We start from the raw sequence: 143,708 nt of genomic DNA on the forward strand, positions 1-143,708 counted from the left end.
GCACACTGCTGCCTGGGATGATTCCCGACACCCCGAATGAACCTCCAAACCTCAGTCTTGAGTGCAGGAGTAAGGGTGCCACCCCCTCCCCCCCCAAAAAAAAATCATTCTGTCATCGAAAACAAAAGACAGCATGCAAGGTTTGCTGACAGTTCCGGCTGAGGGATCCTGACAGGATTGTCTGGCCCCTCCCAGCCAGATATAGGGTAAGAATTCAGTGAAAGATCAATCCTGGGTCTCCCATCCCCCGAGTTCTTTCGTAAACCAATGATTACTCTGCCCTGAAGCAAGTGTCCTGATCCCATCTGTCCTGCTCACACACTAATGAAGGATGCCATAATTGATCTTGGGGCGTGGAAGGGACCAGGATCAATCAAGTCACCCCCTCCCCCACACACACAGCCAGTGCCCACCCAAGAAGACAGACCCATGGCCCAGGAGTCCAGCCACTCCCCAGGGTGCCTAGGGCTGAAGCTGGGAGAGGCTGAGGGAGCTCCACTTCACTTCCAGGACAGGAAGAGCATCTCCTCTCCTGGGTCCCAGTCAGAAGGAGAAACTAGAGAAAACAGGTGGATGCTCGATGCAAGAATTTCCTTGCTGTAAAGCATTTGAGGAAGGGTGGAGCCCGTCCTGCTGAGAGCATTTCAATGAATCCTCACCCTGAAGAGACCAGAGAGTTAGGGTCCCACTGCGCTGCTGACTCACTTTATCTTGCAGTGAAACAGGAACTGAGCAGAGCTATCTCCTCAAATAGGGAACATTTTGTTCCTCTTGTAATCTCTGGGACATACTTACACATCATCGGTTGAAATTTGAAATTTGACCACCTTGGGGGTGACACCTGGCAATGCTCAGGGCTTCCTCCTGGCTCTGTGTTCAGGGGTCACTCACAGCAGTGCTCAGGGAACTACATAATGTTCCAGGGATCAAACTGCAGCCAGTGCATGCAAAACAAGTCCTTAAGCCCTGGACCATCTCTCCAACCACAAGAATCCGAAATTCTGCTAGAACAAGGCATCTTGCCCTTTTGATGGTGCCCTTGCTTTTTTCAACTGAGTGTCACTGTTGGGATCGGGAGTTCCCTAGCCCTGGGAGGCGCGGAGAGACCAGATAGACACAATTCCTGCAGGAGTAAAAACGGGGTTTATTTAGACCAGCATGCTGGGGCTCCGCAGCATACCCCAAAAACGGGCAGTGGCTGAGAGCCCCGAACTTCTTCAAAGGGGATCTTATATAGGCCTTCACTGGCCGTTACAGCAAAGCCCGCGCATTTCATAGCCAATAGATTTGTAACAACATATACTTTCTTAACCAATCCATTTAAAAGTACCTCACTCCTTAGCCTATAGATTCAAAGATCAGCATTTACGTACATCGATTGTCAGCACAAGCAAGGTTATAGCCGGAATCATTAAGCCTTAGGTAATCTCCCTTGACCATCCTCGTTTTGAGTTACCCAAGTCTGCAGGGTGCTTTAGTGAGACAATACATTCCAGGAAAGGGCAATTTCCCCCAACCACCCGCATCCTGAGTTATCCTTTACCCAAATCTGCAGGGTACTTTACTGAGACAATACATTTCAGGGACAGTAAATCACTCTCCAAGTCCCCTCTCCCCCAGGTGCAAAGCAGCCAAGCAGTTTTACAGAAAGCAATGTTGCAAGTTAGCTAAAGTACACAAAAATTTGATGCCCTAATATGGATTCTTTCATCACAACCCCATATGTGTCATGAAACTTTCAAAAGCTGTATTTCATTATGACTGTAAATGTTTGGTTTCTATTTTTATACCAAATTTTAGATTCCTATTTTATATGCATGTAGGTACTGCTGGGGGTGTTCCCCTCCCCAAAATTTTTTTTTTAATTTTGACAAATGATGTGTAAGTGAGGGGAAACAGCACTTACTTACACTGTGCTGTTTCCCCTCATAGTCGTCAGTAGGATAACCATGTGTTTCTTCGTGAAATGGATTCATCTACTTTGACTCAAGTTTGCTAAGATCTTGATTAAGCACACAAGTGGCCAGACAGTAAAAAATGACTGATAGTACCACGGAGGGTGCTGATCTCCACCCGGCCAGCTGGGCTCACTGCACCTGGGTTCAGTCCTCAGCATCTGATATATGCTCCTTGATAACTCCTGAAGTCTCCAGCCTTTATTTTTATTTATATTTTAATAGATTATGTAAGGCTGAAATTTGATGTTTAGATGATAATCCACGGCAGAGTCTGGCAAACTCCCTGTGGCATACCCAATATGCCAAATACCAGTAACAATGATGGGTCTCATTCTCCTAACCCTGAAAGAGCCTTGAATATGGCACTTTTTAAAAATTCTCAGGGCTAGGATGAAGGAGACGTTACTGGGGCCTGCTCGAGGCAATCGACAAACAACAGGATGGTCATGATCGTAATCATCGTGATGTGTAAGTATGTCCCAGAGACTGTAAATGTAACTTTATAGTTATATATTTTATCACATATCTTTATAAAGTGGGGATCACATCAATGTTTTTCTGGGTCTAAAGGGGTCCCCGGGGGAAAAATAAAAGCGCTATTACAGGTCAGGCTCTGTGGAGGTGAAAGGTCATTTCCAAACAACCAGGAGGAGCTGGGGAAAGATTTGGAAGCCTCATAGATAGCCTTTCCTGTGCAGGACAGGACAATTGCAGAAGCGCTCATTTCCATCCTTAAACAGATTCACTGAGATATAATTCACTTTTCAAATAACTGGCCCTTTCTTCACTGGGGGTTTGAAGTATAGGATAACATTGGTATAACCCTTGCCACAGGGAGCTTAGGTTTATTGGGTTACACCCATCACAGTGCTCCCGAGGCACCCCCATTCCTCTGTGTTGATCTGTAACCTCGTCTCTGTGCTGTTTCCCCAACCAGTCAGTCACCTTTATCCCCAAATCAGACTCTGTTGATTTGTATTTGTAAGTGAAATACTGCTTTTCACCTTCCCTTATGTCCTTTTGCATAGTTTACTTCAGGGCATCCCTCTGGGAGAGCCTTGCAAGCTACTGAGAGTAACCCACCCCCACAGCAGAGCCAGGCAAACTACCGCAGAGTATTCAATTGCCAAAAACAGTAACAAGTCTCACAATGGAGATGTTACTGGTGCCTGCTTGAGCAAATCGATGAACAAGGGGAGGACAGTGCTACGGTGCTACTTCAGAGCAGTGTCCTTTTTGTTATATACACACGAAGACAGTTAATGCTATGCTTTAGTAAGTTGGGAGTTGATTGACTCCGAAAAATATTCACTCCTGGGCATCTGTTTTCTCCACTTAAGCCTCAGGTGCCCTTAGTTCCTAGCACCCCAAAAGCAGGGTGCCAATGAGGGACTGGATGGACCCAGGACAAGCTATGTCCATCAAAACAATCCAGGTCAAGCACCATAATACTTAACTATAAGTTAAAAGCACAGTCAGGGACAAATTGTCATGATCCAAAGAGTAACAACTAGATTAGCACCCTCCTAGGGTTAGGAAAGACTAATCCGGCCTGAGCCCTATAGAGAGATATCCCCAGGAGAACCACCCTACAGGCTCAATGTATCTCTTACTGTGTCCATACAACATGACTAGAAAGATTATTTCACTTGTATCACTTGTTGTTCCGGTGTTCATTGATTTGCTCGAGCGGGCACCAGTAATGTCTCCTTTCATCCCTGTCGCATGATAGTGCAGCTCAATGGCATATTGGGGGTTCTTTCAGGATCGGGGAATGAGACCCAATATTGTTACTGTCTTTGGCATATCGAATACATCACAGGTAGTTTGCCAGGTTCTGCCGTGCAAGCGGGATACTCTCGGTAGTTTGCCGGGCTCTCTGAGAGAAACGGAGGCTTTTGTTGTTTTATAGTCTTGGCGCCGGGGATAGTTTGTGGGTGTAACTGCCAAGCTACTGGAAAACGGGGGGTCTGGGTGGAGGAGGCCCAGTCCAGATCCAAGCAGGCTTGGAGATCTCAGCCACGGGTCCTGAATATCTGGGTTCCTCCGCCGGTTCCTTTATACGTGCGGTTCGTCCTAGGGTGTGGAGAGTGGCCTTGAGCACAGCTGTGGCTGGGTTCTGGAGGTTTTCAGCTGCCAGGCTTCTGCTTGGGTCGGAGAGGGAGACTCAACCCGCTCCCCTCCGAGGGGCCCTGGTGAAGACAGCCTGGTGCGGGGCAGGAGAAAGATTATTTAGAAGTAAGTAAATCTAAAATGGTTGTGGGACTAAGGAAAGGAGAAACACACCCCTAGGTGGTATTTTGCCCTCGAGCAGATCTCTAGCTGCAGATCTTTGTCTTAGAAGAGCTTCCCTTGGAAGGAAGGGCTTGCATATGTTGATTGTGCTACCTGACCTAGGTGTAGTGGGGCTTCTACCTAGGCAAAAGTTCATTGCTAGGGAGGTTATCAAGGGGGTTGGGAGTGGTGATGGTCTTCTTTAAAATTCCTTTCCTGGCTTTTGTTTCTGCAGGAGCTTCTGTTGGAGGGGGCTGGTCAAATGTCAAAGGAACAGCTTTGGAGTTTCTGGTTAATCTTCTCTGGTCCTTAATTGTTCTCTATTTCTTCTGCTGTCATCCCTGTAGATGTCCAGCCTCTGCAGGGTCTGTCAGAGACTGGTGGGCTGGTGCCAGTTAGTTCTCCATGAGGCCAGAGCTATTCCTTCCCAGGAGATTTATTGCCATTGCCTTGGGAAGGGGCCTACCCTATCTGCCTGCCTACATCAATTCCTGGCTCTGTGCTCAGGGATCACTCCTGGCTTTGAGCTCAGAGGTCACTACTCCTGGGGAGGCTCAGGGGGCTTCGGCTAGCCATGATCAGAGCAAGTGCCGTAATCTCTGTCCTATCTCCTAAAATTGACCCTTTGAAGTCTAAAATCAAGTCATTTGGGATGCATTTGGAATTGTTTGGCCTCACTCATTTTCTGATTCCAGAACATTCTCATCATCACAGAAAGGAGTATATCCACAATGGCTGCTCTCGGTACCGCCTCTCAAAGCTGCAGAGGAGAGCGGCTTGGTGGGGAGTAGGAACCCCACTAATCGACCCTTTGTCTTGTGATTTCTCTTGCATGGGCACTCGCCCTAAACAGAATATCCAGTGCACATTTTCGGCTTACTTTTGTGTACCCAGCCCTTGTTTCCTGTTGATGGAGGCCTCATATTCTACTGTAGGGACATGAAACATTTCACTTTTTCTATCATTTGGCAGGTGTCTGGTTGTTCCCACTGTTTGACCTTTAGGAATAAAGCTGCCCTGAATATTTGTAGGCAAGCTTTCCTGTAAAGAAATGCATGCAAATCTCCTATCTGAGGGCCCAGAAGTCAAAGCAACGGGTTCTGTGGTAATTGTGTGTTTATCTGTTTTTGAGAAACTGCCTCACTGTTTGTTAAAGCAGCTTAATGTTCCCTCCAGCAACGCATGAGAGTTCTCATTCCTCCTGAATGTTGACAGAAAAAATGTTTTGCAACATGTTGGCTGCACCATAGCTAGCAAAGCCAGACAAACTGGAAACAGAATAAATGGATCCCAAATCATAATTAAAAGAGAGCAAGGAAGAATCTAGCAATTCATAGATGACTAAATTGATGGAGAATCAGTTCAACATTTCTCTAAATGTTTGCCCACAGAACTCAAATGGCTGAGCTTATGTTTGTTTTGGTGTGGTTTTGATTGATTTCTGGGTCACACCCAGACATGCTCAGGGTTTACTTCTGGCTCTGCGCTCAGGGATCACTCCTGGTGGGCTTGGAAAACCCTGTGGGATGCTGGGGAATTAAACCTAGGTAGGCCCCTTGCAAGGCAAGTGCCCTCCTTGCTGTCCTGTCCCTCCAGTCGTTGGTTCTGCAGCTGTCTAGGAGTGGAGGTCAGTGGCTTGTTTTGTCACTGCATCATCTCCCAGTCAACCTGGATGAGAGTGAGCATGTGGAGTGGAGACTATCACACTGTCTCTGTTCCTGTGGGTCTTTCTTCTTTAAACTCAGGGGAGGAGGGTTGGAAATGTGGGCCTGGAGAGATAGTGAAGCCCAGAAGGTGCAAAAGCCTAACATGCATTTGGCCACGGCTGATTCCTGGCACCTCACGGTCCCTAGAGCATCACCAGGCATGGCCCTGAAGCCCCCCACCCCCACCCCCCACGCACTGCCAGGGAGATCTGCAAATCCCAGCACCACATTCCTGGGTCTTGACTACAAACAACCAGCCCAGTTGGCTGAAAATCACCAAGGCGGGGGGGGGGGGGGGGGGGGGGGCTCTAGAACATCCCTAGCACTGCCTGGGAGCCCTGTGTAAGAAAAAAGCAAAGAAAAACATGGGCCTGGGTTGACACCCGAGGTTCTACTTTTTCAGGGCTCCCAAGTCATGGCTAATGATGATGTTCCAGATTCACATGCTATGCAGAGACTGCGCACAAAGGACAAAACATAAGAGACAGGAAGAGGTGTGCCCTGATGAGGAATGGAGTCCATGTCTTGGCATTGTATTTATTTGAGGTTCTGATCTAGCTCCCCTGTGCTTTCGGTGGAAACCCAGGCTCCAGTCTATACTGGAAAACAATGCCAGAGGAGCAGCGGCCCCTGGCAGCAAAAAACGAAACCAAACCTCTGCCCAGGCCTGGAATTATAGGGGCTTCAGGCCCCGCTGACACTCGTCACAGCCTCAGCTCCAGCTGCACTGTTAATAGAATGATCCCAGTCATCCCTCACAAGTTGGTCCTCCACCACAGGACCAGGTGGCGAGAGAGGAGCTCAGAGCTAGAGTGTGCAACTGCCCCATACCTAAACCCTCTGCCACATCTTCTCTGATGAGCTGCTGAGACCTTATAAGACTTCCCAACCCCCCACCATCCCCAGCTGCAGCGTCAGGGTCTGGGGGACAGCAGGAGGAGAGTTCTTCATCCCTGGCGTCCATCCAGAAGACAGACAGTCAGAATGTCCGAGTGGGAGCTTGATTGCTTTCTGGTCTTCTTGTTTTGTTTTGGAGTTAGGGGCCACACTGGCGGTTTGAGAAACACGAAGAAATGATACAGCAGCTAGGGTGCCTACCTGGCATGCGGCGGACCCTGGTTAGATCCTCTGCACCCCCATATGATCCCTGAAGCTCCACTAGGAGTGACCTGTGAGTGCAGTGCCAGAAGTAAGCCGTGAGCACGGCCAGGTGGATTCCGAGATCTGTTCAACAGAGTGATCACGGTTTTCACCTGACCTTTTCCTCCTCAGCCTGCATGGAACACTGCCTTTCCTTAGAGGACGTCAAACTCTATTTTCAGCGATTTTGTTTGTTTTGGAGTCACTTCTACTGGAGCTTGAGGAAATCTTGCCATGCCAGCCTTGATCCCAGGGCCACCTGTGTATAAAACCTGGGCTCCAGTCCATGAGCCAGTTCTTCATCCCAAATCCACGAGTCCTGGTTCTCAGAGAAGCAGAATCTTGGCTGGTAGGAGTGAAACACAGAAACACCTGACCAAAGTTGTTAGTCATGGCTCAGGCAGCAGATGAGACGTCACTTTCCTGCAGGAGTCAAGCAAGGGGGGGGGGGGGGCAGGCGGCAGGCAGTCCACTCCTGAGCACCCATACTCAACTGTGATGCTGCTCTCAGAGCAGTCAGGGCTGGGAGACAGTTCAGAGGGCGCTGTGCTTACACATGGCCCCACACACTCCACCAGGCATGATCCCTTAGCACAGAGCCAGAAGTAAGTCTCCAGCACCAATAGGAGTGATCTCTGAGCACAGTGCCAGGAGTAAGTCCTGAGAACCAGCAGGAGCGATCTCTGAGCACAGACCAAGGAGTGTCCTGAGCACCACCAATTGTGGCCCGAACGATTCCCCTCTGTTGCATATTAACTCTAAGTGTTTTAGGCTTCACCAGTGAATTGCCCCCTTTCCCAGAGAAGCTTACTGTGCTCTGCTGGCATCCCTAATTTAAAGTTTATCTTTAACCCTTCCTTTGTATCTTACCTCTCAGTGTCACTGTTCTCCAAGTCACTCTTGATTACTTTGTAAGTCAAAACTTTCTGATAATCCTGAACTGTGTAGTGCTTTGTATTTGAAGTGCTGTATATTTGTGCCTGCTTTTCTATTTCCCCTATAACCTTTTTATATTTTACTATAGAACAATGTTCTTTGGTAAAACAAAGAAAGACCACTAATGCTATACTCCTAATATTTGGGAGTTGCTTGACTCTAAAATATACCTACTCCTGGGCATTGGTCATAATTACTTGGCTCAGGCTTCAGTTGTAGTTTCTAACACCCTAAAAGGGAGGTCCTTCCTGGGACTGGGATGGACATGGGGCAAGTGGCAAAGCTACCCGGCATTGAGATGGGACAGTCTAAGGAAGTATAAATGCATGGTCTTGATGTAAGCTGTATGACTTAAGAGACAGGACCCCCATGGAGAAGGACAAGCTGAACTGGCCTGAGGAGATTTCGTCTCAGATTTACAGTAAAGACCTTGCTTGCTCTCAGAGCCCAGAGAACTAAGTGTTGGGATCTTTGTCTCTTACTGCGTTTATCCAAATAACCACAAATATTGATAACATATACAATTAGAGGGAAAGATAAAGCAATGTGGATGTCCCTAGGAGTCAGAGTGTCTCCTTGCATTAATCTCCCCAAGAGAGTTTTCTATGTTTATCTATGTAAATAATCTATGTAAATTTCCAGATGTTTTACCTATGTATATGATCAATCACACCTATGTCCTTACCCCAACCTCCCTGAGAGGTGCTACAAGTATATGCTAGCAGCTCTGCATTAAATGGGCCATTTTCACCATCAGGCTGTGTTCCCCCATCTCCCTGTCTCTTTGTCCTTTGTTGGGGAGGACTGGGGAGGTGGCTCTGGGCCACTGAATGCACATGCGGGTCCAACACACACACTTATTTTGTGAACTCACACCCACCCATCCTGCAGAGACTCCCCTCACCCACCACCCTGTAGATGTGCCCTGTGGCATGAGCCAGTCTCCACGTCTCATGAACACGCTCCTGGTGAACTCAGGGCCTCCAATCACAGCTCACAACCTTTGGGTGCCATTGGCTCCAGAATTCCAGAGATGGGGACAGTCCAGGCTTTGTTCTTTGTGACGTGACTGCCAGGACCTTCTTCTCTCAGCTCACTGAGTCCTCACTGGACTTTGTGGGCTGTCCTCCTCAGCCCTCTCCTCCTGCTTCCCTGCCCACAGTGACCCTAAATTCTCAAAAGTTTCTGTTTCTGGCCAGGGCCTCTGCCATGCATATTAGGGTCACACTCAGAGCTTGTGTTTGCTTAGATCTACTTTCTATCAAAAACCATTCGGGAGCCAGCTGGAGTGATAGGACAGTGGGAGGGTGCTGGCCTTGCACACACTGGCCCGGGTTCGATTCCTAGCGCCCCATAGGGTCCCCTGAACCTGCCTGGAGCGATTCCTGAGCACAGAACTGGGAGGAAGCCCTGAGCACTTAGGGATGTGGCCCAAAACTGACCAAAACAAAACCAAGTTGGGGGAAGGAGTGAGAATGTGGCGGGCAGTGGGGCACCTGCCTTGCCTATGAGAGGCCTCCCAAGAAGGCCCCTGGTACCTCGTCCCCAGCTTCCCCCTGAGCCCTGCCATTGGAGGGGTGGGTTGGGAGGGGACTTTTGTTTTAGAGACTCTAAATCAGGAAGTATATGAATGACACTTGAAGGAGATAAAGGCCCCTCGTTGTTCATCGACTTGCTCGAGTGGGCCCAGTAACATCTCCATTGGAGATTTTGTTGTCACTGTGTCTGGCATCTCCAATACGTCACGGGGAGCTTGCCAGGCTCTGCCCTGCGGGCGAGATATTCTTGGTAGCTTGCCGGGCTCTCCGAGAGGGGCGGAGGAATCGAACTCGGGTCGGCCCTGTGGGCTGCGTGCAAGGCAAAACATCCATAATCCAGAGCTCGGCATCTGATTCGTCTTCATGGAGACCTGGGGAGAAGAAGCCAAATGAAAAAGCAAAGTGGTGTTGGGGGAGCGGTGGGGGTGTCCAGCCAATTGTTATGGAGTGGAGTCGGGCCTTGATGGAGCCGGGCTGTTTCTTCCGCAAATCTGGGGCGCTGCAGGCTGCGCATTCACCACTAGATGGCACTGTCGCCCGCGGCTCACCCCACCCCTGCACCTTCCTCCTTCCCGGGCATCAGCCCTGGGGGTGGACAAGCAAAGGTCCCAGCTCACTCTCTGACCCTGAACTTACAGAACAGAGATCCCTTTGCCTCTGGTTCCTGTAGGGGCCATGACATGAGCTCACGACCCTCTGCAGCACAGGGTGAGCTGAAGCTTCAGTTTCCAAGGCAATTTCCAGCTCAGAGGAGGCAGCTAGAAGTCTCACAGGAAGGGATGGTCACCACTCTGAGGAGAGCTGGGCAAGGGGAGGGAAGAAGGCGTTAGCGAAGAAGGCATTAGCCCTGGGAAAAGGCCAGGCAGACGGCTGGGACATGGGCCTGTTTACTGTGTATATATATGTTTACCGTGTTTCCAGCTCATCAGGCCTCTGGGGATCTCTGTCCTAGGGTCCAGAGGCTGGTGGGCAGGAGGGAAGAAAAGAAGGAAGACTTTGGAATCCACCCATGCCCCCAGCACTTTCTGGGACCAGTACACTGCTGAAGCACAATCACATCTGAGACAAATGTTAGCATCAGTAGATTGGTTGGGTGGGGGTGGGGGATGTGGACCCCCAGTGGTGTGGACAAACCCTTTATGAGTACCCCCTTTCCCAGCACCAGTGGCTCCGACATTGAGTGGGGCCTCCTCCTGTCCTGAGGGCACCAAGCAGTAAGTGGGGACTGAGTGGGAACAGTGCAGGCCCCTCACGGCCGCACCCCTGCTTGCATGCTCACCAATCCCTCACCAACCCCAGCTGTGCCAGGGGGCTTTAAGGGGGCACTGGCCTGTGCCACCCTGATTTTCCCTCAGTTGAGGGAACAGGTCCACTGGGCCTCCCTCCCACACACCAGGGAGATTCCAGCCTGGGGATTAAGACAGCAGAGCTAAAGGCCTTTTCCTGGAGACGGAGCAACACGCCTGCAAATTTGGGCCGCAGCTTCTGTCCTTGGGGAGATTTGCAGCCTCCCTCCCTGCAAGCAGGCGCTTCTAAGACCAGTGGGGCAACCGCAGTGTTATTTAAAGAACTAAAATCTTCCCCAGGCCTTGGGGAACTTTCAAAGAAAGCTCTTTTTGTCCGAATGATCCAATTTCCTGCATTCATTCCCAGGTTCCCGAGAGAAAGGTCTCTTTATGCCCCAAACTGGGGAATTTGTGGAAACTGGAAGATCAGGCTGGAGGCACGTGGACTTGGGGTGGGATGACCGAGGACCACTGAAGGTTTAGTGGGGGACAAATCCAGGCTGCTCCCCCTTTGGGGATTCCAAGCCTACTAAGAAAAAGCTCCCGATGGGCAGAAATTGCACATCCAAACCTCAGACAGCTGAATACCTGGGAAAGTCAGGGCTGCTTGAATCAAACCAGCTTTTGTCTTGCACACTTCTTTCATGAGTGTGCTCACTCACTGAACTCGGCGGGTTTTGTTTTAATTTGGGAACTTCGTCATAAATACCCCCAGCTGCCTCTTTTCTGCCTGCATAGACCGAGACTCGTGGACTGGCCATGTCTGCCTCCTTCCCCATCCAATGACCGAGTGTCCTTCTCCAGCCCTGTGCTCCCCGCCCCGTGGCTGCCGGACACTGAGAAGAGCAGGATATCCGGTCCCTGGTTTGTGCCTCTGTAAAACTCTCACTCATATGGTTAGGAGCCATTTTGTCCCCTTAGCAATGAGCAATGCACTGCTCTTCCCCGTGGTGTGTGAAAAGCCCTTTCTTCCTTAGAAAATGCTTTTCCTTTCTGTATCCTGTTCAGTCTCCACTCAGCGATGTTAAGATTTGATGTAGGTAGGTAGGGAAGGACCCATAGCAATGGAATTCCTAGGAAGTAATAAAACCAATCGCCCAAGGGGACAAAGAGCCCACCTTGTGAGCAAGCACCAAGGCCTGGTAAGATCTTCATTGGTGCCCACGGGCCCAGAGAAGGCTGGGCCCACTCCTCCTCCCAGAGAAACTCCAGTAGGAGCTAAGGCCAGGAAAGGAATTTTAAAGAGAACCATGACCACTCCCAACTCTACCCCCTTAGCAACCTCCCTAGCAACAATCTCTTCCCTAGCTTGAAGCCCCACCTAGGGCTGCTTGGAGAAACCCTGTAATAGCCACTCTGAACAAAAGAAAATTGTGCTCATGCTGCCTGCGCCCAGGTGCTGCTTGTGCCCATGTGGCCAAGCACATGTGTTGCTCACCTCGCCCCTCTTGTGATGTATACTGGGGTTCTCTCTGCCTAAGGAAAATCTCATGTTCTCTCTTAAAAAAAAAAATTATGTATTGTTCTTTGAGGGCCACACCCAGTGATGTTCAAGTGTTATTCCTGGGTCTACACTCAAGAATTACTCCTGTTGGGGGTTGGGGGGCGTGAGGGATACTGGGATCCGTGGTGGTGGGAAATGGGCACTGGTGGAGGGATGGGTATTTGATCATTGTATAATCGAAACCCAAGCACAAAAGTTTGTAAGTCTACAACTGTACCTCATGGTGTCTCACTAATAAAAATTTAAAAAAAAAAAAAGAATTACTCCTGGCAGTGCTTGGGGGACCATATAGGATGTCAGGGATTGAACCTGGGTTGAACGCGTGCAAGGAAAACACTCTCCAGACTGTACTATCGTTCCACTCACATTGCATTCTCTCCCTCTCTCCCCCCGCCTCTTTCTCTCTCTCTCTCCATCTATCTCTCTCTCCCTCCCTCCCTCCACCCTCTCTCTCCTCATCCCCCTTCCTTACCCTCTTTCCCTCTCCCGTCTTCCTCTCTCCTTCTCTCCCTCCTTCCCTTCCTCACAAACCTCCAAATCAAAGTATTTTTACTTCACTGCTCATCTGCCCCTGAAATTCTTTTCTGCGAGGAGCACAAAGACCTGGAAGGCCTGGTGAGGCTAGGACTGGCTTTCCTTTCCTGCCAAGAGCCTTCCCAGACAATCCCAGGGTGGCAGAGGCGAATCCAGAGAAAGTGGCATCTCTCCTCCTGGCCGCCTGTGAGGTCCACCGATTTCATATTTAGCATTGTCCTTGGCCTTTGCAGGGATAGATCCCTGCCCCTCTCCCCGCACAGTCTGTACTGACTGAGAAATCTGCCCACAGTCAGAAAAGATCCGCTTGCCTGTGCTGCTGGATTCCCTATGCCTGGGCTGCATCCTGAGAACGTGCCTTTCCCAGGGAGCAACAGCCACCTGGCCCAAAGCACCTACCCAGCCTGTATTCACTGCTGGCTCTTATGTGGCCTCCAGGTGAATGGCAGGTGTAGGCAAGGCCTCTCTGGGGTCCAGACAGGAGTCCCCTGCTGCAAAGTCACTTTTCTGCACTTTTTTTTTTTCAGGTCTCTGTGGCTGAGTCTCTGAACTAGCTCCTTCCAGAATGCCTTGCCTATACCTCACTCATCTTGAAATAAAATGTGTAGAAGACTCCAGAACCTCAAGGCACTTCTAGGTCTTATTCTGCGGTGGCCCCAGGGCTGGTCTCAGGTTGGACAGTAAGCAGCAACAGGATGTGGGGCCCTGGGGAGGAAGAGCACTAGGACCCAGCTGGGGAGATGACTCAAAAGGCTGCATCCTTGCTTTGCACGCCAGAGGATAGGGTTCAATCCCTGGCACTTCATGGCCTCCCAAGCACCACCAGGCATCTCTGAGATCAAGAGAAAGTGTCTTCCTCCCAACCTCAGCCCCTAGCACCACATGCACCTCTGAAAACAAAGCAGGAATAACTGCCACGAACTCCCCCCACCCTGCCCCAAATACCAACAGGCATGAGGCCCCCTGCCAAAAAAAAAGAGAACCTGAGTAACTTTCTGCTTAGCACAGACATCTCCCACCTGTCTTGCCAAGGCCACCGTCTGGTTTCACCAACATCTGCTGGCTCTGAGCGGCCTGGGAGCTGGTCCCTGCAGCTGTGGGGCCTGGAGTCAGGGGAGCTGCAAAGCCAGGCTGAGGTTTGAGCCTTCCAGAATGAAGCGCAGAGAAACAGCAGCTGGTTGTGGTTTTGAAACACCTGCCCGACCCGCAGTAGCTATTGGCTCCCCGTTCTCAGAAGATCTCTAAGCAGAAACCGGCTATGGGGTTGACCAAGTGGCTCAGAATGCCGGAGCTCGTGAGTGTCTGAGCACTGACAGGCATGGTCCCCAAATCATGGTGCCAAAAAAGACTCCCAGCACTGCCAGGTGTGACCCCCTCACCCCACCCCAAGACCAAAGAAAAGAAAAGAAAATGAACACAAACATGGCAGGTGGACTAGTCAGTTGGTGAAATGTCAGTTGGTTTCCAGAGAAAATGACCTAAATTTGGAGCGTCAACATTTTCACAGACAATATATAAAGTATGTGATGAAAATATGTCCTCAAACAATGTCGTTGCAAAAAGATGTTCTTGAAATGAATGTTTTCATTCCCCCCAACTTTTCCCAAAGCCTTGAAATGAGGCAGGATGGGCCCTTCAGGAGGAAACGACTGCCCGGAGCAGACTGTCAATTAAGAGACAGCCGTTCCACATCCAGAAACTTGGACCCTCTGATCCCAACGCCAGATGCTTCCCACCTGTGGAGACCAGTGACTCTTTCCTCCCTGCCTGGAAGAGGCCACTTAAATTCCGGTTCCAAATTCCTGCCCATCTATCACAATGTCTAATTCTCCTTTTAATTTGGGAAAAGGTTCCCTAGCTATAATGAGCTAGATCAAATCTTTGATGTGTATTCATTCTATAAATATGCTTAGATGGCGATCATGATTTATTCTGCCTTGGGGGAAAATTGTGAAAAAAGTGAAATCTTCATTGCTCCTTAAAAAGGCTTTTTCTTGTATATCTCCTAGATATTGAGAAGGTAAATGACTTTACTGGTAACAAAGTCCAACTAGAGAGTTTGGAATTTTTTTTCTTTCTAACAAAAGTGAATGTTAAAAGTCATTTGTACAAAAAACAAAAAGGCCCTCCCGTTGATCGTCAATTTGCTCGAGCGGGCCCAGTAACGTCTCCATTGGAGACTTTGTTGTTACTGTGTCTGGCATATCGAATACTCTCGGTAGCTTGCCAGGCTCTCCGAGAGGGGCGGAGGAATTGAACTCAGGTCGGCCATGTTGGCCGCTTGTAAGGCGAACGCCCTACCGCTGTGCTATCGCTCCAGTCATTTGTAATGATGGATTATTCTGAGGTTTGGATCACATAATCCCAAAAACATCCAAAGCATCACTGCTATAATTAAAATGGGTCCATTTATATTCAGACTTTCAGTGCAAAAGCTATAAGAAGTTGAAATTGAAAAACAATCCAATGTCTAACACTATGTTCTAGAGTTAAAACATATTTGCTCGTTGGTGCGTGGACTAATTGGAAACAAATTCTCATCCATTTCAGTAAATGAAGCCATTCCAGTACAACTTTCTTCATTATTTAATAAACATTTAATATGCATTTATTGTTTTGATCAATTTATATACATGTTTTATGGCAGAGACAAGACAAGTCAGATAACAAAGTCAATACAAAACATTCAAGGAGGAAATACATTTTGTTCAGATTAAATTATATATGGAAGAGAAAAAGAAATAAAGAAGAGAATTTTTAAACTTACAAGTTTTGGCAGTCAACAGTTTTGCACAGACGGTTTTTGGTTGTATTTTTGTTTGTTTATTTTGGGGCCACGCCCAGCAGTGCTCAGTTTTTACTGCTGGCTCTGTACTCAGGGACAACTCCTGACAGGGCTCGGGGGCCATGTGTGATGCTGGGGGTGAACCCCTGGCGGGTCCATCCTCCTCAGCATGCTATTTCTCCAGACCACCACCATGGAGTTTTTTCTCTACAGCCCCCCATTCTCTGTTTGCCTTTTAGGTGATGCTTGGGGGATCAGTGGTTTCAGGAAGCTAAACCAGTTTCCTACATGCAAAGATGTGCTCTAGCCAACTGAAATATCTCTCTGCTCCCACCACCCATTTTTAAAATGTAAATATGTTCTTCTTTTACCTACTCCTTCAACATGTTTTCATTTCCCTTCTCCTGAAGGATTTGACTATAACAACTTTTAAGCTCTGTCAGTCATGATACCAGGTAGATCATGATACCAGATCTTCTGCCACACACAAAAAAAAGGGTATGAAAATGTAAAATTCTAATTTTCTAAAGCATAAGTCTATAAAGGATTTTTTTTTCCAGTTTGAGGCATCATTTTAATTGCCGTTAACAATCAGTGTATGCAAGCAAAAGACTATGGCCTCTGGATAAATAACTAGTAATAGTTGCAGGGAGCAGATATTTATAGAACCAGCTTTAAAGGAACTAAGCAGTGAGAAGTCTCATTTTAAAGTGTCCCCTGTGTCTAGGCCATCCCACCCTAAATGCACAATTCTCCACAATTTTTTCACCTCCCTATGGTGGAAATAACTCCCTGGGGGTCTCAGATCGAAGTAGGTAGGTAGGTAGGTAGCTGTTGTATTACTGCTGCTCCTTATATACAAGTACTGAAACACTCTTCACATGAGTCAGTTCCCTGCCACTCAACAACAGACCCATTGACAGGTGGAGAAAGAATTTATGGCAACAGGCTGGCAGGTGGGACCACGGGTGGGGGGACTTGTGTCCTTGTCTTTATGGTCCAGGAAAGGGGAAGAACAGGCGTGCGGGTTTGTTAGAAAGGGTAAGTGGTGGTTCCAATAGGCACCAAATAATAAATTCACTCCTGGGCTGGTCCTCAGAGGCACATTAGTCTGGTGGACAAACGTGATCAGAGGTTTCCAGGAAGGGGTTGGCATTGGTGGAGAACGACAACACGGAAAGACCTTCCCCAGCACACAAGAACTTGCCTTCAAAAATGTTGGATTCAAGTTTCCAAATCCAAATGAATGAGAGCAATTGTGCTATAAAGATTCACGTTAGGGGGCTGGAGAGATAACAAAGCATGGAGGGCACTTGCCTTCATGCGGCCAACCTGCATTTGATCCCATAAGGTCCTCCGAATACTGCCTTTAGTACTTCCTAAATATAGAGTGTTTAATCTCCCAGGGCAGCTGGGGGGACCCCTCGGCTCTCCCCCTTGCCGCCCGGGTTCAGGTGGGGTTTTGGGTCCACTCCTCCATCCAGGGCAGCCCAAGCCATGGGGCAGACAGAGGAGGAAACTAGGGTCAATCCGATTGGTTGATAAGTTGCTATTTATTCCATTTCCCTCCTGTTCCAGTTTCTCTGAGCCCCCCATTCTAGTCTCACACTGTCCCTCATTCCCGTCTTCTTCTCTCTCCCACTCATCTCTCCATGCTCCATCTCACAGCCTGGGCTCTCTCTCTCCACGTGCCTGCTCCTGTATTCTTCTATGTTCTTCTCCCTCTGTACCCCTTGCTAGTCTCTCCACGCTCCATCTCGCTGCCCTGCTCTCTCTCATCTCTCCAACTCCCCAGCACTGTGGGTAGATGCTATACCCAGTCAGGTAGCAAAATCAACATAAGAAAGCCCTTCCTTTGCTCATGGGAAGCTACCTCTTAAGAGCCTAAGGTGTTTTTCTCCTTTTCTCAGTCCAATAACTTAATTAACATCTTAATTCTACTTCTTAATATTAGTTATTTATGTATGGACACAGTAAGAGGTACATTGAGGCTTGTAGGGTGGCTCTCCTGAGAACATCTTGCCACAGACTCAGAATACAGTGCTCAGGCCAGATTAATCTTTCCTAACCCTAGCAGGGTCTGAATCTAGTTCTTACTTTTTAGATCATGACAGAATTTGTCCATGACCATAGACTTAACTTAGAGTTAAGCATTAGGCACTTTGAATCAGGCCCATTTCGATGCCAGGGTAGCACATAGCTCACCGCTTGCCCTGGGTCCATCCACTCCCTTGTCGGGACCCTGCTTTTGGGGTGCTAGGAAGTAAGAGTAACTGAGGCTTAAGTTGAGAAAACAGATGCCCAGGAGGTAAATATCATTGAGAGTCAATTAACTCCCATGTTACAAAAGCATAGCATTTGCTGTCTTCTTGTGCCCCATACAAAAAGGACATTGCTCTGAATTAACTATGCAAATGACTTAAGGAGAAGAGAAAAACAATATTTACAAGTCAACAGAGCACAAAGAAAGAAGTTACAAATAAACACAGAGGAATGGGAGCACTGTGATGGGATTAATCCAATAAACCTTGCTGCAAGGCAGAAAGGACAAACCAATGTTATCCTACAACAGAGGCTGGAGTAAGGCTGGACAACACCCTCCCCCCCCAAAAAAAACTGGGGCAAAGAGAATTCAACAGACAGGGCGCTTGTCTTGCATGTGGCTGACCTGGATTTGATCTCCGGAACCCCTGAGAACAGAGTCAGGAGTAAGCCCTAAACACCACCTGGTGTAGTTCAAAAACCAAAAATAGAAGGAAAAAAAAAGATTCACAATAGGTGCTCCCACTTCCAGACTGGTTGACGGCGAATCCTTGCTTGAGCTCTGAGTTCAGACTTGAGCTCTGAGTTCAGATGTGGAAGACACCCTTCTCCAGTTCATGGAAAGCAAAGAACTAGCAGCGCCTGGACTAAAGGGGGTATGTTGTATGTCACTCCCAACCCCAACATTCTCAGCAGCAGCTGTCTGCTACCCTCCCCACCCCCCCACACACACAACACACCCAGTTCAGGCACTGCCCCAGCACATGGGAGGAAGGGAGAGGAAGCCCCCTTCCCCGGACCTGAGTTCCAGAAGCTCAGGTCAGAGCACCTTCGACCAAAAACTACTTGTACCCTCACGAGACTGTCACGCTGGAGTTGAGAGATCTCAGATTGTCACTGGCTGCAGCAGGCAAAGACAAATGAATATTGCCCAATCTCTCTCTTCTTGCCTTCCTCTTTTCTTTTTTGAGTGTATATCAGAGGTGGTGGACGGGGGGGTGAAGGAAAAGGGGATGCCTTTAGACAGCTAGCTCCTGGCTGGGTTGTGTTTGGGGATCCATGCAGTACCAGGGATTGAACCCAGGTATCCAGCATAAGGTCCTTCAAGTACTGCCTTTAGTAATTTCTGAATACAGAGGCAGGAATAATCCTCCAGGGGCTGTGCCCTATAACCTCTGAAATCTCCATGACTGGCCTTAGAGTCAAAGGCAGGCCTGGGGTGCATTATCAGAGATATTCTGAACTAGGTTGGAGCTTAGAATTTCTGGAGGGGGTCACTCTTTGGTACATGAGAATCCTCCTGGATTAATGCCTAGGAGACCACACCATGCTCTTTTGGGTCCTGAACCCCGGGCGGTTTAAAGCATACACACCAGCCCTTGAATGGGTGATAAATCAGTTCGTTAAGAAGGAATGTTGGACATTTCCTTTTGATCTACCATGAGCATCCGTGGCTGATTGGGAATATCAGAGCCTTGGAGGGTCAGAGATCATCTTGATTAGTTTCAAAGGGAAGGAATGACCTTCAAATATTCAAACAGAGGGGGGTGGGTGATTCCCTTTGCTCTCAACCCACTTGTCATTGAAAGATGAAGATGGATGTCAGCTTCAACCCTGTCCTCTCCAGAAAAAAAAAATCTTATCAGAGAAAGAGGCCAAGAAGGGAGGGAAGAAGGGAAATGAAGTTCCCTTTATCCAGTGAGTCTTGAATCAAAAGGCTTCTTGCCTTCTGCCATGAAAGTGACAGTTGAAGCTCCCTGAGAAATTCTAAATAAGATAGAGGGGTTTATTTCCAGGGTTCACTTTCTGATAGCACATTCTGTATTTTTGGGGAAACGGAGTCTCTCCTTTCTTGTATTTGCATCGTAGGTTTCACCCCCATCCTGTGCATGAAGATCCTTGAGCATCTAAGACGTGTTTATGGTGATCCCCAGAGCCCCCATAGCGGAGGCTGCCAACCCAGCTCAGCTGAAACTTGGGGAGGAGGGTGGTACCAGCATTTGGGCTCCAAGACACCTGGACCAACCTCTCTCTCCACCAGCCCTGAGGTCAATGATGAACTCACCAACATTCTCCATCTTGGATGACTGTATTCTGAACATTGCCAGCTTCTCCGAGCTGCCTTTTCAGCATTTCTGCCATTCTTATTCCTTCACACTCTGCCTGCTACCCACCACGCATGAGAAGTTCTGGCTTTTCCGCCTTAACCCTAAATTATCTCTCCAAGCCGTGTTTGATGGCTTTGACCTAAACTCCTACTGCATAAATTAAAATGCAATTTTCAGGGCCGGGGGACAGTATAGCTGTTAAGGCAATTTGATTTCTGGCTCTGTCTCGTCTCCAAGTACCATCAGGTATGGCCCTGGAGGCACCCAATACTGCTAGGGATGGCCTGGAGTCCCCAGTACTGTGAGACTCAAGTGCCCTGCATTGAACCACCAGCATGGTTGGCTGAGAATCGTTGGTGGGGTCCCCAAGCCCTCCTAAACACCATATGGGAGACCAAATAAAATAGAACAAAACAAAACAAAATAGACCAAGACATAGCTGTCCTTCTTTTTCCAATTGTGAAGTTTTATGTTTCTGTTTTCTTTAGCAGTTTCCTAGTCTGCCCTATCAGCCGATTTACACTCAGGGACCTGGGGGTACAGCAAAAAGGGGGTCACCCCTTCCATCCTCCTGCAGCCCAGGACTTGCATCGATCCAGAGTTGGCCCATTGCAGTTATTCTGAGGAAAGCTCCCCAAGGGGCAATGCTTCCATTCCAGCCTTTAATAAAACGCATGCTTTTGGGATCAAACGTGTAAAGTGAAAGGTGAGATGAAATAAATATTGTTTGTTCCTAGACAAGCACAAGATTAAGGAAGTTTTCTCTCTAACTCTTTAGAAGTAAACAGACTCCCTTGGGCCGGGGGTGAGGGTGCAGGGAGAACTTGGGATTCTGAAAGTAAGACAGACAAAAGAATGCCAACTTTTGAAGGGGCTGCAGGGAAGACTTATGCACACAGGCAGTTTTCAGGGGTCACTCCTGGCAGGGCTCAAAGGACTTTATGGGGTTCTGGGAATCAATCCTGGAAAATATCCCACCTTTCCTGTACTAAACCAGTGAAGTAAATTAGTAAATAACTATATTGGAAGCCAATAAACCAGAATGCAAAGTTTTGAAATAGAACCAAGGAACCAAATGGAGAGTGGCACTCTCTCTACTACTAAATAAATATTATTATATGCAATTGAATCAAAAAGGTAAAAGGTAAAGGCCCTCCCGTTGTTTGTCGATTTGCTCGAGAGGGCCCAGTAACGTCTCCATTGGAGACTTTGTTGTTACTGTGTCTGGCATATCGAATACGTCACGGGGAGCTTGCCAGCCTCTGCCGTGCAGGCGAGATACTCTCGGTAGCTTGCCGGGCTCTCCGAGAGGGGCGGAGGAATCGAACTCAGGTCGGCCATGTTGGGTGCATGCAAGGCAAACGCCCTACCGCTGTGCTAATAAATTATATTATATATTAACTAAATAAACTATAACTACATTAATAAAACCACATAAATTAATAGCACTGTAGCACTGTTGTCCCATTGTTCATCTATTTGCTCAAGTGGGCACCAGCAACATTTCCATTCATTCCTGTCGCCTGCTAGTGTAGCCCAATGGCATCTGCTCGCTCCAGGAACACAAATGAGACTTGTTGTTACTGTTTTTAGCATATCAAATATGCCATGGGGAGCTTGCCAGGCTCTGCTGTGTGGACCGGATACTCTTGGTCGCTTGCCAGGCTCTCAAAGAGGGACGGAGGAATCGAACCCGGGTCGGCCATGTACAAGGCAAATGCCCCACCCATTGTGCTATCACTTCAGCCCAAACAAATTAATAACAAATAAAATTTATCTATAATAAATTTGAAATTATTGGGGTCCTCCATGGTCATTTTGCTTGCTTTGTTTGCTTTTGAGCCTTAAATCCATCCTGAAATAAGTATTGCTGGGATAATTGGAAAGTTATTTCGGGAGAATGCAGCTGGATCTACACATCATTCTAGAGAAGAGCATATTATAGAGAGGCCAAATTCAAATGCAGACTTTTGAATCGAAGTCTGGATGAAAATAAGAATAATCTTCTTGAAACCTGAATGCCCAAGAACAGATGATTGGTTAAAGAAACTTTGGTACATCTACACAATGGAGTACTATGTAGTTGTTAGAAAAGATGAAGTCATGAAATTTATGTACAAGTGGTACAACATGGAAAGTATCATGCTAAGCGAAATGAGTCAGAAAGAGAGGGATAGACATAGAAAAATTGCATTCATCTGGGGAAGTAACAAAATATGAGATTAATACCCAAGAATAGCTGAGATCAGCACCAGGAGGATTACTCCATAGCTTAGAGGCCAGCCAGGCATTCTAGGGGAAAGGGCAGCTCAGATAAAGAAGGGAGCACCAAATAAAGGATGTTTAAAGGATCCTCCCAGGAGGGAAGATGCATGTTGAAAGTAGACTATGGACTGAACATGTTTGCCACTCAAAGCCTCTTTTGCAGACCACAACACCCAAAAGGAGAGAGAGAACACAAGGGATCGCCCTGCCACAGAGGCAGGGTGGGATGGGAGGGATGGGGGTGGGAGGGATATTATCCATGGTGGTGGAAAATGGGCACTGGTGGAGGGATAGGTATTTGATCATTGTATAATCTAAACCCAAGCACAAAAAATTGTAAATCTACAACTGTACCTCATGGTGTTTAAAAAAAAAAATTTGGAATTTCAAAATCACGTGGCCCTACTGCAGCCATGTGACATCATGTTATTCATAACCAGAAATAGAACACAAATTGTCTACTGTTTCCTTTTCAGCAGATCTGAGTGTTGGGGTAAAATCTCAAATAATAATAGTGGGTTTGGTGTCAAAATATTGAATGTGATAAAAGTAGAGAGAGAGTAATATGGAAATCATCTGCCCCACAGGTAGGGGGAGGGTGTGGGATGGGGGTATACTGGGGTTTTTGGTAGTGGAGAATGGGCACTGGTGAAGGTATGGGTGTTTCATTGTATGACCGAGACTTAGACCCGAAAGCTTTGTAACTGCTCTCATGGTGATTCAATAAATAAAATTATAAAAAAAAAAAGAATACTCTTCTTCTTTATAACCTAGAGCTAGAGAACCTCCTGAGTCAGGATTCAAAACTCAAACTTTAGGGGCAAGGGAAGGCCCGACCACCATGTAGAAAAACAGACAGGGTGAGTTTATGCCAGTCAGAGGGGTCAATTATGATCAGCACCATGCAACATGGAAACAGCCAACTCAAAAATAAACGTGAGGCATCACATCTCTCCTCCTAAGTACAAACTTGGGTCCAGACCAAAAGATTTCAACAACCTGCTCTTGCGAGGGCAGGAGGAGTAGGAGGAAGCCGCACTCTCAGGCGCATGGCACTGCCATGGGGGGAATTTGGCAATATGGAGCAAAACCACAGAGTCATTTCCTCTCAGACGCTGCCGTCACCCTTCCAGGAATCCCATGCCAGGCGCTGCTGTGTGATGTAGGCTAAGGGCCATCAGGGCACTAGAACACGGGGATGGAGTGGACGGACAATGTGGACCATGGAATAGGAGCAGGATGGAGAAGAAAGCAGAGAGAGGGGCCTGCCCTGACACGTGGCTGACTTGGGTTCAATTTCCTGCACCCTGTATGGTTCTCTGAGCCCCACCAGGAGGGAGTACTGCCAGATGTGACCCCCCAAACCTAATAATGATAATAAAATAATAATAATAATAATATCTCCTTGAATCAGTTATCAATTTCTAGAAAGCAAATGACCCCCAAGCGTAAAACCATAGAAATGATGGATTCCCCTTCTCCTCTGGTGGGACAGGAACTCAGGAGTTGCCAATGTTCTGTGACTGTTTTGTTTGATTGCACCAAGGTGTTGGGCATGACCAGGGTTGGTGGCTCAGTGGGAAAGCGCTGGCCTAATGTGTGTGAGGCAGGGTTCAATTCCCAGCGCAGGAAAATGATGCTGGCAAGCTATTGTCCTTGAAATCAGTGTTCCCCAAATGATCTCTGGGGATGGGGGCGCTCTGGAAGGGTGTGGGGGCAGAGTTATTCTGAGCTACAATTGGCACAACTTTCTATGATTTCCATGGAGGTGAGCACTGGCTGATTATTTTGTTTGTTTGTTTTGTTTGGGTTTGAATAGGGGGTCAATAAGTTTGGGAACCCCTGATCTAAATGCTTCTGTGGTTAATCCCCAGCACGGAGCACTACCAGGAGCAGAGTGATCCTGGAGCACCACCAGGTGTGGCCCCCAAACAAGAAACCACCAGAAACACTTCTGTGAGGTCAGTGGGGCTTAGCACCTCACCCCGGAGGAAGCCATAGGCCGCTGGCTTCTTCAGAGATCTCAGAAGAAGGGAAGCAGAAACCGCAGTGTGTTGCCTATGAGGACTGAAGGTCACGTCATTCCCCAAGGTCTCCTCACTTACTTCCATCTGTACAGCAAGAGGTGGGACTTAGGAGAGTGGGACGACCAGGAACTGAGGCTCGCTGGGGACCCCTGAACCCACCAGCCAACAAGATACAGCTGCATCTACCTTCTCTCCACCCACCTCTGCCTACCACCCTTTCACTGTTTCTTACTCTACCTCATTTTATTATTGTGTGTTTTGTTTGGGGATCAAACCCAGTCATGTTACTCCCAGCTCAGTGCTCAGAGGTCACTCCCAGGGGTGCTCTGGGGCTGTGTGGTGCCAGGGATGGAACCTGAGGCTCCCACATGCATGTTCTCAGCCCTTTGAATTCTCTTCCTAAGGTCTTGTTATTTTATTGAAAATGCAAACTCTACAGTATGCGTGGGTCTTTATCATTTTTATCTTCTTTTTTTTCTTTTTTTTGGTTCTCAGCTGTCTTTTTCCACCACTGTAACCAAACCCTGGTTTACAAAGTTGTTCATGATGATTTGTTACAGGTATTCAATATTCCAAAGCCAATCCCACCGCCACTGTCACCTGCCCTCCACCACTCTCTATTTACCAGTCACCCCTCAAGCCTCTCCCCAGATCAACAAAAGTTTATTTTATCTTGTGTGTTAACATTAAATGGGGAATGGAATAATAAAAAAAATATTTCCATAGAAAATATTTGTGAAAATTGTTGTCTCACCATGGGGACATTCAGTCCTTTGTGTAAGCATTTACTAAGCTGCTGTTGCAACATCCTAGTGGGAGCAGAGCAGATTGGATGGGACATAATGCAGAAGCCAACCAGCATCACAACGCAAACATTAACACAGAGGGCTTAACTTGCAACAACAGTTTAGTAAAACTTGAGCTCCCTTCCTGACCCAAACTTTTCATTTTGAGATGTTTGTAGATTCCAGTGCCTTTAGAAGAAATAACATAGGGTTTGTCAGTATGCCTTCCCTGCATTTTCTTCCATGTTAGTATCTTGTTGATTATATAATAAACACTACAACCGGTAACTCACATGAATGCGATTTATCCCCTTTCTTTATTCAAGCCACACCATTCACTTCTGTGTGGGTTTATGTGTATTCTCTCTCTATATTTTTTAATTTATTTCTCTTCATTCTTTTGTGGCATGTACTTATTTCTATACAATTTAGTTGCACCTGTAGATTCATGGGTTTCCCATCATCAAAAGTCAGAACATTTTGGTTTATCTTTTGTACCATATACAACAGTGGTCTGGGGTCACTCATGACAGTGTGTGTATGGCCATGTGGAGAGGAAAGCAAAGAAGCAAAGTCCACTAGCCTAGGAGCCCTCACCCCACCATCTCCTACCAGCTCCTGCTAGAGTGGGTCTCGACCCACCTTTGCTACTTTGCTGTTTTAAGAACCTAAGGGAATCAAATCATCCGTAACCGTCAGACACTGGATGTTTTTTGCGCTCGGTCAGATTCTCTGCACACCTGATTCTCCAGTTGTGTGTACCAAGGACTTTGTGTCTCTTGGGGGGACACTTGTTTCCTGGTTAAGGTGGGGCAGTGTTCCTGCTCCCACCGTTGGAGGCATTTGTTTTGTTTCTAGTTGCTAGCTCACCATTCATCTGCTAGGAATGTACACTTACACATTTTCTCATGCATAACTCCCAGGCACACAGAGCATTGCAGTCCAGGGGTGTGATAATCCCATGTTCGGTTTGGCAAGTAACTGATCTGTGACCTCTCAAGCCTAGCATGTTCTAGATTCAGTCTTCCATGACAAACCCATTCAGTCAAAACCCCAGATTTCTCTGCATGGCTGCGTGAGACTGGAAGTCATTCGTGTCCAGTGTGGTCAAACAAGTCATTCATGTCCAGCGTAGTCAAACACTCACTGGAGGCCAGCTGCCTTTCCACTGTCAGTGCTGGGATAAGTTGCTTTGTTGTGCGTATAAGGAGTGTAAACATACTCCTATGTGAACCTATTTATGGATGACATTTTCATCTTCTTCTTTGCTTTCGGGAAAGGCCTGTCTGGCAGTGCCAGGAGCAACCACCAGTTCAGTTGCTCCGGGTGGACCCAGGCCTCGTGCACGGGCAAGTGCTCCAGCTCTTTGAACCATCTTCCCAGTCCCTGTGGTCGCTCTTTCCTGGAGTGTCTCATTCGAGCCATACCCAGCAGTGATCAGGGTGCTGGGCCCTGAACCCAGGCATCCTGCAGGCACAGATGATGCCCAGTCTTCCAGACATCTCTCTCCAGCCCCCATTTGCATCTTTTAAACGGGGGGGGGGGATGACCTTGTTGGTCTCATGTCTAGGCACAGGGCTGCTGTTCTTTCCTGCGGCACTGGGAACCAATCCTAAGCCTGCCCCTTCCAAAGGTTGCTGATCCCCATCTGGTGCCTTCTGACCCCCCTCCCACTCCTGGCTGTGGCCTCCTAAAACCCAAGTCTTCTCTGACTCCAGGCTGGCAGTCCAGAGAGGCTCCTGCCAGCCTGGCTGTGTCCCGAGGCTCAGATGCCACCCACAGGCCTTCTTGCCTCAGCTGTCCATGTTCTGTGGCTTGGGAGCCACATCCAGTAGTGCTCAGTGCTCCCCTTCCAGCTTAGTGCGTGGGGTCCCATGTGGGGCCTGGCTTGGGATGTGTGGCCTCCTGCACCATCTCTGATGGTCAGAAGCTCATCTCTGAGCTGCTGAGGCCGTTCTGGACTGTCCTTCCTCCCCTGTCCCCTTAGCACTACAGCAGTTCCCTGATACGCTCCAATGCCAGGCCGACCCTCTGCTCTGCCTCCTGGCCCTGAATAGCATGTTGTCCTCTCTCCCCCTGACTGACCTGGACCCTTTGCCTCCTCTTCTTTCTGTCTTGTTTTTTTGGGCCACATCTGGCAGAACTAGGGGGAGGAGGCTACTCCCCACTCAGTTCTGAGGGTCCTAGGGGGATGTGGCAGTGCCAGGGGCTTGACCCAGGGCTCCTGCATGCAAAGCCTGTGTTCAAGTTTTGTGGCCTGTGTTGGAGTTCCGTGGCCTGTGTTTGAGTGTCATGACCTGTGTTCACATTTCTTGACCTTGTCCCTTTGCAGATTGTTTATGCTGCAGTAAAGCAGAGGTGATGGTCGGGGGTGGGAGGCAGGGGCAATCTCTGACTCAAGTCATGTGACTCCTCACCAGAAAGTTCCAAGGTTTCTCTTAGAAAAAATTCTGGTAAGGCATGTGCCTGGCATCTGGAACCCAGGTTTGATCCCCGAAACCCCATATAGTTTCCGGAGCATAACCAAGAATAACCCTGAGCACCCAAAATCCAAGCAGTCCTCCAGACCAAGTTGGACCATCTCCGGGCCCTGCTCATGGCTGCCTAGTGAGCCCAGCTCCAGCCCCTGTCCTTACGGGGACTGGGGAAGACCCTCCCTGTCCCCAACCTCCCCTCTTCTTTCGCCCCCCACAGGAAGCATCCAGGGTCCCTGAGGGGAAGCACTTGGCCTGTTCCCTGATGCTCAGTCACCTCCATCTGTCTGGGGGCAAGGATGACTCAGTGGGGCTTTTCCCCTGGCATTCCTCAGTCCCAGAAGAACCTCTCAGAATTCAACACACTCTGACCACTGCCTGCGGAAAGAGGGTTGGAGACCACAAGTTTGGTCTCCAGCATTCAGGTACTGGGGATAGAACCCAGGGCCTCACACACCTTGAAGACAGGGCTGGGCCTCATCTCCACCCCGGTGCTCCAGCACCCCTCATGCCAGCTGCCCCTCAGCACTCACTGTGCACTCCACAGTGTGCCGCCTTCTGAGGAAACGGTTTGTAGGAAAGTCAGAAACGGCCAAATGGGAAAGAGGCAGCAAGGAGGCTGTGGGGAGAAGCAAAGAGAACTCCTGCCCATTTTTGGGGCTCTTGGGAGCACCCGCTTCTGGTGCCTAGAGGCTCACTAAACCCCATCTTCAGGGTGTTTCTGTTTGTTTGGGGTCTCCCGACCAGCAGAGGGGGCACACAACATGCAGCCATGCCCCAGAGCCCACCTTCTGGACTTCCAAGGGGCTTCACTACACAGCCATGGTTTCTTTACTTTGCTTTTGCTTTGGGGGCCATAGTAGCCATGCTCAAGGCTGGCCCCCAGCTCAGGACCTGGGTGACCACGTCTGGAGGCATTCGTGGGACCATGTGGTAGTGGTGATCCACCTCATGCACCAAAGCCTGTGTTTGCAGTTTTCTGAGTATGCCTCAGCCTGAAGAATTCATCTTTGTTTTGTTCTTTCAGTTCTGGGTCACTTTGGTGATGCTCAGGGGTTACTCCTGGCTCTGCACTCAGGAATCACTCCTGGCAGAACTCTATGGGATGCAGAGAATCATCCGGCATCACTCAGGGGACCCTATGGGATGCCAGGAATCAACCGGCATCACTCAGGCTGGCTGTGTGCAAGGCAAGTGTTCTCCCTGCTGTCCTATTGCTCCAGCTACAGAAGAAGTCAGTTTAAAAAATGCTGACAGTGGTGCTGGGGCTGGAGCCCAGGTCCTCCCTATGCAAGGGACACTCCAGGACCACTTCACGAATCACCCACCACTGTAGCAGCTGACTCATCCCTCCTTGGTGGGTCCTCCTTTTATATGCAGAGCGGGCTTCCTGAAATTGCATCCACCCAATGAGCTTCAGGAAGTGACCTCCTGAAACCCCCGGCAAGGCAGGGGGGGATGTCTCTTCCAGACAGGAGGTTTGATCTACTGCCACTGGTGCCCAAAGCCCAGAACCATGCTGGCCCCACCTAGAATGCAGTGCAGTGACCCAAGCAGAGCTCTGGGCCTGGGGGAGCCTGCCCAGAGCTCAGCCAACCTGGCCACCCCACGAGTCCTCCGAAACCTGATTCACAGTTCAGAGTCTCCGAGCTGATGTGGCTAAAGTGAGGGATGCCAAATTCCTGCGAAGGTCTCTGGGGCTGACCCAGTGTCCAGCAGAAGCAGAGTCCCCGGAGTAGTGGCCGGCACTGGGGGCGCTCCGGAGAGACAGGCTGAGCAGGAAGTGGGGGGTCAGCTGGGGGGAACATTCCAGACTGCAGGAGCTGTGTGACTCTCGGATCTTGGAACCCGGGTGTGGAATGTGCAGGGGAATGAGCCAGGCGTGTTCTGGGAAGGGGGAGGGGAGCATTGAAGCAGCTCGCGCAGCGCAATCCTTCCCGGAAGGAGTCGGCCTTTGACCGGGGACCCCCATCAGCTCCAGGGTAAGAGCAGAGAGGGGAAGACAACCTCCAAGGCCCCCTCAGGGAGCCTGGGGACCACGACAGCAACACTTCACTCCAGGGAGGAACTGAAGAGAGTGGGGGTCTACTTGGATATGAGGGAACAGCATGGTGGGGCTGTGGCCGGGCATCTGGGCTCGAGAAAGTGGGAGGACAGAATGGAGGCCATGCTCCTCTGGGACACGGGTTTGTCCCCCTGAAAATGCAGCGCTGACCCCCAACCTTGTCCTGGTCGGGGTCGCTTGGCCTCAGCGGGGGTCCTCTCGGAATAGCTGAAGGTTCTAGGGTCACTGATGAGGGTGTTTTCTTACACCTCTTGGGCCCCCTACGCCCTCAGGATGCCGGGGTAGTAAGCATTTGGGGCACCTTGTGGAAAGTGGGTGTGGGGCATGCTGGGATACAGGAGGGAGAGGCAGGCCAATAGAGAGGGTGGGGAGGGTCAGTGCTTTGAACCTAGTGAAGGCAGAGGCTTGTTTGTGGGGTTCAGCATTCAGGAGCCCCCAAAGAGGGAAGAGGGAAGGGTTGAGAAGGAGATGGCCAAGAGGCTCCCCGGGTCCAGACATGTTGGTCTTGGTGTGTTTGGTTTGGGGACCCACCCAGCAGTGCTCAGGGCACACTCCTGTCTCTGTGCATCCCTCTTGGCATGCTGGGTCAGCTGCGAGCAAGGCCAGCACCCTCAGCCCTGTCTCATCTCTCGAGCCTTCTCTAGCTATGTTTCTCTGGGTGGTACAGGGCTGGCACCCAGAGCCTTGCTCGGGTAGTGCAATGCCTCTCAGCTCCGAGGCCCAGACAAAGACCCAGTCCAAACCCGAGCAATCATCCATGGTCTCCCTGGCCAGAAGGTCCTGATCCTCTGTGCTATGTGTCTGCACCTGGGCCCCTGGCAGGTCATTGCTTAGATCCAGGGGCCAGGAGTAACCCAGAGTGCTCAGGGATTATTCTCAGCACAGTGCTCGGGATGCTTTGGGCCATCTGCATGGAGGCACAGTGCTCCCGTCCTTTGAGCCACTCCAGCCAGGATGACTTCATTTTTGTTTGGGGGGGCAGAGTGCTCTTGGGGATCGAATCTGGGGCTTCACACAAGTGAGGCTAGGAAGTAAGTGGCCTTCCAGGAGCCACGGCCTGTTCGGGGAGGGGGAATGTCTTCCTGGGGACAGGGACCTCCTCCTCCCACCACCTGCCACGTCGTCTCCCATATGTCCCCCATTTTTTTTTGCCTTTTGGGTCACACCCGGCGATGCTCAGGGGTTACAGCTGGCTCTGCATTCAGGAATTAATCCTGGCGTTGCTTGGGGGACCATATGGGATGCTGGGAATCTAACCCTGGGCAGCCACTTGCAAGGCAAATGCCCTACGCTGTGCTATCGCTCCAGCATATGACCCCCATTTTGTTTAGTTTTTAGACCATATTGGGGGAGCATAGCGGGAGAAAACTGGTTTCTCAGCCCTTGGGCTGCCCCCTGTCCCTCCTCTCTCGGGTTCCACATATAGGAGGGTCCTGGCGCGCCCCCACTTCTGGGACAACCTCCTGGAGCTTCGCTCCTCCTCGACAACGTTTCTCAAACTCTCTGTCTGGACCTTCCAACACGAAAGTTTGGAGGTGCTGGCCGAGCATCCGAACCGAACTGACAGCAAGAAACAGCTGTCCGGGAAAGCACTCCCTCAGCCGGGAAGAACCAGACGTGAGCACGAAAGGCGCGCCAAGGTCTGATGCACACGTTTTGGTTGTGGGCCACCCGGAGCACTGTGCCTGGAGCAGCATCCCCAACCACCCCCGACAAGGCGCTGCGTGGGGCCCTCTAAAAACCGACACACCAAAAGCAATGAGATCGTCCCTGGGGAGCGAGCAGAAGCAGCCGCGAACCGGCGGAGGAGAAAGTCCCGCTCGCTCCCCACAACAACAGAAGTGGGAAGGAGGCGGGGCGGGGTCTAGGGATCGCCCCCGTTCGAATCTCCGGGTGGGGGCTCCCCTGAATCTCGGGGCGTGTGTCGGGGGCGCTGGGGGAGTCGCTCGGCTCCCGTGGCCCTTGGTTTGGGCTCCTTCCCGAGAGGGGCGCGGCCGGGAACTGGGCGCGCGGGCCGGGCCGGGCCGGGCCGGGGCGGGGCGCGCGGGCCGGGCCCGCCCGGCGCTGACCGCCGTGTCCGTGCGTCCTGCAGGCGGGGAACCAGCGCGATGATCACCTAGGCAGGAGGCTGGCGCGGCGGAGCAGCCCGGCGCGGCCCCCCGAGGCCATGCAGCGGCGGCGCCCGGGCCGGACGCGCACCGTGCGCTCTAACCTGCAGCCGCCGGGCCCGGAGCCCGCGCTGGGCGCACGGCCGCCGTGGTGGCGCGGGACCAGCGCGCACCTGGCCGACAACCGGCTCAAGACCACCAAGTACACGGCGCTGTCTTTCCTGCCCAAGAACCTGTTCGAACAGTTCCACCGCCTGGCCAACGTCTACTTCGTCTTCATCGCGCTGCTCAACTTCGTGCCCGCGGTGAACGCCTTCCAGCCGGGTCTGGCGCTGGCGCCAGTACTCTTCATCCTGGCGGCCACGGCCTTCAAGGACCTATGGGAGGACTACAGCCGCCACCGCTCCGACCAGGACATCAACCACCTGGGCTGCCTGGTCTTCAGCAGGTGCGGAGCGCGCGCGGGCCAAGGGCACCGTGGCACGGTGGTGCGGCTGCACCCTGGACGGGGCCCCGGGGGCGCAGGGGCGGGAGGGGTCCTGGACCCGCCCGAGCGCACACGTGGCTTCTCCAGGCTCCTGATCCTTAGGCAGAGTGACTTCTAGGTTGGAATCTAGTGGCCGCTGCGCCCCATCCCAATGTGCTTGTGACCCCCGGTACTCCCTGTAAAGGAAAGCGCGCGCGCTTGTGTGTGTGTGTGTGTGTGTGTGTGTGTGTGTGTGTGTGTGTGTGTGTACGTGGCGCACGCACTCTAACCAGCCACACCGGCTTGTACAAAAAACGACCTGAGGAAGGCGCTTGGCAGAAAGAAACCCAGTGCCTGCCCCAAAGCTTGGGAACCCACTGACCACTCGTCTTCTTCAAGTTGTCCCAAGGGACACTTTCAGTTTACAAGGCCAGGCCCCTAGGCTGCCATGCCCATGCCCTCTCCGTCTCTCCACCTCTCTCTCCCCCTCTCTCCCTCTCCCTCTCTCTTCCTCTCCATCTCCCTCTCTCTCTCCTCTTTTTTCTCTCCCTCTCCTCTCTCTCTCTCTCTCTCTCTCTCTCTCTCTCTCTCTCTCTCTCTCTCTCTCTCTCTCTCCCCCCTCTCCCCCCACCCTTGCACCTCCCCAGGGATTCTTGGAGCTCAGGCTGGGCGGGTTCAGGATGTGTGCTGACTCAACCACGTTTTTCTCCTGCCTTCCCACCCACTGTGCTGAGGCTGGTCTGCTAGAAGATTCTCCTGGAGCTGACAGATTCCCCAATCCACCCCCAAAGCCCAGCTTGGCACTGACTCCTTCTGCCTTGCTAGAGTCTTTCGGGAGCTCCAGTCCAGGCGCGGTAGCCTTGCCCAGGCTTCAGCAAGTGATGGGCATCTCGAAAGTTGCTTGTGCCCCTTGGGGTCTTTCATGCTGCTGTTTCTTAGCAAAGCTTAGATGGAGCTGGAGACTGTGAGCATCACCCACTCTTCCCACCTTTCACTGTCCCTGTCTCAGCCTGCCTGCCAGTGCTTCGTGCTAATGATACAGCATGGTGTTCAGAGGGGTCAAGGAACTTGGCCCAAACCACACAGCAGCCGTGGGTGAGGAACCTAGAGTCTCACCCAGGTCTTCCCGACACCACACATTTCCCAGGGTTCCTGTGCTTGTAGTTCTTAGCGTTATTTAAGCCTCACTTAAGGAGTTGAGAGAGAGAGAGAGCATGTGTTGTGTGTGCATGCATGTATGTGTGTGTGTTTGCGAATGTGTGTATGTGTGTTTTGTGTGTCCGCAAGTGTGTATGTGTGTTTTGTGTGTGTGCATTAGTGTGTATCTATGTGCATGAGTGTATATGTGAATGTAACTGTGTGTATGTGCATGTGTGTGCATGTGTGAGTGTGTGTTTTATGTGTGTATGTGTGAGTGTGTGTTCATGTGTGTATGTGCATGTGTGTGTGTGTGTGTGTGTGTGTGTGTGTGTGTGTGTGGTGGGTAGACCAGAGGCATTGCTCAAAGGGCTGTAGCACATGCGCTATGTATGGTAGCTGATTCCCAGCACCACATTGGTGCCTGGGGGTGCCCTGTCCCCCATGAAAAAGACCACTGGTCAGGGAGATGAGTCCAAAGCTGGGCACAGCCTTAGCATGTGGGGTCCCTGGGCTCAATCCCTGACACCCCTGAAGGATAATCAGTGCCAGGTTTCACCCTCACTGCTTCTGGGCCAGCGCCTGTGGCAACAGACGTAGGAGTCTCATGGGTGGACCCCACTTTATTTTTTTAAAAAATGTAAGAATACTTCTATTTATTCAGCCACTGATTAAGCTGATTGAATTGGGCATGAATCCACATTACTTTTTAAATTTTTTTAAAATTGGATATCCGTGAGATAGACCACTACAAAGCTATTCATAATTGTGTTTCAGTCATACAATGATCCAGCACCCCTCCCTCCACCAGTGTACATTTCCCACCACCAATGTCCCCCATTTCCACACCACTATTCCCCCAATAACCAACCCCCTACCCCAAGCCCCCCTCTATGGGAGGCACTTTCCTTCTTGATCTGTCTCTCCTTTTCCTTTTATGCATTATGTTTTGCAATACAGGTGCTAAGAGGTCGTGGTGTTTGCTCAGGGCATTCAGTATTTTTATTAGGATGGTAAGGCTGGAGTAGCTTTTCAATTGGGTGGCAGCTTTGGGGTATGGATGTGACTACCAAGGCTCCCGGAAGTACAGGGAGGTGGGGGGAGACAGCCCATCCCGACCCTGAGGAAGCCTGGAGATTTCAGTCACAAAACCCGCATACCAAAATTTTCAGCAGATTTTATCTTGGTAAGGTCCATCCCGAGACAGTGGAATCAGGCCAGGGGTATGGTGGCAATTTTGGATTGTGGAAGCATGCGATTGCTGGGAGCTCTGCTTGGGCAGGCACAGGCCAGCCCGCCCCCCCCCCCCCCACTTTAATGAATGCCCTCTGGCTTGCTGTCATCTGTATGCACATCTGCCCACTAGTTCCTGGCCCCAGGTAGTCACCCCTGACCTCCCTCCCTGAGTCCTCCAGACTCTGAGAGCAGAACTGACATGAGGTGGACAAGATGCTTCCATCTTGCAGTGTCTGGGAACTGACAGCGCCTTCTCCCTGCAAGCCGGGAAGCCTGTGCGGGGACCACAGGAGCTGTGCCCAACCCAGGCTAACTTCCTCTTCCCCCCTCCATCCCCAAACCTCACTGTGTCTCGGGCTCCCCCAGGATTCCTAACATCAGCGCTAAGGTTCAGCCTGTGTCTGCATTTAGAACCTCCCCCTCCCTGGGGGTTACCAGTCCCCCACACTTCCCAGCTCCAGTCGCTCAAATGCTCAATGGAGGAGGAAAAGGCCAGGGATCCGGCCTTTTTTGGGGATGGGGGACCCTTCCCAGCCAGCCTGCATCCTGGTCTGTTCAGAGAGTTTGAGGATAGAGTTTAAAGGATGGCACTGGAAGGGGGTGCAGAGCCACACTCTGGCCTTGGAGCATCTTCACAGCCTTCTGGACTGGTATGTGGCCACCTGGAGCTTACCATTCATCCATCCATCCAAATAGCACCATGATCCATTCCCCAAAGCAGCCCAAGGCAGAAGGAAACTGACCTCAGCCTGTTTCTCCCCTGGGAAGGATGCAGAGAGGGCGGCGGGGTGGCTGCCCTCGGAGCTCCTCTGGGATGGTATCATCGGCGTAGGGATGCAGAAAACAGACAGGATGGGACAGGTGCTGTGAGCCAGACACCACTGGGTCAGCGATGAGGTCCAGCCTGTGTCCACGTGAGGGGTCCTGCCGGGAGCAGTTGGCAGGGATTTGTGTGTGTCCCATGCGGGTTTGCACAGAGGAATGTTCTGACAAGGCATGCCCCAGCCCTCATGAAGGCTGTCCAGTGACCAGCTGCTCGGCCATGTCCCTCTCCTGTAGCCCGTCCGGCTGCACACGTGCTGCCCCGTTCCTGCTGGTGTTTTGGAACTTCTTCTCTGCAGCCCTGTGCGCCCAGAGTCCCCGGCCAGGACTCAGCCAGAAAGGCACCTAGTGCACCTCTCATGTGGGAGTCCCAGGGTCATTCCTAGAACTGCATGGTCCCCAGAGCACGGCGGAACGTGGGAGGGACCCCTGAACATTAAAGCATCAAGCTCTCCCCTTCAAAAGAACACCCCAAATCTTGAAACCTTTCCCCGCCCCCTCCTGCCCCCAGTGGCCACCCACCTCCAGGGCTGGAGAAACTGCAAGCACCTCCCAATACTTGAGTGGAAGGGTTGCCGGGCTGTGGCAGGCTCACGAGTCTCGGGCAGCAGCAAGGAACATGCCCGGAGCCCAGCCCAGGGCTAGCTGAGGGCCAGGAGGACCTGGACTCAGCCCTAGCCAGTGACCCCAGCAGGGAGGGTGTCCCTCAGTGACTCAGGCCTCCAGAGGAGCTATTTCTGGGCTGAGGCCAGCCCCAGTAGGGGTATGAGGAGGGAGAGACCCCCCCCCGCCGTGTGAGCCCCTCCATTGTGTTGGGGAATTTGGGCTGTTGGGGGGTGGGAGGGGTGCTGGGACTCATGTAGCTGAAAGGCATCTGAGGGGACAAGGCCCAGGTCCCCAGGGTTGTGTGAGGGTTGGAAGAGGGAGGAAGGGGAAGAGGAGGAGCACAGGGAGGAGGGGAGGAGGGGGAGGAGCACAAAGAGGGGGAGGGGAGGAGGAGCACAGGCAGGGGGTGGGAGGGGAAGAGGAGAAGCACAGGGAGGAGTTTGTGGCTCAGGGAAAACGCAGGGACGAGCTCTCAGAGGGGGGCTAGAAGGAGAAGCTTTGAGGGGAGGCTACCTGGGAACCAGAGACCCCCTCATGATGGACAGCACCCACTTCTTTGGTGGGGGTGCGTGGTGAGGCCGCCCTTTCCAGCCAGCACCCCAAGCCTCTGCTCCCTGAATTTAAAAAGATGCCTGGGCGGGGTGAGGGTGCACCTCTCCTTCCTCACCTAAGCTGCCTCATTTTCTGACTTGCTTTTATTTCTATTACATGTTTGGGGGTCAAACCCTGAATTGTTTAGTGGTGGGATGCCACTGGCCCCAGGGCTCAGATGTTACTCCCTATCCAGTGCTCAGCAGCTACTCCTGATTCAGTGCTCAGGCGCTTCTCCCAGCTCAGTTCTCTGGGACCTGGAGGTACTGGGAATCAAACCCAGGCAAAGCATGTGCTGCAACCGTTGAGATATCTCTTTGCACCCTCCATCATGTTCTAGCTTAATTTATTTTGGGGGCTGGGGGCCATACCCAGCGGTTGTCAGGCATACTCCTAGCTCTGTGCTCAGGGATCACTGCTGGCAGGTTGTGGGGGACTCTACAGTGCCAGGGATCAAACCAGAGTTGGCTGCTTATAAGACCAGTGTCCCGCCCACTGTGCTCTCTCTTTGGCCCTTCACTTTCCAACCTTAAGTGGGCTGCGGGCCCCAGATGCACAGTAGCAGGAGGCGCCCGCATGCCTGCCATCTTGTCTCAGTCCCAGCCCTGCCCGAGTCACCAGGCCCGGGGGCTCCTTTCACAGGCTTATGGGAGTCCCTCTCTGCTCTTGGCGAATGCAGCTGTGTACTTGCTCAGAGCATGGAGTTCTCTGTCCTCCCGGCCCTCTGCCCCCTTCCCTCCATTCTCACTCCCTTTCCCGCAGCTTCAGGGGGTTATCTCAGCCACCTGCCTGCCCTTGGCCTCCAGGCTTTGTTTTTTCAGGAGCATCAGCTGGGAGGAGACCAAGTTCTCCTTTTGTTTTCAGGGTGTGGATCTGGCCTCTCTCCTGCCTGCCTTTCCTCGCAGGCAGCAGCACAGACAGCATCTGTTTCTGTAGCCGATGGGTGGGGAGGTGCGTCTTCAATGTGCTGAGTGTTTGTCTTATGTGTTGGGGTCCCCAGCACTATACAGCTTGGAGCCACCCTCAGACCCCAAACACTAACCCAGCACCCCAACACTAACCCTTTCCCCAACAACAACAACCTCTCAAGATTTGCAGCAGCAGGAGCAGCTGGATCAGCATCAGGGTCACACGAAGCCTTGGGGTGCTCAGCTCCTCTTTGCATTTTTTCTTGGTCCAGGGGCCACACCCAGCGGTTCTTGGGGTCTTGTCCCAGCTGCCTGCAGTGCTTGGGGACCAGGTAGTGCCGGGAACTGAACCCGGGATTCTGTCCGGCATGCCAGGGCTGCATCCTTGGAAGCCCACCTACCCGGTTCCAGATCTTTCAACCCAATGAGTTTATTTTATTTATTAATTTTTATTAAAAACACTGTGATTTACAAAGCTGTTCATTAAAAAGTTGTTTCAAGCTTTTAGTGTCTCAACACCACCAGTGTGACCTTCCAATGTCCCTAGTTTCTCTCCTGACCCCACCCTGACCCCATTCAACCCAATGATTTGACCAAGTGTTGGTTCTGCTCTCTGCCTCATCCTCCGAACAAGCCTTCTGCTCACCACAGCCCTATTTCTGGGTGGGGAAGTGAGACTCAGGCCCCCCAGTGAGTCTCTATTCCTCTCCACGTGTTCCTCAGCTTCCCTTGATTGCTTGTGGTTCTTTGGGAATGCCTTGGGAAGATTTTTTAGAATTCTGTGGCCCAATGTGTGTTCTGTGTGCATTTTTAGAAACTGATTTCTAATTTTATTCTCTTCACATCTGAAGAATCTCTGCCCCCAGAACCTCTGCGTCCTGGAGGGCGGCTGCTGGGAGTGCCCAGCCTTGGAGGAGCCCCTCCTCACCCTCCACTCCCTCTTCCCCTTTCGTTAGGAGACAGATCCCAGGCTGCGCGCAATATTCCTCCTATAACTGTGTCAGTGTTTAGCTTTACAAACGTAATTACTGCTTGAGATTAAATATGCTGCTGCACTTAAATAGGAATATAATTCCATAATAATATTAAAACTGTCTATTGGAATTTCCATTTGTCTCCTAGAGGCCATTTCTGTATTTTTTCTTTTCTTTCTCTCTTCCTTTCTTTCTTTCACTCTTTCTTTGCTTTTCTTTCCCCTTTGATTTTTCACTCCTGACTCTGTGCTCGGGGATCACTCCTGGCAGACTTGGGAACCATGTGGGGTAGCGGGGATTGAACCCTGGCCTCCTGAATGCAAAACGTGTGATTTGCTTTAAGGTCTCTCTGGCACCTTTCGGTGTGTTCAAATCTCAAGTGTGTGTCTTGTACGGAGCATATAGGCAGATCGTGTATTTTTAAAAAAGTGTTCTGCTAATGTGTAACTTTTAATTATAGTATTTATTTCATTAACATTTAATGTAATAACAGAGAAGCCAGCATTTATGTCTGCCTCTTTGCTATTTGTTTTCTACTTGTTTTATGAGTTTCAGTTCCCATATTCTTCTATTATTGCCTCCTTTAAATAAACATATCCTAATGTACAATTTTAATTCCTGATTGTTTATTTTCATTATTTATTTTGTAGGGTTTTTTCTCCTCTAGTGTTGTTCTGGGAATTTCAGATAGCATCCTAATTGAAAATAATATTGTTCAATGCCTAAGAGTTAGCTCCACGTGCTGAGTGCATGTTTTGCATGGAGGAGCCCGAGTTTTCTCCTCTCAGCATCTCGTGATTCCCTGGGCACCCCTGGAAGAAGCTCCCAAGCATTGTGTGTTTAACTTCAACCTCCTCACCACACATACACACACACACACTCTCACACACATATACACCCTGTGTCACTTTAATACTGACTTATCCCACAGGCCATTATCCCTTTGTGCCATTCAAATTCCTTCCTCCTCCTCCCTAAAGCTCTCATTCTCTTACTCCTGTGGAGTTTTTTTTTCCTGCCTTTCAAGTTCATCTGAGTCAATTTCTCTTTACTGCTCTATGTCTTCAAATTTAAGTGGGACAAGAGGACAGTTCAAATACACTGGTCTTCTCTTGATTTTGTTTTGGGGGCCTTACTCCTGATGGGGGTTGGAGGACCACTTTGGAGTGCTGGGGAGTAAACCTGTATGGACTCACTGCCAGGCAGTTCCCGACCATTGTCCCATTGTTCTGTCTCTCCAGTTGCAATGAGAGTGTCAGGCAGCTCTGGGCTGGTGGGGCCATTAGGCTTTCCCCAGAGGCATGGCTATATCACATCTCGAGAAAACCTTAAGGTCCTGCCAGCTGCCCTGAGCCCTATGTGACCTCCACAGAGTTCCTGCTGGCCCATGATATCCAGACTTGGGGGGAGCCACGGTTCTAAGGCCAAGGTGAATTTCTCTTATCCATAGGGAAAGGGGAAATCAGTTCTGACCTCTACACCGATGCCAGGTTGCTAATTATTTTGCACAGAAGAGAAATTGAAGGAGATGACAAAAAGGGAGGCAGCATAGTTTCATGAAGGACACAGGATGGCAGGACCCAGCTCCCCTGGAGTAAATGGTGACGGAGAGGCACCACAGAGGGGAAATTCCACTCCTAGCTTTGGGTGAGTGTAGACAGTGGCAAGCTGGAGAGAATGACATTTTCCAAACTTTAGGCCTTGTCTGCATTTCAGAGTCCCTCCGGGCTATGTCCAGGAAGAGGGTTCTGAAAATGCTGCCCCCCCACGCCCCTGTGGGCTTCTAGCCTGTGGGTTTGAGGTGGGCCTCTGGGGGGTCATGTCTGGCTAACTCCCAAACATTTCTTGCTTTTATAGCTTGGTGGGATTCATTGCCAAGGGGCTTCCTTCCAGGCTGGTACATCTTGGTCCCTCAATCCGGTTTTTCCCTTCTGTTAACCACAAATCCAATTTGTCTTTTTTTTTTTTAATTTTGAATTTTTATTGTCACACCATGATTTACCAAGTTGTTCATGATACAGTTGTTTCAGGCATTCAATGTTCCAACCTAATCCCACCAGCAGTGTGACCCTCCCTCCATCCAAGGTCCAGTCACAGTTTCTCACACCCATTCCAAGTCTTAACAGGCACAGAATAATTGAATGTATAATGCTTGTTACAACATAAAAACAAATGGACTTATCAAAACTTAGATCAACAAAACTCACTTTGGGATTGTTGTTATATCTCACAGGGCATCCCTGAAGTCCTTGTCTGAGGTTTGCTGGGCTGGTTGGTGCTAGCTGAATCTTGTGTCTTTGCTCACTGGGCTTGGTGCACTTCTGGGCAACTTTCCTATCAGATTTGGTGTGGTCTCGCTGGACTGACAGTACCAGGATTTCTGAAGGTGTCCTGTGGCCACAGATGCAGCCGTGTGCTACAGGGACTGTGGAGCCGGAACGATTTGGTGTTCTCGTGATGTGATGAGGTTCAGCTGTGGAGTTGCTGTTTCTAAGTCAAGGGGTGTTGGGTGTGGCTGGGACTCACATGGGGGGCGTCGCCTCAACCCTGGTGAAAGCCCCAGAGTTCTCACCCTGGACCATCTGCCTAGGGAGATTCACGGCATCCTGTTCTTTGCGAGATCAGATGTGAAGTTGGGCTGTTTTTCTGCCAGAAGTTCCTGCTCTGTCTTTTTCAGAGTAATATCTGCTGTGAGTTTAGGAGAGGGGTATGGGGACACACTTGGTGATGCTCAGGGCGTACTCCTGAATCTGTGCTCAGGGATCACTCCTGGAAGATGCAGTGCCAGTGATCAAACCGCTGCTGACTCTGTGCAAGGCAAGTGCCCTACCCACTGAACTCTCTCTCCAGTGCCCCCAGGAATACTTGGAGGTGATTTTTACCCATAAGCAAGGCCATGCTGGCTTGTTCACTGCCCTCCGACTTCTTTTCCTTAGCATTGACCAGAAGGATGTTCTTCCCTGGGGGTGTGAACACTGGTCCCTGTGGATTTGTTGGTCTCAGTTGCTGTGTACATTTCTCTGTCTGTGAATGCTCCACACTCCCGTGGTTGAACAACTGTGAATGAGGCTGTTTGCCCTCGTGGGTAAAATTCTCTGACATGGTACGTTCATTTCCCTTGGAAAGATTCCCAGAAGTAGAATTGCTGAATCATATGGCAGTTCTATTTTTAAAATTTTCAGGATTGTTTTCCTGGGTAGCTGCCCTGATTTATAATCCAACCAGCAGTGCCTGAGAAACTCTTGTCTCTAGACCCTTACCAGCATTGATCTCCTTCTTGTATTTTTTATTTTGGGGAGGTGAGATGTTGAGGGAATGCTGTAGGGAGGCCACATCTGATGGTGCCCCATTTTGCTTAGCTGCCTGGGGTTGAACCCAGAGCCTCACACTTGAGAAGCCTAAGCCACATTACCAGCCTCTTTTGGGAAGCTGGGACAAGGGGATTCAGGGCTAGATTCCATCACAGAACCCTGTGTACTTAGGGAGAGTCGACAGTGTTGAGATTGTCCCCCTCAGCCTGTCCTTCTAGGGCAAGATGATGGAGTCCTTCACGAGAAAACTTCAATTACAGGTGCTGGAGACAGGGAAGGTGATTGATTTGCACACTCTGACCAGGGTTCAATACTCAGCACCACATAGGATCCCCCAATCCCCGCCAGGATACCTGAGTGCAGAGCCAGGAATAAGCCCTGAGCATTGCTGGGGTACCCAAAAATAGGAGGGAAGGTAGAAATGGAGGGATGAACGGAGGAAAGAGGGAGGGACGGAGAAAGAGAGGGAAGGAAGGATGGAAGAATGGAAGGAGGAAGGGAAGGAGGGATAGAGGAGGGAAGGAAAGAAGGAAGGAGGAAGGGAGGAATGAGGGAAGGAAGGAAAAGAGGGAGGGAGGAATGAGGAAAGGAAGGAAAAGAGGGAGGGAGGAAAGGAGGGAGGAACAGACGGACAGACCGATAGATGGACAGAGGAATCACCTGTCCTGCAATGGCTGTGGGGACATGAGTCTGTGGCTTGTCACTGGCTTTCTCCTTAAACCCTGCCCTGACAGTGGTACAGAAGCTTTTGTCATTTCAGGAGGTGTGAGGGGAATTTGTTTATGGTTTGGATTTGCATTTTGCTGTTGATAAGGGATTTTTGAGGATCTTTCCCAGCACCTGTAATGCAATACAAATTGTGGACAAGGATCTATCGATGTCCTTTCCCCATCAAAACCAATTCTCCTGTTATTTACTTTTGAGATATCCTGATATCTGGGGCCTCCTCCACGCAGAGTTTATTCTCTTCCTTCTGCTGGCCCATGTTATCCTGTTTTTGACTTGGATGAAAAGGTTTCCATTTGGCTTCATTCCATGGTTTGGGGGCCTCATCTCGCAGTGCTTTGGGGTTACTCCTGGCTCTGTACTCAGGAAACCGTGTGGTCTTGGGAATCAAACCTGAACCTTCTATGCAACACATGAGCTCAGCTGTGAAACTAAGGGCCCTTCCTTTATTTGGATGGAGGTGGGCAGCAGCTCCTTTCGCTTGGTGCTTGGTGTTCCTCCCAGCCCTGCCCAGGGCCTTGGAGTGTCTGGGACCATCTACCAGGCCCAGGTGATCACAAAGCCCAGGGTGCTAGATCCTCTCCTCAGGCTGTGCTTGGACCAGGCCCTCATCTGCAGGCTGTCCACTGGGATCATTCTCATCCATTATGCCCAGCCCTTCTGTAAGTGGACAGGCGCCCCTAAGGGATGGTGCTGATCCTGTGAGCTTGCAGTAGTCACTTCTGAGGGCTTCTGAGGGCTATCTCTGCCTGGCTGTGGACATTCCCTCTCCCCAAAACCCTGCCCCACTCATACTCGGCCAGGTGCCACTTGGGCAAGACTTCTTTCTTTGAATGACTGATTTGGGAATTGGGTGCCACCTCCAGTGGCCTGGTGCCTGGGATCAAACCAGGGCCGACCACAAGCAAGCCATGCGCCGTCTCCCCACCCTGCAAAATCGTTGTAAGGATAAAGCTGTTCCTGTTCCTGGTGTTTGGAAGACTGAGGTGGGTTTGTGTGAGTGTTGGGGTCCTGCCCTGGGTAACAGGGCACTCCTGAAAGTGGGAGCCCTTTGTCGACTGCCCTGGCTGTCTGGAGCGCATGGAGGGACTGAGAGAGAAGAAAGCAGCTGTTTTTAGAAGCCTTCTCTTCCCTCCCTTTCCTATTCCTCTCCTTTCCTCCCCTCCCGTTCCCTCCCCTCCTCTCCTCTCTCCTCCTCTTTGCCCAATGTAGCCCCCAAACAAAACCAAACAAAACACAGAGAGTGACTCCAGGAGTTGGATCTCTGGTGTACCTTGCAGGAGACCCTGGTTACATCTTCCAAACTGCGTGGTTCCCAAGCATACCCTGGGCACTGCTGGGCGTGGGACAAAAGCTAGACAATAATAATAATGGCTCAGGAGTTAATAATAAGTGCTCGGGGCCCTGTGAGACGCAGAGGATGGCCCCTGCCTGCTGCACCATCTCTCTGGCCCCAGCATCGATTCCTTTCCCAGTAGAGCACCTTGAGTCCTGCTGTTCTCATCCCACTGGTCCCACCAGGCTTGCCTCTCCTGTAACTCAGGCACACACGGGCGCTTCCCTGGCACCAGGACTTGTGCTGTCATAGTTTCCACTTTGCATTCTTCTATCCAGCTGGAAAGGAAAGCGGTGTGTCTCGGGGGGTGGAAAGTGTGATGCAATCCTGGGAAATCTGCTGGCTGCCAGACTGCCTCAGTCCATCCTGTGGTCCTGAGCACTGTCTTCTGGAGTTGAGCATGAGCTGAGTGGTGACTGTGGGCAGACGGGGCAGTGTCAGTTTGGTGCTCTGCGACTTCTGTTTTCTTTCTTCTCTCACTCTGGACCCAGTGATAAGCTTGCTGCCCCATTTGTCTCCTGAACAGTGGAGGGAGCCAGGTTTCTGTCCTGCCCAGCCCATTCCACCCAGCGCTTGGCTGACATCTCCACTCTGCGCTGCTACCGCCTTGCTTTTTCCTGGTGTCTGTGGTCCAGCGTGGACATCTGGAGCTCCGTCCTGTCCTCCTCTCTGGCCCAACCTGGACACGCTGGCCTTGCAAGTGCCACTTTCATGTGTGGGCCCGCTCTTCCCAGCCCTGACACCTGGATTGTGATGCTGTGCCCAGCAATGTCATGCCACGGCTGTGGATGGCATCAGCGACCAGACACACATCAGGTTCTTGGATGCCCCCACTGGTGTGTCCTGAATGCCTCTTGGAGTGTTGGGTTGCAAACACCTGCACCGCTCGAATGAGTGGAGAATCTGAGGAAGCACTGTGTGGAGTTTGAAGACTGGCCCTGGGTGGGTGAGGGGAGCTGGTTTTGCAGTGGACACATCGTGTGTTGTGTTATGACGTCATGCGTTACTCCAGTGTTTCAGAACTTGTGTTGTCTATGTATTTGGGGGCCACACCAATGGTCCTCAGGGTTCCCAGCAGTGCTTGGGGGCACCTACAGAGTCAGACACTGGATCTGGACTCCCGTGTGAACTTGGATGGCTGGATTTGTCTGTCGGGTCTACTTGAAAGTGTTCCATGCATCTCTGGGACATGATGACCTAGAGACAGGAAAGGTTGTTGCTCAGATGGAGCTGAGCTGGGAGCTCTGGGCTGTGGGGTTCAGGAATCCTTACCCCGGCGATACTGAAAATACTGCACATCACTCCTCGGCCTTCAGACATTGTCATTGGTGATCTACGTGGGAGACTACGCTCTGATGAAAGCCCTTGAGCCATCTTGTTCCCCTGAACTAGAAAACGCCACCATGCTCTACGTACACAGCACCAACGACAGAGGTGGCAACATGCTCTTCTGAACACTTTCTGCCTTGGTTTTAACATTCTTCTCAGAGGCCTCACATCCCTGTCAGCAATAGTGTATATATTTTTCTGGATACCAATCACAGGCCTGCAATTGGGGGACGGACAGAGGAATACAGGTGAAATGGCAGATACCCATCAGAGCTGTACTTCTCTGTTCCCCAGGAGGAGGGAGCAGAAGTTTGCTTCTTTAATGAAGGAGCCCTATGGGATGCTTTGTTCCCTAGACCTTCTCCTGGGGATCTAGTGCTGAGGGCCACTGGTGTTCAGGCCCGCTCTAGTGACTCATATCCCCTCCATCCCCGAACACTCATGTAGGAACGGTTAGATTTGTGGTGATTTGGACAAACACAGGTCCGAGAACAATCAAAATGATTTTGAGGGGGCCCAGAGAGATAACACAGATCAAGCACTTCCCTTGTATTCAGCCAACCCCTGTTTGAAACCCTGGCACCCCTGATGGTCCCCTGAGCACAGACAGCGATCACTCATGATCACAGAGCCAGGATGAGTCCCTGAGCACTGCCTGGTATATCCACCACCTCCCCCCAAAAACAACCAGATTATTTTGAAAAATGTTAGTAAGGGGGAGAAATCACTCTTTCCAATACTGATGCTTACTCTAGAGGGTTAGAATTCAGGATATTCTAAAGATTGGGAAAAGGTGGATTCAGATCACTGCTCCAAGAGACTCACAGGAAAATGCTCAGTTCATTTCTCACACGGAAGCAAAAGCAATCTGAGAAGGCCAGCCTGACTTTTGGGACAGTGAGATATTCATGGAGAGAGAGAGAGAGAGAGAGAGAGAGAGAGAGAGAGAGAGAGAGAGAGACAGAGAGAGAGAGAGAATGGGTAGAGAGAGGAAGGGTGAAGAGAAGCTAAACCTCATAAAAATTTAACTGAGAAATGATCATAGATTTCAGTGTGAAATTAGACGAAGACATAAATAAACTTTTGCAACCCAATACTTGGCGCAACCTTCTTAAATCTTATGCTAAAAAACATGATCCATAAAAGGAAAAAAATGGGTGCATTGGAACTCATCAAAATTAAAACATTTTTTCTGTGAGCCAGATCTTGTTGAGAAGAGAAATAAATTTTTTTTACAGATGGGGCTGGAGAAAGGATATTTGCTAATCACATATCCAGCCAGGCCCCTGAGTCAAGAAGAACTTAAAGAACTCTGAAAATTAAACATGGACAAAAAACCTGATTTAATCCCCAACACCCCATATGGTGCCTTCAGCACCTCCAGGACTGAACCCTGAGCACTGAGCCTGGAGTAAGCCCTGAGTGTGGTCCACAGGCCGCCCAGTCCCAAAGTTGAGGCTGGAGAGCTAGTACAGAGGTAAGACACTTGCCTTTGTGAGACCCACCAGGTTCAATGCCCAGCACTGCTTATGATTCCTGAGTACCACCGGAAGTGACCACTGAGCACAGTCAGAAGTAAGCCCTGAGCAAGCACCACCAGGAATGGCCCAAACTCCGCATAAAATGAAAGCAACACAAAATAAGAGATCCTATTTTATTTCATAGTTTTTAATTTGGAGTCCACACCCAGCTGTGCTCAGGACTTCCGCCTGTCTCTGTACTCAGAGGACTCTGTTCTCACTCCTGGCAGGGCTCCGAGGACCCTATGGGGTGTCGGGGACCAAACCCCTGCCAGCTGTGTGCAAGGCAGAAATCCTCCCCCACTATTCTTCCTCTCCAGCCCCCAAACAAGCAGTCCTATTTTAGGAAGCGCACACAGGAGGAGGCGTCTCCTAGATGGCAGGTAGCACACAAGACCTTCCGCACACCCTGTCAGAGCGAGTGGCCAGCCAGCGAAAGCTGCCAGGAAATCTCATCGCCCCCTCCCAGAAAGGGGAAAGTAAAAACAGCAGAATGTTGCCAAGGATGCAGAAAAACCGGGTCATTCTCGCCTCCATGGTGGAATGGGAGCCCCACCCACCCCAGGAACTTAAATAGAATTTCTCTATGTTATGCCAGCGGCCCTATTGCCCGTTCAGCTGGGAGCATTGGAAAGCATGCTTTCTCTCTGAAGCCTTCGCCCAAGTTTTGTTCAGCAGAGCCCAGAGCTGAAAATTAATTAAAACAAACAAAAAAAAAAACAGACATTCTTTAACTGAGGGATTCAAGATTCAAGAATACCAAGACCAAGACCTGGAATGCTAATCAGTTGCCAAAGGTGTCAGGCATAATTATAGATCTGACCTGGAATGCTGATCAGTCACTAAAGGCACACTCGAGGGGCCATGCAACCACTCAGATGAGAAACTCTGTTAAGTGCTGCACAAGATGAAGTATACGACCCAAGTCACGGTGGAATAATATGATCACAGAGGTGGGGAGTTGGTTAGTGGTTACAGGGACTAGAGGTGGGGAGAGGAGGTATGGCTGCAAGGACAGGGGCCAGGCAGCTTCTAGGCCATGGAATATTGGTGGATGCGTGCACACACACACACACACTTGTGCACACATGTGCATACACAGACAGACAGACACGGCACACACATGCACACACAGACACACAGGCACACACATGCACATACACGCATGTGAGCACACACGCATACATACTGACACATGCATGCACAGATACACACACAGACATGCACACACAGACACACACTCAGACACACACTCAGACATACAGACACAGACAAAAACATAGACGCACATGTATAGACACACATACATGCGCACACAGGCAAACTCACAGACACATGCATGCACAAACATGCACACCACACATACAGACTCACACAGGCATACACAGAAACACACATATACAGACACACATGCATGCATGTGAATATATACATGCACACACAGAGACGTGTGTGAATTTAAAGCAGGTGGAGGAGGTGAACTCCGTCTGGTGGTGGGTCTGTACCAATGTCCTTATGTCCATATCCTTGTCTCTATGTTATACTTGGGTTACACAGGAAGTCCCCAGGGTGGGGAGGTTGGGGGTGGGGGAACAAGGGGCCTTCCTGCACATTTCTGTGCAGCTTCCTGAGATCTAAAAATTCCTTCAAAAAATAGAACTTAAGGGGCCAGTGCCGTACTACAGCTGGGAAAGTGCTGGCCTGGCATGTGGCCAACTTGGGTCTATCCCCAGAAACCCATATGGTCACCTGAGCTGCCAGGAGTTACCCCTGAGTGCAGAGCCAGGGTCAGCCCTGAGCACCAATGGGTGTGCCTGAACGCCCGATTTTGGGGAAGGGAACCCTTCCCAAACAGTGCTCTTGGCCAACCAGGCTGACAGTTTAGTGCTAAGGCCTGTAAGTGATGCTATTGGATTTGGGGCCCTGCAGTGCCGGGGACCAAATCAGAGTCACCCACATGCAATCAGGAGCTTCGGCCCCTGTGTGCACTCTCTCACTCTCTCTTCTTTCTCTGTCTCTCTGCCTCTCCCTCTCTCTTCTCTCTCTCTCCCTCTCTCTCCCTCTCTCTTCTCTCCCTCTGTATCTCTCTGTTTCTCTGTCCCCTTTTTATTTATTTGCATATTTTAGGTTTGAGGCACGTTCATCTGACTCTTCTCAGGGTCTCCTCCTGGCTGGGTGCTGGTGTTGGGAACTGGGTGCTTGCTCCCAGCGTTGTTCAGGAACGAGTGGTACAGGATGTGGAGCCTGACTAGAGCTTGACTAGAGCCTGCCCTTCAGTCCACAAGCAGCTCCCTGGCCCCTAGCTGTGCATCTTAGACACAGTTGGAAACAATGGATAATGTGGAGAAATGTTCCAACAGCACAGAGGCATTGCCCAGACAGGCTTACAGGGAGGGGGACTCAACCCTTCCCCTCTCCCACCTTTGAGACCTAATATTCGGGATCCGGACATGCCCCACACATTGTGGTACCAAGGGTCAAAATGGGAAATGCTTCTGAAGGCAACCCCATTGCTGTCTTTATTTTATTTCATCGCAATTTAATTATTTTCATTTGGGGGTCACACCTGGTGGTGTTCAGGGCTTACTCCTGGCTCTACACTCAGGAATCAGTCTTGGCGGGCTCAGGAGTTCTGGAGATCAAGCCTGGTCAGCAGCGCTGAGTGTTGGAGGGAGGCCTCAGGCATCCACCCAGCCAGGAGGAGAGAAGAAAAATGTGCTGGGAGCTGGAGCAAAGGCTGGAATGGGGTTGTGGCATCTGCGGGCCAGCTGGGCCGGGTGCTGGTGGGTGACCACCCTCAGTACCCTCGAGGGAACAATTTGGAATCTCTGCCGTCCGGCTGGGCTTGAGGGCCCATTGGAAGTGACTGTCTAGGGCTGGGTTCCTGGTTCCTGGAGAATCCCAGGGCAGGGCTGGGCTAGCCCCCGGGTCTGCTGTCTGTTCTGGGCCTGGAAATATGTAATCGGAGATGGGCGGGGAGTGAGTTCCTGTGCTGGCCTCCCTGGTTCTTGCCTGAGGAATGTGTGTGTGTGTGTGGGGGGGGGGGGGGGGGGGGGCTGGTTTCATGTGCATGGAGCAGAATCAGACCTGCAGTCTTGGCAGGTTCTGCACCCATCAACCCGGAAAGGAGAGCCCAGCCCCAGCAGAGCTCAGGCTGCAAACTCCTGCAGGGCCAGACCCAGTCTGAAGAAATGCCAAGAGTCATTGGGCTCTGGGCTCACTCCCCTTCATCTTCCTCCCCCAGAATTGCTCGAGGGCTTCCACATTCTCTAAGCATACTGGCAACTTAGTGGTCACTGTAGATAAAAATAATTCCTCTCTCAAATCACCACGGCCTGACACTGCACAACTTTTCATCGTTGTATCACTGTCATCCCATTGTTCATCAATTTACTCGAGCAGGAGCCAGTAATGTCTCTATTTGTCCCAGCCCTGAGATTTTAGCAGCCTCTTCATACTCATCTCACCCAACAATTGGAGGATCTTTCAGGGTCAGGGGAATGAGACCTGTTATTGTTACTGGTTTTGGCATATCGAATATGCCATGGGGAGCTTGTCAGGTTCTGCCCGTGTGGGTGGTATATTCTCGGTAGCTTGCTGGGCTCTCCGAGATATATATATATATATATATATATATATATATATATATATATATTGTTGGCTACTATCTGAACCCCATCAAATATGGTGTGGTAATTGTGGAAAATGGGTAGGACGTGTCTTCTGATGTGTCGTGTGGTCCAGAAAGCAGCCCGGAATGTGGCAGCGGTTGGGTAGTGGAGGTCGGCTGCCGGGGCTGGGTCCCTTGGATCAGGGAGGGCTCTCATCCACCCACTTCTGAGGCGCTCCGAGTGAACACAGCCTGGCGTGGAGTCTGGTAGCATGGTTATGGGAGCCTCATTTTATGCTCCCTTCTGGGAAAAGCAGCCATGAGTTCCAGAGGGTAGCCAATGAGGAGATTATCTGGGGCCGGCAGGGAGTGGCTTATGGGTGTGACCCCTGGATCTCTGGAGACTGGGGGAAGCAGGCAGATCTCTGCTCCCAGGTCCCGTTGAGCCCAGAGTCCAAGGTCACAAAGTTCCACATTACCTGGATTCTGTGGGATTTCATTCATGTGTAAGGCTCGGCCCGAGTGTCTGGAAAGTGGCCCAGAGCATGGCAGCAGTTAGGTAGTGGAGGTTGGCTGCCAGGGCTGGGTACCTTGTGGCAGGAAGGGCTCTCACAGGGCTCCCCGGAGAGAAGCGGTTGAGAGCCCTCCGCACCCCAAGGAACGACTTTTCATATTGGATGAAATAGTTTGAGAGCCCAGGGTTTGGGGTGTGGTTGGTGGCTGGTGGCAGAGCGCCTGCCTGGGAGGTACAAGATCCTGCCCTGCTGTCTGGTTGATTCAGGGTTGCCCCATCACCCCCATACCATCTCAGGGCACCTAAGATGCCCAGAGATGTTTTGAATAAAAGCTGTGAATCTGACCAGTGGACATTCAGTGATGCAGATGGCTTTCTCAGCCAGACAGCACTGTGAGTGGCCTCTGTTAGGAAGACCAGGCAGAAGTACTGGGCACACAGGGGAAAAGAATTGGTACACTGGAAACCCAGGTTCAATCCTGGGCATCTCATGCACTGCAGGCTGTGACCTCCAAGCACTGAGCTGGAAGTAACCATGACTTAATGTGAGTACAAAAATCTGGCATCAGTGGTATGTGATAAGTACAGCAACAAAACTCTTCTGCTGGAACGAATCCTTGTACTACACTAGGTATGGCCCAAACACACACACACACACACACACACACACACACACACACACACAATGTCTCAGAAGCGTTTTCTATGGGGAAGGTTCGAGTCATCGCCAGTGAGGAATTCTCTCAGGAGATCTGTGTTCCCAGGGGTGACTGTCAGACAACCAGGCCAACATATCGGATAGACATGCAGAAGGGGTTTTGTTGTCCTTACGTACTGTTAATGTCACGCTTTTTGTATTACCATGAAGTCCTCCATCCCTTGTAAATCATTATAGGTTGTTTTTCGAACTCAATTCCCAGGTTTTTCTGTCACTCTTGAGGTTTCAAAACTTAGGAATCAACAAGATTATATTTTGTAAAATTGCTATTCCTTTCTTGGGGCTTTTATATGATTTTTGGTTTTGGACTACACCTTATTGATACTTAGGAATAACTCCTGGAGGTGCTCAGGGAACCGTATGGGATGCCAAGGATTAAACCATAGTTGGCTGCATCTCTCTCGCCTGCCCCAATTGCTATTTTCTTAAAATAGATGAAATAGATGTTTAACTTTTTTTTTTGGCTTTTAGGATCACACTCAGGGATAATCAGAGGTTACTTCTGGTTCTGCACTCAGAAATTACTCCTTGCAGTGCTCAGGGGGACCCTGTGGGGTGCTGGGGATCAAGCCCACGTCAGAGGCATGCAAGGCAAAAGCTCTCCCTGCTGTGCTATGGCTCTGGCCCCTAGTTAGTTAGCTTTTTTTTTTTAGTTCTCAATTGGCAGAGGTGTAGAGTTCTTACATCCATTCAGTGATTCAGAACTTACTAAAGATGGACTTCAAAACATTCAATGGATATAGCTCCTGTAAGAAAGATACTACCTAGGAGGCTTGATTTGTCTGGATTTTGCATTGGGGTTAAGCATTTCACTTGGCTTTGACTTAGGTTCACCACAGGTAAATAGTTAAACATTCACTCAGCTATGAATTGGCAATAGACAGCTCTGTAGAGGTTTCACCTACTCAGCGAGGAGAAACTGCTGGGGGAATTTTCTCCTCTGGCATCAGCTGTGTAGCTGCAAGGAGGGAGGTGGAGACACTGTGATGGGTGTGGTGTTGGAAGCCACATGGAAGCCATCATTAACAGCATTATAAATCACAGAACCCCAATTAATTACAAAATAAATGAAAAAAAAGTGCTCCCTTTTTCTCTGCCCTTTGGAGTAGCATGCGGTTGACCCAGATTCCATTGGGTCCCCTGAGCCCTGTCAGGAGTGATCCGTGCACAGTGCTCAGGGGACCTTATGGGATACCAGGAATCGAACCCGGGTTGGCCAGGAGCCCAAGTGCAGAGACAGGAGTAAACTCTGAGCATCGCTAGATGTGACCCCAAAAGCAAAATAAATAAATATATGAATATAAAGAAAAAGAAAAATGTAAAAAGTAAAAGAAGCAAAAGGAAGGACAGAGAGATGACTTGGAGCTCCCAGTGACTGCCACACCCCACCACAATAAGTCCTGCTTCTTAACCAAAACCAAACCCTCATTTGGGGGGTTAGACAGATAAGCACCATCCTGACCTGGGTTTGATCCCTGACATCCCATATGGTCCCCCAGAGCCCCACCAGGAGTGATCCCTGAGTGCAGAGCCAGGAGAAGCCTGAGCACAGTCTGTGTGGTTTGATCCCCAGCATCCAGTATGACTCCTAAGCCCATCAGGAGTGACCCCTGAGTGCAGAGCTAGGGGTAAGCCCTGAGTATCACTGGGTATAGCCTAAAGTTTTACTTTAAAGAAAATAGATATTGGTCTAGATCCTTTCTATTTTACTGAGGAGGATAAATCCTATGCTACTTCTTTCTGGTTCAGAAGTGGAACCTTTGGCTCATTTGGGGGAATGGAATTAGTAAGACTCTTGAGAAATCCAACTCAGGCAAAGAATAAGTTTCTATACCCATTCAGAGCCAAGGAAGTATAAAGGCCCCAAATCTGAGACTAGTGTGGTTTAGTGGGGTTCCCTAAGTCCAAAGAAAAATGAAGACAAGCCCAATAGTAACAACAAAAAGATTGTTTTAATTTGAAGTGGAATAAATAAAATGAGTATTTTTTTTCCCGTGTTGAAATCAAGTTGACGAGAGATCAATGAAAAGGCTTTGATACCATCAGCCAAGCATTCTTGCCAAACCCGGGACAAACACGCGTGTTCTTGGAAGGGGCTGTGGGCGTGCTAGGCGCCCTTGTTAGTTTGCCTCCCTTTGAATGAAAGAGAAAAGTATTTATTTTTACAGCGAAGTTTCCTCAGAGTGATTGTGTGGTGCCCATAACACACCCCGCAGTTGGAACAAATAGAGCTTTGTGGCGGCTGGAGCAATCGCGCCCACTTGAGGTGCATGCTTGCCGGGCGCGACCCGGCGGCTTCCTGTGTTCTGACCTGTGAGTTCAGTGTCCCCCTGGCCTCTCCTGGGGATGGTCAGGGACAAAAGACCTGGTTGGAAGAAGCCAGCGAAGCTTGGGATCCTTTTGTCCTTAGTGTCTGGGTTCTACGCACTGAGCTGGCCCCACTGGGGCTGCTTTGCTCTTTTGAGTTTCTCGTTTTGATTTTTTGGACCACACCTGGGTGTGGTGTGCAGGACAGCAGGGGTTTCTGGAGCTCCTAGCTCAGTGCTAAGGCTTCATTCCAGGTAGTGCTTGGAGGGGACCATACCAGGGAAGGAACAGGGAGAATCTGTGTGCAAAGCCTGTGTTCCGGTCCTCACTCAGCACATATGTGTGTTGTGCACACGTGTGTGTGCATGTGTGCATTTGTGCATGTCTGTGTGAATGCATGTGTGTGTGCACGTGCCTGTGTTTGCATGTGTGTGCATGTGTGTGAGTGCATATCTGCATGCAGGTGTGAATGTGTGTGAGTGCATTGTGTGAATGCATGTGTGCATGCACTTGTGAATGTGTGTGAGTGTGTGTATGCATGTGTGCGCATGTAAGAGTGTGTCAGTGTATGTGTGAGTGTGTTACATGTAAGTATGCATTTGTGTGCGCACTTGCATGCATATGTGCGTGCAAGTGTGCATGTGAGTGTGTGTGTGTGTGTGTGGTTCAGTGCAAGGCAAAGATGCTCCCTGGAACCCACAGCACCTGTCAAGAGTGTCTTTGCTCTTACCTGTGCTCTCTCACTATCTGGGCACAACCCAGAACCCATTCTAAGCTGAGAAATCCCACATGCAGCCTTGCCCACCAGCTGTCTCCAGTCCTGTGCTTCAGTTTCCTGGCTGTGGAGTGGAGAGCAGGCTGTGAGTGGGGGGGGGGGGGGGGACCCACTTCTACTTCTCTGTGCCCTGATTTTTGGTCAAAGGATGCTCCTGGGTTTAAAAGAATAGGGGACACAACATGGCTCCCATGGCAGCACCTGGATCCTTCAGCTCATGAGCACACGGCTGAGTCCCAGGGTTCCCAGATGCCGTCCCACACTGGGGTCAGGCCTTGAGGCCTTTCTCATGGCTTCCCAAAGTCACTGCATAGGAGACCTGGGGGTGCACTCAGCTCTGCTGCTAGACACAATGAGGGACCTGCGTCTTTGCAGTGTCCACCTTCCCTCCCTTTGTGTTGGCCAGACAAACCCTGGACCTGCCCTTGGCATCTGGGCAGCATCCCTGGAATGCTGGGCTGGGCAACCCCAACCTGCCCAGCCCAGCCCTACCCAAGACTGTACCAACAAGTTCCTATGACAGCGCCCATTGCAGGTATGAGGGGGAAGTTGGCTGGCCGCTCAGTGGAGCCCAGCTCAGCTGCTGTTTTCTTGGGTTGCGCTGTTCCCCGTGTATTTTGCAGAACAGCCCATGCGCATCTTAAGCCCTGCATCCTTCCTTGCTGCATGTTGAAAACAAGTCACAAAAAATACACATTCGCGTTTCCTCAAACATCCTCACATCTGTCTGTCTGTTCATGTATTTTGGGGTTTTGAGAGGAGGATACATTGGGTGGACTCCGGGACTACTCCTGGCTCTGTGCTCAGGGAACCAGAGGATGCTGGGCATTGGACCTGAGACTCCAGCATGTACAAGCCTGAACTCCAGCTCATTGTGCTGATTTCTTTGAGCAGGAACTGGGCTTTTTGTGCTGGAGTCAATATACCGACATCAGTGAACTTTCACTAGGAGGGACTCCCCACACAGTGCTCAGGCCATCACCCTGCAATACTCAGCCTTGCTGTCCTGGCCAAACCAGACCATTCTGTGGCACTTCTCAAACCCAGCCAGCAGGACTGCACCGGGCAGGCGCCGAGCAATTGACTGGCAGTTCCAGTCTTTCCACACCGATGGACTTCAACTCTGGCCTCTACAAATGAGAGCTATCCTAGAAGTTTTACTTTTAAAATGAAATAAAATAAATAACAAGGGCCAGAGTGACGGTACAGAGCTTAAGGTGTTTGCCTTGCATGCAGCCAACCTGACTTTGGTCCCCTGCACTCTATATGGTCCCCAGAGTTCCACCAGGAGTAATTCCTGAGGGCAGTGCCAGTTGTCAGCCCTGAGCATCACCAAACCCAGAACCAAACCAAAACAAAACATTCTTGAATAAAGTAAATGCACCCTTTGTTGGAATGCACAGCAGATGCATGATAAAGTGGATGAATTTCTAAATGAAGCTTGATATACCACTTGATATTTTCCCCCATTAATTTTAAAGGAAAATCCATTCACTGCTCAGTAAAAAATCTGAGACAAAGAGTTGACTTCCATGACTTTGCCATGTAACCACTTTCCCTGAGATGGGGGTCTTTTCCTAATCATTACCTCAGTTTTATTTGTTTGCTTTTTTGCTTTGATTTGGTTTGGTTTAGGGCCACACTGAGTGATGCTTAAGGCTTACTCCTGGCTTTGAACTCAGGGTTCACTCCTGGTGTGGCTCTGGGGGACCACAGGGCTTGAACCGGTTCGGCAAGCACGCTCCCTTCTGTACTATCACTGCAGCCACCCCATCATTGCTCATTGAGCCATTCCTTGGTGCGGGCACAAGGCCCGGACTCTGCAGACATCATGGACCCAGGGAACAGGCCGGAGCAATGCAAGTGGAAGTGGCCGCACGGCTGACTCACAGCCGTGCTCTTTCCCCGCTGCAAAACCAAGGCCGCACCGAGCAGCGTGGAGGCAGGGGATGAGATCAAAGGAGTGTTCTGTCATCCCGCTGAACACTTGGCACGTTTTAAAAGTAAATGTGACGCTTGACTTCATTATTTGAAGACAGCATCCTGCTGTCTGTCTTACTAGAACGTTCCACTGTAGTCTTCCTCCAGACATCACTCAGTTTTCCACTTTCACGCTATGGCAACTCCTTTTCATATATATCCAGGTACTCATACGCACATTTAGACTCAGGGCACACGTGTGCACACTTGCACAGACTTGGCATGCATGCTCATGCGTGAACATACTCATGTGCACACACGTACACTCACACATGTGTTCTCATAGCCCTCATTGCTTCATGCCAGGAATTACCCGCCTTAACCCTGGTGACTTTTCCTCTTGTATACAGAGCAGTTTGTCACCTCATTTTCCAATCTTGTTTGATTTATTTTTTGGTTTTGGGGTCATACACAATGATTCTCAGGGCTCACTCCTGGCTCTGTGCTCTGGGATGACTCCTGGCTCTGTGCTCAGGGCTCCCTCCTGGCTCTTTGCTCAGGATTCACTCCTGGCTCTGGGCTCAGGACTCACTCCTGTTGGGTTCTGGGGATGCTATGGCATGACAGGGATCAAACTTCGAGGCAATTGCCTTTCCCGCTGTACTCATTTCTCCAGAATGGATGAGTGGAGAAAAACTTCTCTTCTGTACTCTAAATATGCTCTCACCATGTTCTACATGATTTAGAACTTGTCATTTACTTATTTGGGTTTGGGGCCACACCAGAGAGTGCTCAGGTCTCTGCTCTCAGGGCTCTGGGAACCCTGTGGCGTGCCGGGGATCAAGCTGCATGCAAGGCAATATACACAGAATTTTGAGTCCACACATGAACTTACTCCTGGCTCTGTGCTCGGGGGTCACTGGGCCTGGGCAGTGCCAAGGGCCCCTATAGGGTGAGGGATACTGGGGCAGTTGCAATGCCTTCCCCGCTGTACCATGTCTCCAAGCGAAAGCTTTATAGTAGTTTTACTTTTCCCCTCTTTGTTCTCTGTGGATGATAATATGATGCACAGACATCGCCACACACTTGCACATTTGGGAGTGGGGATGAGGGTTGTGCTGCTGGCTCCTGTGCTCGCTCTTTCTCTCTCTCTCTCTCTCTCTCTCTCTCTCTCTCTCTCTGTGTGTGTGTTGGAGAGGGGGATCACATCCTTTGCTTGGGGACATCTTGATCTAGTGCACATCTTCACTTGAAAAAAATCCAGTGTCTATCACTGGATTTATCATTTAGAAATTCCATCCACTTTATCATGCATCTGCTGTGCATTCCAACAAAGGGTGCATAGACTTTGCCCAAGAATGTTTTGTTTTGGTTTGGTTCTTGGCTTGGGGCCACACCTGGTGATGCCCAGGGCTGACTCCTGGCATTGCCCTCAGGAATTACTCCTGGTGGGACTCTGGGGACCATATGGGGTGTCGGGGACCAAAGTCAGTTTGGCTGCATGCAAGGCAAACACCTTAAGCTCTGTACTGTCACTCTGGCCTTTGTTACTTATTTTATTTCATTTTTAATAGAAATAAACTTCTGGAATAACTCTCATTTGTAGAGGTCAGAGAAAAATTCAGGCCTATGAACCAGTGCTGAAGCCCATAGGTGTGGAAATTTACTGCCAGTAAATGGCTCAGTGCATGCCCATTGTAGTCCTGCTGAGTGCCATGTCGCTGGACACAGCCACAGAATGGTCTGGCCTAACCCAGGATCACGTTCCTGTTCAGAGCATGTGCAAACCTTCCTCCTTACAGGCAGCCACGCCCTTCCATGCTCACACTAGGTTTCCATGGGCCGGGGATCTTGGGAACTTTCTATCATGCCTCAGGGACAGTATTACCCACATATTGATCAGTGGTGCCTATTAGGATTCACACTGGGCCTGACTGTGTGCGGCAAGCGTCTTGCTCCCATACTATCTCTCCTATCTCATTTTGAAAGATGGACTATGGCAGGGGCCGGGGGCATCTCTCTAAAGCGCTGTGGAAAGTTCTCTGTTCTATCTCTTTCTCCCTTACACACAGACCCTGGGTAGTCTCCACCTGGAAATAACCTCCAGGATGGGTTTTCCTTTCCCCAGGGCAGAGGCCATGGGCCCAGCAACATGCCACTGAGCTCTGAGATTCTTTTGCTGAGACCCTCCTGTTCAGCTTGCCATGTTCCAGCCTGGTTTCTCCTGACATCTGGAGGAGCCCGCTCAGTGACCACCTTCGTTCTGGGGTCTGACCCTGCCTGGGAGACCCGAAGCTTCTTCAGTGTTCCCAAACTCAGTGGGTCCTTTTTAGGGGAAAAAAATCATTTAATACCATAGCACCAATGCTCCCCTCCCACCCCAAGCACTTCAGAAGTCTACTGTATTTATGTGAACAGGTAGAAAGTGTCCCTGCAGGCCCCTCACATACCCCCCCAATCACCCAGGCAATACTCCCACTCTGGTAGACACTGGTCTAGTGGCCTTATATGCAGGTTAGGGACTAGATGAGGGACCAGGTTAGGGACCAGGGTTAGAGCATCAGGTTAGGGACTAGGGTTAGAGACCATCTTAGTGACAATCTTAGAGTATCAGATTAGGGACCAGGTGAGGCAATCATGTTAGGGACCAGAGTTAGGGACTAGGTTAGAGCATCTGGTTAGTACTAGGGTTAGGGACCAACTTAGTGACCAGGTTAGAGTATCAGATTATGGACCAGGTGAGGAAATCAGGTTAGAGACCAGGGTTAGGGACTATGGTTAGAGTATCAGGTTCATGCACGAGGTCAGTATAACAGGTATAACAGTAGCTCCAGGGAGAGGCACCTTCGCCTTTAAAATGTGTTTCAGCACAGGAAGGAAATTTTAAGAGTCTTTTTTAATGTGTTCTGTGGCTCTTTCTAGATACTTGGCATCTGAACCTCCTTCGACCTTGAGCCATTTGGACGAAAAGAGCAAAGCCTTGTCTCTACGACATAAAACATCCAAATAGTTCTGGCCAGAATTTATTACCGCTGTTTTAGAACTGAAACACAGCTTTCGTCAGAACATTCCTCTCTTATCCACGGGATGTTTTACCCACAGGAAACGCTTGGCACATGGGCATGGGGGCTTACTCTTTACCGGGATTTAGCACTGTGTGCAAATGTTATCACTTAGACTTAGTGTGCTATGGGGTCCTATTTCCTGTGTCACACTGTCATTAGCTCTGCCCAGATGTGTATGTGCTCAATTGATCCCAGCTCCTGCCCTCAGCCCCATGGCCAGGCCAAAAGAGTGAAACAGCCACTTTGCACTCTGGACCATCAATCACACAGATGCCATAACTGGTTGCTCAGAACATTCTTTGTCCAAAGCAGACACTTGCTTCACACACCTCTGTGTCTTTGTTGGTTTTGTGATGTGCCTCCCACTTTGCCCCTCGCCGAGAGCCCCAAATAGAACTGGACACCCTGTGGTCCCTAGAGGCAGGGGGCGCCCCCTGGGTGTGTTATCACAGTGAGGATTTGAGCATCATTCAAGAATAGAACTTGTGTGTGTGTGTGTGTGTGTTGTTTTGTTTTGTTTATGTAGGAGTACTGCTATTTATTCAGCCACTGATTAGGCTGATTGAATTGTGCATGAACTCCACCTTACGTTTTTTCCCCCATTTTTTATAATTTTATTTATTGAAACACCATGAGAGCAGTTACAAAGCTTTCAGGTTTAAGTCTCAGTCATACAATGAAACACCCGTACCTTCACCAGTGCCCATTCTCCACTACCAAAAACCCCAGTGTACCCCCATCCTTTGGATAAAACCTAGCTTTTCTGCACCCTGGTCCTTAAACCCGGTGCATTTCAGAGAACTCTGAGAAACGTGATCCCTGGTCAGAAGCCGGCTTTTCAAGTCCTTTTAAGAAACCCCTTTGAATTTCTTAAGGCAGCTACCTCCTCTTAGGAAAATATTTACAGAACAGTCTTCAAAACAGAGCGGGTGTGAGGAGTGGAACTCCACCCCATCCTGTGACTGAGGGACCCTCCTGAGGCATGAAAACGTGGATTACTGCTTGTTCTCCAGTTGGCGTGGTCTAACGGAGTTTCCTTATTCTTTTTTTTTTTTTATAGTTTGGGAATTTGGGTCCTATTCGGTGATACTCAGGGCTTACTCCTGGTTCTGGCTCTGGGATAACTTCTGGTGGTGCTCAGGGAACTCCCTACAGTGCCATGCATGGAACTAGGGTTGGCTGTGTACAAGGCAAGTGCCCTGCCCACTGAACTATCTCTATGGTCCCTGTATCTTTATTGTTTCCCCTGCAGAGGATTCTCTGGATTTTGAGAAGCTTCAAGTTACTGCATGTGTGGGGCATGAGTTGGATCCCTGGCACCAGCTGCACAGGACAAGGGTGGACCCAGCATAAGCACTGCTGGGTCAAGTATTGCAGGGAGTGGCTCCCAGGCTCTGGGGCCAAGTGGGAGAAGCTCAGAATAAAATGCTGCAAAGACACATAGGGGGTGAGCAAGCCCCAAGGGAGGAGTGGAGGGGAGCAGAGTGGCCAGGCGCTCTGGGGAGGAGAGGCGGGTAGCTTCTCTGGGTACAGACAGGGTGCTCTCTGCTTGTCCCCGTGCCTCAGGGACATCTCCAGGCCCTTGGAGACTGCAGTTCCTGCCCTGCTAAAGCCTGTCATCACCTCCAGGACGGACACTGTCCTGTCTTTGATGTAGGCGGCTCAGCTCTGGGGAGCCCCATGCTCTTTCCTGGGAATCTGGCCAGGGTCGTCATGGAGAAAAACTGGAGAAAGTCAAGGTCTGGAAGAGGAAGGAGGACCTCATCAATCAGGCATCTGCTCTGAGAATCTCTCCTCGGGGAGAAATGGAGCCAGTGGGCACTGTGGGTTCCTGGGGGCCCTTGTCAGCCTTAACTCAGAGCCAGGCCATAAAGGACCCGCAGTCACAAAGGACCCGCAGCTTCAGAGGTTGCCCAGCCATGAGGGTCTGGCTTGAAGGAAGAATCCACAAAGTGTTGTGTATCTGCTTTGCATGTGAGAGCCCTGGGTTCTCTCCCCTACACTGCAGGGTCCCATGAACACCACAGAAGCTACAGAAATAGTTCAATGTGAGAATATTTGAGTCTGATCCTTGGAATCTACAGGGGGCTCCTGGAGCATGGCTGGGTGTAGACCTCAATAGAAAAAAAAAACCTTTTGTAGGATGACTAAAGTCTGCTTGTCTAAGAATGGGAGAAAAATTCAGAAAAGATCCACGGTAGTTTTTCTGTTCAACATCTATTTTATTGGGAGGTGGTGGGGAAGTGTGACACTTGATGTGCTCAGGAGTGACCCCTACTAGTGCTTGGGGAATGTATATGGTGCCAGGGACCTAGTGGTATCAGCAGGAGGCCAGGAAGGGCTTCAAACAATGCAGTAGCTCTCTAATCTCAAAGTAAAGTTTTATGTTTGGTTTGAGTGAGGGGGGGGGGGGGGCGATGGGTAGTACATCCAGCTGTGCTCAGGGCCTCCTGGCTCAGAGCTTGGAGGACCCAATCAGTGCTAGGGATGGAACCTGTGTCAGCCACGTGAAAGCCACATGCCTTAAGTCATGTGCTGTGTCTCAGGCTCCTTTCTCCTTTTTAGTACACTTTATATCCTGAAAGTTTTCCCTGTCATAAAAAATCAAAGAGGCTTTCAATGAACCCTAGGACATGCTCTTCAAGCCCATGTTTCACGTTCGCCCTTGAACACGGCGCCTCCCGTGTTTGTCTTTCTGTCTGTTTGCTTACAGCTTCTTCCCCTCGGGAGATGCCCATGTTCTCTCTTGAACACACACTTCTCTGTTTCTCTCCCCTCATATCTTCCTAAGTAAGTGTCCTTGCTTTTGTGCTGTTTGGCGGAGGGGGAGAGGGGCGGCAGTCGCACTGATGGTAGGATTGGTGTTGGAATGTTGAATGCCTGAGACAACTATACTAGTAGACAACTTTGTAAGTCAGGATGTTCAAATAATGTCTCAAGCATGTAAACAAATACTATCTTGTTTCATTTAAACAAAATTTTAAATAATGGGGTCAGATTGGGGGTATGGTGCCGCCAGCAGGTCAATCTGTACCTCTGAGGCGAGTGCATCAGCAGCCTAATGGCACCGTCAGGCTTTCAGATACCCCAAAATTGCTGCTGTGCCCTTGGCCAGATCCCAAAAACTTGAGGCAAAGTTTACCAAGAAAGTAAACGGCCAAAAGTTAGGTATGTGGGAGACACACACACAAACCACCTCTGGCTCAGCTATATAATTGGAGTCAAGGCCTCTCTGGTTCCTGACCGAACTGCTTAACGGCCATGATCCCAGAGACTCAGAAACGAATCTCAGAACCCAAAGACTTTTGGCAGAAATGCATTCTGTTCCTGCAGTAGGTTACTGGTGCTGGGCCACTCCAGGTGGGAATACGTTTCGTGCCTTGGCCCATTCCCCTTGGCGGCCTGGTGACCACCATCCTCCAGAGGCCACTGGACAGTCAGGTTTTGGCCTGCAGTGACGAGACACGCAGGGCCTCATGAGATAGGGGTGGAACCAGCCCTTTCCTCCCCATCCCAGTGAGACCCCGAATCGCCACCTACAAATGGCCTCTCTGGCTCCTGATCAAGCTGCTTAACGGCCATGATCCCAGAGACTCAGAAACAAATCTTGAAACCCAGTGGTTTTTGGCAGAAATGCATCTGGACCACATACAAGGTGGCTGCCACCTCAGAGCTTCTTGGAAAGCCAGGTATGAGCCAGAGGTGACAGGGCAACTGCAGTCTCATGGGAAGGGGAATGGTACCGGCTTGTCCTTCATGCCCTACCAAGGTCACGAGTTGCCCCCCACAAGCGGCTCTCTGGCACGGCCATGGCTCCAGAGGCAAAAGGACTTAATTCATAGCCTGGACGCTTGTGGCAGAAAAGTGAATGGACCATGCATTAAACTACGGTGCCATGCCTCCCTGGAAGGGAAAAGGTGTTGCTCCCTTCCGCCTCCCCCCCCCCCGGAGCAAGGTGACCACCGCCTCGGAGCTTATAAAAAAGCCAGGTATGAGCCAGCAGTGATGGGGCAACTGCAGTCTCATGGGAAGGGGGGGAGGTACTGGCTCGTCCTTCGCGCCCTACCGAGGTCATGAGTTGCCTCCCACAAGCGGCTCTCCAGCACAGCCATAACACCAGATGCACAGAAACCAATCTCATAATTATCTGGCTCTTTGCAGAAATCCAAAATCGTGAGGTCACTATTGTGACCACGCGAGATTATATGATTCTAATAACCAGCTATAGAAAACAAAGTATTTCACAATGCCTGTTCAGCAATTCTGATTGGGGGGGGGGGGGGAATTCTAAACAATAATGGTGAATCTTTTGTCGAAATAATGAATGTAATCAATGTAGAGAATAGTTAAGTGGAAATCATCTGTCTCACAGGCATTGGGAGGGGTGGGGGGGTATACTGGGGTTCTTGGTGGTAAAAAATGAGTACTGGTCAAGGAGAGGTGTTTGATCATTGTGTGACCGAGACTTAAACCTGAAAGCTTAGTAACTTTTCCCACAGCGATTCAATAAATAAATATAAGAAGGCAAAATAATAAATAAATAAAATTATGAAAAAAAGTAAGATGGAGTTCATGCCCAATTCAATCAGCTAATCAATGGCTGAATAAATAGCAGTACTCCTACATTAAAGAAAATTAATGGGGTCAGAGCAAATAGTACAGCAGGTAGGGCTTATGCCTCACATGCCATTGGCCCAGGTTGATCCCCAGCACCATATTTGGTCCCCTGAGCCCAGACAGGGGTGATCCCTGAGTGCAGAGCTAAGAGTAAGCCCTGAGCACCACCCTAAAGTGGCCCACAAACAAACAAACAGAAGCTTTCATTAAACTTAAGTGAGCCCCACGTTGGCCCTGCGGATCTGGCTGACGCCACTCTCTGTGCAGGGTGGAGAAACAGTACGTGGACCGGTTCTGGAAGGAGATCCACGTGGGCGACTTCGTTTACCTGCACTGTAATGAGATCATCCCCGCCGACATCGTGCTGCTGGCCTCCAGCGACCCCAACGGGCTGTGCCACATCGAGACGGCCAACCTGGACGGGGAGAGCAACCTCAAGCGGCGCCGGGTGGTCCGCGGCTTCTCCAAGCCTGTAAGTAGCCCCGCCCCCGCGCCCCAGTCTCCCGCGTGCCTTAAGAGCCCCTGCTCGTGCCCCAGACTCACCCCTTGCCCCAGAACCCCCGCACGCCCTAGGTCTCCCGCGCTTTCTAGGACCCCTGCGCCCGCCAGACTCCTGTATCCCAGACTCTCGCGCGCCCCAAGATCCCCCGCGCCCCAGACTCCCTCGTGCCCCAGGACCCCCTGCGTGTCCCCCAGGACCCCCCATGCCGCAGACTCACCGCTTGCCCCAGACTCCCGCGCACCCCGCGCCTTCCAGCCACAGCCCCGCGATCCCCAGGTCCCCCGTGGCCTCCAGGACCTGCGCACCCAGGACCCCTCCCCTCCTACGACCCCTTCCCGTGCTCCCCAGCCTCCACCCCACCAGACGCCTCACGTTCCCAGCGCTAGGCCTGGTGAGTAGGATGTTTGAAGTTCGACGATGATGCTCTCATGCACGCCCCCGCCCCCCCCCCCCAGTCCTTGGCCCACGAGATGCTGGAGGTGGGACCCTCGGGCCACTGTGGGCCCTGCAGAGGAGTGATGGAGCCGCCCTCTGCGCGGGACCCAGAAGCCCCTCTGCAAGCGGCTACCACTGATTGATGGGAGGGCCCAGGCTTGTCCGTGCCTGGGGGAGGGGGCTCCTGACCCTGAGCCCAAGGCGGGAAAGCACCAGGGGCAGCTGCCACGGCCCTGCCCGGCCCCTGCGCCAGCAGCAGCCCGCCTGCGCCTCCTAGCGGCGAGGTGGAGAGCAGCACCCGCTCCTTGCGTGAGGAGCGCGGTCTGGTTTGCTGGGAGGACGGGGAGGAGGGGAGCTCAGTGCGCGCGCGCGTGTGTGTGCACGTCCGTGCATGCGCGCACATGTGAGTGCATGTGCATTTTGGTGTGTCTCTGCGTACGTGTGTGCGCCCGTGTGTGCACTCCTGCTTGTGTGCGGGCGTGTGTGTGCATGTGTGTGCTCATGTGCATGTGTATGCACGTGCGCGCGTGAGTGTATATGCGTGTACGTGTGCATGTGCGTGTATGTGCACACACATGCATGTGTGCGTGCGTGCGTGTGCGCGTGTGTGCTGCAGCTACAGCTCCCTCGCAGGAACCCTCAGTCTCGAGCTGGTTTCTGTCTGGGAGAGGCCCCCAGTGTCCTGCTACGCCGTGGACTGCGGAGTGACTGTCGGAATGCCCATTTCACACATGCTGAGAGTGGAGGGGATTTAGGGACAGACTCGTCACTAAAGGTGCCATGGAGGCAGCTGCATTAGAGCCAGGGAGTGTGTCGATCCAGGAGGGTGATTGCATTGCACGCATTCACCCCAGGTTCAATCCCCAACGCGCATATGGTCCCCTGAGTCAACAGGAGTGATCTCTGAGCACAGAGCCTAGGAATCAGCCCTGAGCACTGCTGAGTGTGGCCCCAAACAACAAAATAAAGAGATTGGGTGACCAGGGAGATTGTATAACGCATGGGGCACTTGCGTTGCACACAGCTGGCCTGGCTTCAGTCCCCCACACCCCATAGAGTCCTCCCAAACACCACCCGGAGTAATTCCATGAGTCAGAAGTAAGCCCTGAGCACCACTGGGTGTCACTCAACCTATCCTCAAATAAATAGTGTCGGACAAAGGGGTATACTATGGGGCTTAACAGGAAGCTGGTATGTCCAGGCCTGAGGACATGTGACCCCAAGCCCCAGCACCATCTGGCCCCTAGAAAAAGAAAGTTAGTATTGGAACCTCAAAACCGATGTCCTGGGGGCATGTGACACGGGCCTGAAGTTAAGACTTTTCCTTTCACATGACTACTTTGGTTCCATCCCTAGCATCAAATGGGGTCATTGAGCCCTGCCAGGAGTGATGCCTGAGAAAAGAGCCACGGGTAAGCCCTGAGTACCACTGGGATGCCCCCCAAACCAAACCAATAGGAAATAGATTTCAAAGTTGAGGTCAAATTGGTGTTGACCGACAGGGGTGAGAGGATGCTCTCCCCACCCGCAAAGACTCCATGCAGTTCTGTTACATTTCTGCCCAAACTTCTCTGCCCAGGTCTCACAGCCCCTCACAGCTGCAGTGTTGACAGCAGGTTGAAAAGAGCTTCCTGGGATCAGGAGCAAGCTCAAGGGTCCAGGCATGAACAAGGCCCCGTTTAGAAAAAGGATTCAGGCACTTGGGTTTTTTCCAGATTTTGGCTATTGTGAATAGTACAGCAATGAACATAGAAGAGCAGATGTCATTTCGACTGTACTTTTTTGCCTCTCCGGGATATATGCCTGGTTAAAGAAACTTTGGTACATCTACACAATGGAGTACTATGCAGCTGTTAGAAAAGAATGAAGTTATGAAATTTACATGCAAGTGGTACTACATGGAAAGTATCATGCTAAATGAAATGAGTCAGAAAGAGAGGGACAGACATAGAAAGATTGCATTCATCTGGGGGAGTTGGGAGACTAACATCCAAGAATAGCCAAGATAAGTACCAGGAGGTTCACTCCATGGCTTGGAGGCCAGCCACACATGCTGGGGAAGAAGGCAGCTCAGATAGAGAAGGGAGTACCAAATAAATGGTGTTGGGAGGATCCTCCCAGGATGAGAGATGCATGCTGAAAGTAGACTATAGATCAAACATGATTGCCATTCAATGCCTCTTTTGCAAACCACAGCACCCAAAAGGAGAGAGAGAACAAAAGGGAATGCCCTGCCACAGGGCTGAGGTGGGATGGGGGGTGGGGGGGTGGGAGGGATTCCGGGAGCATTGGAGGTGGGGAATGGGCACTGATGGAGGGATGGGTACTCAATCATTGTATAACTGACACCCAAGCACAAAAATCTGTAAGTCTACAACTGTTTCTCATGGTGTTTCACTAATAAATAATAATAATAATAATAATAATAATAATAATAAAGGATTCAGGGGCAAGAGCCATACTACAGCAGAGAGGGCACTTGCTTTGCTCGAAGCCAACTTGGGTTCGATCCCCAGCTCCCCAAAGGGGCCTCCGAGTCTGCCAGGAGTGATCCCTGAGTGCACAGGCAAAGGTAAGCCTTAAGCAAAGCCAGGTGTGGCCTGAACACCAAAAAAGAAAAGAAAAGGTATTAAAGTTCCAAACACATAGAAGACAAAGGTATTGGGGTGTTTGGTTGCTCTCAACACAAGCCCATCAAGCAATGATCTCTATCGTGGGAAAACCAGAGGAGGAGAAGGCAGCATTTGTGGGAGGGCTTCTGTGCCACACTCCTTGCTCTGGGGTTGTTATTCTTTAATTAAATCAACTACATGCTCTGCAGTGGGATTGCAGGAGGAGGAGAGATTCGTCACCTCACTGGAGAGCCCTGACAGTTGCGTGGGTGTGTTAATTGGATGGGTCGATATCCAGTCTTTACAGAAAGATTCGTGGATTCCTCCCAAGGTCTGCTCACTACACCTCTCATTCACGCAACTTCATACACTGGGGCATTTTTGTTCTCAGGTTCAACCATCACATACTTTCCGTGGAGGATATTAACTCTGGAACAGGAAGGAATATGAGAAAGGAAATTACTCGGGAACACAGTGATTCTGTTCAGAACTAAAATTTTCGTTCCAGCCAGGATAGATATTTACAGGCGTTTGGTAAGACAGGCTGTGATTTGAGACATTTTACTGTAGGGATTATCTTTGCTTTCTGTGGAATATAAATTTGGCTGTAGATCTTCTATTTGAATCCTGGTGACTGGCTTTTATTTTATGACCAGTCTCTCAAACCCGTGCCTGTGGAGGTAGGCCCTGAAGTGCTGGTGAGAACAGCTAGTAGGTGTGAAACTGGTTGTAATTAGTGACTTTGACATCTTTCTCCACAAAGATCTTCTTACCTGTAAGGAAACATGAAAGTTCTTTATTTGCAGTTCAGTTCATCATCTTTGTGATGTTGGGAGTTGCCATGTTTTATTCCAGGAAAAACAGGCAACCAAAATGGAAGAGATTTTAGTTCTATTATCATGGTAAAAGCCATGTGACTTGCTCTTTTGCACTTTTCTATAAAAACTAAAGAAAGGGGGTCGGGAGACATTGAGTCAAATGCCATGCTTCCCAAATGTGGTTGTATTGCATAAGGAATTGCAAAGGGTTTGAGGCTGTGGGTGTGTTTGCCTGTGTTTTGCAGGAGCAGGAATTTCCTTTTCTCTTGGATTTTGGGGCGGCACCTCGCAGTGCTTAGGGGTGTTTCCCGGCTCTAGTGACCATGCCATGCTGAGGACGGAACCTGAGGACTTTCGCATGCAATGCACGTATTTAGCCCGTCAAACCTCTCTGACCCTGGAGCAGGAATTTCTTGACCTGTAGGAAAAGCTGAGCTGTGGGACATGTATCTCCTTGACTACCAGAAACTTGTCGATGCTGGATGTGAGTGTGTGCATTCCTGTAATGCGAGAGTGCATGTAGAATGTGTGTGTGTGTGTGTGTGTTTATCAATGATTGTGAGGATGAACATGAGTGCAAGTGGATATAAGTGGAAAACGTGTGTGAGCAGGCACAAGTATGGAGGTATGTGCAAGATTGAGAGGAAATGAGGAGAAAGGCAGAACGTCCAGAAAATAGGAACCTGATCATCAAGAATCTGGCACCAATGTAGAAAACTGCCAAGGCAGGCTCCCATGTGATGAGACTACCTTGGAAGGGCCTTCAATGGACATTGTTTGTCTCAAGGCCGAAATCCAGGTGCCAGCAGGCCTGGTTTCCTTTGAGGCTGGATTCCCTTCCTGGTAGACACTGCGTCATCCTTGTTCTGTCACTGATCCAGAGGGACCATTGTGTGTGTGTGTGTGTGTGTGTGTGCGCGCGCGCGCATGCGTGTGCACGCACGCACCTGTGTCCACATTTCCTCTGTTGATGGGGACAGCATTAACAGTTGTATTGTAGCTTCTCCCGGGAAACTTATTGGAATGTCCCAAATCTCCTTAGAAATCCTGTGTCTAAATATAGTCACATTCTGAAGTCCTGTGCCTTACGGTTTAGACCATGAATTTTAGGGTTAGGAAGGAGACGGGAGACGGGTGTCCAGTCCAGCCCATGATAGACCCTAAGTATCCCTCCAGTTAAAAAGGAAGAAACTCCTCCAGCTCCTTCCCAGGTCCAGAAGACATGCTGAACCCTGGGCACGCCCTGGGTGCGAGACAGCATAGAATGTTCTGGATACATCTCCCAAGTCCTGGAGACAGAATGTGCTTCCATTTCTGAGCTGTGCACAGTACATTTTTTTTTCTTAAAGAGAAAGAATAATAAACAGAGACCAAGTATTTTAAGTCTCCAGCCTGGTCAGCCAAGAATAATGCTGTGTTGTTCTGAGACTCAGACCTTCCGTGACCCTCCCACACAGCCCTCACTGTCAGTTTCTGTGCTGGGAAGCTTCCAGAGGATCCCCAGGCCCTTCCAATAGATGCTCAGAAACAGGCCCAATTAGTTCAAGGACAGATAAGGTTCGTGACACCAAACTTAAAGAGGAGCTTATGGGTTTTTTGTGGGGGTGGTTTGGGCCACACCCAGCAGCTTACTCCTGGCTCTGCACTTGAGGATCACTCCTAGATATGTTCAGGGGACCTACGGGATGCCAGATATTGAACCCTGGTTGGCCGCATGCAAGGCAAGTGCCTTACCCACTGTACTATCTTTCTGGCCCCATGAGCTGTTTTAATTGTGTGGTGGTTTGGTTTGGTTTAGTTTGGGAGACATGCACAGCCATGCTCAGGTTCCCCGTGGTGAAGTGCTGGGAATGCCCCAGAACAAATTCTCTACTACTGACCCACATATTCTCATTCCAAACGAGCCACTTAAAATGGGATCGTTATTTTAATTTTTTAGTGAGTAGGGAGGGCTGCAGTGATAGTACAGTGGATAAGGCATTTGCCTTATATGCAGCCAACCTGGGTTCTACCCCTAGCACCACACCTGGTCCCCATAGTACTTCCAGTATTGATCACTGAGCACAGAGCCAGGAGAAAGCCCTGAGCACAATCCAAAAAATGAAGGAAAAAATGCATTTTTTAAAAACCACCTGTTGGCACTCAGGGATTCCTCCTAGTGGTCTCCTCAGGGGAACATTGGGAGTGCAAATTGAACCCAGGACTTTCTGCACGCACAGCATGTGCTCTCACGTGGCCATTGCTCCTGTCTCTGAAATTGCATTTAAAATTTTGTGTTAATTTATTTTTTATTGAATCATCCTGAGATACATAGTTTCAAAGCTGTTCATGATTGGGTTTCAGTCATAGAATGATCCATTACCCCTCCCTTCACCAGTGTACATTTCTCACCACCAACGTCCCCATTAAAATAGCATTTTCATTTCAGTTGTTGAACTGAGCCTACTATAATCTAGTGAGTTCTCCTTTTCATGTGTACAACACACAGGAAAGCAGCAAACCTCAAATTTGAATTGTTGCCTTGACTGCTAGATTCTGGGTCAGGAAGTATGTTGTCACAGTGGGCGGCACCATTTTGGGAGATTTTCAACCGTTGGTGCATTTTTAGGAATGACCTGCTCACTGGGTTCACACGGTTCCAGTTTTGACCATTGTGCAATGTTTGGATAGAGGAAAGGGAATGACCAGGCTGAAGACAAGAGCTCATTTGTCAAAGGTCCTTTCGTGGTTCTCAGTTACACTAAAGACTCATTCCCATCCTCTCCCTCCTGTTTCTCCCTACTCTAGGCTCTGTGAGGTCACTCTCTCAAAGACTTCAAAATGGACCTGACTTTGTAATGAGCTCAGTTACTCAAGAAGCAGAGTAGCACTGTCGCACTGTCCTCCCGTTGTTCACCGATTTGCTCAAGCAGGCACCAGTAACATTTCCATTGTGAGACTTGTTGTTACTGTTTTTGGCATACTGAATATGCCATGGGGATCTTGCCAGACTCAGCCATGCGGGCAGAATACTCTCGATAGCTTGCCGGGTTCTCCAAGAGGGACAGAGGAATTGAACACGGGTTGGCCGCATACAAGGCAAACACCCTACCTGCTATGCTATCACTCCAGCCCAAGGAGCAGAGTAATAAATTGTTGGCTCACATAGATTGTTTTAATACTTTTTTGTGGATGCCTGGGAAGAACTTGTAGAGCCTATTAAGCAAGTGAGATTCCCTAAGTTCCTATTTTCCAGAGGGAATTTGCTTCTCTAAATCTGTAGCAAATGTGTAAGATTCTGTTTTGCCTCAAGAAACGGCTTTGTTCCTTCCCATCATTTGTGGCTTCCTTTTTTTTTTTTTAATCTCTTACTTTCTTTTAGCCACCAGCTAACTCAACAGGACTGTGCTACCAGTTGCTATATCTTCTGTGATCACTCATCCACATTTACCCTGGGTGTGATGATGCAGAAGCCAAGCCATGCTGGGCCGGCATTCTGCAGAGATCACTGAGCAGAGGGCTTGCATCAGATTTCCCTGCCAGGGATGTGGGCAGAAGAGTGAGCGTCTTGAAGCACAGAGCATCTTGCGTGCAGCTTTCTCTGAAATATACCTGCTGCTCTTTCCAGGTCTCTGAATTCAATCCTCTGACGTTCACCAGTGTCATTGAGTGTGAGAGGCCAAACAATAACCTGACGCGGTTTCGTGGATGCATGTGAGTATTAAGCATCTGCTTGGCCTCGTCTTTCTCTCTTTCTCTCTTTCTCTCTCTTCATTTCTCTCTCTCCATCGGCGTTCTCTCTGCTCATCCTTTTATCTGTCCATCCATCCTGTTTCTTCTATTTATCCGACTTTTAACTGTCTACTATTCTTTCCATCCATCTTTATCTGTCCATCTATCCATCCATTCTTCAGTCCACCCATCCATCTTTCCTTCCAATCACCAATTCTCTAGGGCCAGAATAGAGAACATGAGTACAGCAAGGAGGGCACTTGCTTTGCATGTGACTGAACTGGGTTCAATCCTCTGTACCACTTATAGCCCCCCAAGATGTAGGAGTGACCCCTGAGCACAGATCCAGAAGGAAGACCTGAGTACTGCTAGATGTGACCCCAAAACTAAAAAGAAAAAAGAAAAAAAACTTTCACCAACTTTCTGTCTATTCATCCACCCGACTTTCACTTAACCATCTATACCCATCCATCTTTCTATCCATTCATCCATATATGCACTTTTGTCCATCAATCTGTACTCAAGAATCACTCCTGTAAGTGTTTGGGAGAATATATACAGTGCTGGGAATCAAATTGGGTTTGACTGCATATAAGGCAATCACCTTAACACCTATCTCTCCTCCTCAATAATTAGCACTGTAGCACTGTCCTCCCATTGTTCATCGATTTGCTCGAGCGGGCCCAATAACGTCTCCATTGTGAGATTTTGTTACTGTGTTTGGCATATTGAACACGCCACGGGTAGCTTGCCAGGCTTTGCCGTGCGGGCGAGATACTCTTGGTAGCTTGCTGGGCTCTCTGAGAGGGGCGGAGGAATCGAATCCGGCTCGGCCGGGCTGGCTACGCACAAGGCAGCAGTGCAAGCTGTTCCTCAGTCTGGCAACATTTCTCACGGGCACGCAGCTTACTCTTCTGACCCCGAGGCATGATTAATTAATTTGGAAAATTTTTTAAAGATTTTTTTCACAGCCTCTATATTCAGTGATGTCACTCTAAGGAGTCTTGACCCCCAATTTAAGAAACCAGACTAGGGGGCTGGAGAGATAGCACAGCAGGGAAGGCACCTGCTCACCGCTGACCCAGTTTTGGTCCCAAGCACCCCAAAGTGTCCCCTGAGCACCGTCAGGAGAGATCTCAGCGTGCAGAACCAGGAGTAAGCTCTGATCAATGCTGGGTGTGTCCCCAAACAAACTGTACGTAATTGGTCTACCAGCTGTGCCTACGCACTATTTACTTCACTCCTCTGTATACTGGGGAGAATCCCCATCGGACCTTGTCATAGGTGCAAGGTTGAGTGGATTTAGCAACCCTCAACCTTTTAAAGTGGGGGTGCTTGACACAGGAATTCCAGGGGCAGGAGTTTGAGACCCCAGAGAGCGCCACTGTTTAAAGTCAGGGCGGATCCCTGGCATGTGAGCAGGTGGGCGGGCAGGCGTGGCACAGGGAGGAAGTGAGCGAAGGGCATATGCACAGGCCGGGTGGTGTACCAGGAGGGCCATGTGTATGCACAGACACAGGTACTGAGCACTGGGTGCTTGCAGGAGTTCAGGAGCTCTGAGCTCCAGCGACCCCAGCAGAGACGTTTCTGACAAAGTGCCGGCCCTCCCCTACTCCAAGGGGGCAGGTTCTGGGTTCCAGTTGTGCCTGACCTGGAACCTGTGCCCCTGCCAACTGTCCCCTGCCACGCTCCACAGCGTCCATGACAATGGGAAGAAGGCAGCGCTGCATAAGGAAAACCTGCTGCTTCGTGGCTGCACCATCCGCAACACAGAGGCCGTGGTGGGCGTCGTGGTCTATGCAGGTAGGCGGGGGCGTGGTCTACACAGGTAGGCTAAAGAACTTGGTTTACATAGTAGGCTCAGGGGCTTGGTCTATGCAGGTAGGTTGTGGGTGAGGTCCACATCGACAGGCTGTGCGGCCGGGGCTGGTCTACACGAGTAGGGTGGGTGGTGGGAGGGGGGCAAGGACCACTCTGGAAGGAGTGGTGGAGCCTGCTCAGTGTCACATCACTGTGCCCAAACACTCAGCCGTCATGTTCCCCACTGGATGCTGCTCCTATTCCCATAAAATCACTAAATCCACCAGGGCCAGAAAGCTAGTCAAGCAGATCGGATACTTGCCTTGCACATGGACAATCCAGGTTCTATCCCCACGTGGTCCCCTAGGCCCTCCAGAAGTGTGATCCCTGAGCACAGAGCCAGGAGTAAACCTTGATCACAGCTGAGTGTGACCCCAAAACAAACATAAAAAACACCTAGGGCATTTTCTGCGCTGGATTGAGCTTCTCCCATGACTCTATTGTGCTTCCTGCACCAGCTCCCGTGGCTTTGTGTGCTTCCTGTACTGACTCCCACCCCCTCTCTTCACCCAGGACACGAGACCAAGGCGCTGCTGAACAACAGCGGGCCCCGCTACAAGCGCAGCCAGCTGGAGCGGCAGATGAACTGTGACGTGCTCTGGTGTGTTCTGCTCCTTGTCTTCATGGCTCTCATCTCTGCCATTGGTGAGTTTGTATGGTACCCCCACCTGTGACCCCAGGGCCCTTCTGGCCCCACCCGCCCTTGGGCCGGGCTGAGAGGCCCTACATAAGAGTCTCCGGGGATGGGATTGGGGAATAGCCGTGGGTTACAACCTAGGATTATAGGTGCAGCCACAAACCTGGGGCCAGCCTCCACAGTGAGCATTAGGAACTTGGCCATGAGCTAGACACCAGAACGTGCCACTTGGGAAGCCCAGGAAAGGTGAAGATGCATTATTTAAGTCCTGGGGAGGGGCAAGCTGCCGGGCTGTGATTGGCCCCTGCTGGTGTCTGAAAGAGCATGGTGCAGGGGCATTAGAGCTGTGCCCCCTGAAAAATGCTTCCACATCATTCCCTGCTGAGCGGGGACCACACCGTCTCCACTGATCTAAAAGGGAGTGAGGCTGGCTGCTAAGGGCTCCTGGGTAGCCAACTAGCCCAGTCTACTTCAGCCTCTCCAAGATGGGACATGTAAAGGCAGCCGCCAGAGCCGAGATAGAGCAGAAGGAGCTAGCTTGCAGGCTTGTCATGTGGCAGGATCAGGTTCCATCCCTGGCACTGTTGAACCCCCTGCACTGCACAGGATAGCCCCCAAATAAAACCCAACCCTCTCCATATAAGAAATTTCTCCCTGCAAGTCAGTCCCAATCAGCAGGGAGGGTGAATTTAGTGTTGTCTTACAGAAGTGGGCTGATTCTGAGTGACCCCTGCAGCCCGCATGCAATGTTACTTTAATAAAATGGGAGAAGGTGCTCCCTCAGAGGTGCTTCAGGGATCCAAGTGTTGTCCCGCACTGCCCTTGAATGTTCAGACCTGATGTTGGGGGCTGCTCTGGTCCAGCGGTACTAGAGGAGCAGGACTTGGTGCTCGGAAGATCCTGGGTGACAGGGATCAAACTTGGGGCCTTGTGCATGCGAGGCTCACATATGCTACCTTCCTGGCTCCAATAGGAAAAAAGTTTTTCAATCGCAGCTTCTCTTTCTGGGGGACCCTGTGGCAAGTGCAGGTGCAGCCCCAGATCCTGACTGGTACTGTTGGGTGGGGCACAGCAGGCATGGGTGAGAGTTTAGTTCCACTGCTTCAGGGCTTGGCCAGCACTGCACACTCCACAGGGAACAAGCGGCCTCATAACCCAGAATGTGGCTCCTCCGGGCTGTCGAACCCCGTGTACATGCGCATGAGCCAGGTTCTTTCTTTTCTCTTGCATGAATCATTTCTCCCTTGGAACATCGCTGCAGGACATGGACTGTGGGTCCAGCGCTATCAAGAAAAGCAGTCATTGTTTGATGTGCCCAAGCCAGACGGCAGTGACTTGTCCCCAGCCACAGCTGCAGTGTACTCCTTCTTGACGATGGTCATTGTTCTCCAGGTACCGTGTTCAGACTGAGCATCTGTTCCCATTCTGAAGAGACCCTCCTCCTCCTCCTCTTCCTCCTCCTCTTCCTCCTCCTCCTCCTCTTCCTCCTCCAGCCTCTGTGCTCTGCACCTGCACTCGACAAAGTGGCCTTGAATTTCCTATTCCCATTCAAGTTGGCTACAGGATGATTCTTAGATGATAGTCCAGTTAAAATTCCTCTTGACTGCTTTTCAGAATTTTGTAGGGGCAGAGATGGACCTCCCAAGTGGCCCCCTGGAGTTCTGGGATACCCACTAGTAAGTCTTCATCCACCAAGCTAGTGATTCTATACAGGGCCCTGGGTATGTGGTACTGCTCAGCTCTGCAGTGCTAGGGATGACCCAGACCACCCACTAGTGTTTGGGGCATCCAGAGCCACACCTCGGGGCTTCCAGGACCCTGCAGGGATACTCCCAGAAATGCTCAGGAGACTTCATGGTGCCAGGAATGGAACCCTGGCATGCATCCTCAGCCTCACACTATCTCCTGGGCTCAGCTGTAAGATATTTGCAGACATGCAGGGTGGGATTTGATTATTGTTAGGTCTGGCTTATTTTTCTCAGCCAACTGCCAACTGCTCCTTAAAATTGGGGGGGGGCAGTAAGTGAGAACTTGTATGCTTCCAACCCAGATTCAATCCTAAGCACCATTTTGGTCCCCCAAGTCCCACCAGGAGTGATCCCTGAGCACAGCCAAAAGTAACCCCTGAGCACTGCTGAGGATAGCCCCTAGAGAGCCTCCAAATCTATTAAGCTTTATTTTGGAATAACTTTGAATTCACAGACAAATTAGTCACAGAAAAACGGACAATGGTGTGGCCCCTCAGGGAGGTTCCTCAAACATCAACACAACCCTGTCCTCCAGGCTCATGTCAGAATAGGGAACCAACCTCAGCACCTTGTCAGGAGCTGTAAGTGTTCATTTGGAAAGTGCTCAGTGTTACTTTCTGTTTTCTGTCCAAGATTCCATTCAGCAAATCACATCTCACAGGAGAACGTTTCTTCGGTGGTGGCAGTAGTGGTAGCAGCAGTGGAGGAGGGAAAATTGGTGGTGACAGCAGTGTCATAGAGTGGTGATGAGGTAACAGCAATGGTGGTGGCAGTAGTGATCGTGGCAAGTATAGGCACAGTCCTGGTGGTAGTGTGGCACAGTAGTTATGGTAGTGGAAGTGTATGATGGTACTAGTAGTAACAGGAGTGGTGGTAGCAGTGCTGGTAGTGGTAGTGGTAGTGGAAATATAGTAGTGACACTAGTAGCAATGGCAGTGAAAGTGTTGTGGTTCTACTAGCAGAAATGGCAGTGGAAGTGTGATGATGGACTAGGGGTACCAGCAGTGCTGGCAGTGGAGTGCAGCAATGGGGGATGATGGCAGCAGTGCACGCCTTCCTCCCCATGTAGCAGCAGACTCATATTCCTCTTCGCTGGCTGCCACTCACTAGCCCAGAGCCTGGAGGGCCTGTGAATGTGGGAAGGGCCAGGAGCTGAGGAGGGAGCTTTCTCGGAGCCCCTGTGCTGCAAGAAGCACTGCTGAGTGCCGCAGCTGCCCACTCTGGCGCCATTCTGGGCAGTGCCAAGCCTTTGCAGCAAGCAGGGTCCCATTCTTGCTGCCGTGCAGTTGCATCGCCCCATATACCTCCAGCACCTGCTTTCTGGTAAACTGACTCCACACCCTCACATGTTTCCCTATTGCATCATTGAGGACTTGAGAGATAACACTGGGAACTTTTCTGGGGATTGTAAGGGATTCCACAGTTTCTCTTATTTCCGGAACTTTTTAGCCCAATTTTTCACCACCTGTTTGGCATGTTATATTCATGACAGGGCAAGCAATGATCTAATAGATATTTTCTTTGCAAAATGGATGCAGAGTGGCAGAGTTCCTCCCCTCCCCTGGTGGCCAGAAAATGTCCAGTTGACTCCCCTCACCCCTTTCAAATGCATCTGAGAGCTGGAGAGATGGTACCGGAAGTAAGAGACTTGTCTAGTATGACACCCACCTGGGTTCTATTCCTAGCACCCCATAGGGTCCCCCGAGCCCTGCCATGAGTGATCCCTGAGCACAAGGCCAGTTGTAAGCCCTGAGCAATGCCAGGTGTGACCCCCCAAAACAAAAGAACCAAACGCACAATGGAATCTTAGTGTCACTGCTAAGCTGTATGGACCATCTCCAGTGAGTTTCTTCCCTAGCATTGAGGGTATGTCTCTTTCAAACCCTTCCCCCATCTTTTGCTCTGCTCTCAGCCCTGTACCTGTCTGCCATGCCTCAGTCTGTTCTTCCTATCTATGAATTTGTTTTGCTAAGATCCACAGGCAAGTGGGATCCTACAGCGTGTGTCTGCTGGACTGACTTGGCTAATCCTTATTCCTGGAGACAAAGGGCATTCACACATTGCATGGGTCCCACCATAGGTGGGTGGGTCCTTCATGGTGTGGCATTAGTCAATGGCACTGAGGACCTGGAGAAGGCATTTATACCTGGCAATTTACTCTGTTTCTCCATACAAGAAAGGAAGGGGTGGAAAATGGGGAGATGTTAGTACTCTGGCTGTTCTCTGCATCTTCTCTGCTTGGCTCTGCACAATCTCAAAGCTGCCTTCAATGAGAAACCAGCCCCTGGAAGGTTCTCTTCCCAGCTGCAGGGGAGAGGGGTGGCAGCGGGAGTTGGGGGGGAGGGGGGATCAGGCCGTCCATGGACAGGTTCTGCCTCTTGGAGTGCCCTGGGGCACGAGATGTCCAGGACTCTGAGTGTGCTGTGTTTCTCACTCTGCCCCAGGGTGCGAGGTGCCCAGGACTCTGAATGTTTCTCACTCTCTCTGTTTCCTTTCCCAGCTTTTCTCAAGCCCAACTTAGTAACCCGGAAGCGCTTGCTTCTCTCAAGCCCAGGTCACCACACTTCCAGACAGCACTAGTGGAGACTTCTGCTCTGCGCCGGCCCCGGGGCTGCCCTAGTTTAAACTCTTTGCCAATGTCCTAATCCTTTTCCAATACTGACTCTAAGCCACGCTCTTGAAGCTCGCCAAGGTACAGTACAGCCCCTGCTTGCTTGTGCCATGGCCCTTTGTTGGAATAGCTCGCACGGCGTCCCATTCCCCATCTGCGTGGCCGCTCACACTCTGTGCCTCGTGTCTTGCAGGTGTTGATCCCCATTTCCTTGTATGTTTCCATTGAGATCGTCAAGGTGTGCCAAGTGTACTTCATTAACCAGGATGCCGAGCTGTATGATGAGGAAACGGGCTCACAGCTGCAGTGCCGGGCCCTGAACATCACAGAGGACCTGGGCCAGATCCAGTACATCTTCTCAGACAAAACCGGCACGCTCACTGAAAACAAGATGGTTTTCCGACGCTGCACGGTATCTGGCATAGAATATTCTCATGATGCAAACGGTGAGTGTGTAATCACAAAATAAATACGTGAGCATGGTGGCAGTGGCAGTGGCAGTCTCTCTCTCTCTCTCACTTGCCATGTGCATTTGGTGGCCATGAGCTGTTTCCCCACATTGGCCTGCAACCACCACCAACAGACGCATGAAGGAGGGAATTGGGCCGCCAGATTGGTTGGTGATCAGTTGCCATTTATTCCATTCTCCCCATGCCAGTCTCACTAAGCGCCCCATTCCAGTCTCACACTACCCCTCATTCCCATCTCCTTCTATCCCCCATGCTAGTCTCTCTACTCTCCGTCTTGCAGCCTTAATCTCATACCCAACCTCCAAGCATTGGGGGTAGCAGCTACACCCAGGTGAGGTAGCACAATCAACATATGTAAAGGCCCTTCCTAATATTAGTCATTTTGTATGGACACAGTAAGAGATACATTACACTTGTAGGGTGGCTCTCCTGGGACATCTCACTATAGATCCCAGACTACAGTGCTCAGGCCAGATTAGTCTTTCCTAACACTAGCAGGGTCCTAATCTAGTTGTTACTCTTTGGATCATGACAGAATTTGTCCATGACGTGCTCTTAACTTATAGTTAAGTATTATGGTGCTTGGCCTGACCCAGTTTGATGCCAGGGTAGCTCACAGCTTGCCCTGGGTTCATTCAGTCCCTTGTTGGGACCCTGCTTTTGGGATGCTAGGAACTAAGGGCACCGGAAGCTTAAGTAGAGAAAACAGATGCCCAGAAGTGAATATTATTTGGAGTCCATAAAATCCCAAGTTACAGAAGCATAGCATTAACTGTCTTCTTGTGTCTATACAAAAATGACATTGCTCTGAAGTAAACTATGCTAAAGGACATAAGAGAAGGAGAACAACCATCATTTAACTTACAAATACAAAATCAGAGACTTCTGAGGAATTTGACTTTACAGGTCACAGGTACTACTTAGGGGAAATGAGTGATTAACAGGTAGAGAAAGCAGAGCACAGAGAAGTTAAAGATTAACACAGAGGAATGGGAGTGCTTCGGGAGCATTGTGATGGGAATTACTCGGTAAACCTAAGCACTTTGTGGCAGAAGAGAAAGCACAAACAAATGCTATCCTACAGGTGAGTGTGGGAACCAGCTTCTCTGGCCCAGACAGGGTGCACTGGTGCCCCAGGCGTAAGGTTGCAGGGACAGTGCTGCCTGGGAGGGGTCCATCTGGGATCTATTCTATATGAATAAGGAGCCCAGAAGAAACCTAAGCATTTCCCATGTGGCCCAAGCACAAAACATCACGGTGCATGGCACACACATATTTGCATGCACACTCAACACTCACACATAACCAACAGACTCACACGCACACACACACACACACACACACACACACTCAGACACACAGTCCTGTACTCGCACAGACTCTCAGAGACAATCACATACTTGCACACACAGTTACCCACAGACACACCCATTCACACTCATACACACTCACACATATACACCCAGGTAGGATGACATTGGTTGTCCTTTCTCCCTTGCCGCAGGGAACTCAGGTTATCACAGTGCTCCTGAGGCATTTCCATTCCCCTGTATTTATCTGTAAACTCCTCTCTATGCTCTCTTCTCCAACCAGCCTACCAGCTTTTTCCCCTAATAAAACTCTGTTAACTTGTAAGATCAGATTCCTCAGAAATCTATGATTTTATATGTATGAGTGAAATATTGCCTATCTTCCTGTTCCAATGTCTTTTGGATAGTTTATTTCGTAGCAATGTCCTTTTGTGTGTAGACACAAGAAGACAGTTAATATTATGCTTTTGTAACTTGGGATTTAATTTTACTTTGAATAATATTCCCTCCCAGGCATCTGCACTCTTGATTTAAGCCTCAGTTGCCCTTGGTTCCTAGCACCCCAAAATCAGGGTCCCAACAAGAGGCTGAGTGAACCCAGGGCAAGCTGTGAGCTACCCTGGCATCTAAATGGGCCACGCCAAAGTGCCATGATACTCAACTATAAGTTGAGAGCATGGTCATGGACAAATGCTGTCATGATCCAAAAGTAACGATGAGATTAGGACCCTGCTAGGGTTAGGAAAGACTAATCTGACTTGAGCAGTCTAGTCTGAGATCAAGATGACCCCAGGAGAGCAATTCTATAAGCTTAATATATCTCTTACTGTGTCCATACAAAATGATTAATATTATAAATGCTTATATGTTTGTTGGACAAGAAGAGGAGAAACACACCCATGGGATTTCACTCTTGGGTGGGTCGTCTTACTGAATGAGAATCTGTCCTAGAAGAAGCTTTCCTTAAGGGAAAGACTTTACCTCTGTTTATTGTATGACTATACCTACTTGTAATTATTACCCCAACCCCTCATGCTTTGGGATTTAATTAGGCTGTAAGAGTGGACTGGGGAATCCAGATTGAGAAGGAGAATGAAGTGGGATCGAGAAAGAGGATGAAGTAGCATGGGGGAGGAAGAAGCAGAAGGAGAATCAGAGGAGAATGGAGACTGGAATGGAATAAACTGCAATTGAGACCAACCAGCCTGGCCCTCATTCCTTCCTTCGCTTGCCCATTGCCATTGGCCTCCTCAGGGTGGGGGAAGCGGCCCGAGACTACCAAACACGGGTGGCGGCGGGACAGATAGAGCAGATAGAGCACCATTGCCCTTTAGTAAATATATACACCCAGATCTGTAGACACACTCGCACACACATTCAACACACTGAGACCACTCACACAGGCAGACACACACACATTCACAGACTCAGGCCAAGTCACACACCCACACATAGACACACAGATACACACATACAGACTTCACACACACACACACACACACACACGCATCCTCAGATACACCCTCAAACATGCACACACACCTTTGAGTACACTCTCACACTCACATAACTAACACATTCAGATTCTCACTCACACACACACACCCTACCCAGAGCCTGTCTACACCTTCCCAGACAGGCTGGCACTGTGGGAAGCCAGTCTCTGCCCACCTGGCTTGTTTGTGCAAGGCAACCAGACCCTTGCACCCCCTCTGCCCCTGCCTCCAAGAGTGTCTCAGTCCCCAGAATTCACGACTAAGTCCTCTCGTCTGTGAGACGGGCTGGTCACCTTCATCACCTCCTCATCAGCTTGGCTAAAGGGCCAAGAAAAAGAGGAGGAGCCCTCGCGTGAGCCATCAGCCTGTCTGCCTGACCTCCCACGACCTGTCCCCCACCTGCTCATGCCTCTGTCCCCACAGCCCAGCGTCTGGCCAGGTACCAGGAAGTGGACTCAGAGGAGGAGGACACTTTGCCCCGGGGTGGCTCCTTGCCCCAGCGCAGCAGCACGGACGGCCCACGGGCGCTGCATCGAAGCCACAGCACCAAGTCGCACCGCCGTGTGGGCAGCTTCCGGGCCGAGAATAGGCGGGCCAGCATGCGGGGCCAGCACACTGCCTTCAGCAGCCCCATGGTGAGTGCAGGGAGGATGCCCTGCAGCCCTGCACCCTCCCCCATGCTCCCTGCTGCAGACCTGCTGTGATCGAGGGGTGGGAGGGGTGGGGGGCTGCTAGGTTCCAGTGTCCAGCTCCATACACCGCCTAGTCACTACCCAAAGCCCAATGCATCGCCTTTGCACAATTCTTGTGTCTGGCCACTGCCCAAAACGTCACACATGAGCTTTTGCATGGTTTCTGTGTCTGACCACTCCCCAAAACTTCACAGACGGCCTTTTGCACGATTTCTGTGTCTGAACACTGCCCAAAGTCTGATGCATGGACTTTGCATGACATCTCTGTCTGATGGTCTCCTGTGAGAGCCTTCAGGGAGTCATAGGGCACCTGTTCACCTGTTTTACCAAAGGTGCCAGATAAAATATTGGAGTCAGAGAGAGAGTCCAGGGCTTAAGGCACTTAGTGTGCATGCTGCAGACTCTAGTTGGATTCCTGACACCACATATGGTCCCCTGAGCTATAAAATGTCAGGAATGACCCAGAGCACTAAGCAAGGAGTAGTCCCTGAGCAGCACTGGGTACGGCCCTGATTATTTTTTTAAATAATAAAAATAATCCTTCAGGGCAGGAGCAGGACCAGTAGTAGAGTGGAGAAGGTGTTTTTGTTGTTGTCTGTTTTTTTTTCTTTTTGGGTCACACCCAGCGATGTTCAGGGGTTACTCCTGGCTCATGCACTCAGGAATTACTCCTGACGGTGCTTGGGGAACCGTATGGGATGCTGGGAATCAAACCCGGGGTGGCCGCACGCGAGAGAAACACCCTCCCCCCTGTGCTATTGCTCCAGCCCCAGAGAAGGCATTTTCCTTGAGTGCATCTGCCCCTGGATTAATTCCAAGCCCTGAGTGCGACCCTAACACCCCGCTCCCTAGAAAACAATGCACACAAACAATTCTTTTCAAGAAAGTGTGACATATTTCAGGAAATAGAAGGTCTGGGGGAGAATGGAAAATGCTCGTTGGTGTGACGTGCCTAATCTAGAACTGGTAGGAAATAAATTAAAAAGTGATTTTTTAAAATGAGATGCGGTGGTATGAGGCAGAGTTACACTCATGATTTTTGTTCTCTGACTGTCCCTGGTTCTGAGTTAGTTGCCCCTGGCCAGTAACAGATATTTTTGGAGACATCACCTTATGATAGGAACCTGGTTCTGTTATTATATAAAAGAATGTGTGTGGGTCCAGAGTATTAGGATAGCAGGGAAAGCTTTTGCCATGCACATGCCCCTCCCCTGCCCAGGCATCCCATCTGGTCAGGTCCCCCAAGCACCACCAGGAGTGATTCTTAGTGCAGAGGTAGGAGCCCTGAGCACTGCCAGGTGTGAGACGCCCTTCAAAATAAAAAGTCTGCACCTCATTGTATATTTAAAGTATACATATTCACAATCAAAAATATACCTTTGGGGCTGGAGAGATAGGACAGTGGGTTAAGTGTTTGGCTTGCCTGCAGCCATTCAGGTTGAATTCCTGGTACCCCATATGGTCCTCCAAACCCTGCCCGGAAGGATCCCTGAATGCAAAGCCAGGAGTCAGCCCTGAGCATGGCTGGGTGTAGCATGCATGCAAACACACACAGACATACAGACACAAAGACACACACACACACACACACAAACATGTGCACACATGTGTGCACTTGCTCAGTCTAGGGCGCCAGAGAAATAGCACAGTGGGTAGGGCACTTGCCTTACATGCTGCTGCCCAGGTTCGATCCCTGGTACTGCTTAAGTTCCCCAAGCATTGCCAGGAGCGATCCCTGAGCAGAGATGGGAGTCAGCCCTGAGCATCACTGGATGTTGCCCCCAAAGCCAACATGGTAAACAAATATATCTAAAATCGATTGTCCTATTTTGACTAGTGTGCATGTGAGAGAAAGGTTTGTTCGCAGCCTCTAACAGAACCAAGCCTTGCCTTTACTCATCCCGGAGACCCCCGGCAAGGTCACGGGCTGCGGTGAGACTCCCGTCTCCTCCCAGGAGAAGGACATCACACCGGACCCGAAGCTGCTGGAGAAACTGAGCGAGTGTGGCCGCTGCCTGGCCCGGGCTCGCTCCCACGAGCACCCACTTGCGCTCCTCTCGCCCGAGCTCTCCGATGTCCTGGATTTCTTCATCGCGCTCACCATCTGCAACACCGTGGTGGTCACAGCCCCGGAGCAGCCCCAGCAGAAGGAGGCGAGTGGTCGTATGGCTTGGAGCCCCCCCCAGCCCCCGACAATCCCTGTGATCACCACAGCCCCCCAACCCCCCAATAGCCCCCTGTAGTCCCCACAGCCCCACAAAGCCCCCTGCAGTTAGCTGCAACCTTATGCAGTCTCCCACAGCCCCCAGCAGCCCCCCTGCACTCCCCACAGCCCCCCACAGCTCCCTACAGTCTTTCTGCAGCCCCTTGCAGTCCCCAGCATCCCCCTCCACAGTCCCCAGTCTCCCACAGACCCTATAGACCCCCACAAACCTCTGTAGTCATACCCAAAGTCCTCACAGTCCCCTGCAGTCCCCACAGCCCCACAGTCCCCACAGCCCCCCAGTCCCACAGTCCCACAGTCCCACAACTCCAACAGCCCCCAGTCCCATAGGCCCACAGCCCCACAACTCCCAAATTCCACAGCCCCCAGTCCCACAGCCCCCCAGTCCCCCAGTCCCACAGTCCCCACAGCCCCACAGTCCCACACTCCCCACAACCCAAAGCCCACAGTACCACAGTCCCCAAAACCCCACAGCTCCACAGCTCCACAGTCCCACAGTCCGGCAGAACCACAGTCCCATAGCCCCACAGCCTCACAGTTCCCACAGTCCCACAGTCCCACAGCCCCACAACCCCAACAGCCCCCCAGTCCCACAGCCCCACAGCCCCACATCTCCCCAATTCCAAACCCCCCCAGTCCCACAGCCCCACAGTCCCACAGTCCCCACGGCCCCAAGTCCTACAGTCCCACAGTCCCCACAACCCCACAGCTCCACAGTCCCACAGCCCCACAACCCCAACAGCCCCCCAGTCCCACAGCCCCACAGCCCCCCAATTCCACAGCCTCCCAGTCCCACAGCCCCACAGTTCCACAGCCCCACAGCCCGAAAAGCCCCCCAGTCCCACAGCCCTACAGCCCCACAGCCCCCAATTCCACAGCCCTCCAATCCCATAGCCCCACAACCCCACAGTCCCACAGTCCCCATGGCCCCACAGTCCCACAGTCCCCACAGTCCTGCAGCCCCCACATTCCACAACCCCACAGTCCCCGCAGCCCCCCACAGTCCCCACATCCCAACAGTCCCACAGTCCCACAGTTCCCACAGCTCCACAGTCCCCACAGCCCCCCACCGCCCCCACAGGCCCCTGTGTTCGAATTTTGGCCCATCCCTTCAGGTGCCTGATCTAAGGCTCCAGAGGTGCTTGAGCTCTAAGCCATCATTGCACAGATGCCTGATGGGCCCAGTGGGAGGGGACAGCAATGCCCACCTAACTTGAGATTCGAGGGGCGCAGAGCAACCACACTCCCCTAGGTCCCTAAGTGATCTAGTCAGACAGAGGGCTCTGGACTCACCCCAGAGGGCCAACACTATCTGGGGGACTCAGGAGGGAGTGGGACACGGCAACCACGTCTGATGTCTAAAGTGCTTTCAGACTCACCTCAGATCCATTGGAGGGGCCCTATGGTTGGCAACTCTGCAATTCCCAAGCTGGTTTCCTGGGTTTGTGTCAAAGTGAGAGCAGGGTCAAGATGCTCAGGGTCCTCTAAGACCCCAGACACCCCCTGGGAACTGTGTTTGGGTTAGGGAGGGTGGAAGGGTTTCCGAACACAGCCAAGGACATTTCACTGGGAAATCCAGGCTGGAAATTAGTCGTAGATCTCACCCCTCACACTGTCCATCTTGGCCCCATCCCTGCTACTTGACTCAGCCCTTCTAGAAGTTTCCACAGATGGAACCGCTATTGGTGGGCAAGGCCATATAATGTGACCAAGTAGATTCTGGCCTCTCTGTGGGACCAGCAGGATTCCACAAACTCAACTCTGCTCTAGCACCTGAGGAGGGCCCCGGGTCCAAGTGGATCCCCATGGGCAGGTCACACAGATGGCATGTTGGTGCTGCCAACCCAGGTTCAGAGTTGAGGCTCCACAGTGATGCCGCTTCCCTCATCACTCACCGTCCTTCTCACTGCAGGGCATTGGTGGGCAAGTCCAGCCTAATAGGCTCGATGAAGATCCCAGCTCTGTGCTCAGGGTTGCATTTGGGCTACTGTGCTCCAGGTCTTGGGGCCATAACCCAAGCCAAGGAGGCCCCTCCATGAGGTGTATTTCCATGCCAGGGCCCTACAATGCCATGGAAGGAGATAGGCTGTATTTCTCCCTCCTTCTTGCAGAGTGCCAGTCTGGGAGGCAGAGAATGGCTGGAGTTCTGCCTGAATCATGCACTTATTTCAAGTCATGACAGGAAGGACCCAGGCATGTGGATCAGTGGCCTAGTGCCCACTTTCCTGTGCGTGAGGCCCTGCGTTAATTCCTGGAGCACACAGAATTAAGAGCAAAGTCATAGGATTGGAGAGCATGGTTGGCCTTGCAAGCACCTGACTATTCAGGGGTCTGTTACTATAATTTACAAACATGGGTCTGGGGCCCAGGTTACAAAGACGAGACTAGAGCTCCCACTCAGGTTGGAATGTTCCAGCTTGCTCTGAATTGAATGTCCACTGGGAAATTGAACGAGGTGCATCCTGCCCATGGAGTGAAAATCTCACTTCAGTGGTCTCTGAGTGTCACTGGAATCCTGATGTCTTGCTCAAAGATAATTCACTGTTGTGTGGGGGTAAAAAATTAATGATTGGAGTTCTGAATTTGTCTTTCATTTGTTTAGAAAAGATGCAGGGGGTTGGGGTAGTTCTACGATTATTTAAAATGTGATGAAGAGGCCAGAGAGATAGTACAATGGGGAAGGTGTTTGCATGTGACCTCCAGGCTTCATTCCCGGCACCCTAGAGGGTTCCCTAAGTCCCACTTGGAGTGATCCCTGAGCACAGAGCCTGGAGTAAGCCCTGAGCACCAATTGGTATGGTCCCAACCAAAACAAAATGGTGGATGCAGTTCAAAGGAAGGTAGAACCTAGTCGCTTGTTAAGTGACTTCAGTTAAAGAAGTTAAAGTCGCTTGTTAAGCGACTTCAGTTAAAGAGGGGTTTGGGAGAAGCTTAGAGAGATCTGGTTCCATCCCCTGCACTGCGCCCCCAAGCCCTTCCCCAAGTCCTCTGGGTGTAGCCCTGTCAGACCCCAAACACCACCTGGACAACCCGTTCTCAGTTCTCCTCACCCAGCCTCAGCACCTGGCCACCAGCCCAGTTGCCCGAGTATTATAAGAGGTGACACTGGGCACCCCCAGTATGCTCCAGGACCCCCCAGATACAGAAAAGAAACTGAAACTGGGGTTTGTGTCGGGAAATCTGAAGCTTTCCTGCAAAGTGAGGAGCCATGGAGTATGGGACCCAGGGGGTTCTGCGGGGTGCTGTATTGGAGCTGGGGCACCCAAAATCGCCTGGGCTGTGAGAGCAGGAGGCCAGGGTAGTGTGTGTGGGGGGGATTCAAAGGCCAGCCTTGGGGTCGGGGTTCAGCGCACGCACCCAAATGTGGGGCTGGGCACCGGCTCTATCAAGTGGAGGGGACCCTGGTGGCAAACCCGGGAGTCAACAGGTCGCCCCACCCCCACCCCCCGGCCGCAGATGAGGGTGAAGTTGGACCTGAAGTCGCCGGTGAAGACCATCGAGGATTTCCTCCGTCGCCTCTCGCCCAGTCGCCTCACGGCGGGCAGTAGCAGCGGTGGCCTGAGCACCAACAAGCCCAGCTCCAAGTCGGGGCCCACCCTGCTGCGGGCCCTGTCCGGCGATGGCGCACTGCTGGACCTGGAAAACGCGCTGGGCACCGTCACGCCGTCCGTCACCACCACCACCAGCAACGGCTACAGCAGCAGCAGCAGCGCCGCCGAGCGCACGCTGGACTCCGAGGCCTCGGGCGAGCGTCCACTGCGCTACGAGGCCGAGAGCCCCGACGAGGCAGCGCTGGTCCACGCGGCGCGCGCCTACCAGTGCGCCCTGGTGGGCCGCGGGCAGGACCAGCTGTCGGTGGAGCTGCCCCAGCTGGGCCGCCTCACCTTCGAGCTCCTGCACACGCTCGACTTCGACTCGATCCGCAAGAGGATGTCGGTGGTGATCCGCCACCCACTCACCCACGAGATCAACGTCTACACCAAGGGCGCCGATTCGGCAGTCATGGACGTGCTGCTGCCCTGCTCTGCAGGTACCAGCCACGCCCCGGGGCCAGGTGCAGATTCTGCGCCTTTCGCTGTCTCTGGGGTGAAGTGATTTTTGTTTTTATTTTCTTTCTCGGGGGTTGAGGGTGTTGGGGCCACTCCTGGCCGGGATCAGGGCTTTCTCCTGGCTCAGTGCTCCAGGATCACTCCTGCCAGGGCTCTGTACTTCCTCCTGGCTCTGTGCTCTGAGATCACTTTTGCTGGGACTTAGGGTTTCCTCTTGGCTCAGTGCTCCTGGATCACTCCCCATGGGGCTTAGGGCTTCCTCCTGGCTCAGTGCTCCCAGATCACTCCTGCCAAGGCTCAGGGACATAGGGCCCCAGGAACCAAATACAGGTTGGCCTGAACCCTGTGCTATGGCTTTAGTCCCTAGAGTCACTGTCACGGTCCTCCCGTTGTTCATCGATTTGCCCGAGCGGGCCCACTAACGTCTCCATCATGAGACTTGTTGGTACTGTGTTTGGCATATGGAATATGTCACAGGTAGCTTGCCAGGCTTTGCCATGCGGGCGAGATAGTCTCGCTTGCCGAGCTCTCCGAGAGGGGCGGAGGAATCGAACTCAGGTCGGCCATGTCCCTAGAGTAAAGCAATTTTTTTTCTTTTTCTTTTTGGGTCATACCCGGCAATGCACAGGGGTTACTCCTGGCTCTGCACTCAGGAATTACTCCTGGCGGTGCTCAGGGGACCATATGGGAGGCTGGGAATTGAACCCGGGTCGGCCGCGTGCAAAGCAAATGCCCTACTTGCTGTGCTATTGCTCCAGCCCAAACCAATATTTTTTTTATGAAAATGGCAAATATCCCTTACTCTCTGACTGCCCCTGATGTCCTGAAAGCTGCCCCAGACACTCATAGGTTATTCTGGAGATACCACTTTATGATAGGAACCTGTTTCTATTATTATATAACAGGAAGTTGTCTGTGCTTCATGTCATGAATGTGTTTTCACATGTATGTGTGTGTTCATGTATGTGTTTTCACAACTAAAAATACAGTCTTGAGTCCACTTGCCGAGAGCCCCAATGAGGGCTTCCTACTGGCTTGTAGCTTCTCCTTGCATGTAACTGATTCAGATTCGACCCCCAGCACCATATATGGTCCCCTGGGCCCCCCCAGGAGTGATCCCCGAGTGTAGAGCCCAGAGGAAGCTCTGAGCACTGCTGGGTGTTGAAGAAGAGGAGGAGGAGGAGAGGAGAGGAGGAGGAAGAAGAGGAGGAAGAGGAGGAGGTGATCATAGTGGAGGAGGAGGAGGAGGAGAAGGAAGGAGAAGGAGGAGGAAGAAGAAAGAGGAGGAGGAGAAAGAGGAGGTGATGTTGGTGGAGGAGAAGGAAGAGGAGGAGGAAGGAGGAGGAAGAGGAAAGAGGAGGAAGAGGAAGAGATGTTGGTGGAGGAGGAGGGAAAGGAGAAGGAAGAAGGTAGAAGAGGAAGAGGAGGAGGAGGAGGAAGTCTGTCACTCAGCTTCACTGCAAAAAAATGAGAATAAAGGAGGGGACAGAGGAGGGGAGTGGTGGAGGGCAGAGGGTGGCAGGGAGGGAAGAAGGGGGAGAGAGAGAAGTGGGCAGGGTGCAGAGAGGAGGAAGCAGATGACTGCAGGACTGCTGTCCTGCACCCACCTGCACCGTATGGGCCCGTGGCTCTTCCTCATCCACTTCCTGATCCCGCCTGCCCTAGACGATGCCCGAGCCCGGCACCAGAGGAAGATCCGCAGCAAGACGCAGGCCCACCTCGATCGCTACGCCATGGAAGGGCTGCGCACGCTCTGCATTGCCAAGAGGGTGAGCTGGGGAGGCTGCACCCCCAGACAACCCCAGGGAATCCCCCAGCCCAGAACACCCCCAGAACACCCCAGGACTGCCCCAGCCTAGAGCATCCCCAATCCCCGGGCATCAACACCTCCCAGGGCACCCAACCCCAGAGAACACCCGGTCCCCAGGACACTGCAGCCCTTAGGACATACCCCCAGGACCCCCATCCCCAGGCCCCCATCCTCAGGACCCCCACCCCCAGGACCACTCCCCAGAACCCTTCAGGCCCCTCTCCCCAGGCCCCCCCACCCCCAGCGCTGCTGCTGGGTCCTGGGATCCCTGCCCCACAGGTGCTGAGCAGAGCCGAGTACACGCACTGGCTAAAGCAGCACACGGAAGCCGAGGCGGCCATGGAGAACCGGGAGGAGCTGCTGTTCCAATCTGCCAGCCGCCTGGAGACGCACCTGCACCTGCTGGGTGAGGTCGCGCCCCTGCCAGGTAGCCCCTCTATCCCCAGACCGCCTGCTTCCCCCACCAGCCTGCTGGCCCCCAGAAACCGAGGAGGGAGGAGCCCAGCTTCCCTCCATGTTGGGAAGCATCCCGAAGAAAGGGTGGTCACCTCCAAGCCCAGTCTGCATACCGGTCAGCATACCACAGTGGGTGAAACGGAATGGCACTTTGCCGTACGGTCCCAGTGGACGCTGCGTTCACAGCTGGGCTAGGGTCTGTTCCCTGCATCCGTCTTGGAGAATTGAAGAATTGGGATAAGAGTAACTAGCGCATGTGTGGGATTAGCCCTCCCCCCATCCCCTCTCTCAGCTTCCTTCCCCTCCCCTGCACTGCCCACCCCTCCCCTCCTCTGCACTGCACTCCCATCTCTCCCCTGCACTGCCCACCCCTCCCCCGCATTTCCCTCCCCTGCACTTCCTTCCCCTCCCCTCCCCTCTCCTCCCCTCCCCTCCCCTCCCCTCCTCTGCACTGCTCTTCTCCCCTCTCCTGCTTTGTCCTCCTCCTCTCCCCCTCTCTTACCTCCGTCCCAAGCATTATTCAGGAGGTCCAGGAGGGGCCCGAGTGAGAGTACTGCAGGTAGGGTATCTGCGTTGCACACAGTCAATCCCCAGCATCCCATAGGGTCAATCCTCTGAGCCCACCAGAGTGAGCCCTGAGCACAGCTGGGTGAGGACCCAAAGCAACAGAGAATCTCCTGCAGGGATTCTTGGCCAACCACAGGGCCAGGACGCAGTTATGCCCTGAGGAGGAGACGACCCAGGTCACCCTGTGGTACTCAGGGGTCCCCAGGGCTGCTCACGTTAGTGTTTCAGGGTTTGTGTGGTCAGGGGCAAGCTGAGGCCGGCCACGTGCAACACCTGGTGGCCTTCACCCTGGTCCTGAGTCTCTGGCCTGTTCTGCTCCTTGGAGTCATACCCAACACATCCAGTGCTCAGTGCTATTCCTGGCTCTGTGCTCAGGAGTGACTTCTATCAGGGCTTGGGGGACCGGATGTGATACCAGGGGGTCAAACCAGGGTGGGCTGCATGCAATGCCAGCATCTTACCTCCTGTGCTCTCTCCCTGGTCCTGAGAAATAATTTGTTTGTACTTGCAGGGGCAGGGAGTGTGTGAAGGGGTAGGCTGGAGCTGCACCCACAGTGCTTGCTAGTGCTTGTTCCTATCTCTGTGCTCAGGGGAAATAGGGAGGGCAGGGAGTGAACTAAGTCCCAGCTGCTACATCTGGAGGGCAAGCACATCCCGTCCAGCTCCTCCCACCATCCCAGACTGCTGAGTCGAGAGCTGGTGAAAGCATGTGTGTGTGTGTGTGTGTGTGTGTGTGTGTGTGTGTCTGTCTGTCTGTCCATGTGTGTGCATGTGGGAGGGTATATGTGTCCATGTGTGTGCATGTGGGTGTGTGTAAATTATGAGTGTATGTGTCTCTGTGTGCATGTGTATGTAATGTGTATGTGTATGTGTGTATGTGTCTGAGTGCATGTAATGGATATGTGTTTATCTGTGTGCATATGTGTGCATGAGTGTCTGTTTGCATGTGTATATGTGTGAGAGTATAAGTGTGTGTGTACATGTGTATATGTGTCTGTGAGTGTGCATGTGTGTTTGTAATGTGCATGTGTGTCTCTCTGTGTCTATATGTGTGAGTTTATTTGTATGTGTGTTCATGTGTATACTTGTATGTGTGTGTGCATGTGTCTGTGTACAAATATAGGTGTGTATGTTTGTGTGAGTATGCACACATGCATATGTAGTGTGTGCATGCGTGTGTGTATGTGTGTGAGTATTCATTCACATGGTATGCATGTGTATGTGTGTATATGTGTGTGTGTTTGTATATATGTGTGTGCATGCATGTGTGTTTATGTGTGCATGCATGTGTGTGTGCATGTGCATTACATGTGTATATGTGCATGCATGTGTGATTGTGTGTGAGTGTTATGTGTGTGTGCATGCTTGGCTGTATTGTATGTGCATGTCTGTATGTGTGTGGTGTATATGTGTGTACGTGTGTGTATGTGTGTGCATACGTGTCTGTATGCTGTGTGTCTGTGTGTGTATATGCATGTATGTGTGCTCATATGTGTATGCGTGCTGTTGCACACTGATTTCTTCCCAAGCCTGGCTCCCCCCAGGAGGTCCCATTCTGCTAGCCCAGCTGGCTCTTGGCTCTAGCACATGTGTTTATGGTGATGCAAGAGGAGTAAATCGTATCCCATCTGGTTCTGGGGCATATGTGGATGGGCCTCCTCCCCTCTCTCACCCATGTGCCCAGGTGCCACCGGAATTGAAGATCGCCTGCAGGATGGAGTTCCGGAAACCATCGCCAAGTTGCGCCAGGCAGGCCTGCAAATCTGGGTGCTGACAGGGGACAAGCAGGAAACGGCCATTAACATCGCATATGCCTGCAAGCTGCTTGACCAAGATGAGGAAATCCTCACGCTCAATGCCCAGTCACAGGTAGGTGGCCACCTGGCACCTGCTCTGCCTGGGGCACTGACCCTACTGACCACTTCTACCCTGGGGCAGCCCTCTCTCAGACAGACTTGTGCTGTGCTTGGGAACTTCTCTGTTTATTTATCTGTTCATTTGGGGCCACAGCCAGCACAGCTCAGGCCTGACTCCTGGCTCTACACTCAGGGATCACTCCTGGTGGGCCTTCAGGGATGCTCTGCTGTGTGGGGATCAAATCAGGCTTGTCCACATGCAAGGCAAGTGCCTTTCCCACTGTGCTAACTCTCAGGCTGGGGTCCTTCTTCTTGGTTGCAAGACCCTAGGGATGTCTTTGCGGGGTTCCCTTTAGCACTAACTGTCTCACCTCACGTTCTCTGTGAGACCAGAGACATTCTCATGAGGTCACATGCACCTTCAGAGCACAGGTGCTGAGCACCCAGGACAGGGACTGGTCTGGCTGTCACCCGGCAGTCCTGATTGGGTCTTTCTCAGGCATTGGGAGAGGATCTGGTCACCAAACAGCACATGTGTTGAGGCAGCAATGGCTCAACTTTTACTTACTTGACTTGCCTTTCGGTGTTAACCCTAAGACATGTTGAATTTCTAAGCTAGTTTCCTCTCGGGGGTGTTGAGAGTTTAACCTCTCTCCTTTAGACACAATCCATTATGTGTCAAGTATTATATATGGGGTAAGGTTATGTCCAGCTTAGTTTTGGGAGGGGGTCACAGACAACAGTACTGGGGGACTACTCCTGTCTCTCCTTGGGGGTTACTCACAGAAGTGCTCAGAGGACCATGTGGTGCTGACCAAACCCAGACTGCAGGCCCTGTTTATTAATTGAGCACTATTTGTTCAAAGTATCAACACTAGAGTCCTTTACTGAAATTCAGTTGAGAGGCTGAAGAGATAGAACAGTGGGGAGGGCACTGGCCTTGCAGACATTGGACCCAGGTTCGATCCCCGGCATCCCATATGGTCCCCTGAGCACCACCAGAAGCAATTCCTGAGTGTAGAGCCAGGAGTAAGTCCCAAACATCTCCAGATCTGGCCCCAAATCCATATATATAATCAGTTGAGTCTATGGCCATACATACCTGTTCTCATTTGAAGAAAATCAGTTGGTCATGCTTGTGTGGATCTCTTTCAAAACTTCTCTTCTGACCTTGTTCATCTTTCTTCATGCAGACCCACCATCTGGGTTCATTTGTCTCTTTGTCAGGTCTTGAAATTGGTTTCATTTCCAAGTGTTCAGTGATGCTCCACTTATCTTTCTGTTTGTGATTTCTTGTTTTATCCCATGGTGATCATGGGTTTGCTACTTCAGTGATTCCCATCCCTCTAAACATGTTGAAAACAAGTTTTGAATGGACTGGGTAAGGTCAGTCTTGGTGATGGCTTAGAGGGATGTGAGAAGGACACACATTCATTGCCTTGTCTTGTGGGTTCATTGACTCCCCTTGGTAAATGCTGTGGTTCATTTCTTGCATGAAAGAACTCAGTCAGCCAACACATAGGCTGCCTCTAAATCATTAGATATTTCTATAAATCAAGTTTTATTTAAACTCAGTATGCTTTGTCCACATCTCTGGCTATTTCTATAGACTAATGGCAATATGAAATGAGAAACTATAGGCCCTGCAAAGCCTAAACCTCCTGGCCCCACACAGAAAGTCCAGGCGTCCTGCCCAGTAGCCCTCCAACCCAACCCAATCCTGTCATCTATCTGTAGCACTGCATTAGAAATGAATTGGGATTTTGTGTATTTTGTAAAGGCCACATTTTATCCACTGTGGCAGTACTTTCCAGAAAAAAATTGAGAAATTTGTCCTTCCTATAAAGATGGGAGAGATGCAGCAAAAGAGTAACCTCCTGACAGTCTCTTTTCATTAGAAACCCAGATTGTTTATATTTCATGTAATTAGTGATGGCTTTCGATTCAGGTCTGCTTTTGTATGTGGGTGTGTGGCTATGTTTTTTGTGGGGTTGTTTGTTGTTTTTCTTGGTTTTTCTTGTTTCGGGGGCCATATCTGGCAATGTTCAGTCCTGACTCTGCATTCAGGAATCTCCTGGCAGGGCTCGGGGGACCGTATATAGTGCTGGGGATGGAACCTGGATCTGCTACATGAAGGTAAGTGGCCTACCCACTGTACTATTCATACATCCCTGAGTTTTTAATAATCATTTTTTTGTTCCACCGTTCTCTTTTCTTCCCTCTACAGGGTACTTAAACTACAGTGTTTCACTCTCTTTTCTGTACTGTTGTTTGTTAGTTGGTTGGGGGGGGGGGGTGTCTTAAGACCTTTAGTGGTTCAGGACTGAAGCTTGCAGTGCTGATAATGGACCTCAGATTTCCTGTGCAGAGCCCGCCAGACCTTTTCCCCAGCAACTCTCTATGGTTTTTTGGCAGTATGCCTTTTCTCCGGGTCTCCCTGACGTTTCTTTCTGGCTTTCTGGCTCTCACATCATGCCTGCCTCAGTCAGGACGGATCGAAGCCTCTGAGCTCGGCATGGATTGGAAGTGAATGAAGAAGCCCCAAACTGCCTGTGACCCTCGATGGCCCCTCTTGTTTCAGGAGGCCTGCGTGGCCCTGCTGAATCAGTGTTTAAGCTACATGGAGTCCAGGGGCCCCGGCATCGCCCCCACGAAGACCCCCAGCAATATAAGCGTGGCCTTCTCCTCCATGTGCCCGCCTGCCACACCCAGCCCCACCTTCAGCCATGGGCCTTGCTTGGTCATCGATGGCAGAAGTCTGGCCTATGCCCTGGAGAAAACACTGGAGGACAAATTCCTCTTCCTCGCCAAGCAGTGCCGATCGGTGCTCTGCTGCCGCTCAACCCCCTTGCAGAAGAGCATGGTGGTGAAGCTGGTCAGAAGCAGGCTCAAGGCCATGACCTTGGCCATAGGCAAGTATGCAAGCCCCAGCAGGCCTGGGGCTGCCCACCACCCCCTTCTGCTGCTCACAGCCTTCACTTCCTGCTCTTCCCGGACACGCTCTCAAGGCAAGACACTCACTTGCTCTTGCCTCTATTCCTCCATTTATGGAAATTACACCCCACTCCGTAAAGCAGCAGGCAAAACTAAAATAAAGTTTCAGCAGGCCAGAAGAGAGCACAGTGGTTAAGGCCTTACAGATTCCATCTCCAGCACTTCCTAGGGTCGTCAAGCATCATCAGGAGTGACCTCTGAGCCCAGAGCCAGGAATAGCCCCTGAGCACCACTGGGGGCATTCCAAAATACATAACAATAAAAACAAAATAAAGTTGAGCATTGAAAGCCACCAAGTGGTCACCACAGAAGCAGGACTATGAGAAGGACAGAGGAGATGGACAATGGAGATCATGATTATTTTTCTTTACCCTCATTCAGATCCCACCCCCCTGGTGGGGGGGTCCCAGGACACTTCCTGGAGCTAGACTGAGTCTGGACATCTCTGTTCACATGATCCTTCCTTCCCGTGCTGTTGTAGGAGATGGTGCCAATGATGTCAGCATGATCCAGATGGCAGATGTGGGTGTGGGCATCTCAGGCCAGGAAGGCATGCAGGTAAAAGACCCAAAGGGCTGTTTCGGTGACCAGGTGGCCCTCACTGCTTCTGTCACACTTTCCTGTGGGCCTTCCCTGCAAAGGCAAAGGTTTGGTGGCTTCACCTGCACCTGGGAGGCTGTGTGTGCTACAGGGGTGCTTGCCTGCATCTGCTCCTGAGTTTCCATGCAGCTGGTGGGTGAGAGTGAGGCCAGGGTTTTCACTGCCTTCTTTATGGCTGTAACTGACAACACTTTCATATTGTTTTTTTTTTGTCCCTGAAAAACTGACGTAACAGCAGCACTGGGGAATACACTAAGCATGGGAGGCAGTCATCTTGTTGCATGTGAAAATGTAGCTCTGCATTTCTCATGTTCACAGCCTGGGATTCAGACATTGCACAGAAGCACTAATTTAAAAATGTACTGCTTGACCAGAGAGATGGCTCAGAGGACTGGAAAGTTGGCTTTATATCTGGAAGACCCATATTAGGTTCCTGGCACCGCAAGGTCCCCCATGCTCCTACAGGAGTGACCCCGAGCATTGCCAGATGTGGCCCCAAAACTAAATGGAAAGGAAAGTATTTATGTTAGAGGTGGCATTACAACTTCCAGCATTTGATGAACACTGAGTCATGACTTTGCTGAACTTAGAGATTTTAGGAAACCACATATGCCATTCTCTTTTTTAAAAAATAAACTGGGGTGTTGGCCATGATTTCATCATTGGCACAGTTCAAGGAGGTTGGAAAGACAGTGGGACTTTATCTGCCCACCCTAATGGTCACATATGTGCTCTACCCCTTACCAACATAATTTGAAAAAGAAGTGGGTCCCCTGAAGTGATAGTCCCACCAACTCATGTGTTGTTGAGCTTGGGTTTATTCAAAGGCAATGCTGTGGGAAGCTGCCAGAGGCCAGACCTGAACCACTCATTTCTCTTCTTCTTGTGCTGGAATAGGGCTGCCATTTTTCACCCCATACAGGGGGACAATGGGTCAGCTCAATGGTACCACCAATAAGCGGAGCTCCTCTTCTTCCCAAGGCAGTGATGGCCAGTGACTTCGCGTTGCCAAGGTTCCGGTACCTCGAGAGACTCCTCATAGTTCACGGGCACTGGTGCTATACCCGCCTTGCCAACATGGTTCTGTACTTCTTCTACAAAAACACAGTAAGTTCTTGACCCCCAGCTTGAGAGTGTTGCCCTCAAAAGGCCAGGCCTGACATTCACTGAACCACTCCTTGCCTGTGTCCACTTGGCCCCCCTCCCCAGGCTACCGACCCTGGGTTAAATCCTCCTGGGCCTTGGTGAATTTCCCTCCAGGCCTGGCTACCAACCCTAATTCTCTAGTTTCACAAGTCCAGCTCATGGCTCAAGTTTGATTCCCAGTACCGCATGGTTCCCTGAGCATTGCCAAGGAAGTCCTGGAGACCCTCACCACCACCAAGGTGCCCCTGGAACCCCCCAAAACTATAAGGCCTGAGCAACACCACCACCTCATGGAGGATGGAGTTGCCAGCATGTTGGTCAAAAATTCTAAGCAGGAGTCGAAGCGATAGTACAGCATATAGGGCTTTGTCTTGCACTCGGCCCACCTGGGTTAGATTCCTGGAACCCCATATGGTCCCCGGAGAACCACCAGGAGTGATATAAGTGGGGTCCCTTGGCCTATTAAGCATCACTTGGGGGTCTCTTCCTAAAATATATGTATATTTAAAACATGATTTTAATTTAAAAATAACAAAACTCCCAGGCTCACTGAACCACCACAAACATACTTCCTGTCCATGTTCTTGATTGTTATTTCTGGAGACATCTTTCACATCCCCACCTGCCCCCTCACTTGTCCATCATTCAAAATGTCTCCTAGCAAATGACTACGTACGTTCACGCCTGGTTAGGTTGAGGCCAACATGAATTTCCACAACCTTCTGCTGGGCCTGGGTCCAGGGAAGACATACTGGGCGTGCTGTCCCTGGCCTTCTCTGCCCCTCCCCTCAAGCCTGAATCCAAACCCCCCACCTCAAGGGGTAAAAGGAGGCGCAGAGTCCAGCTGGATGGGTTGCTTCTATCCCTCCCTGAATTCCTAAGTTCTGAGGTCTTGAGTGACTTACCTGCCTCATGGGACTGGGTTTCCTTTTTCTGAAAACACAACTTAGCACTCATGAAGAGATGGTGAGAATCATGCAGGTGAAATCATTCGGTGCTGCTGTTGCTGGCCAAGGCCAGATGGATCAGGCTTTGCCCATGCCTGTCTTTCATATCCTGAGGATGGATAGAGAAGAAGGAGAGAACCTGTTATTACTCCTCATCAAACCCTCATCCTCTCTTCAACAAATCATTAATCTGTCTGGAAAATTTACCATCACCCACTGTGAGACTTGTATCCATTTCTGGGCTCAGTTGGTCTTCCCTTTCCAAACAAGAACAGACAAGATAAATTTCCCTAGAAATGTTCAAGAAGGATTTTGGTCCTCCAGAAAAGAAGCAGTTCACCTCTGAATATTTCCTCCTCCTTTATCTCAACTCCCTCAGATCACCAAGAACTCCTTAGACCAAGCCCATGACCCAAGAATGTGGGCATGAGAGAGATCAAAGGTCAATCTCAGACAGAAATAGGGCCTGAAGGGTGCATGTCTGGAGAGATTACAGCCACATCAGTGCTCATCTTTGGAAAAAAACATTTTCCAGCCACTGAGTGGAAGCTCTGGGAGGTTAGGGGGCTAAGGGGTGGTCAGGCAGGCAGTTGCTGGCTATTCTAGGTTCTGACTCAAGAACATACATGCTTCCATGTTCTACTTCTTAGGGGAGGTCCATGCCCTTTAGGGTGGGACCCTTATAAAGTTGAACCACTTGGGCATCTCAGACCAGAACCAAGTTCGTATCCATGTCTTGGTCTTTAATTTCCTTCTCTCTGTTGGAATAAGCATGTTCCTCCAGTCTGAGGAGTCAGCAAAGCCAATAACAGTCCTCCTGTGAATCCCAAATCTTGGGGCACTTTCTCTGCATTTCAGCCTGACAATGTCCCCACACACCAGTTCAGAACTACTGGTATGGCCATTCTTTGACAAGAGGATGGGGGTGCTGAGTGGCCTTAAAAGCTCTGTGCCTCATTTCACAGCTAACGAACATTTAATGTGTTGCTTCTACTCAACTCCTCATATGTAGGAAGGCATCTGTGCCACTAATAGGTGGTGATCCCTTCCCTGTCCACAGGGAGAGATCTTCCCAACTTCTCAGCCTCAGAGGAGACCCTCCATGGCATTATTGTTTGATGCCCAGAGTTTATTGGCCAGCAGGGAGCTCAACAGATAACAAGACTCATTTTGGACAACCCAGCTGGTCTTATCACAGCTTGTCAGCCTGCCACATTTGTATTTTCTTCCTGTGGTGGAAGTCCATGGCCACTCAACTCTTGCTCATCTAAAAGAACGTATAGCTAAAGAAGGAAGCAGGACCTGGGGTGTGTTCCTCACAGGTAGGTGGGGAGTTGTCAAAGGTAGAGAAGGGAGCCATGGAGAATGCCATGGTGTCCCAACTTAAAGGCAAATCATCCCTTCAATATCCCCTCCCCCATGGCTCCAAAAGCACAAGTCAGAAAAGACATCTGCAGCCCTATGTTCATTGTAGCTCTATGCACAATAGCCAAAATCTGGAAACAACCTAAATGCCCAGGAATATATGAGTAGATAAAGTGGGTACTGCTACACAGTGGAATACTACTTATCCATCAGGAAAAATGAAGTCATGTGATTTTCTGATACGTGGTTGCATTTGGAGATATAATGTTGAGTCTGAGGTGAAGGGACAAAGATAGTGGTCTCACTAATATGCGAGATAAGAAGACACGTAGTAGGGCCACAAACAATTCTCAAAAACAGCAGGAACAAAGAGCAGGAGAACTGGTCCTAGCGAGAACCTTGGCAATGTAGGGGGTGAGAGTACAGCCTAGGGAAGGGACCATCATGACAATGATAAAGGGCAATGGTCACTCTGGACAAGGACTGAATGCTGAAAGGAGATATAGTGGTATATATGATACCCTTTCAATAACAGTATTGCAAACCACACTGTCTATGAGAGAAAAAGGCAAAGACAAAAAGTGTCTGCCAGGGAGGCATACTGGAAGGCAGGAGGGAAATGGTGTAGGGAAGAGGCAAATGGTGTTGGAACATTGGATGCCTGAAGCCCAATCGTGAATAATTTTGTCATTCAAGGTGATTTAATATTTTAAATAAATAAAATTAAATAATTCTTGGCCCTCTCACAGCTGGTGCCATCCAAGAACTGAGAAGTCAAACCTTTATTTGCTTTTCATGAATGATCTTCAGCAATTCTGGTTCAAGACTTCATCCCAGATAAAGTGGCTATGGCAGATCCCTTGCGTTAAGGGGAACCAGAGAGGAGAAACAAGAGATACAGGATGAGGCTATCCTATGACAGGTCTGCAACCCACAGCATCAGCACCAGAGCAGAGGAGAGACAGATGTAGATGCAGGGTGAGACTGTCCTGTGATGGGCTCTGCACCCTGAAGCATCAGAACAAGAGCAGAGGAGAGATGGAGATGCCGGATGAGAGCTGTCTTATGACAGGCTCTGTACCCCATAGCATCAGTACCAGAGCAGAGGAGAGACAGATGTAGATGTGGGGTGAGACTGTCCTATGATGAACTCTGTGCCCTGCAGCTTCAGGACCAGAGTAGAGGAGAGACGGAGATGCAGGGCGAGGCTGTCCTATGTTGGGCTCTGCACTCTGCAGTATCAGGAAAGCAGCCAGGCCTCCTCGTCCTTCCCTCGTTGCAGATGTTCGTGTGTCTCCTGTTTTGGTTCCAGTTCTTCTGCGGCTTCTCTGCATCCACCATGATCGACCAGTGGTACCTGATCTTCTTCAACCTGCTCTTCTCGTCGCTGCCCCAGCTCGTGACTGGTGTGCTGGATAAGGATGTACCAGCACATGTGTTGCTCTCGCGGCCTCGGCTCTACAGGAGCGGGAAGAGCATCGAGGTGGGATCCCAACTCCTCGTCCTCTCAACCTCTACAATCCCCCTCAGGAGCCCTCCTTCCCTGCACACACACCCCAGAGACCGATGGTTCATATTTGTGACCTTGGGGGAGAAGTGAACAGAACCTGCTTGTGTGCAGAGAGTGACCGTGATGTCACGGTGAATGGCTGCATCCCAGTCCCAAGGAGATGCATGCATCCAGAGTAGGGACACCTGTGGAGGCACTAAACCCCACCAGGAAGATACTGAGAGAGCCAGGAAGGTTGTGCAAAGCTCCAGAACACAGGCTTCATTTTCCTATCACTGACTCAGAATTCCTCAGCTCTCTCGTGGGACCCTCACTGCTCGAGAACCCCCAAGTTAGCACATCTCCCCTGTCCTGTATGGAAGAAGCCCGGAGAATGCCTCTTCTCTCCCCCTCCCCATAATTCCCAGTGCCCCTTTTGTGTCCCAGGAATACGGGCCCTGTACCTTCTGGTTGAACATGGCAGATGCGGCCTTCCAAAGCCTGGTTTGCTTTTTCATCCCTTACCTGGTAAGTTGGCCGCTGGCCTGGCCTGCCCTATGCATCCCCGGTGAGAACCCATAGTCCCAGGAGACTGCTGTCTTCCAGGTTTACTATGACTCAGATGCAGACGTCTTTACCTGGGGGACACCCATCACGGCCATTGCCCTCTTCACCTTCCTGCTTCACCTGGGCATCGAGACCAGGACCTGGGTAAGCGTCCACCCTGTACCTGCCCTGCACTCTCCTACTGAGTCTGGGTACAGGTGGAGGCAGGGGTCTAGCAATGCCAACCTGGCCGGAGGACAAGACTGCTGGGGACTGGTCCAGCCCCACTGGAGCCTGGGACAGAGCGCTTGCCCCTCCATTCACTGTGGGCCTCATTAGCTCCTTCCCCCCTTCTCTCCACCCCTGCTCTCCCAAGGACCTCTCCTAGCACGTAGGATAAACCAAGAAGATTGCTGGTTTTCAGCTTTCTGTGGGGACTAGAAGGGTCCCCACAGAACCCTTCTAGAAGGTGCTGGGGCCACACATGTGACTCTGTGCTCATGGATCATCCGGGGTCACCCTTGCACTATCTTCCTGGCCTCTGTAAAACTTTTTATTTTGGGGAGAGGGCAGTATTAAGGAGGCCCAGGAGCCACATGGGTGATTCTCAGCTGACCAGGCTGTCAGCACCCGGGGCCTGTGGTTGTGATGTGACCTGGGCCCCCGCAATGCCAAGGATCTCTGAGCCCCCCGAGCAGTGCTCAGGACCTCCAGATATACCCAGAGATACTCAGGGCCCCAAACACGGTGCCAGGGATCGAACTGGGGTATCTTTGTTCCATTCTCTCTCATCAGATGTGTTCTGCTTTTAAGTGGGAATCAGACGCAAATCAGATGTAAATCCCAAGTCCCTTCTCCCTGCCCCCAGACCTGGCTGAACTGGATCACGTGCATCTTCAGTGTCGTGTTGTTTTTCTCCGTGGCTCTCATCTACAACTCGTCCTGTCCCACCTGCTACCCCCCGTCCAACCCTCACTGGACCATCCAGACGCTGATGGGTGACCCCCTCTTCTACCTGACTTGCCTCCTCACCCCTGTCGCTGCTCTCTTGCCCAGGTGGGTATCCAAGACCTCAGACCGCCCCTCCACCCAGGCATAAGTAACCCCCGCACCCTCAGAGTGTCAGAAAACACTCCCGCATCACACGCAGCTGACAATCTCCTGTCTGCTCTTTCCAGACTGTTCTTCAAAGCTCTGCAGGGCAGTCTGTTCCCCACCCCACTTCAGCTGGGCCGACAGCTGGCCAAGAAGTTCCCCCCGAAACTCCCCACCACTCAGGGACCCCTCACGCAAGAACCGAGAACCAGGCCATCGGAACCAAGCCTCGCGAGGCCCTCCTTCAGGGACCCCAGCCCAACACAGCCCCCACAGCCCCCCCAGCCCAAGCCCTCCTGCTCCCCAGAAGCCAGTGGGGAGCCCAGCGTGGTGGAGACCGGCGTGCTGGTGCGGGGCGACCCTCTGCCAGAGCAAGTTGGGCTCCCAGTCCCAGAGGTCCCCACCCCCAGGGAGGCAGAGCGCAGTGAGTGTGCGAGGCATGCTAAGACAAAGCCCCCCAATACCAGCAGGGCGGCCCCCCTATTATCCATCTTCAACCTCCCAAGCTTGGGCTCCTTCAACTGGATTTCCTCGCTTTCCCTGGGCAGCGGGCTGGGCAGCACCCTCCAGATCTCGCAGAGTACTTTGCAGATGGACAAGCAGGACAGTGAGCTCCTGCCCAGCCCCCCGCAGCAGAGCCAGGACCTGCAGAACCTCCAGGGCCAGGATACCTACTACTTCTAGAAGCTTCTTCCAGGCACAGCAGCTGGCCAGCAGCAGCCCAAGCAACAGACTTTCCAATGGCCTTTTTGGGGGGTGGGGGAAATCTATCTTAAAGTATATCTATCCCATAGATGTTCATGTTATTTATGAGCCTTCTCCGCTCAGGGTGCTGTGCGAGGTGTGTTTGTTGGTTCTCAAGGAGCACGCAGGGAAGGAAAGGTACCGCAAGAGAAAGTTTATTTTTGCAAAGTTCTACATAGAGTATATGGATAAGAAAAGAAGGAAAAGAAAAATAAAAGACTCAGAGCTTTAACGTATAAAAAAAGTTGGAAGCGAAAGTAACACTTGAAGTGTGTCTAGATTTATTTTTTCATCTCATTTTATTAAAAAAACGCAGTCTGACTGGTTTCCTCGACTCTGGCCTTTGCTTTCCTCATGCATGCATGTCTGAGTGGTGAGGACCCCCCCAAGTGTGGGTGTGTGGGGCACAGGGAGTCCCCAGTACCCTCCACCATTTTTCCCCCTTCTTTCTCCTGGGAGGGCAGAGATGGGATTGCCCTCAGAGCAGGTGAGGCCTCAGGAGGCAGCCTGAGCTGCTTTCTGCCTCAGGCAGCATTTTTTGAAGGTTGCTTGGTCAGAGAAGCACCCAGTCTAGGGTCCTGCCTGCTGCACACCCAGCAAGCATTCAGAAGCCACCTACAGCAGTCGTTGGAGGGTGCTCCCACTCACCAGGGTTCCATAAAACTCCCCCATGCACTTCTGACAGTGACCATTGAATGCAGAGCTGGAAATAATTCTGGAGCACTATTGGGAGTGCCCCCAAGACTTCCCCAAATAAAAATAAATAAGAGAAATAGTCAGAAGTCAATAATGTGATGATCTACCTTCATGATCACAATCATCCTGTTGTTCATCGATTGCCTCGAGCAGGCACCAGTAACGTCTCCTTCGCCCTAGCCCTGAGATTTTAAAAAGTGCCATATTCAAGGCTCTTTCAGGGTTAGGAGAATGAGACCCATCATTGTTACTGGTATTTGGCATATTGGGTACACCACGGGGAGTTTGCCAGACTCTGCCGTGTGGGCAGGTTACATTTGGTGGCCTGCCAGGTTGTCCAAAGTAAAAATGAGATAATAAGATATCGCTTTTGGGAGCTGGGTTTTATAGTCTCTGGGTCTTGGCCCTTGATGGGATTACACGGTGCAGGGGGCCAGTTGGTGGGTGTGACCCCTGCCTACTGAAAGATGAAGGATCTGGGTGGAGGATGCTCAGCCCCGACCCGAGCAGGCTTAGAGATCTCAGCCCCGGGACCCACATGCCTTTATTCCTCTGCCGGTACCTTAAAAAAAAAAATAACAGAAGACCTTAAACGAAACCCAAAGCAAGAAGAAGGAAGAAAATAATCAAGATTAGAGTGTAAATAAATGAAAAGAAAGAGAAAAATAGAACAAAACTCAGGTTCCTAGGAAAAGTAGAGGGGTGAAGAGCTTGCCTTGCACACAGCCAGCTCTAATGTGATCCCCAGCACCTCATAGGGTCCCATGAGTCCTGTCAGGAATAATCCCTGAGCACTGAACACTGCTGCCAGGTGTGACCCCCAAAACCACCACCAACAACAAAACCCTTGCAATCAGAATCAGAGTCTGAACTTGATTCTGTTTAATACCAGGAGTGCAAAACAGAACAGCTCCCAGGATACAAAACAAAACAGTCTCTCTGGCACCCAATCTTGCTAGGGAAAGTTTTGAGGGTTAAGGTATTCATCTGACATGCATACTGTCCCAGAGTCCATCCTTATCAGTGCACACCCCCCATCAAGCCACCCCCACACAGCCCTAGAGGTGGCCAGCAGTCCAGGTAGTCCTATTCAAGACCATCCAGAGCAGCACCTCGTCAGCAGATGGAGAACCTAAACTTCCACCTGCACTGCTTGGGAGTAGACCCCCAACCCCCAAAATGCCAATTTCTAGATATTCCTGCATCCAAAGTCTGCTTTATTTATTCTATTACTTTTTGGCAACTGTTTTTATGTCTGACACCAAAAGCCTAGGCATCAAAGGTGAAAATTGAATATTGGAATTCATTAAAATTCCAACCATTGAAATAAAAACAAATAATCATAACTGAAATTCCAATAATAAAATAAAAAATTTCTCTGTGCATCCAAGATCACTATAAATAGAATAAAAGACTATCAAAAAGAATGAAAAAAATACTTGCAGATCACACATGTAAGATATTAATATCCATAATGAGAATTTTTATAACTTTAGACAAATGGCTCCATTCAAAAGATCAATAAACATTTCACAAAAAATTGCATAGGACCAATAAGTGCATGAAAAGAAGATCAATGTCACTAATCAATTAAGAAATAAAAATTTAAAAAACAAGTATCTCATCCATCAGGATGACTATTATCAAAAACGAAAAGGAAAGAAGTGTTAGTGGGTGTGATGAGTTGTTTGAACCCTATGGAGATAGATATCCACAGTCTTCTTTGAAGGGCAGTTTTTTTTTCCTTCTGAAAATGCTCTTCTGAGATAAAAACAGGTTAGAAGGTATGCCTGGGAAAGTCACTTGAGGTTCAAACCTTCAGACAGACAGAGCGGCAGGTGGCTTGCTCTCTAGGATGAAGAACATTCCTAGAAGCCCAGTTCCTAGGGCAAATGTAGTTGGAGCATTCTGCAGGACATGAATAGATAGATATGAACGTCACCATTATCTTCCCCAAAGCACCAGCTAAGATGTCACCCAGTTTAGGCAGTTTCAAAGTTTGCTGCTTGCAAAGATGGTGCTAATGTATGGCCTGATCCAAACTCCGTAGTTCAAACCCCAAACCAGAAGAAACCGTTTAGAGGTGATTCTGTCCTCTGCTTCTCAGCTCCACTGTCTACATCCAGTCTTGATCTTAGAATGTGAACATTGGGTGAATCCCAGAGCAAAATTATGCTCGAAACACTCAGACTTTCCTGCTAAAATCAGAGTTAAAGGAAAGTTCCTGCTTAGAACCCATATAGTTTAATATTTTCTGAAACTTCTGGCTAATGCAACAAGATAGGATTTTTGTTTGTTTGTTCTGGAGCCAGACTTGGCTTTACTCTGGGATCTATGATCAGTGTTCACTCCTGATAGTGCTCAGGACCATATGAAATGCAGGAGAATCAAGACAAGTGCCCACCCTGCTGTACTATACATCTGGCCCCAGGATTTTTTTTTTCAAGATTGACTATCAGAAATAAAAACCAAATTGACATGACTAACACCTTCTTGACTTGACAAAGTCAAATGATGTCATTAAAAGTCTGAGCATTATTAGGTAAAAGGTAAAGGTAAAGGCCCTCCCGTTGATCGTCGATTTGCTCGAGCGGGCCCAGTAACGTCTCCATTGGAGACTTTGTTGTTACTGTGTCTGGCATATTGAATACTCTCGGTAGCTTGCCGGGCTCTCCGAGAGGGGCGGAGGAATCGAACTCAGGTCGGCCATGTTGGCTGCGTGCAAGGCAAACGCCCTACCCGAAGAGGAAGTAATAAACTAATGGTGAGGAAAAGTATGGTTTTCCAAAAGAGCAGCAAGCCCCATTGGGAATAATGGGGGAAGGAAAGCTCCCATTCAACACGGTATGAAAATTTTAAATGCCCGAGAATGACCTCAATCAGTGCACATAACTTACCCATGTTTAGGAAGACCTGAAGTATTATTCATGGAAATTCTCTTCCTCTCTAGGTCAAAAAGAATTAGGGGCTGGGGAAATACTACAGTGGGGAGGGCTGACCCCAGATTCAATCCCTGGCACTCTGTATGGTCCCTAGAGTCCTTCCAGTAGTGATCCCTGAAAACAGAGCCAGGAGTAAACCCTGAGCATTGCCAGGTGTGAGCCAAAAACGAAAGGAAGGAAGGAAGGAAGGAAGGAAGGAAGGAAGGAAGGAAGGAAGGAAGGAAGGAGAAAGAAGAGAGGGAATAAAGAATGAGAGAAAGGAGAAAGAAATCGAGAAGGAAGGGAGGGAAGAAAGAATGAGAGAAGAGGAAAGAGAAAGAAAGAAAGAAAGAAAGAAAGAAAGAAAGAAAGAAAGAAAGAAAGAAAGAAAGAAAGAAAGAGAGAGGAGGTAGGGAGGAAGAAAGAGAAGGATTGCAGAGAGTACAGCAGGTAGAGGGCTCGCCTTGCTGGTTGACCCAGGTTCTATTCTCAGCACCCATATGGTCCCCCAAGCACCACCAGGAGTGATCCCTGAATGCAGAGCCAGGAGTAAGCCCTGAGCACTGCCGGGTGTGGCCCCAAACAAACAAATAAGAAAGCATACAATGAACCAAAGAGCTGGGCCCATTACTCTGCGCCCACCAAGGCTGCATCAGAGGGACATGGAGAGCCTGTGGTTCCAGGACCAAACCCCAAGCTTGTTCATGCCAGGCATACTGCACCTCTCTGAGCTGTCTCCCCAGCCCCAGACCGGGACAGTACACATATGTGGACACACACACACACACACCACGGTGTCATTGGTTCCATTCTGGCACATCTATATACCCACAAAACCCCTAGCACAGCCAGGGTCGAGAGAAGCAGAGGTTTCCTGGACCATCTGTGATCCCTGCTCTGTCCTGCCTTCTCCTCACCACACCCGCATCCCAGGGAAGCAATTATTCCTTTGCATCCAGACAGATCATCCTGTCTTTCCTAGGTCTTCATAGAAACGGAATCATCATTTTTCTCTGTCGCCTCTCTCCTTGCACTCAGCATGTTACACTGAGCTTCCTTGCTTGTATCAATAATGCATGTCTGCTTGCTGCTGACCCATGGTCTGCTGTGTACTTCTCACCGCAGCTTTAGCCATTTGTTCTTGATGAACATTTGGGCTGGTTCCAGCTTTCAACTCTTGCAAATATGCCTCTGTGAGCCTTTGTGGATGGGTCTCTGTGGACAGGACGTTTTTCTTGGGGGGAAGGGTGTTTGGATTACACATAGTAACACTCAGTGGCTTAGTCCTATCTCTGTGCTCAGAAGTGACCCCTGGTGGTGCTCCGGGGACCACATTCGGTGGTCCACGTTCTCTCCACTTTGAGTAAACGCACAGCTGCAGCCCTGGTAGGTATGTACAGTGGTGCAACAGTGTCTGTGCTGAGGTGCCTTCCTACCACGGGACCTGAGAGTGCCAGTTGGTCTCTCGCTGGGCAGCCCTTGCACTGTATCACGAGCAAAGCCCTGAGTCCTGTAATAGAAACTCTGCAGAAGGGAGTCTCAGGAAGAAATGGCAGATTCACCTTGGTGAGGAAAACCCGAGAAATGCACATAGGGTACTGAGGAGCTCCTGAGAACGGTGCCCACTTCTTTGCACAAAATAAGATCCAGGGGCATCAGATATGTCATTGAGAACATTCTTGGTTCTACAGCTAAAAGTTGTCCACATGACCCAGCAATACCACTTCTGGGAATATATCCCAGGAATGCAAAAAAGCACAGTAGAAATGACATCTGCTCCTGTATGTTCATTGCAGCACTGTTCACAATAGCCAGAATCTGGAAACAACCCGAGTGCTCGAGAACAGATGAATGATTAAAGAAACTGTGGTACATCTACACAATGGAACACTATGCAGCCGTTAGGAAGGATGAAGTCATGGAATTTTCTTATTAGTAGATGGACATAGAGAGTATCATGCTAAGTGAAATGAGTCAGAAAGAGTGGGACAGACATAGAATGACTGCACTTATTTGTATAATATAGAATAACATAATATGAGACCCACACCCAAGGACAGTAGAGACAAGGGCCAAGAGGATCACTTCATGGTTTGGAACCCAGTCTCATGAGCTGAGGGAGAAGGCAGCTGGGATGGAGAAGAGACCACTAAGTCAACGATGGTTGAAGGGATTGCTCGGGATGGGAGATATGTGCTGAAAGTAGACAGAGGACCAAACATGATGTCCTCTCAGTATCTGTATTGCAAACCATAATGTCCAAACGTAGAGAGAGAGAGTAAGAAGAAAATTGTCTGTCACAGAGAAAGAAGGTGGGGTCAGTTTGGAGTAGTGGGAGGGATACTGGGGACATTGGTGGTAGAAAACGTACACTGGTGGAGGGATGGGTGTTCAATCATTTTATGACTAAAATTCAATTATGAAAGCTTTGTAACTATCTCACAGTGATTCTATAAAAATAAATAAATGAATTTAAATAAAAATGAAAGTTCCATTATCTTAAAAAAAATAAAATAAAAGCACTGTTATTTTGTTTCTTAGCAAAAAAGCTCCAACAGGTGAAGCAGACATCAATGCATGCAGTAAGGCAGGCTCCAGTCCATAGTAACGTCACAATGCTAACATCTTCCAGACCCTTTTCCTCTGGGCACTGTGGCCAGCTCTGGGTGCTAATCTCCGCATAACTAACCATCCCCCCCAATGCTGTCCAGGTTTCTGGGCTCGGAAAGTACTGCCCCCATTATTGACCATTCTGGAAAGCCTTCCTCCTTGGCTAGACTGTCTGTCCCACCAGCACATACTTTAGTTTGGGCTCTGCCAGAAATAGAATCACACAAGCAAGGCCAGTGCCCATTCCCACACTCTGCTGCCCACTCTCTTGTGTTCCCACCATGTTGTTTAAATGAGCCATAGCAGGTCGGACCACCCATGAGAGTCTTCCTCAGGCAAGGACTCTACATCCAAAGGTTCTTTTCTCAATAACCAGGACTGAGTAGCTACATGAGCCTGTGTACATGAGCTGTTTTCAGCCTCCACTGAAAACACAGAGTATTGCTATACCCTGAAAACAGAGTATAGCACCAACACCTCTGAGTTAGACTTGCCTCATGACAGTTCTCTCCACCACCCTGCCACTTTAGCGGGTGGCTTGTTTCGGAGCTGAGTTGAGAGAATTCTGCTGTGGCCCCTGGAGCACATGATCCAGAGTCCATCCCTGGAGAGCTCACTGTCCAGTGTCAGCTGAAGTGACATTCCTGGGTATGTCACTACATAGTAAAGTCCAAGCACTGTCTTTGTCCAAATTGAGGGACTCACCAGTGGAGAGATGCTCCCTCTTTCCGGGCCAGCGGTGGCACCTCCCAGCTCACCTTCTCTTCCTTCATTTCTGTTTCCTCCGCCCTCACCTGCCAGGGCTGACCCCTATAGTTTTTCCCAATAAACTTCACTCTAGCCCTACTCCATCACCTGCAGACATCCCGGGAAGCAGCTGTGACAACCATCTGTCCTAAAATTGTTTAAAGGAAGAGAGAGGAAGCTCAAAGAAAAACAAAAATGCCTCATCTATAAAGAGTAAGAAATGGTATTTGATGGTTTCTGAAGCAGTAGTTATTTATGTGCAAAATTCCACCTCTGTGTAAGTGTGTGCACAAAGGTTTAAAGTTACGGAGTTCTACTACTTATGTGTGTATCATGCATGTGTATTTAATTATGTATTATTTTTCTTCTTTTGTTACTTTATTTTTTATTGAATAACCATGAAATACACAGTTCCAAAGTTGTCCATGGCTGGGTTTCAGTCATACAATGCTCCAACACCTGTCCCTTCACCAGGGCACATTTTCCACCACCAGTATTTTTTTAATCTAATGCCAACAAGATCTATAGTGTCTAAGTAAACATCCAAGTCATTTAAAGTAAATATTATTTTATATATACAACATACAAACACCTACGTATAGAAACATAACAACATGCCTATACACAAGTGTCTACAAATACATCCCTATATTCAACATTTCATTTTTACTTGAAGCCCAATTATACTGATGTCCAGGCTGGTTCAACTGATTAGGTGATTCGAAAGCCCCAAGGATTTCCTGCCCTGGATACACACAAGCTGCAAGAATCTCTTTAGATTCTTCCTCTTTAATTTAGATTTATTTTTTATTTTTATTTTTAAATGGATTGATTAAGCTTCTGTGGCTTATAATACTATTCATAATGATGTATCATACATCTGATTCCAACACCACACCATTCCCAGTGTATCCACCTCCTCTTCCCAGCACCTCAGCATGACAGCACCCCGTCTCTCTCAAACCACAAGCCAATTGTGTCGATCAATTCTCCCATCCTGTTGCCTTTGGACCTTGTAGAGTCTGGCTTCTTAAATTGTTACTTGACACCCGCCCCCCGCCCCAATTAGGCTGCATAACTGCACGTGGGATTACAAAAATAATCGGCAATGCTGAAATTAAATTAGCAAACATCAGTTCAGAACTGATCACATCAAGACTAAGAGCTGTGTCCAGAGGTGCTCAGTCATGCTGCATTTCTCTGGAGGAAAGGGAACATGAGGGGACAGTGGGGTGATGTCCTCTCTGGACTGACCAGCTGCCACTTTCTCAATGTGAGTGGGGCCCCAAAGATGCTCTCACCTGTGTGCATTTCCAGTTTCTTCACATAATTTTGGGCCACACCTGGCAGTACTCTGGGGTTCCTCCTGATTCTGCATTCAGGAATTACTTCTGATAGTGCTCAGGGGATCATATAGATTCTGTGGATGGAAGAATCAGTAGGGAGAGTGATCGGCAAGGCAAGTGCCCTCCTTTATGTTGTTGTCCGGCACAATCTCCACAACTTTTAGGAGGTTCCCTGTAGAGGTGACATCACATCCATCATCCATCTCACGACTCATCTTTATTCTCTATTTTTGGCGGGGATGAGAGGCTTCTACAAGGTACTGAGGAGGGCTGCGGGGGGGGGGGGGGGTCACTTGTGACCATGTTCGGCCAATCAGGCCAGCAGCTCAGTGCTAGGTAGGGCTCAAGGATTCATTACCATCTGGTCCTGCAGGGTTGAGGACCAGCAGAGTTGCCAAGAATCAATTTCCAATTCGACACCAACTTCTCCAAGAACTGGAGAAAGATCACTTTTTTTTTCTCTTCATGAGAATCGCAGCCATCAAATTCAGTAATAGAATTTGTAACCTAATTTTAGTGAAAAAGCTTTTGCAACCATACCCTTCTTCTCTCTTTTGTCTGATGGCTACTGAAGCAGTAATTAGTTATGTGTTTTATTTTTTATTGAATCATCATGAAATATGCGTATAAAACTTTTTACAAAAGATCTAGGGGTCCACATTTTGTGTCTAAGATCCTCACTAGTGCTCCCTGCTTTACAAACCTGCAAATAAACATAATTCTTTTATTTCAGAATAGTGTTTTTCTCCGTGGACATTTGTTTAAATTTTCCAAATTAAGCAAAGACTGCTTCTAGCAAAAAGTGATCCAGTGCAGGTGTTGGAGAGATAGCCCTATATGGTTCCCCCAGCCCTGCCAGAAGTGATCCCTGAGCATAGAGCCATGAGCAAGCCCTAAGTACTATCAAGTGTGGTCAGAAAACAACAACAACAAAGTAATTCAGTACAAATAATGCATATGTGGGAAATGAATGATTTTTCAATGTCTGTATATAAGTGAATCTGCACTCTACATATGCACACGTGTGTCTATATGTGTGTGTCTCTGTGTGTGCATGTGTGTGTGCTTTTGTACATACTTGATTTTGTGTCTGCATGTGTGTGTGTCAGTGTGTTTGCATCTGCTTATGTGTCTCATGCATCTGTGTGATGAAGGGGTATTTTATCTGGGGCTTCAACACCAGGGGGAAAACATTTGACAGTTGTCATCAATATTTCTGAGACAAGCCACTTTTCTTTTCTTTAACCAGAAGAACAGAGTTGAATGACCCAGCGTGTCTAAGCCCCAGTGAGTCCCGCCGGGACTAAGAGTGACCATGCAGCCAGGATGTTCTTCTTGAACTTGATGTCAACTTATCCAATCTATATCAGTCAAGTCACAAAAACACTGCTGCCAGCAGCCCATGACAACAGTGCCCCCTACAGGCGGCTCTCCTTCCTGGATGGATTCCCCTGGGAAAAGGCCTGATTTAGGACTTCAGTGGGAAGTGATCCAAGGCAGACAGCTGAGAGCTGGGCAAGTCAGACAGAAGAAGGGAGCAGTGAGGTGCCAACACACAAAGCACTTCACAGACACTGGTGCTCACTCCCAGAACTGAATGCACAGTGGAAAACAGGCCCTCAAAGTGCTCCCAGGAGGGGACGAGGAATAACTCCACATATTCGCATGCATTTTCATGATCAGATGGATGTTGGGCAATACTAGCTTACAGTGCAAATATCAGCATTTCATTTGTCTGCATAATCATCAGAATGATACCATTCTTATGTCATGGTTCCAAATGCCTAAATATGGCTCCATCGAGAGAGAGAGAGAGAGAGAGAGAGAGAGAGAGAGAGAGAGAGAGAGAGAGACAGACAGACAGACAGAGACAGAGAGAGAGAGAGACAGAGAGAGAGAGAGACAGAGAGAGACAGAGAGAGACAGAGAGATATGTAGAGAGGGGGTGGGTGAGTGGGATGAAGAGAGACCCAGATACAGAATATCCATGTACAGACAGACATCAGTAGGGAGAGTGATGACGATGGAAAGAGGTGGATGGGTGGATATGGTAGTCAGGTAGGGACGGAAACAAAGACTGCAGCAGAGAGACAGTGGACAACTGTGTCTGTATATACTTCTGTCTTACCTGAACAGCAGCTGCAGGAGAGGAACATGCCTGGTTTTCCCTCACATCCCCCACCCCCTCCCAGGGCTTCCACTTGCTCAGAACCATTTCCCTGGAGTCAGCTTCTTAGGTGAGGAAGGAAGAGAGGAAAGAGGTGCAGCTGCCTTAGATCTCCCTCGCCTCTCCCTCCCTCTGCAGCATGAGGGACGGAAACTCAGTGCGGGAGACAGGAGAGTTCCCAGGCATCCTTCTACCTTCTTTCTGCCTTTGAGTCCAGCAATGAGGCTGCAGGTGCCTATCTGCAGCTGAACACATGACCTATGTCCCTTATACTCACTTTGCCTCCCAAAGTCTGGGGTTCCAAAATCCCATGCTCTCAGCTTCAGGAGGCAAGGCACATCTGTGTATGTATTCGGGATGGGGAGGGCATGGAACATTCTCCCCCAAATCACACACCCATTCTCTGGGGGCTAGTAGCCTTCCATCACCAAATTCTCGTCCAAAGATGGAACCACTGTGAAATTCATCATGATGACATAAAATCCAGCCCAGGCTCTCTCAGCGTAGGGCAGCCACACACTAAGGGGTGTTTGGCCACCAACAGCCTCTTCTTCAAAGGACAGGAGCTGCTTCTGGTGATTTTTCAGGGAGAGATGCAGCTGACTCCGCAGGCACAGAAGACAGGAACCCAAGTGAGCTAGATAATTTAATTCATCGATTCAAATCTGGCCAACTGACAGGGCAGCCAATCAAAATAAAGCAGGGGTGGCTGGGGGTCGGAGGTAGCAACAGATTAAAGGGACTCCTCCTACTGCCCACCCCCAGACCAGGATTCCTCTGTGTGTCTCTCCCTACACTCACCTACGCCCGGACAGACAGCAGAATCAGGCAGAGGGTAAGCCAGCAGGACCATAGCCAAAGACTCAGCAGGAAAGCCGAGATGGCAGAGAACCTCTGGGGTACAGTTCTAAAGAGGCCTAGCAACGGGATTTTAGACTAGAGAGCAAGAATGGTGCAGGGACAGGATGGGGCCACCGAGCACTGGAGCTGGGTAAACGACTGGGGACAGAACTTTGGACATTGTCCATGCACTGCTCCAGGCACTGAGGGACAGGACAAGTGATGCATACATGGGAGAAAGGTAAGACCTGGGCACTGGCTAGGGGCCTGGCCCATCTACTTGAACTGTACAATAAACTCCAGCTTCTCTTTCTTAATTTTCCCCTTACTGTAGCACTGTAGCACTGTCCTCCCATTGTTCATCGATTTTCTCGAGCGGGCCCAGTAATGTCTCCATTTTGAGAGTTGTTGTTACTGTGTTTGGCATATTGAATACGTCACTGGTAGCTTGCCAGGCTTTGCCATGTGGGCAAGATACTCTCGGTAGCTTGCCAGGCTCTCCGAGAAGGCCAGAGGAATTGAACCAGGGTCGGTCCCGGTTGGCCTCATGCAAAGCAAACACCCTACCTGCTGTGCTATCACTCCATCCCCTTACACTTTATAAAATTACTGTGCTTTACAAAGTTGTTCGTGATGATTTGTTTCAGGCATTCAATATTCTAATCCCCATCCGACCACCATTACACATTCCCTCCACTTTCTATTGTCTCCAATTTCTATTGCTGGTTATCAGTAATTTGCTAACAGAGTGATCAAAAAAAAAGTTTCTTTACAAGAGAGTTAGTGAAAATTGTTGTATCTCACCATGGAGTCATTAAGGCCTTGTATAAGAGATTACTAAGATGTTGTTACAGGTTAAGCCTTCTGCATTTATATTTTGTTAATCGAGATTGGTTGTATGTTGCATCGCATCAAATCTAGGGTGCTATTCCTGGTTTATCATTGTTGTAGACATTTGAACTTCTTGAGCTTCTGAGTTTTGTCTCCAAATGTTTCTGACAATTTTTCAGAACCCACCAGCAGAGGAAAAATCATTTTTGCACTAACAGAGCCAAGCAGAGAACCGAGAACAGAAATATCGAGAACAGAAATCCCTTCCATGCTTGATGAGAAGTGGGGAGTCGGTGGTATGGAGGGTGCCCAACTATCCCCAGTTTTGGTTGAAGAATAGGACTCGCTGGACTTAGCCTGCCTTGACAGCCCAGCCCCGTGCTGTTTGCTGGGTTAGTTCTCTCGAAGGCAGGTCACAGCGACCTCCCTCTGTCCCCCCACCCCCACCTTGCTCTGCAGCCCACTTGTGCCCTGCGGGCTCTGCAGGTGCTCCTGAGAGTCCTGGAGCACTTCAGCCTCTGCGTGGGGGAGAACAAAGCAGCCCCACACACAGCCGAAGGCTGTAGAGAACAGTGCGCTGCGGCTTCCTGGAATCCACGCAGCTTAATTGGAAAGCCCAGTCGGCTGGGCAGGAGGGAAGCGGCAGAAAATGTTCTCTCTGTTCTAATTCCAAGTTCCAAGAAGACTTGGGCAAATCTGGATGATGGTGGGGAGCCGAGAAATGTCCAGAACCTTCTGGATAAAGCAATTTGGCAAAACGTATTTAAGGTTGGAGGAATGTTGGCCTCCTGCCCCTTCAGTTACCTTGGAGTTCTTCCGACCAGTGAAATTACTGAAATCCCCTGGACATGAAGAGGAAATTCTAAATGGCTCCCAAGGAGGATAATCTTTCCGGTTTTGAGGTGAAGGAATGGAACATGACTCAAAGGAAATAGTGCTTCGGAGCCATGAAAAAGTTGGCAGAGCCCAGAAGTGACACCCCCCGCCCACCTATTTGCCCAAGATAGACCTGGCCCTGAGTCAGTCGCTAAGGGGGGGCCCTTGTCCAGGCGCCACTTTCTGCAGCCATAACATCACAACTGAGCATGGCTGCACTGAGTCTCAGATGCTGTGCCAACGGCAGGCAGGAATCTACTCACCTGGAAGCCAGACTTGTCTCCTTGCATCTGCCAGTGCCCACGGTGACGATCATGCCCCTGCTGCTGGTTTCAAGTCACACTGGAGAGCTGTGAAACAGGGTTCTCATCCATCCTCTCTGTCCATCCTGCATCAGCAGTAGGACCCTCACCATCACAGTGTTGCTCTTCCTCAGGTCGCAGTCGGCATTGAAACTGCATTCTAAGGGGCTGGAAGAATAGTTTAGCAGGTGGGGTGTTTGCTTGCATGTGGATGATGTGGGTTCGATTCCAGCATTCCAAAGCACTGCTAGGAATAATTCCTGAGTGCAGAGCAGGAGTAACCCCTGGGCATTTCCATGTGTGACACAAAAAGCAAAGAAAAAAATAAACTTCTTTCAAGAAAAATCACCCAAGAGCTTCGTTTTCTCACTCCCAGTCCTTGACTTTCCTTTTGCAATAAAGTCTAAACACTCTAAAGAAACAATTCCTTCTGCCTTTCATGCCTTCTTCTCAAAGCCAATGCTTAGCTCACTCTTTTCTTCTGATGCAATGAATATGAAGTTCATTCTTTTCTAGTTATTGATTTTTTTAAAAAGTGGCTTGTCTGGTGCATATCAGCCTGGCTTATAGCAAGCGCAAAATATAACAACCCAGGATGATGCTGGTAAGCCCCCCCAACATTGTGCAAACCAATGCTCCGCTACAACAGCCACCTGTGACCGTGAATGACTACCCTTCCTTCATAGTTCTGCATCTCCTTCCAGATCCAGTTCTTGTATCATACGGGTTAGATGTGAGGGAGTCCATGAGTGTGACCCTCTTTGATCATGAGAAGAAAGACATAGTTTCATATCCACTCCCTCAGCCACTCTGAAGTCACACTGGGGACCCCATGTGGCTATGTTCCATCACTGGGAAACACTCTTCAGTTTACAAGATGGAAACTTGAAGGGACTAAAGAGATTGCCCAGTAGGGAGGGCTTTTGCTTCGCACATGGCTGACCCGGGTTTGATCCCCAGCAACCCATATGGAGGGTGTGATCCCTGAGCACAGAGCCAGGAATCTGAGCACTGCCAGTGTGGCCCAAAAACACATAAACAAAAAGTCTTTGGACTTTTGAAGAGATAGTACAATGGGTAGGGCTCTTGCCTTGCACGTAGCCAATCTGGGTTCAATCCATATGGTTCCCCTGAATATGGTTCCACCAGGAATAATTCCTGAGTTCAGAGCTAGGATTAATCCCTGAGCATCACTGAGTGTGGCTCAACCCCCACCCCAAAACATGGAAACTCAAAACCCATCAAACTAAATCTTCGCCAAGCACAGTTCTACTTGATGGCTCTGTGGTTTGGGCAGCTCAGGGTACCTCCGATAGTTGGAATCATACAATATCTCTCCTTTTGTGTCTGATTCATTCCCTTAGTGGACAGTCCTCAGAATCATTAGCTGTAGCACGGACCAGACCTCTTACCTTTTTCAAGCTGAGCAATGTCCCACAGTCTATTCAGACCACATTCTATGTGTGCCTTTGCCTGTGGACAGACACTGGAATCATTTCTATCTGTTGGCTTTTGTAAAAAAAGATTCCATGAACACAAATGTAGAAATATCTGTCAGGTTCAAACATTCATTTGGAAGACAGGGGGGTAAGGGGTGGAAGAACTGGTTGATATGGTGATCCTATGTTCATTTTGCAGATAGACATAATGTTTAAGTATGCTAAATGTAAAGTGTCAAAAATTTCTGTACATAGTCTTAATGAAATCACAGGAAGCATACATTTTGGTGAAGACTATCCTTTACAGGGGCCAGAGAGATAGCACAGGGGTCATGTTGCTTGGCTTACAAGTGGGTGGTACTGGGTTTGATTCCTGATACTGCAGTAAGTCCTCCTCAGCCCCCAGCACTACTCAGAGTGATTCCTGAGCACAGAGCCCAGAATCAGCCCTGAACACGCCCAGGTATGACCCTTAACTGCCGTCCCCAATACCTTCTTTTTCTCCTATTAAATAAGACCTATAAAGCAACTCCCAGCTCCCAATTTTCAAAGCCATCAGCTCAGTGAGTCCAGGCATAATCCTCATTAAGACACACAAAACCTCTCCAAATTGGGCCAGTCTGCGGGGAACAGTCCAAGCAGAGAGCAAATTGCAGAAACTGGTGCAACAGACGACAAAGCCACTCTTCAAAGCCGCCAGAACCAGCAAGGTACAAATTGCAGAGAGATTTTATTAATAGGAAGAAAGAAGGCGAATTACAGACACCGGCCCAGGAGTGCTCACACAGGAAGCAACGCCGGCATTTCTCTGTTGTCTGGCTTCTTTCTTTCATCCAGGCAAAAAGGGAATCCAGCGAGCCTGAAACCAGGTCAAACTCACCAGAAGTTTGCTTGCAATTCTTATGCTAGAAGTCTGGGGGAAAATTTGATTTTTTTATGCTTTTTGGATTACACCCAGCGATGCACAGGGTTTACTCCTGGCTCTGCTCTCAGAAATGATTCCTGGCGGTGCTTGGGGGACTATATGGGATGTTGTGGATCGAACCTGGGTTGGCTGCATGCAAGACAAACTCCCTACCCACTGTACTATCACTCCAGCCCTGAGAATTTGATTCTTGATTTAGCTGGTTCAAAAGGTTTGCAAGGAAAGAAAGGAAGCTGGAATCTGAAGGAGCAGGAGAAAAGGAAGTAGAGGGAAACCAATGGGTAAAGAGCAAATTAGTAACTTTATATTGTGTAGAGTGTTACGTTGTTGCAAATAGAAGATGTGATGCCTGGGTTATCTGTGTATCTGTATATTTATAGGACTACATCACCTCTCTGTCTGATCTATGCCTCTCTCCATAATTACATCCCTAGATCTGCACTGTCTATATCTCTGTCTACACCAATCTACTCTTGCTCCACACCAATAACTCTCTGCATCATCTGTCTCTGTCCCCATCCCCACCTCTATATCCAGCCGTCTATATGGATATGTAACCTGGAAGCCAGGGATGCCCCACACGTATAAATGCTTAAAAGGTCCTTATGAACAAAGAACCAGAAAAGCTGAACATGATCAGCAAGTGTGTTGGGATATTCTCAGGATCCCTGGAGCCCCAGGAGGCAGGGCAATGGTCAGCAGCTCATCTGTGCCCTGCATCAAGGGCCACCACAGCTGATAACTAGGCTGAGAATCTGAGGCTGGACTCCAGAGAGAAGCACTGTTGCTGGTGCAGTGACCATCTCCACAAAGTAGGACATGGCGCCTTGGGGCTGGAGAAGGGCCTGTGGGAAGGGAGATGACCAAGGCATGAAGCTCCATGGGGGAGACCAGCTCGGAATCCCAAACAATGCTCTGCTCACTCCCGTGCCATGACCCGCTGCATGGGTGGCAGCTGGGGTCCTGCAGAGAAGGACCACAGCAGCACCCCACTCCATCCAGCACCCTAATGCCTCCCTTTGCCCCCCACCCCTTCTTCTCTGCCTCCCAGATCAGCACCAGAGAATAGCTGGGGGCCTGTACCATTTTCCAGTAAAATGAGACAAGTTTCAGCCCAATAGACTCCTCTGCTCTGAGCCCCGCTGCCCTCCTATCCAGCTTTGCTGTCCAGCAGAACACAGACATCAAGTTCCAAAGATCGTTTCTGGTGTGCTATGGGAGTCTGTGGCGCTGGGGGAGGGGGGATTTGGGGGTTGAGGAACACAGGGCACCTCTGGGTCGGTTCAGTTCTGCTCTCGTCATGTTTTGTGATTGTCTCTCTCCTCAGGCCCTGTTCCAGCCACACATGCAGGGCACCCCAGTCCTCCCACCCAGGTCTAGCTGATTTAAAAAAAAAAAGTTGCAGCAGCTCCTGTAACCAGCTTGAGGCTCCACAAATCTCTTTGCTTCCTGGTGGGATCTAAATCATCTCGATGCTATTTCAGTGACTGCTCAGGGCCCAGTTCTTGGGAATCAAACAACGGTTCTTTGGGCTGCTCATTCATTTGCTGGCGCTTCTACTTGCCTCTTAATTCCCTTGCAGCTGTAGGGCGTACATGTGGCAGTACAGAGACTCCAGCCTCAGCCTCCGATCAGGATCCTGTGCTTTGCGGGTGTGGACAGATGCCTTTATAGACGCTGCAGTCCTCCCCGACCAATCATGCTCCATTAACTCATAACTGCTTTGGGGATGTTCCAAGAGACATAGCAACACTCTCTCTTTTCAGAGTGCTTAGACTGAGAAAGAACATTTATATTAGAAAGAACATTATATTCATCAGTCTTCCCTCCCCCCTATAAAAAAGAACCGCTAACATGATTTTTTTTTTAGTTCCGTGATCTCTAAGTCACAACTGACAGTGAGTGCCCAAAGAAACGGACATGTTTCTTATAAGAAAAACAATTTCCTTGACTGTGAAAGAAATAAATGAGGCCATAATGCAGACCAATTCGGAGGATCCAGAGCTTGGAGGAAGATGAAATATCTGAGTGATGTTAGCATTTGTCATCCTAGAAGCACGCAAGGGCTGGGGAAAGCAGCAAAGCTCCCAGACCACACTTGGAAAGAAGAAGAGAACAGGCAAAGGTAAACTGGAAGCTGTTTCTATCCCTAGAATCTCCTCTATAAACAAACACACAGCATGGAGCTGACATTTGGTGAAGAGGAAGCAAGCCAAATCCTCACATTTCCCGAAGTCAGTGGCGCCCTTGTGGAGCCAGGATTTAGCTCACCGTGCTGAGGATGAACGTGAAGTCACCATAACTCAGCCAATGACTAGAACTGCAGGCTGGCTTTGAGCCTTATTTATAACCCAGGAAGACCCTGCCTTTAAACTTGCTTTGATTAGCTCCAGCTCCACATAAATAACCCTGGGTACAGGCAGAATCTGGAGAACTAGACAGCTGTTAAAAAGGAACTCAAGGAGAGCTGGGGAGATACACAAGGGCAGGTTCATTGCCTTGCACATCGCCAACCCAGGTTAGATCCCTGGCACTGCACAAGGCCCCTAAGTCATGCTATGGTATACCAAGTGTGGCCCTCAAATCTGAAAAAAGTAAATAAGTAAAAATAAAAGGAATACAAGATTGAGAGATAAAAATGACAGACAGAAAGAAAAGGGAGAAGGATATGGGGGGAGGGCTGGAAATATACCCACATCTCTGGTCTGCTCAGCAGTACCATGTGATCCACATAACACCAAACTAAGAGTAACTTCCTACTGGCACTACCAGATATACACCCCCCTCCAAAATAAATACAATAAAATTCAATTAAAATAGAAGGAAGGAGTACTACCACTAGGATAGATCACTATTTTTACCTGCAAAAGAAAGATGGAAGAAGTTGGCATCATTGTAGCATGCCAATATTTATTTATTTTGGGGATATGGGTGGTTCAGAATTAGAAAAAAGTTAAAATAAAAAACAATACAATTTTCTCATTATCTTCTATAGTACTATCTCATAGTACTATAGTATCGGCCTTAAATGCGATATATCTATCTGAGTGTGACCAGGTGTGATGCCCAAACAGAAAGAGTACCGGCCTTGTTTAAGTCAGGGCAAAGAGAAAAGCAGAAAAGATAAGTCCAGCAGGTAGGAAGCAAAACCTTTGCTTTCTCGGTACTGTAAGAGAAAAGTCAGATTAGGGACCAAGTGACATTCAGAACTCAAGGAAGATGAAGGAACCAGTGCTCACGGAAGTGGACCTAGAAACCAGGAAGATGTGTTTGCAGTGCAGACAGGAAGCATGGTGTGATTTATGGTTCCTGAATTAATCAGAAACTTTGTGAATTCCTATACTTACTAAGGGACAAGCAATGAATCTATACGATTTCCAAAAAACATCAAGGAAACTGGTAGACAGAAGTTATTGTTGGTGTTATTCTCTGAATTGAACTTAAACCTGAAAATATTTTTACAGGTCTCTTTGGAAAGTGGAGTAAGTTTATTTTAAAATGCAAAAATAATATAATGTATTCCAAGCCCCAGCGCAAAACTCTAATTGATTTCCTTCCAAATATTACTAAAATACATCTTAACACATACATAGTAACTCAGAATGTATTTCTGCATAATGTGTGGCATTTAGAAGATAGAGCAGTAAATAATTTAACACTCACAGACTCGCTAATGAGGGTGCTAGCAAACACTGTGTGTTAATTCTGTCTGCATGAAATATGGGTTACATTTCCTTCCCCCACGCACACTTACTATAAATAAAAAAATAATGAAACAATGTATTCCAGACAGACCATGAATGCACTCACACCTGGCAGAATAAAAGAAGCAAATAAGGCGATTTTTAAAAATAGGCTGTTTTCCAGTGAAGGCCAGTTAGGATAGAGAAGGGACCAGGATGACAATAGTAGCTGAAAATGATCACTTTGGACAGGAGCAGAGTGTTGAATGTAGGTAAAGGGATATACCTGTTATCCCTTTCAGTATCTGTATTGCAAGCCATCATGCCCCAAAGGAGAAAGACAGAGACAGATACGGAGAGAAAGAAGAAAAATGCCTGCCATGGAGACGGGGAGAAGGGAGGAGGAAAACCAGGGACATTAGTGGTGGGAAATGTGCATTGGTGAAGGCATAGGTGTTGGGACATTATATGCCTGAAACCCAATCATAAATAACTCTGTAACTGTGTATCTCGGGCTGGAGCGATAGCACAGCGGGTAGGGCGTTCGCCTTACAAGCAGCCAACATGACCGACCCGAGTTCGATTCCTCCGCCCCTCTCGGAGAACCTGGCAAGCTACCAAGAGTATTCGATATGCCAGACACAGTAACAACAAAGTCTCCAATGGAGACGTTACTGGGCCCGCTCGAGCAACTGTGTATCTCACTGTGATTCAATTAAAAAAGAAATAAATTTAAATTAAAAAAATTTTAAAAAATAAGTTGCTTTCTGATATCCTAGTACATTTCCAGTGTAGCTGATAGGAGTTGCCCCCTGTTTTGAATGAGTATAAAAGCCAGATGAAGCATATAAAACATGTGTGTGTTGAGCGATGCCTGGGCAAGAGACTATGCCAAGGAGAGCATCCTCAGAACCAGCCTGCCTTCATCTGCGGGGCCTCATTTCCCAAATGCAAACACAGCTGACTTGGATTCGAGCAGAGAGGATCCATGTCCAGGGGTAAAGAAAGCAGAAATTGAGATCACATGTCCTTTTCTCCTGGAAGGGAGCATAACATGACACTTGACGTAACCATGCCACCAGACCCCATGACAGGCTGTGAGACGCCTCCCTGCCCCAAGGGACCCAGCCCCGGCAGCCAAAAACCTCCAGGACTCAACCACCGCCATGCCCATGGCCACTCTCCACATGCTCGGGCCGAGCCTCACCCATAAATGAATCTATTTCTAGACCATGTGGCCAAGAATGCTTTAAATCACACACCCTACCCCCCATACTCCAAGATAACCACACCACACTTGATAGGGTTCAAAGTAGGAGACAACCAATCCTTGAGGGAAATACACATTTTTTTACAGATACATATATATATATATATGTGTGTGTGTGTGTGTGTGTGTGTGTGTGTGTGTGTGTATTATACCACACAAGGCTCAACCTTTAACAACACTTCAGTGATCTCTTACAGAAGTGCTTAATGGCCCCCAATCCCCACACTCTTTCCTCTAAGGATACTTTTTTGGTAGCATTTTCAGTGGTTTTTCATAACAAACAATACAAAATATATTATTTCAGTTTTCTTTGGGGTGGGGATTAGGGTTCAAGATGGAAACAACTCAAGTATTGTTGTGGGAAGATGTAATGGTGGTGGATTGTGATTGAATATTAAATGTAATATAAATGTTGTGAATTAGTTTATAACATAAAAAATATTTGGAAAAAAAAAGGAAAAAGCAGAAATCAAACCTTAGAGCTTCTGGGATAACTGGGATGATTAGACAGGGGACACAAAGGCACATTCAAGAAATAACACCCCAAAACCTGGCTAAAAGAATTTTTGGCTCCTTGCTCCAACTCAGGCAAAGTTGCATATGATGTCAGCGGGCCCCACGTGGTTTATGTTAGCCAAGGAGAAGAAAGACGGTCATTCCAAATCCACCTCTGCCACCCCAGGACACAGGATTACTGGGTTCTTGTCTCTAGAGTAGATAAGCAATGAAGTAGAACAGATTTTATTTGGAGATTTTTAGGAAGGGGAGGAGGGAGAGAAAGAGAGAGAGTAACACGCTCAAGAGAGAGTGCAGACTTCTCCAAGGTTGGAGAGAGCCCCTACAAAAACCCCAGCATTGGATATGAAGCATGAAATTACACATCTCAAGAGGGGAGATGCGGGCGACACATGTGCTTGGGCACCACATGTGCTCAGCCATATGGGCACACACAGCACATGGACTCAGGCAGCATATGCACATCCTTCCTTTGTTCAAGGTGACCTTTGTCAGGCTTCTCCAATCTGCCCCCACATGGGGCTTCTACCTAAGTAAGAGTCAGTTGTGAGGGAGGTTGCCAAGAGGGGAGAGATGGGAGTAGTCAATGGTCTTTGAAATTCCTTTTCTGGCCTTTTGTTCCTGCTGGAGCTTCTCTCTTGATGGGGGTCCACCCTTCTCTGGGTCTGTTGCAGGCACCAGGTGAAAGTCTTACAAGGCCTCAGTTCCTGTTTTCTGCTAAGTTGACTTTTTGCAACTTCGGGGTTATTGATATTATTATTTCCCAGTAAATTCATTGCCATCAACTTTGGGGATGGGGATGAAGGAGGTGGGGGGACCTCCCTATCTACCGGCCTGCCTACATCACATGTTTTCAGTGAACATACAAAGAATAGCTGCTGGAGGTAATGACCAATATGATGGCCTCTAAGTATCTGTATTGCAAACCATGGTGCCCAAAGGAGAGAGAGAGGAAGGTGCCTTCCACAAAGGTAGGGGGTGGGATGGGGGGGTGGCAGGAGGGACGCTGGGAACCCTGGTGGTGGAAGATGCACACTGGTGGAGGGATGGGTGTTTGATGATTGCATATGACTGAAACTCAAGTATGAAAGTTTTGTAACTTTATCTCACAATGATTCAATTAAAAAAAAGGTAAAGGCCCTCCCCTTGCACACAGCCAACATGGCCGACCCGAGTTCGATTCCTCTGCCCCTCTCAGAGAGCCCGGCAAACTACCGAGAGTATCTCACCCGCAATTAAAAAAAGTTTTAAAAATAAAAATAAAAATGACAACTAACAAAAAAGAAATAAATGTGAGATCAGAGTCTTGGAGCTTCTACTGGAGAGAGATGAAACTGAGATAAGAATTGATTTTCTTGAGTGCAGATACTGTGCCTTCCCTGCAGAGTCCAGAACGGCCAGGCTTAAAGTGTGTTTGAGAGAATATTCACATGCCAAGTATCTAAAACTTACTTATGTAATTGAGTCACAATTTGACTCTATTACAGAACTTCATAGCTAAATAATAAAAATATTCATTTTTTTAATGTAATAGTACTGCTATTTATTCAGTCATTGATTAAGCTGATTGAATAGGACATAAACTCCACAATACTTTTTTTTAATTCAGAATGTTAATTTTATTATTTTATTATTATTATCATTATTTTAATCACCATGAGATACAGTTACGAAGCTTTCCTGTTTGAGTTTTAGTCATACAATGATTGATCACCCAACCCTCCACCAGTGCACATCCTCCACCACCAAGGTCCCCAATATCTCCCCATTCCACTCCTCCCCCTGCCTCTGTGGCAGACAATCTCCCCCATACTCTCTTTTGTATTGCTTGTTATAAATAACATAAGATATCGCACTGCTGCAAGAATGGCTGCATGCTTGCAGAATTCTAAAATTTTAGATAACTAGGGTCTGGAGAAATCTCTACAGCAAGATAGGGGGACGGAGGGATGAGAGGGACTGGTCCATCCCCTATCCCTTGAGGCCTGGAGTTTGTCGTCACTGAACCTGCATACCTGCACTTCTCATTGAGTTCTGGAAGTTGGATTTTAGGGGGCAGGTGGGGAGATGACACCTTGCCCCCATTTGAGGCACTCTGGTGAAGTTGGCCTGGCTTAAAGTCTGCAGGCATCTCTGCAGCAAGCTACTTGGTTCAGAGATTCTTTTGTATATCTCTGGATCATGGCCCTTGTTTACATCTTTTCCAGAGAAATAAACTGTTGGGATATTCCCTGAAGATCTCTGTTGAGATTTATGAGTCTCTGAAATCAGGCCAATAAATGAGCTTGTATAGCTAAGCCGGAGGTGGTTTGTGGGTGTGACTCCCACAAACCTAACTTTTGGCCATTCAATTTCTTGGTAAACTTGGCCCCAAGTTGTTGGAATCTGACCAAAGGCACAGCACCAATTTTGGGGTATCAGGAAGTCTCAAGGCACCATTGGGCTGCTGCTGTACTTGTCCTTCAGGTACAGGTTGACCTGCTGGTGACATCATACACCCAATAAAAATATTTAAATAGTATGCATGAATGGTGCCTTGCTCGCATGTAGCCAACCCTTCCCTGGAATCTTATATGGTTTCCCCAAGCACCACCAGGAATAAACCTGAGTGTAGAGTCGAGGGCAAACCCTAAGCATCCCTGGGATGAGCTCCACTCCTCCCAGAAAAGAGACAAATACAAAAAATCAAAGGAATTGACAAAAAAATATTTCAACCATTGTGCAGATGTCTTAGCAGTGCTCAGGTGACCTGGAGACCAGCCACGCAGGCCTGACCAGACAACACATTTATACTAGACACCTGGAGCCCTTAGGCTAGGATGCTGGAGGTCTTCAGGAAAAGCTTGTTGGTACTTTGGGCTATAGGCTAGACAAGGGGCTGCTGGGGGCTGTATGTTCTGTCTGGGGCTGCTGGGGGCTTAGGCTAAATAAGGGGGTTCTAGGGGCTGTAGGCTCTTCCTGGGGGGTGCAGAAGGCTCTGGACTCTCTCTGGAGGTACTGGGGGCTGTAAGTTCTGCCTGGAAGTGCTGGGGGCTATAGGTTCTGTCTGATGCCTAACACAGGAGTGCCAGCGAGCAAGAGCAGAATGTGATGGAAGCAAAGTGGGCTAACAAAACAGCTGAGCTTTCCCGGAGTCTGAACCATAACTCACACATTTAAGAATCGGAGAAGGAATATTAGCATCTGAGTGGCTATTAATGTGCGTCACATCATAACTTGCAGACACTGAGGCCTTTCCATTCAAGGCCGGGATGGTCTGCAGGGGTGCTGGTGACTGTAGGCTCTGTCTGAGGGTGCTGGAGGCTGGAGGCTCTGGCTGAGGGTGCTGGAGGCTGGAGGCTGTGTCTGCGGCTCCCGGGGGCCTCTATCCTATACCTGGGGTGCTTGGGCCTTTAGTCCTGCTGAAGCAAAGCAGGCTCCCTTGATATCTGAGCTAGTTCTCTCACCCGGAGAAAGAGATATATTTAAATGAATTTAGCTCTATTATAAAGAATTAAATGGAAGTTCTAGGACTTCAAAATGTAACATCTGAAATTCAGACCTCGTTAAATAGCTTTAACACCATGGGAGAAAATGGCTGGAGACAGCCTCGGAATACAAAGTTCCACCTGAAATACCCAAACCCAAGCCCCAGGGAAAGAAGAGAGATTACAAAGAAGGAAGCTGTGAGGTGCAGGATATATTCAAGCCATCTAACACGGGGATGCCTGCAAGCAAAAGTGAACATGATGGAAGCAAAGTGGGCTAGAAAAGCAGATGAGCTTCTCCCAGGTCTGAACCATAGCTCAAGAATTTAAGAATCGGAGAAGGAAGATTAGTGTGAGTGGCTATTAATGTGTCTCACATCGTCACTGCCGCCACTGAGGGCTGGGCTGCAGGAGGCTCAGAGCTCACTTCTGAATTCTCAGGTGCTGAGAGGAATGTGGGGCCAGGGACAGGTCACCACCAGTGCAGGCCAGGAGGGTCCCCAGATCAAGGCGATTCACTTGAAATAGAAGCCTGGTGTCCAGAAAGAGCTTCACCAGTGAATGTGTGGGGCTATTTCAGAACTCTCTGACGAGGGTCTGGCCACTGCTCATCGGGGCCTATTCTGAGGCATTTTTCAAACCAATGTCCTGACAACAGGATGTCACTTCCTCCTCTGAGATGTCAGTCACTTATCTCTGTAGATGTGGTTGCATTAGGGCCCTGCTGCAGGCCATGGCCTCTATTTCCACTGAGTGTGCAGCCAAGGATGTGGACTTGCTGAATAAGGATTGGGGGCAGGCTTTGGGGGTCGTGGTGGAAACATTCAAAATATGATGAGCAATGTAGCCATGTGTCTCTCCAATAGTGTTTGCCAGATATTTGTCAAATGGCATTTGCTGAAGACCATTGTATGATGGAATTCTTTACTCCAAGGGTATAATCATGGTGGGACTATGGTTGGAATATTAAATGTCATAAATTTTTGTGAACAACTTTATAAAAATAAAATTAAATTTAAAAAATTAAAACGGCAATCATGTCTGGTCTATAGTCTACTTTCAGGATTAGTGGTGGTGGAGAATGGGCACTGGTGGAGGGATGGGTACTCAATCATTGTATAACTGAAACCCAAGCACAAAAATTTGTAAGTTTATAACTGTACCTCATGGTGTTTCACTAATAAAAATTTTTTAAAAAATTAAAATGGGCTGGAGCAATAGCACAGTGGGTAGGGCACCTGCCTTGCATGTGGCTGACCTGGGTTGATTCCCAGCATCCCATAGGTCCCCTGAGCACCGCCAGGGGTAATTCCTGAGTGCAGAGCCAAAAGTAACCCCTGTGCACCACCAGGTGTGATCCAAAAAGCAAAAAAATATAAAAAATAAACATAAAATTAAAATAAGTAAGATATAAGGATCAAAAAAGGAAAAAAAGAAAAGAAAAGGCACCTCTTGCCGTCTCTGCTGTCCCACAAGGCAGTATTCGGGGGCCTGGGAGGGATGCCAAGAGAGCTGGTGGGGCATGCCCTAACCTGGCCGTGTGTGCTACTCAAGGATAACGTGATTAAGAAAAATTCCAAAAGCTTCTGAACAATTTTTAATTGATTTTGATTAAAAGTACCATGATTTACAAAGTTGTTCATGATACAGTTGTTTCAAGCATTTAGTGTTCCAACACCACCAGTCCACCACCTTCCCTCCATGAATATGCCCAGTTCCCCTTCCAATCCCAACCGGCTCCCTTTGGTACATAACAAATTCATTTTCCATTGCTTATTCCAGCAAAACCTAAAGAACTGGAAACTAGATTGATGAGAAAATTTATCAGTAAGGGCTAATTAGTGATTAAGCTATGATATTGACCTATGTAAATAAGAAAATTAAAACCATTCAGTACGTTACCAGAAATGCCTATTCTTGCCAGCTTGACCTTTTTTTTTTTTAATCTGGCATTTTTTAAAAAATTTTTTATTAGTGAAACACCATGAGGTACAATTATAGACTTATAAATTTTTGTGCTTGGGTTTCAGTTATACAATGATCAAGTACCCATCCGTCCACCAGTGCCCATCCTCCACCACCACGGGCCCCAGCATCCTTCCCACCCCCCATCCCCCCGTCCCACCCTGCCTCTGTGGCAGGGCATTACCCCTTGTTCTCTCTCTCTTCTTTTGGGTACTGTGTTTTGCAAGAGAGGCATTGAGTAGCAATCATGTTTGGTCTATAGACTACTTTTAGCATGCTTCTCCCACCCTGGGAGGGTCCTCACAACACCCTTTATTTGGTGCTCTCTTCTCTGTCTGAGCTTCCTTTTCACCTAGCACGTGTGGCTGGCCTTCAAGTCATGGAGCAAAATTCCCGGTACTAATCTGAGCCATTCCTGGGTGTTAGTCTCCCTTTTTGTTGCTTTATGTTCCCCAGATGAATGCAATCTTTCTGTCTATCCCGCTGACTTTCTGACTCATTTCGCTTAACATGATACTTTCCATGTAGTACCACTTGTATGTAAATTTCATAACTTCATCTTTTCTAACAACCAGCTTGACCTGTAATAACATTTGGACACATATTCCCAGTAGCTGTGCCCTGGGAAGAGTCACCTGCCTGGCTGGTTCCAGTAACACTTTCTCCTGGTCCATCATCACTCCTTCCTAACTGGCCCTGGAGCAGCAGAATGAAGCCTTCACACTGATGATTATACCAGAGGAGCCAAAAAGGGAGGAGTTTTTAAAATGAACAATATAGCCGTGTGTCTCTCCAATAGTGTTCGCTGGATATTTGTCAAATGGCATTTGCTGAAGAGCACTGTAGCACTGTAGCGCTGTCCTCCCGTTGTTCATTGATTTGCTTGAGTGGGACCAGTAACGTCTCCATTGTGAGACTTGTTGTTGCTGTGTTTGGCATATTGAATATGTCACAGGTAGCTCGCCAGGCTTTGCCAGGAGGGCAAGATACTCTCGGTAGCTTGCCAGGCTCTCCGAGAGGGGCGGAGGAATCGAACCCGACTCAGCCGGGCCGGCGGCTTGCAAGGCAAACGCCCTACCACTGTGCTATTGCTCCAGAAGAGCATTGTATGATAGAATTCTTTACTTCAAGTCAGGGCCACATACGGCACTGTGTGGCATGTGACAGATCCCAGTTCAATCCCCAGCACCACGTATGGCCAGGAGTAAACCCTGAGCATAGAACCAGGAGTCAGCCCTGAGCACAGAGCCAGGAGTGAACCCTGAGCACAGAGCCAGGAGTCAACCCTAAACACAGAGCCAGGAGCAGGCCCCAAGCACTGCTGGGTGTCCTAAACATTTCAAGTAACATTTTCTTTTTTTTTTTTTTTCATGAGAGAGGACCATGGAGAGATAACTCCAGGGCAGGAGTATGTGTTTTGCATGTAAGACTCCAGGTTCAATCCTGACCCTGCAATGACTCCAGCACTCACAGCCCTGGGGGCCTACAACCATTTTTGCAGTTGAGTACTGACCTGTCCACCTGGACCACACAACTGGACCAAGTTGGCTTGGAGTGGACACAAGATCTTGAGCACTGCTTAGGAGCATCCCCTTCAAAAAATTCAAGAGAACTGAATTAAAACAAATTCTTAATAATATGAACATCTAGGGGCCAGGCACAATCACTGGCATCCCATATGGTTCCTTCCCTGAGCCCTGCCATGAGTAACCCTGAATGCACAGCCAGGTGTAAGTCCTGAGCCCAGCAGGGATGGACCCCATATAAAAACCAAATGATATGAGCATCTGCAAGAGTATCTAGTGGGGGGGGGGGGGGGAAGTATGCAAAAATTTAAATGTTGAATATATAGCAAGGTAATATAAAGGAAACTACATAAAGGATAAAAATAGATTACATAAGGAATCAAAAATATACCACAGAGAGTACTTTTTAGAAGAATAAATCACATTAAAATAATATTAGCCAGAAAGCTGTACGAAAGAAGGAAACTTCCCAATGTCACTGGAAGAGAATTAAAGAAGCTTTTAAAAATGAAAAAAAAAATGTCGTATTTTACTGCATGGGAGGACACATTATTAAAAAGCCATTTCCCCCTGTTTTTATTCCTAATGAACCAGACCAAAAGAAATTAAGAGCTGGGCTCCAAATTAAACCTGGCAAACTCCTTTTCTGGGCTTGGGCTGTTGAGAATGCAAAGAATGCTTCCTTATCGCTCATCCTCCCCCCTGCTCCCAAAGCCTGCACAAGAAGAGCACGAAGAAAGATTTTCTTAGCCAGAAAATCTTTCATTAGGTTCACAAATACTGGGTCAAGGGCGTGACTCAATGCATGCAATGGAAGGGGAAAAAAAAGAAAAAGAAAGAGAGAAGAAGGAAGAGAGGGTGGCAGGGAGGGAGGGACGGAGGGAGGGAGGGACGGAGGGAGGGAGGGAGGGAGGGAGGAAGGAAGGAAGGAAGGAAGGAAGGAAGGAAGGAAGGAAGGAAGGAAGGAAGGAAGGAAGGAAGGAAGGCCAGAACCCTGGATGGTGGCTGTGCCCCCTCGCCTGCTCTCAACTTCAGGCTTTGTGGACACAAATGAGAAGCACCCTGGGGCGAAGCCAAGGCCACAGCCTCAGAGGAGGCTCCTGCAGCCTCCCCCACTGGAGTCTGGCAGACTCTTCGAGCTTGCAGGGAAGGCTGAGAAACAGGGAAGCTTTCTGTGACAAATCACACACAGGCCCCTTCCAGCTGGTTCTTGCAGAAATGATTGTTTCTCTTCCTGGGGAGTCTGTGGAGGGCTCACTCTGGCTTCCAGGGCTGCCCACGCCGATAAGAGTGCTGGCTTCCTGGGCAGGGGTCCCGGGCTGGGGAGCCGCCAAGTCCTATTTTTATCCACTGTCTGCTTGTTTTTCCTTTGTCTAGTCAGCTGGAATCCTCCTGGAAACACTTCTGGGGCCCCGGGATTGGGAGGTGTAAGGAAAGGGGTCCTGGTAGGTGTGGACCTGACTGGACTTGACCGCAGGCAGATCCTCCTGAGCTGTGGAGTGCATGTTTGGAGGGCGGGGTTCGCATCCTCCAGGAATGAACAAGGCTGCTGACCTTGTGTGGTGCCCTAAAGGCCAGTGGGGGAACGCAGAAAGGAGCGCTTCCTCTTCACCGCACCCCACGTCCTCTCAGATGAGCTGGCTGGCCCTTTGGTGGGGGAAAGAGGGGTATGCGCACGCATGTGTGTGCATGTGTGTGCATGAGCATGTGTATGCATGTGTGCAAATATGTGTGCTTGTATGCCTATGTGTGCATGTGCCCATGCTTGTGTGTTTGTGTGCAGATGTATGTGCATACATGTGTATATGCGTTTGTGTGTGGGAGTGTATGTGTGCTTGCATGCACAAGTACACATGTGTATATGTGTGTACATGCGCTTGTCTGGGCATGTGTGTGTGCATGCTTGTTTGTGCGTGTGTCTTTGTGGGCATGTGTGCATGCATGTTCATGTGTTCCTGTGTGTGCTTATGTGCATGTATCTGTTTGTGCATGTGTGTGTGTGTTTGTGTGTGCATGCGCTTGTGTGTGCATCTGCGTGCATGTGCGTGTGCCCACACCCACAGTTCTGAAACCCAGGCTGCTCCAAGGCTGCAACTGAGATGTGAGGGAGCATGTGTTCATGCCGCAGCTGTGTGCTTAGACTCTGCTGCGTGAAGGGACCCAGCCAGAAGCTTGACATGGGAACTCGCACCAGGTGTCTCTGTGGTTGCCCTGCAGAACCGAGGCCCAGGGAAGATTGAGGTGGGCCTGTGTTCTACAGACTTCTGAGCGCTGGGGTTCTCTAAGCAATAGCCCCGTCAGCGAGGCGCTGCTGAATGAAGAACATGCTGTAAGGTAGTCACTCAAACTCACCTGCAGATTTGGTGTGGCCCAGTGGACAAGGATAACAGGAAGGCCCTAAATGGAAGGATTCCAGGGACTTGGCGAGCAAGCTGAGGGTTAAGGCACTTGGCCTTGAATCTGGGTTCTAACTCCAGTGCTGCACATGGTTCCCTGAGCACAGAGCCAGGAGTAAGCCCTGAGCACCACTGAGCATGGCCAAACCCACGTTCCCTCCTCCTCCATCGAAAGAATTTTAACATGACAACCCAGGAGGTTGCTTAAAATCCTGGAGATGGAGCCTCCAGCCTCTAGTGTCACCAGGCATGTGCAGCCCGGATTGGCATTGTTCCTCACAACCAGGCTGAGTGTCATGAGGGCCTTTCCTCCTGAAATAAAAAATAAAATGGTGGGGCAGAGCGATAGCCCCACAGGGACAGCATTTGCTTTGCATGCAGCCGACCAGGTTTGATCCCCAGCATCCCATAGGGTCCCCTGAGCATCACCAGGAGCGATTTCTGAGTGCAGAGCCAGGAGTAACCCTTGAGCATCACCGGGTTTGACCTAAAAAGCAAAATAATAATAATAATAATAACAATAACAACAACAACAATGTCACTGTCTCTGTCACTGTCTTCCCGTTGTTCATTGATTTGCTCGAGCGAGCCCAGTAACATCTCTATTGGAGACTTTGTTGTTACTGTGTTTGGCATATGGAATACACCACGGGTAACTTGCCAGGCTCTGCCCTGCGGGCGAGATATTCTCGGTAACTTGTCGGGCTCTCCGAGAGGACTGGAGGAATCGAACTCAGGTCGGCCATGTTGGCTGCGTGCCAGGCAAACACCCTACCGCTGTGCTATCGCTCCAATAATAATAATAAAATGTCATGTTTTACAATGGAATACTATGCAGCTGTTATAAAAGATGAAGTCATGACATTTGCATATAAATGGATTAACATGGAGAGGATCATGCTAAGTGAAACGAGTCAGAAAGAGAGGGACAGACATAGGAAGGTTGCACTCATTTGTGGAATATAAAGTAACAAAATGGGAGACTAATACCCAAAGATAGTAGAGACAAGGAACAGGAGGATTGCTCCACGGCCTGGAAACTGGCCTCACATAGAAAAGGCATTTCAGATAGAGAAGGGACCACCAAGTAAAGTATTCTTGGAAGACCCGCTAGGGATGGGAGATGTGTACTGAGAGTAGACTATAGACTGAACACGATGGCCACTTAATACCTGCACTGCAGACCACAACACCCTAAAGGAGAGAGAGTAAACAGGGAACCCGCCTGCCACAGAGGCGGGGGTGGGGGAGGGGAGGAATGGGGGGGAATACTGGGAACATTGGTGGTGGAGAATGGGCACTGGTGGAGAGATGGGCACTTGATCACTGTATGACCGAAACATAAGCACGAAAGTTTGTAAGTCTGTAAAAAAAAAAAAAGAAAGAGAGAAGGCGAAACTCGGGAAAAAAGTTATGTTTTAATTCATCCAAGGCTTCTGAGATGGCTTCAGCAGAGCATAAAACCTTTGGCAAGGCTTTGTGTGAACTGGGGCCCAGTTCTGGTTCATGGAACTGGCTGAGTGACTGTGGAAATTTTCCATGTGCAGAGAAGTTGCCAGAGAGGTCAGAGGCCTTGGGACTGGGGGGCCAGGTGGAGGGAGTTGTAACAGACTTTGCTTCATCAATCACACGTAAACCTTCTTAGATGAGAAAGCATGACGATTTCATCATTTAACATACCCTGAAATTGCAGGTCGAACAAGGCATTAAGAGCACTTTTTTAGGAGTTTTTCTGGCAACCTAGCACACTTGTAGGATGAAGGATAGAAGAGTATAAGCAGGGGGTTCTTGGCTCATTACTGGGTGACAGTCCACATTGAGGCTGGAGCACAGAGCACAGGGCTAGAGGGGCCCTTGTTGCTGGGAGTCTTTGTGGCAGACAAAGACTTTTTGTTTTAGGTACCATATAGACGTTTATTGAGCTACTCATTTCGGTGGGCCCACCCAAGAAACAGGTTGGTTTGGATTCTGTCCTGCTCTGCTTTGCCCAGCTCTGTTCTGTTTCGTTCCATTCTGTTCTGTCCCGTTCCGTTCCATCCATTCTGTTCTAGTCTGTCCTGCTCTGCTCTGCTCTGTTCTGACTCGGTCAGCTTAATGATTTATGACCTGTTGATCTCTGTCCAATTCCCAGAACAGGTTGCTCAGAGCTCCCACATCTGGCTGCCTCCCTGGTCCCCTGTGCTTAGTTTCCCATCACTGGAGCAACACATCAGATGAGGCGTTTCTTCATTCAGAGGGGCTCCTGGGGAGCAGAGTGAAGCTGCAACTCAGCCATTACAGATCTCATTGTTAGTAGTGATTGTAAGAGGGACGGAGAATAGGTAACCACCACCAATGTGAGTGAATGCCAGGAAGCTGGGGCATGGGCCTCTCCCAGCCCCTCACTCCCACTAGGAGTTTCCAGCAGTGATTTTCTTAGGCTTCAGATCTGGTCGCTTTGACTATTACTGTGAGAAGGAGCTACCATGCTATTTGGGTGCACCCCAAACTAAGTGATGTTGATGTGGCACCCACCCCCGCCCAAAGATTATCTAATACTCCGTCATCTTTAGACATTCAGCTAATGTCTTGGAGAGTGGCTCTTGTTTGTATTGGTATTTTTAAAAAAAAAGACCTGTTTTCCCACTGGCTTTATTAAGTAGACAATACAGGAAATGCTTGCATTTGCAAAAGTGCCTGACCACAGAAAGCCTGATGGATAAGTTGCATAGAAGACCCCCAAGCAATGAGTGAAACCCAAGGTTCAACTAGCACCACCCGGCCCAGTAAATTCTCAGTCATGTCTCTAGTAACACCACTGTGAGATATAATAACAATGATTACAAACTGACTTTTATTGATTTCTTTGATAATTCTATTTGCTCTTGTGTTATAACAAGCAATATGAAATAAAGAGTTTTTGCCTGTAAGAGGGCAGACTTGGGTGACGGTGGGGCGGGGGGTGTCTGTCAATATTCCCTGTTTCCCATTCAGGGTATTGGTGGAAGGAAGGTGACACTGGTGGTAAATCATGATGTTTAAAAGAGAAAAAGTGTATGGGCCACTGGATTTTTCCACTAATCAAAAAATGTAAGACTGAGAATTTGGTTGAAGAAGAAAAATTCTTATATCGAGATTGGCTTTTATACCAAGCAGATGGAAGAACTCTAAAGATTGGTCTCCTTTTGAGAACTTTAAAATCACTGAACATATCCTTTGGGCCAAATGCCTCTGGGGGTCCCTCGAGAAAGAGCAGATGGAGAAAAATCACTAGACCTTCCGACAGCCGTTGCTTTCACTAAGTTCCATGGGAAATGATTCATCCCCGTTTGGCACTCCCATCCGGAGACGGGATTTTGCTGTGTGGACAAGAAAGTTTCCAGGCTCGGTTGAAGGTCATCGAGGAGAAATCACTTGAGATGAGACTCATTCTAAAGATGTGAAGTGTATTTGTCTAATCAAATGTCCTTCTACGAGTTCCATAGAAGCATTAAGGTCAGGAGCTGAACAGATAGAGAAGCGGCTATCAAGTAAAGGATGCTTGGAGAGCCTGCTATGGAGGGGAAATGTGTGCTGAAAGTCGACTATAGACCGAGCATGATGGCCACTTGATACCTGTATTGCAAACCACACACCCAAAAGGAGAGAGAGAGTAAAAGGGAATATGCCTGCCACAGAGGCAGTGTGGGGCAGGGAGGTGGGATGGGGTGGTGGTGGTGAGAGGGATACTGGGAACATTGGTGATGGAGAATGGGCACTGGTGGAGGGATGGGTACTTGATTATTGTTTGATTTTAACGTAAGCACAGAAATTTGTAAGTCTGTAACTGTACCTCACGATGATTCACTAAAATTTTTTTTAATTATTTAAAAAAATTTTTTTAAAAATCAGGAGCTGGATAGCCAGCACAGGAGCTGAGGCCTTTGCCTTGCGCTTGGCCAACCCTGGTTCAATCCCTGGCACTGCATACAGTTCCCAGAGCATGGCCAGGGGTCTCTCCTAAGCACAGAGCCTGAAGTAGCTCCTGAGCAATGCTGGGTGTGACCCCAAAAGCAGCCCCCTTGAAAGAAAACTAACATTTGAGTTGAGTGACTGTAACCCCAGAGCATCCCCATTCCAGGATGCTCTTGAGAATCTCTGACCTAGCTCAGATGAACAACCCTCATTCCACGCCCTCCCTGCTGTACATCTCTCCATTCAGAACTGGGCCTCGTTTGTATTCAGCGCAGCTAGAGCAGTAGCCTGCCGCTGAAAAGACAGAGGAACAGAAGAAGGGAATTCCAACAGAGGGCATCTGTGGGCAAGACATTCACAAAGAGGCCGAGAAATAACTGACTATCAGACCGCAGGCACAGCCTTAACTCTCTGCCAGAGTAACTACATATTAAGTATTTTGGACAGAGAGGGAGACTGGGAAAAAGGCAGGTCATGTACTCGACATGTTAAAGTCACAGTTAGGGCCAAGAGCCAGGCAGGGCAAGAGGAGCTGGCCCATCCATGTGGTCAACCCAGGTCAATCTCCAGCACTTCTGGGGCCCCTGAGCACTGCCAAGAAACCCCTGAGAACCACATCATTAAGCCCTCACTTTGAACCACCAGTCTCATGGGCTAAGAATGACCAGGAGGGGGCCCAGATCCTCCTGAACACTGCTGGGAATGGGCACATAAGAGAGGGCGGGCCAGAGATGAAGGTGGACATTGTCATCTAAACCCACCCAGTTTCCCCACCAGGGGCTAGTGGCTTCAGTACCAGTACCAGCAAAGACATGGATTTGTTCCAACCTAATTGAAAGGCCTGAAACAGAATCTCAGTCCCAGGACAAATCTGAGAGCAGCTGTCAACTTTATTGGGGGGGAAAGCACCATCCAGTGATGCATCAGAAGGTCCTTCTGATGCTCAGAAGGGCCATGCTCCTGCAGACCAATGGAACAGGGTTGAATACACTGACATCTCTCCTCAATCATATGCTCATCTAATCTTTGATAAAGGTGCAAGTAATGTGAAGTGGAGTAAGGAAAGCCTCTTTAATAAATTGTGTTGGCATCACTGGACGGCTACATGCAAAAAAATAGGCTCAGAACTCTGCCTAACACCATGTACAAAAGTAAGATCAAAATGGATTAAAGACCTCAACATCAGACCCGAAACCATAAGGTACATTGAAGATAAAGTTGGCAAAACCCTCCATGACATTGAAGCTAATGGTATCTTCAAAGATGCCACGCCACTGGCCGAGCAAGTGAAAACAGAGATAGATAAATGGGACTATCTTAAACTAAGAAGCTTCTGCACCTCCAAAGAAACAGTGACCAAAATACAAAGACAGTCTACAGAATGGGAAAGGATATTCACCGAATACACATCTGACAAGGGGTTGATATCCAGGATATACAGAATACTGGTTAAACTCCACAAGAAGAAAACATCCAACCCCATCCAAAAATGGGGCAATGAAATGAACAGAAACTTTCTCAAAGAAGAAATCCGAATGGCAAAAAAGCACATGAGAAAATGCTCTACATCATTAATCATCAGGGAGATGCAGATCAAAACCACAATGAGATACCATCTCACACCTCAGAGACTGGCCCACATCCAAAAGAACAAAAGCAACCGATGCTGGCGTGGATGTGGCGAGAAAGGGACACTCCTTCACTGTTGGTGGGAATGTCCACTGGTTCAGCCCTTCTGGAAAACAGTATGGACGATTCTCAAAAAATTAGAAATTGAGCTCCCATTTGACCCAGCAATACCACTCCTGGGAATATATCCCAGAGAGGCAAAAATGTATAGTCGAAGTGACATCTGCACTTGTTTGTTCATTGCAGCACTCTTTACAATAGCCAGAAACTGGAAGAAACCTGAATGCCCAAGAACAGATGACTGGTTAAAGAAACTTTGGTACATCTACACAATGGAGTACTATGTAGCTCTTAGAAAAGATGAAGTCATGAAATTTACATACAAGTGGTACAATATGGAAAGTATCATGCTAAGCGAAATGAGTCAGAAAGAGAGGGATAGACATAGAAAGATTGCATTCATCTGGGGGATATAAAGTAACAAAGTATGAGATTAATACCCAAGAATAGCTGAGATCAGCACCAGGAGGATTACTCCATAACTTAGAGGCCAGCCAGGTATCCTAGAGGAAAGGGCAGTTCAGATAGAGAAGGGAGCACCAAATAAAGTATGTTTGGAAGATCCTCCCAGGAGGGGAGATGCATGTCGAAAGTAGACTATGGACTGAACATGTTTGCCACTCAATGCCTCTTTTGCAGACCACAACACCCAAAAGGAGAGAGAGAACACAGGGGATTGCCCTGCCACAGAGACAGGGGGGATGGGGGGATGGGGGTGGGAGGGATATTATCCATGGTGGTGGAAAATGGGCACTGGTGGAGGGATGGGTATCTGATCATTGTATAATTGAAACCAAAGCACAAAAAATTGTAAATCTACAACTTTAAAAAAAATAAAATAAAATAAAGGGGAAAAAAAAAAAGAAGGGCCATGCTCAGCACACACACACACACACACAAACATGCACATGCACACAAACACACATGCATACAAACACATATGCATACATACACACATCCACACACAAACACAAACATCCATGTACACACACAAAAACACACACATACATGCACATAAGCATACACACATACTCATACAAACACACACACAAAAACACACTTTCAGTGAACTTCCTCTTCAGGACTTTTGTACTTTTTTGACATGAATTGTTTTTCTTTTAAGGTTAAACTTCATATATTCTAGACACAATTTCTTTCTTAGAAATGTGATTTACAAATACTGCCTCTTTCTTCACAATCACCTTTCATCTTTTTAACGAGACCTCATTTAAATTTTGATGAAGTTCTATTCATTAATTTATTTCTTTTATGGATTGGTGTGAGGGGTAAACTTTCTTAGAATCCTTCACTAAGCCTTGGTCCCTGAAGACTTTATCCTGTACTGCCTTATGAAAGATTTATTTTTGTGTGTTTTTTTGTCGACATCCATGAGTCTTTGTGGTTCTTTTTTTAATGGTGTGAGGTTGAGGTCAAGGTATATATTTTTTCCCTGTGGCTATCCAATCACCTCTAGCATCTTTTGCTGAAAACCCAAAATAACCAACCATCCTTTCTCCGTGGAATTCTTCTCGCCTTGCAGATCACAGATAGTGATGCTTGTGTGGGGCTGTGTCTGGTCTCTGATCTATTCCATTGATCTCTCTGTCTGTCACACAGCCAGCTCCACCCTGAATGGCTGCGGAATAAGTTTGGAAATGGAGTAGAAGAGCATTCCCACTTTATCTTTTTTTTTCCCAAATATTTTCTCACTGTTCTCTTTTATTTTGTTTGTTTTGTTTTGGGGGCTCACCCAATAGTGCTTCAGTCTTACTGAACTCAGGGATCACTCCTGAAGGGGCTCAGGGACCACATAGGGGGCCAAGAACTGAATCTGGGTTAGCAAGGTCAGTGCCCTCCTCCTCTGTACTATCTCTCCAGCCCCTGTTCTCTTTTATTGATCTTTTCTTTACATTTTTTATAAATGTATATAGTAAGCTTTATTTCTATGTAAATGTGAAAATGATTGTGCTAATATGTGAGAATTACTACAATAAAATAGTTGTGCTAATAACAGAATTGGTACCTTTGCCCTCAGCCCATTAGGGTCAGTCACAAAGAATGAGCTAGATGACATGTATAGCGTGTCCAGGTTGCAAGCTAGCCAGGACGGCCCAACAATCAATAAAAAATACATAAATGGCCATTTATTGAACACAGTTCTTTCTACCTCACCCTGGGCTCCTTGTCCCATACTAAATGTCCCATACATAAGTGTCCCAGACACATCGTGCCTATTTCCATGAGCACGAACATGAAGGACAGTTAGCAGGCACATTAAGAGTTAAAAGGTACAGGGGGGTGGAGCAATAGCAATAGTGGGGGCGTTTGCCTTGCATGTAGCTAACCTGGGGTTCCATTCCCAGCATCCCATATGGTCCCCTGAGCACCACCATGGGTAATTCCAGAATGCAGAGCCAGGAGATACCCCTGTGTATTGCGAGTATGACCCAAAAAGAAAAAAAAAGAGTTAAAAGGTACATTAAGAATTAACAGCTCCATTAAAAGCAAAGGCTGGTGTTTTTACATAGTT

The 143,708-nt window shown here is 49.4% G+C and overlaps 1 protein-coding gene across 3 annotated transcripts; it reads left to right on the forward strand.

Annotated features, from left to right (window-relative positions):
- The first annotated feature begins 31,742 nt into the window (after positions 1-31,742).
- On the forward strand, positions 31,743-105,359 carry ATP10A (ATPase phospholipid transporting 10A (putative)). 3 transcript variants are annotated; one of them, XM_056124594.1, is made up of 21 exons: positions 31,743-32,203; positions 64,511-64,715; positions 72,218-72,303; positions 74,018-74,124; positions 74,695-74,826; positions 76,080-76,210; positions 79,371-79,623; positions 82,877-83,088; positions 85,101-85,298; positions 88,826-89,399; positions 91,084-91,187; positions 91,508-91,655; positions 93,936-94,120; positions 96,689-97,019; positions 97,583-97,659; positions 98,683-98,808; positions 102,442-102,642; positions 103,096-103,176; positions 103,255-103,359; positions 104,063-104,250; positions 104,373-105,359. In XM_056124594.1, exons 1-21 carry the CDS (start codon positions 31,815-31,817, stop codon positions 104,971-104,973), a joined length of 4,434 nt encoding a protein of 1,477 aa, XP_055980569.1. In that variant the 5' UTR covers positions 31,743-31,814; the 3' UTR covers positions 104,974-105,359. The 3 variants fall into 3 exon arrangements, 2 of the variants coding, with proteins under 2 accessions (XP_055980569.1, XP_055980570.1); XM_056124595.1 differs by having other exon boundaries at positions 91,508-91,634; XR_008793886.1 differs by lacking the exons at positions 103,096-103,176; positions 103,255-103,359; positions 104,063-104,250; positions 104,373-105,359 and having other exon boundaries at positions 98,687-98,808; positions 102,442-102,452.
- Positions 105,360-143,708: the final 38,349 nt, after the last annotated feature.

The sequence above is a fragment of the Sorex fumeus genome, unplaced genomic scaffold (assembly GCF_029834395.1).
Source record: "Sorex fumeus unplaced genomic scaffold, SorFum_2.1 ptg000051l, whole genome shotgun sequence".
Classification (NCBI taxonomy): Eukaryota; Metazoa; Chordata; class Mammalia; order Eulipotyphla; family Soricidae; genus Sorex; species Sorex fumeus.

Coding starts and splice junctions, on each gene's coding strand:
- ATP10A (XM_056124594.1), top strand. CDS start 31,815: ATGCAGCGGCGGCGCCCGGGCCGGACGCGCACCGTGCGCTCTAACCTG. Junction 74,827..76,079: donor GGCTCTCATCTCTGCCATTG/GTGAGTTTGTAT, acceptor ACATCGCTGCAG/GACATGGACTGTGGGTCCAG. Junction 97,660..98,682: donor CAGGCCAGGAAGGCATGCAG/GTAAAAGACCCA, acceptor CTTCTTCCCAAG/GCAGTGATGGCCAGTGACTT.